The sequence below is a fragment of the Panthera onca genome, chromosome A2 (genome assembly GCF_046562875.1).
Source record: "Panthera onca isolate mPanOnc1 chromosome A2, mPanOnc1 haplotype 2, whole genome shotgun sequence".
NCBI classification, from domain to species: Eukaryota; Metazoa; Chordata; class Mammalia; order Carnivora; family Felidae; genus Panthera; species Panthera onca.
Window position 1 is genome coordinate 98522632 of NC_138340.1, and position 132609 is coordinate 98655240.

The 132609-nt window shown below is 39.7% G+C and overlaps 2 protein-coding genes across 2 annotated transcripts in view; one reads left to right on the forward strand and one right to left on the reverse strand.

The window, feature by feature from the left end:
* The first annotated feature begins 24321 nt into the window (after positions 1–24321).
* On the forward strand, positions 24322–85259 carry ASB4 (ankyrin repeat and SOCS box containing 4). The gene is made up of 5 exons (XM_060632520.3): positions 24322–25045; positions 34565–34864; positions 71939–72429; positions 81823–81936; positions 83016–85259. Exons 1-5 carry the CDS (start codon positions 24859–24861, stop codon positions 83202–83204), a joined length of 1281 nt encoding a protein of 426 aa, XP_060488503.1. The 5' UTR covers positions 24322–24858; the 3' UTR covers positions 83205–85259.
* A 41736-nt stretch (positions 85260–126995) lies between these two features.
* Positions 126996–132609, reverse strand: part of PDK4 (pyruvate dehydrogenase kinase 4) — a 12487-nt gene continuing 6873 nt past the window's right edge. Inside the window, exons 8-11 of the mRNA XM_060632521.3 lie at positions 131165–131263; positions 130854–130964; positions 130438–130551; positions 126996–129300 (exon numbers count right to left, since the gene is read on the reverse strand). Coding sequence (XP_060488504.1) covers positions 129157–129300; positions 130438–130551; positions 130854–130964; positions 131165–131263 — 468 coding nt within the window. The 3' untranslated portion in view covers positions 126996–129156. The remainder of the gene's footprint in view (positions 129301–130437; positions 130552–130853; positions 130965–131164; positions 131264–132609) is intronic.

Consider the following 132609-nt stretch of genomic DNA (forward strand, 5'->3'; position numbering starts at 1 on the left):
CTTCCACATGGGATCAGTCTAGAACCAGAATACAAAGAACATTTATTTCTGTGAATTTATTTTAGTTATCATTCATTAAGTCATGCTTATTGAGAATAGCAAAATCTTATGCAAAGAAATACAAACTGCAGGAAAAATATATGCATCAATTAATAAAGCTTTGAATATTTAAAATTGAGATGATGCTGGTCTTACAAATATAAAAAATACCACAGAGACACAGTTATTACATTGAGCTGAATCTGAGAAATCAGACAGGTATTGATTGGGATCATTGCTACCGTTGACTCCATGGCAACAGCTGAGTTAAAAGGCAAATAAAAGGAGGGAAGAAGAATTTAGGTGGGAATCCCAAGGGAAACCCAGAGTGAAAGGAGGGTCTCAGAACCATTTCTAAAAAGATTTGTCAGAGGTTTAAGAAGAAGATTAGAAGATCGTTCAGGTCTATAAAATTATCTATAGAAAAAAAAATAGTACTATTTGAAAAGCAACCGTAGATTAATAGTAGTTGTCTTCAATTTAATCATCCATTAGAATAATTACTGTTACTATTTTACCACTGAAATCAATATGGACAGTTAGAGAAACAAAAGTAAATGATGACAGTTGTGGGCATGTAAGAATTTTAACTGAAGTGGGAAGATGGCCTATTGCATTAGGAAGCTTAAACAGGGGCGCCTGGGTGGCGCAGTGGTTAAGCGTCCGACTTCAGCCAGGTCACGATCTCGCCGTCCGTGAGTTCGAGCCCCGCGTCAGGCTCTGGGCTGATGGCTCGGAGCCTGGAGCCTGTTTCCGATTCTGTGTCTCCCTCTCTCTGACCCTCCCCTGTTCATGCTCTGTCTCTCTCTGTCCCAAAAATAAATAAAAAAACGTTGAAAAAAAAATTAAAAAAAAAAAAAAAGAAAGCTTAAACAAATTATTTTATCTGATGAGCGTGTGTTTAAGACAGATAAAAATTTTGCAACTTAGTAAAAAAAAAATTATTGACAGGCTTTCAACATATTTGTAAGAATGTTTCATTTACTAACTGCTTCATAGCAGTTGCATCCCTCACTATACTGTTGAGAATATGAATTTAGAGGTTGTCTGTTAAATCTTTTTGAGTAAATGGAAAGTTAACACAAAGCCTACACCAGAAAATGAAGTTTAATTACCTTAAAAATTCTGGATTACATTATTTGAACATAAATGCGTTTATATAATTTTTAAGTAATTACAATAACATTCGTAATGAAAAATAAAACATTACTGGAGATTCTGTTAGACTTAGATTAATAAATGAATTAAAATTATAATTAGCAGCTTGTGAGCAAATGGTGCTTGAAAACAACAAATGCAAATAGTGCTTGAAAACAATGCCTTAAATATCTCCCATATTTTATAATTATAAATTAGCAAACTACTTTTTTACAGATTGGATCAAGGAAAGTTTCAATGCAGCTAATGAAATTATCATAAATTTGAAATTAGTCTGGCCTGAATTATATTCTGTCTTAAAGCAAAAAGCTTGATTTACATTTTAAAATTTAAATGCTTTTCATTTTCTTTCTCTGAAACCCTTCCTCAAGTCTGACTATTTTGTTCATAGTCAACCTTTCTCTCCATGAGACACATCAATAGTAAATTGAATGAAATCAGGATTCTTTTCAAGTCTTTGAGAATTCATTTAAATGACTGGAACAGGAGTTCTATGCAGCAGCTCTGAAGACATTTTATGTTACCAATCTTGACTTAATAATGATCTCAATTTATACAAACTGGGGAAAGGCAAGAAGTTTTATGTTTTGTCAATGATACATTATTTTTCTCAATACTAAATTCTAAATTAAATCTTAAAAGGGCATCCAACAAAATCTTTAGTCCACTTACGATTGGATGCATCTTGCCTTTTAGAGTACTGTTATATGCCGCGTTTTCTGTTACAGTAGAAAATTAAGTGACGCCTTACGAAAATCAGAAAAAAGATGAATACTTCTATATCAATTGTATCTCAATAAAGCTGGGGGAAAAAAGTTAATACTAGGTGGGAAAATATTTGAAAATACAGTTCTTTTCTATTCTGTTTCAAATATGATTTCATGCCTAATATTATTCCAAAACACAAAATCATTGTTATTAGAGCCATGTTTTATTCTGGGCATACCCCAGTCACAGCAAGGTCCACCTGGTGGGGGCTGGGGGTCACGGCAAGGTCCACCTGGTGGGGGCTGGCACCGATGACAATGAATACAATATGAATGGTGTCCCTGGAGTCCCTGGCCTGAGTGCTAGCTCCTCTCCTAGATACTGAGATGTCAAATATCAACATGATGCTATCAGTCTAGTTAGGGAAAGCAGATACATGAAAATATAATTTTTATGGAATCTAAAACGCAACAATGAAGTATGTCCAAAATACTCTAGTAGTGTCAAGGAAGAATTTAAAAGCTTAAAGGAGTCACAGAAGACCTCTCAGACTCACAGCCTTCCCTGCCTTTAAACAAATATCAACTGAGGGCAAGTCTTCACAGTGAGAATAGTGCGGCTTAATTATAATAATGAGCTGCCGTTTATTGAACTCTTCCCATGTACTGGGCTCTATGCCAAGTAATTAATGTGCCCAGCTTTTGATATAATTTACACAACAATCTCGTATCATAGGCACTTCTATCATCCCCATTTTTCTGAAAAGGAATCTCAAGTCTTGAGAGGTAAAGTAGGCAGTGAAAGCCACGCTTCTTCTGAGAGGTGCACCGGGGTGCCGGGTCTAACAGGTAATAGCTTGAGCAGGGGACTCTTTTCGCATGTCAGAGTATGAATGCTGATTGCTCTCTCTGTATGGGAATTTACACTGAGGATGTTATGACCAGGTTCAGGGTTGTGGATTACTAAAGGGTTTTTTAAAGAAACTAAGAAAGAAATAAAAGAAATAAAATACAGTCCTGAGGATAGCATCTTCGCACAATGGCTTTTGTGACAACGTATAACTTACCACTACCCCGTGTTTGTGGATTTGGATTCAAACCCTGCCTCTATCAGTAAAGCCTGTATGACCTTCAGAAAGTTATTTGACCTTTCAAACCCTTGCTTCCCTTCGTGAAAAACACGTGTATCATTCTTTGTTAAAACTCAATAGTAAGCACTTAATAAATGTTAAAATTCTTATTACTGATCTCAGAGAGTGGGGTAGGAAGGGTTGGGGGATGAGGAATGATCACAAACCCTTAGAAAGAGTGTGTAAAATGGTGTGTGGGAACATCAAACTGTACAGAGGATGGGAACTTATATCTACACACAAGGGTACAAAATCATCACATTATTTAATAAACTTTAAATCAAGTTAAACTTGACCTCAAGCTCCATTCTGCCTCGGACGGCAGGAAATCCAAGCTTGGTCATTATTGATACTCTCCCAGCCCCACCCTTGGACAGTATACAAAGGCTCCTGAACTTTTTGGGAGGCCTCCCATGAGCGATTGGCAGGTTGTGCTCTGTAAAACCTCAGGGGCACCATTCACATTTCAAGAGGCTTGACCACATTCTTGGAATAGGAGGGAGGAAAAAATAGAGCATGAAACAACCCACCAATTAACATTTCAATAAATTATCCAGTCACATGCTTTTTTTTTTTTTGAGGGGAGAGTCCATACCTTTCATTAGATTCTCAAAGCAAAGAGGGAGTCTGATTTGATCCAGCAAAAGAGATGGGTGTCAAACCTCTGTGCTCCACAAAGCAGGAAAACATCGCATTTGCATTGATTATAGACCCTTTTCACAGTGCTGACACATCTATGAGCTTCGAGTGGCCTCATTATTTTTTTATTAAATTGGGTCAGGGTGGGGTCCCCATTCAACCTAAATGCAGATGGGGTCATTGTGGCTGAACAGCAAAATACACAATAGGTAATAAATTCTGGGAAATGAAATCTGTCATCAGACCACTCTTTCACACAACAAAAAACGAGGTGGGGTATAACACTGGGACTTGAGGCAAAAAAAATCTCAAAGATAAAGAGACAGAATTGTATTCACTGAGTTGTAAAGCATTTGGGGGGCCTCTTCTTTGGGCAGAACAGGAAAAGGCCAGTATCGATTCAATAAAAAGTATGTAAAACTACTGAACAGAAAAACATGTATGCAATGGAGGGAGCTTGCAGAATACACAATGGCTTTGCAAATAAATATAGACACCCGAATGGTAGCATCATTATCAGCCTCATCTTCAAATACAGGGAGAGAGAAAGTGCTTTCAGGGGAGTAGTAGGAAAAACACTCAGGTTAATGAAGAAAGCCTGTACTGAGTCATATCTGTCATATTAAGTGCTCATTACAATAATTATTTTTTACCATATTTAATTTTTCTAAAATTCAATTGATCAGACCTGGATCCATGATTAATCCTCTGAGTATGACTAGACTCAAGTGGGTACTAATAAACAGTAACCGAATGTCCAAGTCCCATTTTTAGGGTTGTACTTGTACAACGCAGCATTGTACTACACAGCATTTACTTTCTACATCCCATTGCCTTTGGATGAATCTGGACGTCCCTATTTCATGAGAGTTCAATTTAGTCTTTTGTCACTTTGATACTTTGATTCCAGAATTCTGTAATAATTAAAAAAAAAAAACAGTGTTCTCAGAGTTTTTGACATACCATACAATCATACTTTCCATTTCTTTATCCTCACAAAAAATAATCCATCCATAGAGGTAGCTGCAGATCCTTCACTAGTGTGTGGGCAGCTTGGTGCCATGCACAACACGTGAAACCTGAGTTGCACAGGGGGTACCTGGGTGGCTCAGTTGGTTGGGTGTCCGACTTCGGCTCAGGTCATGATCTCGCAGTTTGTGAGTTTGAGCCCCGTGTCAGGCTCTGTGCTGACAGCTCAGAGCCTGGAGCCTGCTTCTGATTCTGTGTCTCCCTCTTTCTCTGCCCCTCCCCAACACACACTCTGTCTCTCTCTCTCAAAAACAAAGAAACATTAAAAAAATATTTGAAAAAATTTGAGGGTCGCCTGGGTGGCTCAGTTGGTTGAGCAACTGACTTGGCTCAGGTCATAATCTCAAGGTGCGTGGGTCAGAGCCCTGCATGGGGCTCTGTGCTGACAGCTCAGAGCCAGGTGCCTGCTTTGGATTCTGTCTCTCTCTCACTCTCTGCCCCTCTCCCACTTGCTCTCTCTTTCTCTCTCTCTCTCTCTCAAAAATAAACGTTAAAAAAAAAAAAATGAGTTGGACAGATTAAAATCATACAACCTGTCTCTTCATTTCTTAAGTGGATTACAGTGCCATAGGTAAAATAAGTAAAATGTCTGGCTCAGTGTCAGGATACGATGGATACTGAATAAATAGTGGTTTTCTTGGGGTGCCTGGGTGGCTCGGTCGGTTAAGCGTCCGACTTCAGCTCAGGTCACGATCTCGCGGTCCGTGAGTTCGAGCCCCGCGTCGGGCTCTGGGCTGATGGCTCGGAGCCTGGAGCCTGCTTCCGATTCTGTCTCCCTCTCTCTCTGCCCCTCCCCCGTTCATGCTCTGTCTCTCTCTGTCTCAAAAATAAATAAACATTAAAAAAAATTAAAAAAAAATAGTGGTTTTCTCACTTCAAAGTAAAAGGTCTAAGTGACTGATAGACTATTTTATCTTGCGAGTTCTGGAACGATGAAATGATTGAGCTGGAAAGACCCTCAGTACAAACTTTTATTTTACAGATGGGGAACATGATGGCCTTAGGAAGTGAAAAGATTTGTTCAAGGTGAAAGATTTAGTTTTCTCAATAAATAACTATTTGTTGAATGAAGAAATAACATTACATCATCACCAGAAACCAATTTCCTATAGGTCAAATAATTATCTCTCTCCTAGAAGGTTTATGACATGTGGAAATGTGAAACGTAAAATGTGATAAAGAAGGAGAACATTTGTATGAATTCCTCTTCTTAAATATATTTTTCATTGACAAATGTGTATTAATTGCCCTTCATGCTTAGCCTATTTAACTTGTTTATCTAGTTAAATATGGCATTGATTTATCGTTCTAAGCAATCACCTTCTTATACTTTTATAATTATTATATATTACATATTAAAGAAAAGGACCAAGTTGCATGTGGCATATTATGAGAAAAAGTAAGGCATTTAATTGCTAGTTCAGTGTTCATTCATAAAAAAATGGAACTGTTGGAAACAAATTCATGAGTATATAATATGGTCCATGTGGCTTACTTCTTATATTCAAGATTTAGTGAATTTTATTGTCTACTATATCAGTTTTATCAGATTTATATACAAAAAAAATACTAAAAAGGTACATTTCCATATAAAAGGAGAAGGCATTATGATGTATGAATTTTAAAATAGTGGTTTCCTAGAAATTGCACTGTGGCGGTCCTGCCTTCCTGGGGTTATTCAGCGGCGCTTCAGCTTATATAATTACCACACCAGCCTCCCTTACAGAGCCCAGGAGGCACCCAGGTCGGTCACCATGGCAACAGATTCTGAATCAGAGTAGCCCCATCCCAATCCTGTGCACAGAGCCTCTTCTTGGAAAAAGTTTCTTTTTTTTTTTTTTTTTTAATTTTGAACACATTGCCCTCAAATTGCAGGTATACAATTTCTGAATATTTGTTCTAGTTTTCTTATAAGTGTAATCTGACCCCTAAACGCCTGGGCACACACAATTTCTTGAATTCCAAAAGAAATATAATGCAAACATTTAAATACAGATTGCTTTTTCATTCTGGGCACCATTTGTGAAAAGAAGAAGAAAATAACATTCCAGAATAAAAAAAAAAAGTAAGAAATAGCTATGGGAGGAAATCAACTCTCTTTGATCTTTATGCTGCAATAAGAGCTCTTTTACGCTTTTTGAAAGACTCTTGAAATGCACAGATCTAAGCAAATAAAATACAATTTCCCATTAAAAGTTTTAAACAAATGAACAAACACGTGTTGCCAAGGCCACGTTTATAAACCTTGTGCAATAAAATTCTCTTTTTATCTATAAAGCAGAGAGATCACATTTGCTCAAGATTCTCTGTCTCCCTGGGCGCCTCCCAGAGGCTGGTAAAACCTTGCTGACCCGCTGCAGTGGAGGCTCCTTTCTCATTTCCTGTTTGCTGGTTGGACACGCCTTGCAGCTGTGAGGGCTGAATGTAAGCTGGAGGGCTGATAATGCTCACAGTTACATAATAGCACGTCTCAAAGCTCTGCCCATCCATGAACTCAATAGAAATGAAAGCTGGGGTTTTCTTTTTTTCCCCCCATCAGGAAAGACATTTCCATGTTTCATTTAAAATTCCTTTCTTCTTTTTAGGGGCGCCTGGGTGGCTCAGTCGGTTAAGCGTCCGACTTCGGCTCATGTCATGATCTCGCGGTCCGTGAGTTCAAGCCCCACGTCGGGCTGTGTGCTGACCGCTCAGAGCCTGGAGCCTGTTTCGGATTCTGTGTCTCCCTCTCGCTCTGACCCTCCCCTATTCATGCTCTGTCTCTCTCTGTCTCAAAAAAAAATAAACGTTAAAAAAAAAATTAAAAAAAAAATTCCTTTCCAATCTATCACTAACCAAGAGAAAGAAATTCACACAACTCATAGTATAGCATCCTGTTTACAGTGTGAGCTCAACTTCTGTTTTCTTCTAGCGCCTTAAAGTCAACTCCCATTTATGTCACGTTTCCATTTTCGGCCTTCCTTGATACCAGAGTGATTTAGTTCTTGATGACCTCTTTGAAACATCTCCCTTTTTCCTTTCCTCTTTGGCTTCATTCTTACTGCTGTTTTCTGAAGTATATATCCTGCCTGACCACCAGCAGCCATGACTCAGAAGAAACATATATTCTTAACCCTGTGTTCTTTTACCGTCTCTTTCCTGTTGGGGTCCCTCATTTGCAAAACAGTGTGGATTCCAGTCCTGCCTTTCTAACCAAGGGAAAGAAGAGGAAAGTCAGGAGTGGTCCTGCCAATGGCCTTGGACACTGCTGAGCAGGCCCCCCCTTCATTTTTTCAGGCTCCAATATCTTTAAGAATGAAGAAATGCCAAAATTGTGTTGTATTGCACTTAAAATGGTTTTTACATTTGTAAGAGCAGCAGGGGACCTTCCAATGCCGTCAGTGTATCTCTGTGACTGTGCATATCTAATCTTATCTGGAAATAAAAACAACTGTCTAAATGTTGGTCCTTTAATGTATTTGGAGTCCTGGCCCAATGCCCTCTTGTTCAATAAGTGAATGGCCCAACATGCACTATAGGAGTCCGGACGACAGTGGTGGTAGCAACAGAAGAGTGGCTACAGCGGGGTCAAAAGTGGCAGGTTCGTAACAACTAAAACTCTAGACCACTTAGAGTAAGCCAAGGACAAATCTAATTTTATGTGTGCTAACATATTATGCTCTCTCCAGTAGGTACTATTGTTATCCACATTTTTATACATAAAGAAACTGAGGCACAGAAAGATTAAGTGACTTGCCCAGGGATGCACAATTAGCAGTAGTATTGAGTCCATGATTTTAAGCATTGTGTCATTTGATCTCTTACTGGATGCCAAGCAGAAAAACACAAGGACCAGAGGAGGAGTGTCGGTGCCCTGAGATGCACAGCAAAGGGAGATGTGTGTGTATGTGTGCTTGTGTGTGTGTTTGGTGGGGGGAGGGAGGGACTTACGATATCGGTAATAAAAGTAGGCAGAGGCACAACAACACAGGCCATTTTGATTCTCCCCCCATCCTGTTGTTGTGCCTAGGGCTGAGGGAATTAGGCAAACAAGGTTGTCTCCCCATAGGCCATATGATGTGTCTAAATCACATGGAAAGTGTGTTATTTTTCAGTGACACATGGAATCAGATCCAGCTTCATGGGCATGTGACTTGGGCAGTCGCTCAGGACCCTGGAGTCTGAATGACCCAGCACTTGGATTAATGCTCTATTGTCACCGTCTTGAAAGTCTTACTTTTTGAACAAAAGGTTCCTGCATTTTTGTTTTGCACTCGGGCCCCACAAATTATGTAGCCAGTCCTACGTGGAAATCCTGAGCAATCTGGAGAAGTCTGTAGCTCTGATCTACCAGGGGAGAGAAGATTCTATTTCCCTTTGATTCCTCTGGAACTGCAGTGCTATAAATCTGCAGTTGCCTGTTAGTGGATTTGCATTTTACTGCAATGTAATACTTTTCCTCACAGGGGAAAGCAGTCAGCTCTCACTAATAGGGGCTTTAATGATGCTCTGCCAAGGTCCACGTGCATAGCCTGGAGCAAAAATGCTCAGGACAGGCTCCAAATTCAACAGCAGGGTTAACTACAAGGGAGCCTCTTTGCAGAATGATAAAACACTGTTAACCTCAGCTAGATTTGTAGCTGACCCCAAGGAGGGCCCCTGCAGAGTAACATAAGTCTACGTATAAAATTCCATCTCGGGTCCTCCTGGAAATTTGTGTTTGCCATCCCACGGTATTTGCATATTTTAGGCATGCTATGGTTAAGTCAAGATTTGCCAGAACTTGTAGAGAAAATCAAACTGCCTCGGTACAAGGAAGCCAATCTGATAAGTCCTCTATCTCCTCTCTCAATGCTTGAGCAGTCTGGCACTAGAATAAACAAATGCTCACCAATGGCGAGTTTCCATGGAATCGGTTGCTCCGAGGCCTTTTCTGAAGTGAAGGGTAGTGAGCTGATTTTCTCCACCAGGGCAGCAATGATACCAGTGAACAGAAACTATAAGGGGAAAAAAAAAAGCCATCTTCTCAAAGAAGACAAAAAGGGAATTCTGTGCCTCTCTCGTTCAGAGGAGCCCAAACCCTTATATTCAAGATCTGTGGGGCTACGCCGAATTAATAATGACGGCTAACATCTTCTAGCATTTACTATGCCCCAGACACCCTTGTAAGGGCTTTACATGTGTCAGCCTAGTTAATCCTCACAACAAGCCAGTGAGGTAGGTATTATTATTATTATCTCCATTTTAAAGGTGAAGGACCCGAGGCACAGAGAGGGTAAGCAGTTAAGTTAGGAGAGCAGCTGCTCGGCCGGCCGCAAGAGGTACAGGTTCATCCGGGACAATAACACGCAGTGAGGAGTTCCCGGTGGGGCCCGGCTGTGTGTGCAGCTGCTGAGTCTGCATCCTGTTTGTCCTCACAATAAACCCCCATTAACGAGGGAAGCACAATTGATCTCCCTTGCTCTTGCAACCTGAAAGAGCTTATAGAATACAGATCCTATTGTGGGTGCTTTTGTAATTTGGAGATTTTTTTTTATATATATAAACGGAATAATCAGCCCCTTAATGTATCCATAGGGAATTCAGGAAAGGGATGAAGAAGCGGCTCCTGTTTTTGAGGCATTTGCAATCATTGTTGGAGAGACAGAGCCAACAGATGGGGAACAATAGTGAGGGACTCTAGGGCTGGTGTAAGCAAATGCTGCTCTGTGGTCTTTGCCGCTGAATGGTGTGGGAAATGGGAGAGGGGATGGGTATTCACTCACACTGGCTATCCGGTTAGGTGGGCTGGGGGATGGAAAGAAGAAACTGGGTGGCTTTGGGCATATTGGTTATGTTTAGACTTCACTTTCCTCAACTGTAAAATGAAGTCATAAATAAAGTCATAACATTCAATGAACCCTGACCTTTTCTGTAATGTTGGATTTTTTCATGTGATATTTGCTAAAAGTCGAGATACACCCATGACTGCTCTGGCCCAGACTGAAGATCACATGGTCAGGTTATACACTTTCCTGACCTCCCGTTAGCTCTCAAGAGCCTAAGTGTCCTGAACTTTTTTAGCCTTAACTTTTCTCAGCTATTCACTTTAATGATTGCCTCATCCATATATATATATATATATATATATATATATATATATATATGTGTGTGTGTGTGTGTGTGTGTATACATATATATATATGTGTGTGTGTGTGTGTGTGTATACATATATATATATATATCTTTTTTTTCTTAGCTATTTGCATTTTTCTTTGTTTCTTTTTTTTTTTTTGACCAAATACAAAAGTAGGATATACATAGTGGTAGTACTTAATAATACTTAATAAGTACATGGTAGTACTTAATAATAACTTGTATGTTTTAGTATTTTAAAGAAATAAAATTTACCAAATGGGATCATCTGTTGTCTCACTCATTATCATGTAAATGTTTTTCTTGTGTCTTTATTGGTTTTGTATATATATTTTCAATATTGTAAGTTATTCCAATCCCCAGTAACGGGTTATGATTTCTTAACATACAGCTGCAAATCAATGAAGTCTGTGATGGAAATAAAACAAATTTAGAAAAATTAAATCATTATGCATACCATGTTTTCAGTAGTAGAATGTTTTTTATCCCAAATAGGACGGTGGTTAAGACAAAAAAAAATTATCTGATGTTCCTGATCATTGAAATTTAAAAACAGTAATTAAGGAAGAGAGACTTAAGTATTTTTTATGACCCTTAGAATCAGGTGGCTTTCTCTAACCTAGCAAATATCCTACAGAGCCCATAAACCAGCTGTTCTTTAAGTGTGTTCCCCAGGCCAGCAGTACTGGCATTGAACAAATTCTCAGATTTCACCCAAACTTAATCAGAACTTTGGGAGGGGGGCAGCAGCCTTCCTGATAATTCTGAAATAACTTAAAGTTTGAGAACCACTGTCATAATCCAGGCAGCAATGGAATAGACAGATCATAAATTATGTTTAATGACTATCTTTCCTTAATAGTCCCTCCTCATGCCCAACTGGAAATCGAATTTGGAAGTAAAATTACAACCCAGAGTATTGGCAGGCTTTAGTGATTCCCACTATGGGCTGAATTTAATATCAACTGTTCTATTTGAATTCAAGTCTTCCCCCCCCCCCCCATATATATAGACTCAAGTCATGTTTCCAATGTTATCTTCTCCTGTTCACATACTTCTTATTATAGTGAAATTGGATTGCCATTCTCTCCCCTATGCCCTGCTCTACATGCAGGACAGTTGACATAAGACAGGGAAGAGACTTTCATAAGTGGAGATTTAGGGGAGAGTACATTTCTGGATGGTGCCAAGGCGTGATCAAATGTATCAAGTCACCCTAGTTTCTTGGTTTCCAACAAAATCTTATGTCAGTTATCATTTCCTTTATGAAATCTTTCTTGATCCTTCAACTGGAAGGTGTGATCTCTCCCTGTATAATGCCCCAGCCCCTCCCCTCCTGTGTTTGGTATTTCCTCCACAGTATATATAGCTTATTCTGTCTTCTTGTGTAGCCAGTATTGTCTGATTTCTTTGATTGGACCATAAGTTGTTGAGATCAGGGGCTGCTTCCTACTCATCTTTCTGCCACGCCTATCACAGTGCCAGACACAATAATAACTCCATCAATAGTTGTTGCATTTTGGAATGGAGTCACAGGGCTACCCACCAAGCCCAGAGAGTCATCGGATAGCTTTTGGTCAAGGCTATTAGCTGTTATGAGTTAGAGGTACATTGCCTGCTTGTCCCCAAATATTCCCTCGCAGGTAACCAACATTCATTCTTTGTAAGATTTATAGAAAGCTTACAACCCAGGTTGAAAATACAAAGTCCACCCAGGAGGGATCAAGAAATAGAAGGAAGATCCCGAGGACAAGCCTAGCTCTTTTACCCCCTGGAGCTATCAAGGGCAGCGTATAGACACTAGAAAGGACCGGGGCTGGGAAACGGGAACAAATCTTTGATTTCACAGTCTTGCCTGGGGCCTTGACTGACAGTAGCTGCTGCTTTAACTTCCATCTGTGGCTTCACGCCTTTTTAGAAGAGACTCAGGAAATCTCACTCTGGTCTTACAGGGAATATTTTCAGCCTAAGAGGAAAATTGTGAGCATGAGAAGCAAGCTTGTCTTGCTTTCCCACACCCAGAGACAGAGACTCCTAAAACAATAACGGTCTAGAAAGAATCTGAAGACACCCGGTACAAAATGTATTTAGTTTATTAGTGTCCTTAATACCACTGCGGTGAAAACAAACAAGAAATGGACAACCCCTCCCCCCAAACAACGTTTAATTTATATTTATGTATTTGTTAGCGGCTCGTGTCTTGAAATTCATCTATAACATCATAAACCCGTGGCAAATTCTGAACAGTGAAATTCATTGTTAGGAAAATATGATAAGGAAAGATATGGTTTATGTGGATAAGACCCCCCCCCCCCCAAATTTTAATCTATATTTGCGATTAAATCTAGATCACGTTTTATCTGCATTGGCTCAAGTTTGGTTTTTTTCCCCCTCAGGGATCCTGCAGCTGTTCCTCCAGGTTCATTTGCCGAGGAACACTGCCATCATGCGGCCTGATGTGGTAAGGACAGCTGATAAAAGACAACAGGGTTTTAATTTTGATGCTCTCTCCAGAGAAATGTTTGCGGCTTTAAAATGTGCTTTGTTGTTTGAAGCTGGATTTGTTGATTCATTTCTAAAGCAGCACAGAATTAGTCCTGTTTTTGTGTGTCTGTTTTTGAACCCCCATGTATATAGTGACCACATTAAAAATTATCACATATACAAAATAATAAATGATCCTGTTTATTTTATGAATTTGTCAAGTGTTCATAAATTTATCCACTTTAAAGACAGTAGAAAGTCTTTATCATGTAAACTAACATTCTCTCTGCACACCATGAAGTCCATTGAGGGAGATGAGAGGTAGGGAACTGTCTGGAGGTAGCATCATGTGGTCTGAAAGCTGGAACTATGAAACTTGACCCTAGGTCAGAGCCTCCAGTTTGCCACTAATTAACTATGTAATCCTGAGCAAGGCACATAAGCTACCTTGCCTCAGTGCTTTCTTAAATGAAGTGGGTTTGATACACTTAAGTCAAAACTGTTTTCCAGTTAATTCTGTGATTCTGACCTGACAAGTAAACAAGCTCTTTAAAAAGCAAGAATGTTGTTTTTCTTTCCCTATGATTTTCCTGTAAATATGCTCTCTCTTCCTCTCCGCCCCCCCTCCCGCAGCCCTAACTGAAGCTTTGTCTGCATGACTCATCATGCAAAATTTTCTCTGCAAGAACCCAGAGATTATGTGTTGTGCTCAGCACGTTCCAGTGCAAACGGCTTTCATGCATTTTGTGGGCATTCATAGTTTAGGTATCTCCACAGATAGAAAATAAACTTGATGAATCTTTCAAATTGGTAAACAGCTTCCTGGCTTCTGAGAGCTGTGGGTCTTAAAAAATGTTCCAGAATGTTAGTAAAGACAATTCAGAACAGTCTGATGTCTTTTTTTTTTTTTTTTTTTAATTTTTTTTTTAATGTTCATTTATTTTTGAGAGAGAGAGACTGAGCATGAGCGGGGGAGGGCAGAGAGAGAGAGAGAGAGAGAGAGAGAGACATAGCCTCCGAAGCAGGCTCCAGGCTCCGAGCTGTCAGCACAGAGCCCGACGCGGGGCTTGAACCCACAAACCGTGAGATCATGACCTGAGCCCAAGTCGGACGCTTAACCGACTGAGCCACCCAGGCGCCCCAAGTCTGAAGTCTTTAACACCTGAAAGGGAAGGGCAATTTTCTTTCCTAACTACATCTTCTGCTTTATAAATTTGTCAAGAGTGGAAAGAGGATTCAAATACTGCTTGGAGCACAATCGTGAGGTTAATGTTCTGATGAGACAAAATTATGACAAATTATTCCCCGGAGTTGATTTTGTGATGTGCATAGCAGGGTGAGGGATGGAAATACAAGCTGGTGTTGATATTTAAAGTGGAAGGGCATGTAAATGCAGGTCAGTTGCTAGGCGACCTAGAGCACAAAGCTAATGCCCCTCTGGGTGCGCAGAATGTTTTATCTCAAGAAACCTTGTCTTTCACAGTCAACGATGACATTAAATATATACTCTGTCAAAATTCAGGTGGACTAGAGCTTGGTTATTACTTGTGTCCATTCAGCCATTCTATCATCTGCCACCCATAAAGGGAGCAAATGAAAGAGAACAATGTCACATCCTGCCAGTGACCAAGGTGCTCCAGGAAAGCTTAGCGACTCGCTACGAATTCAGTTTAAACACTCTTACACAAAAAGACAGCTGGCTTGTTCGCTGATACCAGTTTCAATAAGTGTGCAGCAGTGGCCGAACAATCACTTCAGCGTTCCAAAGTGAGTGATGCCAGGCCACAGAGTTCTAAGCGAAGATGTGCTTGAGTAGGATTCTGGACCCTGTTCACAGGGCAATCGGTTCAGCCATTCGTGGGATTTTTTAAAAACAGATTTCAAGCTAACCACACTTCCGGTTTGTAATTACCACCAAGGGTATAGATGCGCAAAACTTTACAACTGGCAGAGTTTTGAGAGTTCTTCCAGCGACCCCCACTGGTTGAAGACGTAACCCGAGCCTGTCTGTGGGCAACGGTGATGGGCAGCCCGTTAAGAAAATCATAGCCAAAACTTCTGCCCTTGTACAACATTGTCAAGCTTTGCCAATATCCAGGAGACACTATATACTCAATGAGAGAAAAAAACTAAAAGCTGAGAAGTGGGTCTAGTAGGTCTTATTTTACTTAGAAGAAACTGAGTCCCTGAGAATTATTTTCAGTTATTCAAACACGCAGCTAATAATCACCAGAGCTGGGAACACTATACAGGTTTCCCAACCCAAGGCTCTTTTACGGTAACACCATATAGTCTTTCTGGGGAGAGTTGTGATGCTCTGCTATTCTAGTGATATGAAAGACAGCGATAGAAATCCTGTAATGCTTTGAGAATGCTTTACAATGTACAAAGCAAGTTTATATATATCGTTTCATTGGATTCTTAACAACCTTGGGAATTATTCTCATGAAATAGTATGCTTAACACAGAGAATTGATCTGCATTGTTATACAAACATAGTTCTAATTCTACTGCTTTTTAGGTCTCTGTTATAATCCTATTGCCATGCCCCAATATCAAGGGTGACATAGTGGCCTTGGAAGATAGAGAATTGGAACCCCACTATGGTTTGGATTTTTTTTTTTTTTTTTTTGCATGTGTTTGCTCCACTTCAGTATAGAATACCCACAAATAAAATAAAATACGCCCTTTACTGCTTATCTGTGGAAAATAAAAAGCTTATCATCAGTTCTAAGCCAGTTTGGAGATACTACTAGGTATCAGACCAGACATAACAGTAAATATGAAGATGTTGTCCTAGGCCAAACTTTGAGAGAATTGAATTGCACTTGGGTTTGAGAAGCAGAAAAACTGAAATAAATGGATATCCATCAGTTCCACTCCTAAGCTTTATTGAACTTCAAAAATACCTAAAAGGGGGGGAAGCATCTAAATAAAGATGGCCTCTTAGGGCCACCTCTTTTTCCCTATCTCAGGGCCTTAACATCTCCAGCTCCTGTGACCCAGAAAGTTCTTCCCCTAGATATCAGCATGACTCGGTCTCACACCTCCTTCAAGTTTTTGTTCAGGGAAAATGAGGATGCCTCTGATCATATATTTGAAATTGCAATGCTTTCGAGGGCCATAATATCTTCCCAGGACCAGCTTGAGAGTACAGCAGATTTTTCCTTATTTATTGGCCCAGAGGAGCACACCTTTTTCTAATCTAAACAAGAGTGACTTACAGGGTGGGTCATGACCCTAGACCTTCCCGAGTTTATTTTGCTCAGTGGCATGTATTAGCCCCTGGCAAACTATGTATTTTACTGTCCGATCTTTTTAAATTGTCTGATTGCCTTTACTAGCTACAAGCTCCATAAGTACGAACTTTTTGCATGTATCTACAGTGTGGAGGAGAATCACTACTGGTAGCTAAGATGGACCCCAGTGATTCTCACTTCCCAGTGACCATGTCTCTCTTTTATCCCCACTCACACTAAATCAGGCTGCTCAGTGTGACAAACAGAACGTGTTAGAAATGGCAGTGTACAAGTTCCTAGGTTAGATAAAGTAAGGAATTGCACCTCCTGACTTGCTCTCTTGGATTTTTCATGCTGGGGGAAGCCAGCTGCTATATCATGAGGACATTTGAGCAGCACCATGGAGTACCTGGACAGGAACCAAACTGTCAGCACCAACTTGTTAGCCAAATGACCAAGCCATTTTAAAAGGGGATCTTCTAACTCCTAGCCTTTGAGTCTTTCAGCTGAAACCTCAAATATCATGTAGCAGAGACAAGACTTTCTCACTGTGCCTTGTCTGTAGCCTTAACCCACAGAAACCATGAGACGTATGATTATTGGTGCTTTAAGCCGATACATTTTGGGGTTATTCGTGATGTAGCAAGAGATAGCCAAATAGTGCCTGGCCCACAAAAAGTTCCCAATAAATATTCATCGAATTAAGGGATAAATGTAAGCAGATTTTTTTCCCTAGGGTACTCAATGATCGTAATATAATGCCTGTTATGAACCTAAACAAAACTATACAAAGTCTTAGTTCAATAGCTACATTGGTTTTGGGAGTCCAGGATGTAGGCTTGAGTCTTGGATCTCTTACTCATTTGCCATTTGATCTTGAATAATTCACTTCCAGTCTTTGGTTCTTGGTTTTCCTTATCTGTAAGCTAGAAATAATGATAACAGTTGTAGTTCTGCTATTAACACTACCACCAACTTGCAAGACCCCCGTTGACAGTGTAGACCCCTGGATCAGAGCTCTCTTGAAACTCGTGTCACAAATGAAATTGCCCATTATGTGAACAAATAAGTCTTCTTTAATGTTTAAGTCAGTTCCATGTGTTGGTGTCGCCTAAACCCAAAAGCTCTTTATACAGAGCATCAACACTAACACAAATGAAGCAATAGCAAACAAAACAAGGTGACATGTAATGAGTACAATGTTACATGCCTGACTTAAGTATCACAACTAAGAAGGAAGGGATTGTCAGAGCATCCTATCAGCCATCTTTGCGAGCTGATGGCAAGGACATCCTAATTCATCTGCCCGGGAGAGTCAGAGAGGCGCAGTGGGGTCTGTTTTCATAGAAATTTTGGTTTTTGTAGGTATATTTTAGAAGCCTTGGCATTGAATTTATTCCCTGTGACTGCATTTGACAGGTAATTGCTGGCTGAGTAGCATCAAATTGATGTTTACATGCCATAAAGGACCAAGGAGCTATTTGTGTTCCAGAGAAGACACTATGAGTGGCCAGACTTTGTTGTGCACAGACATCAAGAAAACAAGCAGCCAGGCTTCTGTGACCGCTGCCTCCCCCGTAGGTCCCCAGAGAGTACAAGAGGGTCTTCTGGGCCACTTGCCACAATATCATCACCTTGTCGGAAAGCTCTTCATTTTGTTCCAAGGGCAGAGGACACTGTCCTGGGCGTGTTGTGAAATACTAATAAAAAACTCATCTACAGATTGAAGAGTTTTCATTTTTAAAAGCTGAAGAGACAGGGGTTTCTGACAGGCCTGGATGGACAGCATGAAACATGACCACTGTGAAATCTGGCCTCCTGAGGCCTGGAGACATGGTGACTTGAAGCAGTGATGTGGACAATGTAAGCAGCTCTCAAATCTGTCTCATTAGCATTGGTCACATTGCTTCCTATATGTTAGAATGACTTTGATGGGCAATGTAATTAAACTGCTGTTTGTTTTGTAAGTGCAAGTGATTATCTCTTAGTTTTATCCTCTGCTGCTCAAGTAGATTGGTCACTGATTGATTTTTTTAGCATAATAATACAGGTAACTTTCTCCATTTTATACATTTCTTCATGGAAACTTGCTTTGTTTCCTCACATTATTCCACAAGGTTTAGATTTTATATTTTTATGGCCAAGAGATGGGACTGAAATAGCTTCTGTGGGAAAAAATAAGTTCTTTCTTTAAGTTGAAATTGTAAACTTGTTTCTAAATATTAACAGCAATGTTTTTTTATTTATTTGAAAATCATGTTTCTTGTAGCTTTCAGGGCCAAGTCTTGAGATGTTTATCAACCCAAGGAGAGAAAGTACAGAACAACCTAGGATAAATGGGCCACTGATCAAATTTAGTCCCAATGTTGACTTTTAGAAAGACGATAATAGTGAATAGCAGGCATTAAGAAAACAAGGATTTTTTTTTTTCTAGATTACTTTATCTCCTCCTTTTGTATATCAAGGACCATGCCCAAAGAACTCAAGATCATGGAGTTTCTTCCACAATGCAAAGATGACAACTTTTCTACCTATGCAGGGAGGTCAAGCTTGCTAGGGGAAAAAAGGTAAAGTTAAAAAGGAAGCAAAATGTCTAAGACTGGACCTTTCTAGCCAGGAGGCTGGACTTCTGGAGGGACTAGGAAAAGAAATATAGGTTGATAGAGGAATTAGATGCCGTGTTCTCATCCCTGTTCAGGTACCTAATAGTTCTTCCAGGGGTGAACTTTGGTGGAGCAATGGAGGGGGGAAAGGATTTAGAAACAACCAGAAATTCCTGTCTAAGGACAGAGATTAATGGCCAGCATCAGGAATCATGCAGACTCCTTGGAACTCCAGCCCTCAGCTAAGGTCCATATCTATTCTTGCCCTAAAAAGGTGATAAGAAAAAGGCTATCCAAAGCTGCTAATTCTCCATGAAGTGTGAGGAGGTGGCAGGGTGCCTGGAGAGAGGACTTGGAATTTCCTCTGTATGCATTGCAGTAACCTAGCCAAAAGGCTGCAGTGTTTGAAGACATCACGTTTGGAGACAAATGACCAGGATCATGTGCTCCATTGGTAGGAGCCAGAAAGCCAGAAATACAGTCAGGAACAATTTAGAGGAGCCACTGTGCCACTCTGCCATGGAAATCAAGGAGGGCTCCCAGGACAATGAGTCCATCTGAGGACTCCTTCTCCTCCCATGAGATCATATAAGCTACACTCCTATCCCTGACTGATATTCATCTGGTACACACCAGTCTGACCCTGTTGATTATTTATGATCAAAGCCTCTTCTAACTGATGCTGGTTGTTAAATATTAGTATTTTGAATATTATTATTATTAACATATCCCATATTTCCAGAAACCATCTTAGAGGAAAGTTAGAACTCCCAAAAATAGAGAATTTAATCCATAGCGACTGAGCATTTACCTAAAGAGACTGCTAAAAATTTGAATAGGGCTTAACATATTAAGTTGGACTAAAATTAAGTTGTCCTTCCGTTTGCCTCTAAGGTGAAAAACCCGTAAAGGGAGGATCGGATTAACTAATTGAATATAAACAAACAAACCACATTGCTTCTCTATGAAATTTAGTGAATTTGCAGCTTTGTGACAAATTCTGGTGTAGAGGAGTTTGGAAAGATTTGGGGACTTCCATTTTCACTTCAGTCCATCAGCAATGCTAAATCCTGTAAGGCAGGGACTTTGATCTCTTTTGTTCACAGCTGTATCTCCAGTGCTCAGAATAAATGTCTGGCACATGGTAGGCGCTCAATAAATATCTGTTGAAGAAATTACAACTATAAGATAAGGCAGACTTGCACAGTGCCCTTAAGGAATCACAATGCAATTTCAACAAAAGCAAAGAGTCGCTGTGTGACCTCCATCATACTCCCTTAGTTTTCAGCTCCCTCTAGCATATTATATTCCATTTTAGGCCCCCAAATTTAAGAGCAGCATTCTGCAATAAACTAGAGAGGATCCAGAAGAGAGTAGGTAGGACAAGAGAATTCTGAAAAACAGCCCAAATAAGGAATAGTTGATACTAATTGAGGGAAAAAATGACTGATGAGGGATAGGATACTATTTTCAAATGTTAGAAATTCATCAAAGATGAAAATGGAATAAGTGTATGATTGCATTTTCAAAATTAGACCCAATGAAAAAAATTATGGATAGGCAATTTTGGCTCAATGTAACAAAAATACCAACTTTAATTTTCCAATAATGGAATGGATTGCTTTGTGAACCAGGATGTGAGAATTATATTTTATCTTGTATTTTCTTTTCCATATTCACTGGTATTTGTCTCCCTTTCCCCTTAGCTCATTGTATCTTCTTGAAAGCAGAAAACTGTAAAATTTGGAATGTAGGGTTAGATTAAAACTTTATTACTGTTAAGAGTTGTGGGGCCTATCAACTGATTGTCAGTTATCTCAGTCCCTAGGGTCATAAGGTGGCAAACTCAAATCTGAGAACATATCCTTGATTATTGAGTCCATAGCTCACTCATTATCTGATGTCTGTTGCAAAGTGAAGTTGCAAATTTTGTAAAAGAGGTAAGACATCAGGAAATTGATGAAAATGTAAGAGAATTGCCCAGTCTCATACAAAACCATTTGCTAATGAGGATTTGGTAGGGTCATTTCTGTTAATAACTGAATAAGAAGAGTCTGAAAACAAAAGGAGTTGATAAGTGCTCCAGCGGGAATTCTAGCAACTGTGTTTGAAAGTCATTGGAGTATCAAAGGATGAAGACAGGCCCTTGGCAAAACTGATGAAGCCCTTGAATACTTTTTGCAAAAATGATCCTTTTTATATCAGTTTGACAAAAGTCACTCCAAAGATACAGGATATTGCTTCATGTTGTTACAAAATTGATCAGAAAAATTATTTTACTCAGGAAATGGTAGACAATTTATTTTGTGGTCTTTTTTTTTTTTTTTTTTAAATATTTATTTATTTTTGAGAGAGACAGCATGAGCCAGGGAGGGGCAGAGAGAGACGGAGACACAGAATCCGAAGCAGGCTCCAGGCTCTGAGCTGTCAGCACAGAGCCCGATGTGAGGCTCCAACCCACAAACTGTGAGATCATGACCTGAGCCGAAGTCGGACGGCCAACTGACTGAGCCACCCAGGTGCCCCTTTTTTATTTTGTGGTCTTACAACTTACATATAGCTTCTGTCCCCTTAAATTTTGTTAAATATTAGGTGAAAAAACATTTTTCATAATTTTTGCTTTTATTTTTTAAGATGAATTTAAAATGAGTTTTCTCCCCCTGTTGTGAAATTTAGTCTTCATTTTACATAGATTCCATTTTGGTGGAATTTTCCAGCAATAATTATCCTCCAAAAGTGCACAACTTCTGGATCTCTTTGTTTCCTCTACCAGAGATGTTTTTTTCTCTTAGCTTTGTCAAAAAGGGACAAAACATATCAATAAATGTTATCCCTCTATGTGAGTTGCCCATATGGATATAAAAGGAACAGCTGCATCTTATTTGCCACCTAGCACAGTACTAAGGACCTTGGAAATAATCAGTTAATAATTCTTTTTTCATTTGCTATTTATTCATTCATTCGTACTAAGTAGTTATTCTGAGTTAACAAGTTATCCTTATTAATAATATGTTACCTATATACATATACAGAAATACTTTTTATCCAAATGTAATATATGTTTATTGTAGATGAATTCAGACAATAAGAAAGGGATCAAGAAAAAATCTGATGTAATCTTACCACTAGGAAATAAAAGTGGATGATATTTGCAAATAGATGCTTATAGACTTTTCTTCCTATATGTGCATAAAGTATATGTATTTTTACATTTGTATATTATATAAATATATACAAACTACATAAGCATATATAATATAATATACAAATTATATAAGCATATAAGAATACATATTTGTACATCATTTAAATGCAGATATTTTAAAGATATTTATACTATGCATACTATTTTATAAATTGTTTATCTCAGACATTTTTAATAAGCATATATCTACCTAATCATAATGACTGAAGAGTATTCGATTACATGATTATGTCATAATTTATTTATGAAATTTTCTACTCTTGGTCATTTAGATTTCTTCCAAGAACGTTTTTTATTATTAACAATGTAATTACCCACACATACATTTATATTCATTTATCCATCCTTTTCAGGCAAAATATTTTATACCACGTTAGGCTTGAAGATTTAAAAATTAAGAATATTAACAGAACATTTAGGGGCGCCTGGGTGGCTCAGTCGGTTGAGCGTCCAACGTCAGTTCAGGTCATGATCTCATGGTTTGTGGGTTCAAGCCCCGTGTCGGGCTCTGTGCTGACAGCTCAGAGCCTGGAACCTGCTTCAGATTCTGTGTCTCCCTCTCTCTCTCTCTCAGCCCCTCCCCCATTCTCTCTCTGGCTCTCTCTCTCTCTCTGTCTCTCTCTCTCTATCAAAAATAACCATTAAATTTTTTTAAAAAAAGAATATTAACAAAACATTTAAACATTAAAAAACAAGCAAAATGAATCTACAGGATTAGAAGTCAAGACAATGGTTGTCACTGGGGAGTCAGGTGAGTGTTTTGATTCGAAAGAGACATAAAAAGTGTTTCAAGTGTGTTTGGACGATTCTATGGTTTGATATGGAGGTCCATCACGTGGGAGTGTTCATTTCTTAAAAATGTAACGAACTGTATGTTTATGATTTGTCCCTTTCCACTTTCTTGTATTTATGTAACACATTAATAAAATAAATTAACAAATTGTGCTATGGTATGCATCCATGTTTACATCCTTAAGTAAATCCTAAGAACCAAATACTTAGTATTATCATTTTAAGTTTTCTTAAATTCATGTTGCTAATTTTTCTGCAAAAAGTTTGCACCAGTTTTGACTCTTACCAACAATATATAAGATGTGATTTCACTGCATTCAAATTTATACTTACTGTCATCATTTTTCTAATGTTTAATGATTTATAAATTTAAAATTTGACTATTTCTCTAACTTTTTATTTGAAGAAGTTTCAAACTTCTAGAAAACCTGAGAGGCACCTGCATGGCTCAGTCAGTTAAGTGTCTGACTTGATTTCCATTCAGGTGGTGATCTCAGCCCCACGTTAGACTCCATGCTGATAGCACAGAGCCTGCCTGAGATTCTGTCTCTCCCTCTCTCTCTCTCTCTCTCTCTGCCCCTGCCCCACTCATGCTTTTTTTCTGTCTCTTTCTCAAAATAAATAAACTTTAAAAAAAAAAGAAAAGCTGAAAAAATAATATAACAGACACCCATAGATCCTTCATTAGATTTGCCAACTTTCAACTTCTTGCTACATTTTTTTTGTTTCTCTGCCTCTAATTATAGCCCCCACACACACTTGCATATGCACACACACGTGTGTGTGTATATAGGCACACACATATTATTTACATACATACATATATTATTTTTTCATTTGTGAACTATTTGAAAAGATTTAGACATCATGACAATTTACCCCTTAATGCATCACTTAAGAGTAAAAATATGTTTCTACCTAGCCATAATACCTCCACCACGCCTTGAAACATCAATAGTTTTTCCAAATTATGAAGTAATATCTAATCTATATTCATATTTCCACAATTGCCCTCAATATATACTCTTTTCTGTTTTTTAAATACAGCATTAAATAAAGTTCATTCACTCATTGCAGTTGGCTGTTTTGTTTCTTCAGTCTTTTTTTTACCGAGAACAGTCCTGCCACCCCATACCCTACCCCACTTTCTCTCTTGACATTGAAACTTTTCAAGTCTACGTCACTTGAAAACTTTCTGTTTGTTTTCAAATGTGTACAACTGTGCTTGATTTTACAGGCTTATATTACACAATTATTATAGGTTTGCAGGAGTGCATATATCAGCAACTGTAACAAATTTTCATTTTTGCCTATTGGTTAATCAAAGCAAGTGGCTGGATCTCCAGTTGGGCACCAGATGTTTTTACTGAGGGAGGAAAAAAAAGCATTAAGAGCTTTTAAATCTTACACTATTGCTTTGATCATAGAAGAAATAATACTGACATTTCGTTCTCCAAAGTGTGTTGTGAGGGTTTTCCTTGATATTGACACAATATATTATTCAATGAATCAGTTAGTATAGAACCAGTTTAAAAGACCTGAAAAGGGAGTGACAGCCAAGAAGGATATTTTGAAGTTTGAAATGATCCCTATATAAATAGAACGGATCAGCATAACTTTGGGATAAAATTAGCCGACAGTTTGTGGGCTCTCGCTTGTGCCTGTTTGCTTGGTGCTATTCTCCTGATAAATCACAACAAAGCTTCCAGAGGGAGAGGAAGGATGGAGGGCACCAACACCCCTGTCACTAAATCTGCAGCTGCCAAGTTAGTTAAGAGAAATTTCCTTGAGGCTCTAAAGTCAAATGACTTCGGAAAATTGAAGGCCATTTTAATCCAAAGGCAAATAGATGTGGACACAGTTTTTGAAGTTGAAGATGAGAATATGGTTTTGGCATCTTATAAACAAGGTAAAAACTATAGGTGTAAGTGTAAAATCGATAGAAAACGGATTTGTTTTAAATGCAGGGTCAGTCACCCACTCTAAACCAGTAGCTCTTGGGGTTTAAGTATGTATTTTAAAAATATTTCTGATTTAATCTTTTCTCTTTTTTAACTAGACACCATCATGGGTGGTATAAATATGTTTTTCTTTCTTTCTTTTCTTTTCTGTTTTGTTCCTTTTCTATCCTTGTGTCTGGAATTTGAAATCGTGAACAATTATATTTATTAATGTACTTTGTTTTTGTTTCTAACTTTTCTTCTGCCTCTAATGATATAGAATAAAGAAAACATCTCCAGATTATGGCTAAACAGACTGCTAAAATCTAATCCAGTGTGACTGCTAACTGTCTATTAATACAACCACTTAAAGATATATCATTTCTGTATCTATCTGGATGAAAAAGAGGATTTTGCCCCCATTTGGAGGGTTACTGAATGGGGAAGGCTCTGCCTTGAGGCACCTTTTTGGTCCTCAACATGTCAATGAGTTTTTAGTTCAGGCAAAAATCTGAAACCAGAAACACCAAAAAGTTAACTTTTTTTCCTTGGCTACAAAAATAGATCAAAATTGTAGATATTCTCCATACAGAATACCTGCCTTTTAAAGAACTAAGGATAACAAAAATGAGAACTGAATTTTTTTTTATCTGGGGATTTTCTTGAATCCACGCTTAGGAAATCAGAAATGAATTAGAAGTGTGCAGATTCTGATTTCCCAAATCAGCTAGTTAATGGGGGAACTTGAGTAGCGAGGCCATCTGGTGAGCAGACTACAAGCAAACACCACGTTCTCCATCACTTCTGTTTAAACAAAAGAGACGATAAGATCAGCATTTGCGGAGAGATAGCGGTTCTTTTTTCAGGTGGAAAGTACTCTTCATTTGCATACAAATCATCAGTGCCACCAATGTTCAGAAACAATGTTAATGGTATATGTTTTCACATTTATTTACCATACTCTGGTTGTTAGTTCTGAAGGAAGGATATAATAGTGGAGGCCAGTTACTGTGTTGGTGACTCTTACTGAAGGGCTTTATCATAAATTGACATTGCTATTTTAGCTAGAAGATAACAAAGAGGTCTGGTTGGTTTTTTGTTTTTTGTTTTGTTTTGTTTTGTTTTTTAAGTAGTTGATTGGGCTCTGTTAGAAAGAAGGAGTGTGTCCCATGTAATCAGATTACTTTCACCTTATGGATTTGTTCGGTGAAAGACTATCTGAATGCTAAATACATTTTTAAGGTATGTTTTAAGCTCATACTGGTGCTCATGTAAAATAACTGAGGTCCAAGTCGGCATAATTTATGTGACACTGAGCTGTAAAGACTGCCTTTTCCCATCTCCTAAACATGCCAAACTGCATGGATTGCCCAGGGTTCTGAGGTTGTGAGAAAGGGCATTTTAGGGCAGGTTCGAGGGAAGAAGGGTGTCGTTTCTTTTGCTTCCAATGGTGTCATCACCCCTGAATCAGAAGAAGATGCATTTTTAATCTTTTCTGTCAATATGACCCGACTCCCGTGGTCTTCATAGAGCTAAATATTCATTCGTGCTAACAGGTGTTTTCATAGTGTTAGGACCGCAGAATATGCCTTTCAATTAGGGAAACAGCAGATTACACCCTCTGGGAAAGGAAAAAAGAAGAGTTTGATTCTTATGCATGCCAGATGAATGTATGCACAGAAACAATAGGATATGTGGTCATATCTTCAGGGTTTATACAGGAACTGCGTGTATGTGGGCATGCGCACACGTTTGTATGTATAGAAAATACATGTATGGGTATAAGAATCTATCTTTCCAATCTTACACCCAGATTAAAGTCTTATCTTTCTTCAAAACTTCTTCTAACTTATTTTTTTCACATTTTCACATGTCTTCTAGCCTAATTATCAAACCTTTTAATATTTCAGTCAGGAATGGAAGTGATGAATAGAATCTTAGTTGCTAGCCAAGCAAAGTCGACCTAAGTGGCTGGATTAAACTTTGTGAGACTTTATTAAATCATAGCAGACTTTTTGGACATTGAATGCTATTGGATTGCTCTTCACTAGTTATTTTTTTCAAGCACTCTTGAAAGGCTCTGCACAGAAAAGTGTACAGATCATAAGTGTACAGCATGATTAATTTTCACAAAATAAACAAACCTATATAGCCAGCATTAAGATGTGGAAACAGAAACACTACCTGTTTACTTTTAGTGTGGGAATCTTCAGGTTTTGGTTATTTTGTGGCTTATTAAACAAGACAATGTTTCAAACTTATGAAAGATACCATGCTACCTTTAAATTTGCTTGTATGATTAATAATATAACCCACATTCAATATTTCATTGTCCTGCAGCATATCAACAGGGGTACAATTTATCCCCAACCATTTTTACTTCTTTTAGGACATACAGCATTTTTCATAGAATTTCAGAAAGCGACCACACTTTTCCCCCTAAATATGGTATGTCTAAGCTAGTAGACAAGTCAGTTTATAATTTTTGGAAAAGACAACTCAGAAGTCTGTTGGCAAGGAAATCAACTTGGGGTCCAAACATTGCTTCCCCAAATCCACAATCCAATTGGCACACTAATGGAAGCAAATGTAAAATGTGGATTTTGTGAGGAAGGCAGAACAAAGCATCTGGAAATTCACTTCTGCTTCCTCATCTCTAGCAACAGAGAACAAAATCCCAGAGCTCAGGTTCAAGCTGTGGGGCCCGCCCAGACCCAGTACCTAAGAATGATTCTTAAAGTTAGAGAGATCATGTTTTGTTTTTTAAAGTTATGTTAAACTTCATGATCAAATCTTCAGATAAAATCATGTTTTTATTGATTGGGAAAAAACCCAAAAACATCTGCCTCACACTTTGTAAAGCAAACATTAAAAACATTCTGGTTGGCATTTGGGATAACTCCAGGAGCATAGCAGAGACATGTGTCTTTAAAGCAAAAACAGGCAAGCGAAATTCCTTCTACCAGACGACTGCTTTAAGATGGGAATGACGTGAAGAAACGTTAAATACACGCCCAACTTTTGAAGTGCCCCATACAAGGAGCTGCGAGGTCAAGGGTTTTCCGTGATACAAAGTTTCCTAGAGCCAAGCGCCCAGGATCCAGAGTGAAAGCAGGATCTGTAAGAAAACCCGGAGCTAATTCCTATTGGTTCTCACCAGTGTTCTCTGCCCTGGAAACGCCAACATCCATAAAGCTGTTTCCAAAGCTTTTTCCAACTACATATTTTGATTCTCTTTCCGATGTATGAGCCTTGGCGTGTTAATGATACAGGCAGAATATCATACTTATCTCTTGGGTGTGAAATTCCCTCGTCAGCAAGGTTAATCAGAGTCCTTTTATTAATCAGTGTAATGCACTCTAAGCACTTCATTTATGGCCCACAGCAGCAGCTACTTCGGTTGGTAGTCATATTTTTAATTAAAATAACCAATGAATGATTTCACAGGAAAACTTTCTGGCAGGTACTCTATCTACTTTACTAAGTCACAACTTCCTCCCAAATATCTCAAAAGCTCTCACTTCCACTCTCTTAATGAACAGACTCTTTATCACCTCATGTTCTTCTTTGCCAGAAATTCACTCTCCTACTTTCCTATTACCATCTTAGGGTTCTTATCCCTCCCTGAACGTTCAAACGTTTTTCTTTTAAATTTTGCATTTCAAGCTGACTTTGTTTTTCTTTGCTGGGGGAGTTCTGAGATTTATCCTGAAAACATTAGCTATTAAAAAAATAGTCAAGAATTGTGCGTCAGTCTATAATCCTTCAGGACTGTGTAAATACACGGACACAGGCAGAGCAAATGTCTGCTAATCCCGCCACGAGCAGTGTGTCCAAACTTTGGCTGTAATAACAGAAGCTTCTCATGCGTAGGGTTCTTTGAACTCAGATAACATTATAGCTGATAACTGTTGCAGAACCCAGGAGTAGCTGAAAGTTTACGAGAGATGTATACATCCCCCCTAAACACAGAGCGGAATCGATTCCTTCTTCCAAAAACGGCCCAAACACTTTTCTCCTTACCATATTTCCTGAGCTGGGGGCTTTCTACTCGGCTACTCAGGCATCTCTCTTCGGTTTCACATTTAAAGTAAACACACACACACACACACACACACACACACACACACACAAGATTACTCTGCATATTTTTGTAGGGGTGAAACTTCTAAAATCCCTTTAGAACTTTTGCCTACAGGTGCTATTGGTTGAGAAGTGAAATGCGTGTAGCCGTCAGATCACCCGTGGCTATTTAAAGATTTGGGGGAGCCCGGGGTTTGAGCAGATCTGTCAGTACCAGTTATACAGGCGTGAGCCCTTTATGCTACTTAATCTTATTCTTATTTGTAAAGTGGAGGCTTTGTCAGGACCTTCTCTAAATCCCCTGCATGCTGATAATCTACGATGTTATGAAGGGGAAATTATATAAACAGATTATGTGTCATGGTCTGGGGAAGGTGAAAAGTAACTGTAGATACTATAAATCCACATGGGCATGGCTTGTATTTGAGAGTCTCTGTGGGGTTTTTGCATAGGAGGGAGGATCTGTGGTCTGTTCTCTTCTCATTTAAACACTTGGCTCAAGAAGAGCTCTTAGAGCCATGGCTACACAGACTGCAGACCTGTGGGGGGGCGGGGGGGAAGCGTGAATGGCTCAGGTTAGTGGGAGGCAGCAGCTTCCTCACCCTCCCACTTGGGGGCTCTGTGCCAGGTTCTACTCCATTCCTGCACTTTGTGCCCATCTGAGCACACAGAGAGCAGCCTGGCATCTGCAGAGGTGAGTGTAGGGGGGCTCTTTGAAAGATAAATGCTAAGAATCAATCACCTGCTAGGTTCTGAAGCCCTGGGACAATTCTGTCCTGGAAAGAAGGCTGAGTATAAAAAATGAATATACCCAATTAGTTAACTGTATTTCTGTTATGCTGCTACTGTTGCTGGTTACATTTTAGAGGACAAATTCTGATATCTTGGCATTTCAGTATCAACACAAGAATGTTAATATGTGCTGCATCACCGTGGTTTTCAAGGATGGCTTTACTTCAGGTTTGGTCCTCAGAGAGGGTAGGTGTGATGGAAAGGACACTCTTGCTCCTTGGTACAAGGCGCCCCGTGACTGCAGCCCTATTTTAAGGTGTGAGTGTATGTGGGTGGCCTCTTGCTATGGGCTTTTCCTTTCTCTACAGAAGGCTTTCCTGCTATGCCGGGGGTTGAATTATCCAGAATCCACCCCCCTTTCCCCACACACATAGCATCACCAAAAAGTTCTGCAACATAGCTTCAAGATATTCTTCAGTATATCGGCCCTGATCTGTATCTGACAATCTGCCCCCTTCCTATTTCTCTGTTCAGTTTCTACGGGCACCGCGACAGTGTCTTGTTGCCAACCACCTACACACGTTTCCATCTAGGAGAGGAGAGTTATAAGCACAAGTTCACCCAGGGGGTGGGCTGAATCCCAAAACCCAGCTGTCTCTGGGGCTGATTTACTGGTTAATGATTATGAGCAAAGGACATGCAGATGAAAGGGGCTGAGAGGCTAAGGATGACAGATTCATATAATAAATGGGCAGGATAGACTCTCTAGGTGCTACTGGGAATCCAGGAAGAATAAGAAAACATCAACAAGCAAATGCATTTCCATATCAGAGCTGTGGCATATTATAGATGCATTCAGGACCTTCTTTCCCTCCTCGTGATTTGTGAAGCAGGCTTGGCGCTAAACCTATTCTGCTTCCACAAAGACAAAGACAGATGGAAACGCTGCATTGCAGATATCCTGAGTCCATTAGCTTGGACTGAAGTGGGCGACTTATGGCTCTAGCAGGCTGAAAAAGTGGCAGTTTTCTCATCTGGAAAATGAAAGGCTTGGACTGGATAATCTTCCCTCCAGTGCTAACATTCGGTGTTTTCTTTGATTTTACATCAAAATGGTGTTTTCTTAATCAGCTCTCTACTGCTTCCTTTCCGAGATCATTTTTCTTCCCATTGCAGAAGCAGGCACGAGTTTCCAATCAGTTGGTGCACAGAGCTGCCAAATCTTTGCTGCTAATCAGCAGGCAAAACATACTCTGGTTTCCAGATCTGGAGCCAGCTTCTTTCCAAGGCAGTTAGAAGAGACTAGCTTTGCAAATTGCTTGTTGAGGAGATTTGAGCATTACAATGACTGATTAGGTATTGGGTATTGTTGCGATTCATTCATGATCAAAAGCAGGTTGCATACTGTATAGCCTGAAAACTCTGCTCAGAACACAGATTCAACGTACATAGCTAAATAGAAATGTATAAATGGGTACATACACGTACACATGTAGTGTGAGTGCCTGTTTACACACACACACACACACACACACACACACACACACACTACAGGCACAGGAATGACAATCCCACAGCCCCAGAGTACCTATGATACTAATTGTCTCTGGCAGTACCTGTGATACTAATTGTCTCTGCCAGAGAAAAGTCCATATCAACAAATAACTTCCCTTCTCAGCGTCTGGAATCTCAAATTAGTATCTTAGCACTCAGTTCGATTAGTTGAATACAGATTCCTACATAAATTCAGATAATCCTAAGAGGGTCACACTTTAAAAAATCCTCAGTTCATTAGACTTTAGTATGAATTAACTTTGGATTTCCTTTTAAAGAGCAGATTTGGATAAGGGAAGAGCTGAGAGTGATGGGGAGCAAAATGGCCGTAGAATTCTAATGGAATGAAAAAGGGATTTGTGTGTGTGTGTGTGTGTGTGTGTGTGTGTGTGTGTGTGTGTCTAGGTTGGAGAGTAGGCTACAGAAAAACAAACTTCAGGTTGGGTTCATTCGTTATCTCATGATTAATTGGTATTGTGTACATCCCTATAAATGGCCTTTAATTATTTATTTATTTATTTTAAATGTTTATTTATTTTTGAGAGAGGCAGAGACAGAATGTGAGTGGGTTGGGGCAGAGAGAGAGGGAGGCACAGAATCTGAAGCAAGCTCCAGGCTCCGAGCTGTCAGCACAGAGCCCGATGTGGGGCTCCAACTCACGAGCTGTGAGATCATGACCTGAGCCAAAGTCGGATGCTCAACCGACTGAGCCACCCAGGCACCCCTATAAATGGCCTTTTAAACTAAATTATCTTTTCCCCTACAAACAGGGGGCAATAGTTTATTTTAATTTTACTTATTTTTACAAATAGTTATACAAGCACAACGTACTGAGTTTAAAAGCTCAAAGGGGGGGCACCTGGGTGGCGCAGTCGGTTAAGCGTCCGACTTCAGCCAGGTCACGATCTCGCGGTCCGTGAGTTCGAGCCCCGCGTCAGGCTCTATGCTGACGGCTCGGAGCCTGGAGCCTGTTTCCGATTCTGTGTCTCCCTCTCTCTCTGCCCCTCCCCCGTTCATGCTCTGTCTCTCTCTGTCCCAAAAATAAATAAAAAAAAAAACGTTGAAAAAAAAAAAAAATTAAAAAAAAAAAAAAAAGCTCAAAGGGGGCATCCAAAGACACATAAATCTATGTCCTTGTCCCCTAGCCCCCAGTTCTTGGAGGCCACCACTATAACCAGTTTCTTGTTCTAGGTGTTGATAAATATTTTCACATATGATAGCATATTAAGTGCACTGGTCAGTCCCTGCTTCTCTTGCTCAATAATATATCTTGAGATTTTTCCATATCCATTCCAAAGATATACCATTTTCCAGTATACACAGAACTGCTCTCTTCTTTATAATAGCTGTATAGTATTCGATTATATGGGTGCACCATAATTTTTTAAACAATCTCCAAATATTGACGAGGATTGAGATTGTTTCCAGTTGTTAACCATTAAGAACTATTCTGTAGTGTGATGCCTATTCTTGTCCACTGGCCAGGTTATAACTCCTGAGAACGTTATACTTTTCACAAAGATTTCAGTACAGATGGTGTCCTTGGAAGTTGTGCAATACTGTGGCCCCTATAGGGCATTTCACACATGAGTGATTATACTTGTAGGATAAATACCCAGGAGTAGCATGTGTGTAATTTTTCTCACTTAAATGAGAGTATTTTGATTCCTGACCACCAGGCCCACTGGTAACGTGGTCATCATCCTCTGAGTGCCCTCCTGGTGCTCATCATTGGTGCTCAAAAATAGTCACAATAGTCTAGATTTATCCTGACCTCATGTAACCGGTAAAAATTACCACTTTTACCTCTCTTGTTTTGGGCACTGCACTTTTATTAACGTATCTTAGGGTTGTATTAGCTTTTTGGCAGCTCCATCCCACTGTTGGTTCCTTTTGAGAATACTGTCAACTCAAATCCCTAGGTCTTTTCTCAAATAGATTACCATTAAACCATATTCCGCTTACCTTGTACTTGCATGGTGGAATTTTATACCTTAAAAGCAAACTTCTGTTTTACCCATGTTAAAATATATTTTGTTGTTTCAGCCCTAGAGCTTCTTCTAAGCTGTTATGTCTACATCTTCACCCTGCCATCAATATTTTATCTTTCTGAAGCTATTTTCCATTACCCACTCGTAGTGGGCTTAATGCCATGGCTCTATGTATTGACATTGAAAGAAGGTATATACAGTTAAGTTTGTTATAGCTTGTGAGACATGTGAGAGACAGAGAGACAGAGAGAGAGGGAGAGGGAGATGGGGAGAGAGAGAACATTTCCAACAACTAATGGGAAAAATTTATCTAAGATCTCAGTTCTAGGAACAGCGATGCTTCTCCTGGGCAATTAATTTGTGTATAGCTTGTGGGCATGGTTAATTGTGCAATACATCATGTTTTCCTATTTATTTTGGCTGCTAGGAAGTTCAAAGGCAAATTTGCAATGTGGTTCTAGTGTATAGGACACAGTTTATATTTTGTGTACCTATCTTACCCATTGATCACTTTTATTTTCCTACCTTATTTTTTCCCTTTGCCCTTGTTTTCTAGATAGTTAGAAAATCTGGTATTGTGTAAACTTTGTGAGTTGCCTTAAATTCTTCTTTTAAAGAGGAATTATATAAACCAACAGGCAGGCAAATAAAAGCTTGGCATGATAAATTTTTTAAAGACACCAGCTACATTCATATTTTAGACTGACAACAACCAGTAAAGTAAGGTTAAAAAGTTTAAGCTTGTAACTAACAGCTTTGGAATCACTCAAGAACATGATTGGGACTTAAAACAATAAGAGTCTCATGTAACTCACCACTTAAAATAAAATGCAATCATGTAAATGAGGTCTCAAACTCAAATGCCTTGAAGGGCCAGGAAGATAAGATAAATAAAAGAACAAGATAATGGAGAATAGTAGAAACAGAGAGACACACCAGTGCCTGTTCCACTCAAGTACATCCAAGTATGTTTCTATTTGCAGACCCATCAGTTACTAGTTTACAACATCTGAATCACTCCCCCCAATTTTATAGATGTGACCAAAGTAAAAGACCTTGCAAAAATCCTCACAAAACAGAGAAAAATCCTAGGCCACAAAATGAAACTTTCTCCCTCTTCTTTTTCAGGTTATTGGCTGCCTAGTTATAAATTAAAGTCTTCCTGGGCAACAGGCCTGCATCTCTCTGTCTTGTTTGGTCATGTGGAGTGTCTTCTGGTGTTACTGGACCACAATGCTACAATCAACTGTAGACCCAATGGGAAAACCCCCCTTCACGTGGCTTGTGAAATGGCCAACTTGGATTGTGTTAAAATCCTCTGTGACCGTGGAGCAAAGCTGAATTGCTACTCCTTGAGTGGACACACAGCTTTACACTTCTGTACAACTCCTAGCTCCATTCTCTGTGCCAAGCAATTGGTTTGGAGAGGTAAGCCTTTCTGGGTGGCTGACGTTGTCATCCACTTCCACACCCGGGTTTTGAAATTTAGTGATCTTTACCTACTTTAGGTAATGTAGTAGGCATCCCATTTATAAGCCTCATTCAGGGGGCCCTAAAAATGCGTAAGTATGTATATATTTATATAACTATATGTGTTGGTCCAGGTTATTTAGTGATGATCACATTGAAATCATTACTTTTTTCATTATAGGAGCCTTATTAGTTTACACATTTATTTAACAAATATTTATTTAGTTCTCATGAGGTGTCAATTAATGTGTTAAGTAACTGAAAAAAATAGTTTCTGCCTTCAAGAAGCTATATTCCAGGAGCGCCTGGGTGGCTCAGTTGGTTAAGCGTGCAACTCTTGGTTTTGGCTCACGTCATGATCTCATGGTTCCTGAGTTCGAACCCTGCGTCAGGCTCCACACTGACAGTGCAGCGCCTGCTTGGGATTCTCTCTATCCCTCTCTCTCTGCCCCTCCCCTGTTTGCTCTCTATCTGTCTCTCTCTCTCTCAAAATAAATGAATAAACTTTCAAAAAAGGAAGAAATCATATTCTAATAGGGGAGATAAATACTAGCAAAATAAATTTGTAAATATATAATAATAAATTGGGAAAGGAGCAAAACAGGGTGTTATGGAAGAGAATGCCAAGAGCGAACTATTATAAAATGTATAAAGACTTCTCTAAAGATATGACATGTAAGCTGAAACTTAATGAACGAGAGGGAACTAGCCATTAAAAAAGGAGCCAAGAGGAAGAAGAGTCCAGGTACAAGGAACAGTATGTGCAAAGTTGCTAAGGGAGCAAAACAACTGAACTATTCAACAGATGGAAGAAGGCCAGTGTGCCCATGGGTGTGGGGTGGGTGGGAGGGATAAGAGCGTTCTGGGAGTGCCACACGACGACACTGGTTATGTTAGATCATATACAGCTTGCTGAGGGCCAAGGTATGGGGTTTAGAAATGGAGCCACTGAAAAGTTTTAAGCATGGCAATGACATGGTTTAATTTTCACTTAAAATCATCATTCTGGAGTTATACAAGAATAGGGCTGGAGGAGCCCGAGTATGGCAACAGGGAGACCAGCAGCAAAGCTATTTTAACAGTGTAAGTGAGAAGGGATGGTGATTTGTATCAAGGGGCAAAGTTTGATAGGAAGATTAGAAGATGGGTTTGCAATATATTCTGGAAGCAGAGTCAGTGGCATTTGGAGATGGATTATATATGGATGAGGGGTAAAGGAAAAGGAAGTTTCAAGCATCCTTGCCAGATTTCTGGCTTTAGAAAATGGGTGGAGAGCGATGCCATTTTTAAAAAGTGTTTTTGATGTTTTCATTTATTTTTGAGAAAGAGAGAGAGAAAGAGAGATCAGGGGAAGGGCAGAGAAAGAGGGAGGCAGAGAATCAAAAGTGGGCTCTCGTGGCGCCTGGGTGGCTCAGTTGGTTAAGCGTCCGACTTCGGCTCAGGTCATGATCTCACGGTCTGTGAGTTCGAGCCCTGCGTCAGGCTCTGTGCTGACAGCTCAGAGCCTGGAGCCTGTTTCAGATTCTGTGTCTCCCTCTCTCTCTGCCCCTCCCCTGTTCACACTCTGTCTCTCTCTGTCTCAAAAATAAATAAATGTTAAAAAAAAAAACAACAAAAAACAAAAGTGGGCTCTGAACTGACAGCAGAGAGACCAATGCAGGCAGGGCTTGAACTCACCAACTGTGAGATCATGACCTGAGCCAAAGTTGGACGCTTAACTGATGGAGCCACCCGGGTGCCCCATAATGCCATTTTTCTAAGATGGAGAGAATTGAGGAAGAAGCATATATGTGGAAAAGATCATTAAATTAGTTTTTTAAAAATCATGTTTATAGAGCTATAATTTACACACAGTAAAGTTCGGTATTTTTGAGAAACACATAGTCATGAAACCATCATCACAGTCATTTCAAAAAATTCCCTGATACCCTTTGTAATTAATCACCTCACTTTATCCCCACCTCCAGCAGCCACTGATCTAGTTTCTGTCCCTAAAATTTTGTCTTTTTCAGAATGTTATATAAATTAAATTACACAATATGTAGCCTTTCAGGTCTGTTTTTACCTACTTAGCATAATGCATTTAAGATTCATCCATGTGGTTGCATTAGCCAGTATATTGAATCTTTTATTGTCGAGTTGTATTCCTTGTATGGATGCAACACAATTAATCTGGTCCCCATTAGAGGGACATTTGGATTGTTTCTAGTTTTTGGCAATTTGGGAAAAAAAGGCTGATATAAACATTTGTCTACAGATTCTTATGTGGGAATGTTCTCATTACTCTTGGGTAAGTACTGAGGAGTGGGATGACAGATTGTAATTCTTTTACAAGAAAACTGCTAACCTGTTTTTCAAAGGAGTTGTACGTTTTGCATTCTCACCAGCAACGTATGAGTTCAGTTGCTCTCCAGCCTTGCCAGAATTTGGTAATGTCAGATTAAAAGAAAAATTTATTTTAGTAAATTGAATAGGTATATAAAGTATCTCATTATGGTTTTAATTAAAATTCCCTTAATCACCAAGGATGTTGAGTATGTTTTCAGGTATTTTTTTGCCAGCTGTGTATTCACTTTGGTGAAATGTCTGTTCATATCTTTTGCTCCCTCTCCCCTTCATGAAAATGGGTTGTTTGTTTTCTTATTATTGATTTGTGAGAGTTCTTTATATATTCTGGATACTAGCCCTTTATCAGATATGTGGTTTGCAAATATTTTTATTCATTCTTTGACTTTTCATTCTTTCTGTCTTTAGAAGAGCAAAAGTATTTAATTTTAATAAATTCAATTTATCACTTTTTACCTGTTATGATTTATGCTTTGAGTGTCCTACCTAAGAAATCTTTGACTAATCTGAGCAATAAAGATTTTCTTCTATGTTTACTTCTAAAGATTTTATAATTTTAGGTCTCAATTTTAGGTGTTTGGCTTATTTTGAGTTAATTTTTGTATATAGTATAAAGTACAGGTTGAGGCTCATCTTCTTTATATATGGATGAATTATCTTATATATACAACTGCTTCAATATCTTTTACTGAGAAGACTATTTTTTCACCTTTGAGATGCCTTGGTATCTTTGTCAAAAATAAAGTGGCCAGAAATGTATGAATCCATTGATCTATATATTTTTTGCTGATGTTTCACTCAATTGCTGTAGTTTTATATTAAGTCTCAAAATCAGATTGAGTTTCCCCAGATCAGTTTTAAACATGAGAAGTTTCAGATTTCTTTTAGACCTCAAAGTGAATGAGTCAAGGCTGCACTTGACATAAACGTATGGATTTCAGAAGAGAGTTCTGGACTAAAGCTGTAGGTTTAGGAATTGTTGGCCTATAGATTGTATTTGAAGCCAAAGAAATCAATGAAATCACTTGGATGAAAGGTGTGGAAAAGCAAAAGAGAATCTAGGACCAAGCCCCGATACATTCTTACATTTAGATATTAGCAGGAGGGAGAGAGGCCAATAAATGAGAGTGAAATGGATTGGTAAGTGAAGTAGGAGGAAACCCAGGAGCATTTTTGGCATCATAGGGATTAAGAGGCAGGTTCAAGAAGGAGGAGGTGGTCAGCTGTATCAATGGCTACTTGAGAGACTTAATTCACTAGATGTTCATTAGATTAGGTGACAGAGTTATCACTGACAAAAGAAGTTTGGGGGAAATGGTGGGTGTAGAAACCATATTAGAATGGTATAAGGCGTGAATGAGAGGTCAGAAACTAAGGATGGCAAGTATAGACGACTGTTAAAAAAATGTCTGGCTGCACATGTATGCGTAAGAGTAGCATGATTGCTGAAGGGGGCTAGGGGACATAAGAGAGTGTTATCTGTAGTTGGAGATAAAAGGAAATATTTGTGTGCTGAAGGAAATGGTTTGGAGAAAGCAAACAGTTAAAAATGCATGAGACAGAATAACTGAAAGGTTCAAATCTTTGAGGTTGAGATGGGGTGAAATCCAGAGACTGTGAGATACATCCCCATGTTTAACAGATGGTCTAAAGTAAAAGATGTCTTTAAAGAGTGTTCATTGATATGGTGGTGGTGAGATGAAGGAGTTCATGTCTGGTGTGAATTTATACAATTAATGTATGAGGCAAAGTCATCAGGCAAAAATGACAGCAGAAAGGGTGGACATTGTGATGAGAATAGGAAGGTATGGAAGTGTCATGGGGGAAAGAATGGGGAAACAAGCTTAAAGATGCCATGGTCTTCTCAACCTGTGAGTATTTGGTGGGAAGGAAAATCAGTCCAACTTATTCTCCTTCTTGCCTTCCCTGAGAGGAAAGGTCCAGTGCAGAGATGCATGTAGAGGGGCAGGTGTCCATCAGGGCTTAGCCACTTATGGCACGCAGCCATTACCACCATTCACATTTACTTATACATTGGTGGCTTTCAGATTTAGTTTTTATTTTAATTTATATTTTAATTCACTAATTTAAAATTTTAAGGTTGTCATTTTAAAATTTTTTTAGAAAGTTAAGAAATTATATCATTTGTTGAATTACTGACTTTTTATATTGCTGCCTTTTCATGTGACTTCATCCACCACAGACTGACAGAAAGCTGCCAAGGTTTTCACTCCCCAGAGCTGTAATCAGAGGGAGCCTCATTCCCAGAGCAAGGGCTTTTTGCCCATCTCCTTTATCCCTATTGACATAGGGAGACCACCTGGAGATGAGAAGGAGTAAAGGGGTATGGAGAGACCAAGCAATGCTCACTCCCTGTAGGCTGACACTAATGAACGAGGCTAATAACAATCAAAGAGGAAGAGTGGAAGTCAATTAAAGATCTACTTACTCTTAGATCCATGGCATCAAAGGCCAAAGCCATAAAGAAAAGAAAGATGAATTAGAGAAAGCAAAAATGTTCAATGTCCGAGTGGCAAACAAATTATAACATTAAAAGGCTGTCATAAAGCGGGGGAAAAAATATTTGAGACTGTGTAGACAAAGGCCCTATTTATATCCTTAACATAGAAAGAAAGCTTTTTAGTTTGTCTGCTTTTAGAAAGAAATCTTAAAAATTAAAGTAAGGAGATTAACAACGAAGAATGAGAGAGAAAAAGAGAACAAAAGACCAAGGTATTTCAGGAAATAAAACCCAAGTATATAAACAACAAATAAAGATAGCATAATGATCACCTGCCTTGGTTATCTGTAAAATGTTAATTAAAATGGCAGGTGCTTTTGTTGTCATTTATTTCATTTAACAAAGATACAAATGATGACAGTACATCTGTTGACACACACAGGGATGTGCTCTCACACACCCTTCGTGGGATGTGAATGGGTATCGTCCGGAGGGCAATGTCATAAGCTTGAAACCTTTTGTAACTCAGAAATTCCCCCTCTGGGATTTAGGGCTAATTTTGTACCTTTTGGCTGAGATAGGCTGTCATTTCTGTGGGGCCTCCAATTCAAACTCCAGGTATTAGCTCTAAACAGGGTTATATACTGAGTCAAAGAGATAACTGATGAGAAAGAAAGAAGACATTTAGCATGTAACAGAATTGTGCTTGGTCATGCAATCTGTAGTACACTAGAAATTAAGAGACTTTCTCCTGATTCTATAAGTCTTCAAGATATTGTAGTTATGTTATGTTTTCATTTGTATTTTTGCATCAGAAGCTTTGACTTGTTAAGGAATACATTTAAAACATACAATTTAAAATATATATACTGACATTTTTCATTTTTAAATATATTTAGAGTCACAAAATATTTGCCCAATTTATTTTTGTCCTCAGAGATTTACTTATATTACTGAAAAACTGAAGAATGTTTGCATATCTAATAGAAAATTTTCAAGCTGTGTTACTTCCATATCATATAGGCATTAAAAATTATGTTGTAAAAAATGTTCGTTGACATGGAAAATGTTTTAAAAAGAAGTTTAGGGGAGAGTATGAACTGCATAAACTTATTTTTCTAAAAAGTATATATGATCATGCATCTCAGAGTCGAAACTGGTATCATAGCTAATGTTTAGCTGTAGCTAACTAAGCAACTTCAAAAAAGTCAATTTGTTGTTCTAGATCCTTACTCCTAGGATAACATGTGTTTTTTTTTTTTTTTAAGTGTGGTACTTGGTAAATATATCAAAAGCAAAACAAAACTGTGAATCAGATAAATGGGGAAAATTCTACCCATTTTATGGATGCAGAAATAGGAAGAAAGGGTAAGTAAGGGCTTACAGTAGACCTCTTAGTCTGGAAACTCTAGAAGACCGTGAGCATCTTACATTCTCTCTTTTGCATTTTTATGTCTTCAGCCTCTGGACAGTGCTTGGCACATAGGAAGTACTCAATAAATGGTCTCTGACTGATCTGGGAATGGCTCCAGGCGCCTTGAGTGCATGGATGGGAACGACTGCCATCTAATAAATGGAAACTGTTATGTTCATGGTTAATGAAATGCGGTTGTTGGTCAGTTTCACCCTCTCTCGGGGGATAGTTAAGGGATGAATTTTCTCCCTCTTGGATTATGTCCTAGGCACTTTGAGGAGAAGTCACATACATCACCTCGTGGCTGGACACAGGGAATTGAGACAGCACACAGACAAGGGAAGCAAGTTAGGCTAACATTAAACTCCAGACCAGAGAAGTCCATTAGAGGAAGAACCAATGCCATGGCAACTGAAAACCAATGTAATTTCATTTGCTATTTAATGGACTCTTTGTAGAAAAAAAGTGCTCTTTGTGGAAAAGGCTAATTGAGGCCAAAAAATTGCATGCAATTTTCGCTTAAAGGATTTTCCCCTATTTTTTCAGCATTGCAGAGCCTGCTTTGTCCCCATGCTGGATTTTGTCTGCTATTTTTCTGTTTGCCTTTCTACTTAATGCCCCCCATCTTCTGGCCTTTGTTTCCTTTGGTATTAGTATAATAGTGCTCATCAGCTGAGAGGGCTTATTTACCTCAGTGAAAATGTCCTCTCTGTGAATCCTGCATTTCCCTACGAATAAAGAGAGTCAGGTCAGGTTCAGCTGGCTGAATAGCAGCATATTATTTCTACCTATTCCCATTCGTAAGAGGAAAATGAAAGCTGCTTGCTTTACTCTGCATGAAGCAAATCCTGACAGTTGGAGGAAAATTTGTTACTGCAGGAAAGCCATAAAAATTCAAATGTTTCCTACCAGAATGTAGCATGAGGGCAATGTAAAGGAGACCGTGCCTTTTAAAAGCCCATCCCCTGTTACTTGGTGTGACAATGACACGCTACCCACATGTTAGGAAACTCCCTGTCCAATGATAAGAACATATAGCAAGGCGAGAATGTCATTGGACTTACCTTTAGTCAAGAAGCAGGTATGCTGGCTGGACAGGCACCCCCTCCCCAGTCTGTCACCCTCTGTGTCTTTCTGGCTCTTCAATGATATGTCGTAATAGCACAGATATGACCATCCCAGTCCTTTGCAAACAACTTTGGGGGTTTTTGCCCCATCTGCTATATGGCTAGTACCACCTGTATAATATGAATTTAATATTTTTTTCAAACTGACATTACTTATTAAATCCAATTTTAAAAGAAACTTTGTATCACTATAAAAATTGATTTGTCACTATAAAAAATAGGGCAAGCTCCCTGGCCATTCATAGAACATAACAGTAACAGTAAATAATGGGCAATGAAATTCTTGACCTCCATCTGCCCAGAGACCCTCTTCTCTCAGATGGCAAAGAATGACTCAAAAGCCTCATCTCCGGCTGTTGTTTTTCCTAGAAGCAGTGTCTCCAGTGATTCTGCTCTGAATGAGTGAACTTGAAATTTATTTCCAGGCCATGTCTCCCACCCAGGCAGGTATTCCAGCCCAGTAAATAACGTCCCATGTAAGATTACAACACACCGTCAGAGACCCTGCCTTCAGCAGTGCTTTCTGAAGTTGATGGTCTATTTGGCGGTGAATTTTAGAAGCATCCCCTTTAAAACCAGGAGTGAAACAAGCCTACCGCTCTCACCCGTTACGTCCTGGAGGTCCTTGCCGGCACAAAGAGAAAACAAAAAGAAATAAGATGTACGAAGATGGGAAAGCAGGAAGCAAAACTGCTATTATTTCACACAATATGTTTGTCAACAACAACAACAAAGAAAAGCTAAGGTCAAATGATTAGAATTTGTCATTGAGTTCAGCAGAGGTACTGCATTTGCGATCAATATGCAAAAATCAATTGTATTGTATATACCAGAACCAAGTGGCAAGAAATCATCATGTATGAAAAGATATATTTACATATATCGTGAAAACTTTAAGCGACCTAGAAAATATAGTCAACAAAAGGGTGGAAAAAATATAAAAATTGATTAAAAGACATTAAGAAGATACCACGTGCAAGGTTCATGATGAAAAATGTAGTTCTTGACGACTCCCACCTAAGTGCTAGCCACTTTCCCTCCTTTTGCCTGATTAGTTTGATGTTTATCTCCATATTGTTAAATAAATACCATTTATTTATGCATAAAATGGAAAAGAATAAGTAGCAACATGAGCAGTTTCTGATAATCTATTTATCATAACGGAAGATGAGGATCTGGCTGTTTTTCTACACCCACTCCCCAATCCAAGTACCTTTCCTATCTTCCATACTCACAATATGATGATATTACAACCATGAGGTTTGTAGTAAACTTACGGTAACTTCTTCTTTGTATACTTCATTTTCCCTGGTGTTGGTTCTTTTTCTTTTTTTTCTTTTTTTTTTTTTTTTTTTTTTTTTTGGTTTTCTGTAGATCATCACCATTTTAACCCCAAACTTTTTGCCAATACTTTTCATCTTTTCTGAAAAATTTTCAATTCAACAAGTATATGGTCATTTTCATTTTCTTAGAAAAAAAAAATCCCTTCTAGAACCTTCAGACTTGCTCCAACTGCTGCCCTCCTAGGACCTCTATTCCCCATCACCCTAAAGATTCCCTTTGCCTCTCACCCATGTTGAATTTCCTGTTCCCTGGATGCTGCGTGTTTCCATATCTTGGTATGTTGCCTGTTTTGCTTGAGTACCTCCTCTAGTAGATTTCTGGGAAGGGGAGCAAGAGACTACACAACCCCCAGAATGCATTTATCCTACCATCATGTGGCATAGAATTCTAGACTGATAATCATTTTTCTTTAGAATAATGAAGATATTTCTCCATTTCCTCCCAGTTTCCAGGACTGCTGGTGAAAAGTTAGGAACCATTTTATTTCTTCATCTTTTATATGTGACTTATTATCTCCTGTCTGGAGGTTTTAGAATTTTCTTTTTCTCTTCAGCTTTCTAAAATTCCACGATGATCTGCCTTGTTGTGTTTATTTTCATCCACTGTACTCAGTCTTTTCAACCCCAAAAGCTGTATGTTTCTAAGTTCTGAGAAATATTCCTGAGTTCTTTTCTTCTGTTTTCTGTATGCCCTGTCTCTTGAATTGCTGTTAGTTAGATATTGGACTTCCTACACTGTTTCTCTATTGTCTTATCTTGTCTCTCCTCTTTTATATTTCTTTATCTTTATCCTTTCCTTCCTGGCAAATTTACTTCAGAGTATTTTTCTCTGTTTTTTAAAATTGTTTCTATCTACTCTATTAAAGGCTTTCCTTAAATTTTTATAATCTTTAGCTGCCTGCTGATAGTTAAGATTGAGTGACTAAAAACTCAGTGTATGAGTAAGGTTAATTAATTATTAGCTTTGCTATGTGGGATCTGGCTGGACCTTTTATTTGAGAAATCTCTTACATAGTATCTTTGGATCTTTTTTCTTAGGTTGGTCAGATTCTCAAACAAACAAACAAACAAACAAAAACCCAAAATGCCTCTGCCTGGTTTCTTCTTGGGTTAAGGCTTAGTTGTCATTTTTCTAGGTGCTGAATTGGGGCACAGGGCTGGGAATGATTAAGAAGTATGCCTGTGGTCTAGAATGTTCTGCCCTCTCCTCTTGGCTGAGCTAACTTCTAGCACATAAAGCCTTAGTTCAGACATCAATTCCAAGGATCATTCTTCCTGAATTCCCTTAAATGAGATTAGGCCCCTATGTCATTCTGAATTCTCATAGCACATAGTTTTCCTTTGTGCAACTTACATTTTGTTTAATTCTTTGATTATTATCTGTTTTCCTCACCAATCTATGTTTCATGAGAGCAGAGTTTTGCTCCGCATAGCCCAGTGAATAGTCCATATTGGTTGCTGATTGTGGGGTATTCATTGGATATTTAGTTAAATATAGGTACTACAACTAAGGAGGAGAGTGGGGTTGAACCAGAGCAATACTGTCGCTATTACTGGCAAGATGACTCTTGGTTTATGGTCCATTACATTCCTAACTTCTTTTCCTACATTGAAGACAATACGAAGAAGGGAGAATGCAGAAGTGTCAAACACTATCGAGAAATCTAGTCAGTTGAGAATTAAAAAGTTTACATTGAATTTAATGACATGGAGGGACTTGGAGATTGTAACATCAGTTGAATCATGGATGCAGAAATCACAGTGGAGGGGACTGATAACTAAAAAAGTTGTCTATGAGTATGAACAAACCTTCTAACGAAGAGTATTTGTGGAGAGAAGACAACAGAAACCTGAGCATTTGAAAAACCAATGGCAAAATCCCCTAGGGGGGCAGACATTGAAGACATAGGAGAGAGGAGGGATAATTTATGGTGTGAGGAATCTGAGAAGTTCAGGAAATGAGTTCTAGAACCATGTAGAAGGGTTGACTCTAGAGAGGAGAGCATCTTTCCAATGTAGGTGAATGGCAAAAAAGGGGAGAAGATGAGAGTGATATATGTAGTAGGAAGGCGTTAAGAAGTTTCCATCTGAAAGGTATTTTTTATGTAAAATAGGAGGCAAGCAGATCTGAGAGTGGAGGCAGAGAGGAAAGCGTTAAAGAATCGAGGAGTGCCTAGGTGCCCAGTTGGTTTGAGTGTCGGACTCTTGATTTCAGGTCAGGTCATGATCACACAGTTTGTGAGATGGAGCCATGTATCAGGCTCTGTGCTGGCAGCACGGAGCCTGCTTGGGACTCTCTCTCTCTCTCCTTTTCTCTCTCTCTGGCCCTACCCAGCTCACGTGTGCTCTCTCTCTCTCTCAAAGTAAATAAATTAATTAAAAAAAAAAAAGAATCAAGGAAGTGGAAAATGTCCGAAACAATCATTATGTAGAGCAGTACAATAAATTAAGCAGAGAAAGAGAATCTTTGGATTGCTGAGCAGTCTTGAGGATGCAGTTGAATGTTATGTGTGAGTTCAAGGTGGTACCCAGTCTGGTTCAGTTGGTACCTCACCTGTAGTGTGATTTTTGCTACACAGCTCTCAGCTGCTCGGGTGCAGGCACCGAGACAGTGGATAATTGGGTTCATTCATTGCATCAGGTGGGTTCTTGGAAGAATTGGAAGGGGTTTAAGGTCTTGGCAAAAGAGTTATTGAAATGATGGAATATGGAAGTCAACTGGGTAGGGAGAGGAGGAAAGTAAGGAACATGTACGGGACAAAGAGGTCACAGAGAGGGGTTCTAACAGAACCAAGATACCAAGATGAGCAGCTATGGTCAAAAAATCAAATGTGGGAATTCATGTTGTCTGTGGAGACTGATCAGTTGAAACTAATTAATAACTGAGTCCAAGTATGAGAGTGGGTGGGAGTCACTAGGTCAGAGAAGAGGACTAAGTCAGTGAGGAAGACGAGATCCAGACTTTGAGACGCCAGGGCATTGGGTGATCATCCATGTGGCTGTTAAAATCACCCAGAATTTGAGTGGCAAAGGATAATGTGAATCAGTCAGCCAAATCTTCAGAAACTGATGGGGAGATAAATGTATTCAGGAAGGAGGGGAGGTGGTATAGATGAAAAAGCGGAGCCCTAAAGAAGCTGAGATGTTCTTTTCATTTTTATTTATTTTTTTTCGAGAGAATTAGGGAGTAATTGGAAGCAGCAATGGGGAGTCAGACATATGAAAAAGAACACCCAGCTATATACTGCAGGCCAGAGTTAAGCATCCTGCATCTTTTCTTTGAGCTTGGAACAGGGCAAAGCTAGTTTGGTTGCCATGGTGACCAACGCCATGTCTCCGGGCTCATTAATCCTGTGTTCCAAACTAAGCACTTAGCGATAGCTTCTGAATAAATGCAACAAAGCTCTGCATACTGAAAAGGGCACATTCATGTTAAGCAGGGGAAAAAGGTTTTCAATTTCATTCATTAAACTTGAGTAAATAATTTAATATCTTTGTGCGTCAGTCCTCCTAGCTAATGAATAAGAATAAATGCTTAATGGAAAATCTAGCCTAATAAAGTTAACAGCATCAGCTTTACATATAAAGGAAATTGATGTTGCTGGTATATATGCATATGAAGGGGAAAATGGAAAGGAAAATAACATATATTAAGCATCTACGATGTGGCATGTCAGGTACTTTAAAATAAAATGTCTCATTTAATCCTTGCAACAACCATGTGAGGTGCATACCATTCCTTTCATTTTGCAGATGTGGAATCAGAAACTCAGAGAGGTTAAATAAGGCCCTGGTTCACAAAATTGGTAGGATTCAGGCAGGCCCAGTTCTGCCTGGTTTGGGTCCGTGAGGCTCCCACTATGCCTTGCTGAAAATTGTGTACAGCTTATCTTTCTGAAACATTTGGCTAATTAAAAAATTAGGAGAAAAGTTTGTCCTAAGGTGTCATTGCCTATATAAAAGAGAAGTGTAAATGCTGTATCAGAATCCCATTAGCTTGAAAACATTCACTACCATTAGATGGTTTTAAAGGCGTTTCTTGAAAAGAAATTGAGAAGACAGCTGGCTATATTAGAAGTGTGTTTAATTAAAAGATGTGAAGAACTGTCAATGCTTCTTCCAAAATGAGTCCCTCCAGAGCAATTGTTTATGCCCACTTTGCATTTCCTGGTGCGTGGAAGGCTTGAAGTTGCAAGGCAGACCCTCAACACAGAAGCTGCTTTTTGCCTTCTAGGTCTAATGACTTTATTTGTTTTTGTTTTTGTTTTTTTGTTTTTTTTTTTTGTTTTTTTGGTTTTTTTTTTTTTTTTTTTTGGATTTGCTCCAGCAAAGATGTAGATAAAATGATTGAAAAAGATATATTAAAAATCCATGAATTCATTTTCCTTAAAATTAAACTCTTTAATTAAAAGCAACACTGATCAATTTCTAATTTCTGCCTCTAATAATGTGATATAGCAAGGTTTAAAATAAATAGAAACAACTTGGTGCAAGTTAAATATCCTTGTCACTAACCTTAGCTGTTAGTTCTTTTTTTCCTCCAAATACTAATTGCTTAGTTTCACCTATATGACTATCCCAGGCCTATTTTTTAAAATTCGGGGTGCTTATTGCTTCCCCAGATGACTCCCCAGTGCTTCTTTAGAGGGAAAGTGTTAATTCCAGCCTTCTCTCCCCTGTCAGTATTAAAGGTTTCTCTGACTGGTTCTCTCTACTTTTAACTCCTATCAAAGGCCATATGTGACTTGCATTGTGAGTTTTCAGTCTGGGTATGTTATCTTTGTTTTATAACTAGAAGCATCTGACACTAGAAATTGAAGGATAAAATTTTCATGGGCCTGCACTTCTTTATTATTATTATTTTTTTTTATATCAGCACGTCTCTAATTTGTTTCTTACTCAGAGGAGGCTGGATAGGATTATCTCCCGAACATTTTAAACACCACTTAGTTAAAGATATCAGATTTATAAACAGAAATGTAAGTGTTTTCTTTGTAATCTCCAAAAGTAATAACTAATGGAAGATAATCTAAACCGCTAATTTTAGAAGGAGACTCAAGGGCCCAGATTTGGAGGTAAAATGGTTAAATCAAACAAGGATCTGGGGATCCCAGCTCAGTTTTCTATTTAGCTAACCAAGAAAACACACAAATATGACGAATGGCAAAAAGCATCAGAATTGGAAGCTAAGAATCAAGCATATACCACCTTCTTGAAGAAGTTTCTACTGATTAGAAAGTTAATCAGAACAGAGTGGATCTTTTCTGAGATAAAACATCCCCCTGGTAGGCAGAAGAGGTATTAGCCAGCTTAATTGAGAGCCACGGAGGGCTCCATACTTCTGGGGAAGCTCCTGCAGCATCTTTTGCTTTCATTTACTTGCAGCCTTAGAAGTCCCAGCAGCCCTCAGAAACACTCTTCAATTAAGAGGGCCACACCAACCCAAAAGCAGGGTGGCAAGGGCAGGAAGTAAATTCACTTCTTGCAAGCAACGTTGAATTAACTGGGTGGGGGCAAGAGGAAAGGACTGAATAAGAGCCCCAAGGAAAAGTCGGCCTGGAGTCAATAATTTAATAATAATAATAATAATAACCGGATATGGCATTTCTATTGCCATAATCCTCACAATTATTCTATGCGGTTAAACTATTATCCCATTTACAGATGAAAACACTGAGCTTTAGACAAATTGCTTAACGGTAAGAGCAGGTTTTGAAGATAGAATGACCTCAATGCAATCCGCTTGCTCTCTCCACTAGGTGGTGCTGCCTTCCCTTTGCTACTTACAATCCTTGCCAGTAATGTAACAGTCTTGGGACTGTGCTGTTGCCTTATCCTGTAATCCGTCTCCACTGCAGACCGGACATGTCAATCAGTAAACCTGCCACTCGCTCAGCTCCTTCTAGAACTGTCTTGTACACAGCCCCGATGAAGCGGCTTAGATTGTTAAGTTATGTAACGCTGGATCCTTCCCCACCATAGACGATAAAACCAGGATGGTGGTATTCAATCCAAGGGGCTCAAATACAGCTCCATATGAAAAGATGCATTCAAGTATAGTGCTTGACGAAGTAAGTATTGGAATCAACTTTCCTTGTTTCAAATCTTGATAGCCCTCCATTTATTCTCTACAAGTGAGGGCAAGAATTAAGCTCTTGGAATCTCAACCTTCATGTAATAAATGGGGATGTTGATAATAATCTAAGCTGATTCTAGAGAACTCAAACAAGGTTTGTGAATTTTCATATGTGACTCTTTCCCCACCTCTTACCTTTGTGTTGTCCAGAAATGCACTTCCCAAAGTGCATTGATTCTGGGACTTTTAATTACAAAAGGACAGTATTACAAAAGGACAGTTCCTTGGTCAAATAGTTTAGGAAAACACATGTTAAATTAGACAGAGATCCTCATCTGAGGATTTTGCAGAATCTTTCATACGGTAATGTGAATTGTGTATATACAAAGGTACAGAGATCTACAAACTTATTTAACCACAGAGTCCTTGTTTTTAATGCATCTCACAGTGCTAATATGCTGCACAATAGACTTGTGCTATTATGTGTCACAATGCTGACACAAAAGAGTGAAATTGGGACTTTTAACCAGAAGCAAGAACTGAACTCAACCCTGAATACATCAGTCTTCCCTCCAGTGTCTGATCTGAGGGCAAATTCTATCTCACTATAGTAGGCAGAAGATGTCCACATCCTAATCCCTGGAATCTATGAATATGCTACCTTACATTCAAAAGGGATTTTGCAGACGCGACTGAATTAAGGACCTTGACATGAGAGGCTGATTTTGGATTATCCATCTCCTTAAAATTGGAGAACGCTTTTTGGCTGTGGTCAGAAGAAATGGGACTATGGAAGGAAGGTTCTGCCCTGTGAAAGAGACTACTCCCTCCACCATCGGCTTTGAAGATGAAGAAAGGAGGCCATGAGCTAAGTAATGTGGATGGCCTCTAGAAGTTGAGAACTGTAAGGAAACAGATTCTCCTAGAAACTCCAAAAGGAACACAGTCTCACTGATACCTGATCTTAGCCCACTGTGTTAGAGTTTTCCAAAGAAACAGAATCAACAGGGGGCAGGGGGAAGATACTGATTGATTTGTTTTAACGAACTGCTTCACAAGATTGTGGGGGTATGAGTCCAAAATCTGCAGGGTGGGCTGGCAGCCTGGAGACCAGGGAAGAAGTGCAGTCTGCTGGTAGAATTCCTTCTGGCTCAGGGGAAGCCAGTCTTTGTTTTGTTCAGACCTTCGATTAATTGGCTGAGGTGCACACATTATCTGCTTACTCAAAATCCACTGTTTCAAACATTAATCTCACCCCAAGAAAAAACACCTTCACAGAAACATTCAGAATAATTTTTGACCAAATATCTGGGCACTGTGGCCCAACCACGTTGTCAGATAAAATTGACCATCACACCCACGGAGACCGATGTGGAACTTCCGACCTACAGAACCATAAGATAATACATCTGTGTTGTTTTAGGCCACTAAATCTGTGGTAATTTGTTATGACAGCAGTGAGAAACTAATACACTCACCTTTTATCCATTATACCTATTGTCATCTACTGTAATACTAGTCATTCCCTACTGAGGACGTGGTCATCTGTCTCTCAGTTTGGGTCTATTTCCCTACTTCCATCCCTGGGGATGGATTTCAATATTGTAGATTCCTGATCCGAACACACTCACAGCTCTGGGACCACCTCATCTCATATTCAAGTCTCTCAGCCCCTCCTTGAATCATTTCTTTCTCACCTCAGCCTCGGCTTCCTAGCTGATACTTGAACTACTATCTCACCAACATTATGACTTCTTTGCCAAACCAGGGTTCTTCTGGGCTAACACAGACCTGGGTAATATATCTTTCCCTGCTCTCTGTTAAATATCTATAAAAATACATTAAAATTGACCCTCAAATCCTTTAACAACAACTGTATAAGCTAAATATATGAACAAACTGTAAGTCAAAGAATGAGTGAAATTTCTATTAATTGCATCATCAAAGGGAATGGATTGGGGTGTGCATTCTGGAAGAGATGCCACATGGTATACATACTTAAATAAAACAAGACAGATGGCCCTCCCCAAGAGTTAAAGAAAGAGACTGACTCACACATTCAGTCTAGATTTAGGGCACACAAATTCTTCCTCCCCTTAACTTAGCAGTCTAAATCCATTGAGAATACCACTCACAGCATGCTACATGTCAGGAATTAGAGAAGATCTTGTATTCTCAGATGATCAGTCCCTACCTGTCTTACAGAGCTCTCAAATACGAAGATGACAAAAAAGAAGTCCAACTGAGAGTCTAAGAAAAATAGGCTGGCCCACAGGGAAGGAATGTTACCCTGACAACTCAGGAGAGAGGATAATTCTGTAACTGCTTTCTTTGAGAAATAGACACAAATGTTGAAGCCCTGTACTTAATTACATCCAAAGTTTGAAGGGGACATGACCTCTATGAAACCTAAGCAGATAAGGGGCTGAGATAAAGGCAGAAATGCAAAGGGAGCTGGGGGGGGCGGGGGGCGGTGTGTGTGTGTGTGATAATTTCCCTCTTTCCTCAACCTCAGGGTCTGTCCTAGAGTTCTATGTAGTCAAATATCTGGTTTCCCCAGCTTGGACATGGACAATATCACTCATATGTACCCCTGGGTACATCAGGATAATTCTAATTTTCTACAGATTGTGTTAGCAAGAAGTCTTCCCCCAAACCTCCTTTCCTTAGATGAATCCGCAGAGTGACTTACCTGGGTTCAAGCAGTTGTTCCTTCTGTAGGCCCCTGGAGGTAGAAAGAAGCCACATGTTTCCTCAGGACTAAAGGAATCCTCACTCATGGTCCAGAATGCTGGCTCCTGAGATAGGCTTCACCACTACTGCTTTGCTGCCACCGGACAGGGAAGGCCCCTTGTTGCTTGGCAAATTTCTTCTCATGCAGTAGGTTTCTGCTAACCTAATTAATGCCCCACTTGCTTCTTCCCCTCCCCCTCAAATTCTGCCTCAGGAGTGGGGGTACCATTCCCATTCATTCCTCATCATCTTCCTTTGTCATTCCAGCCGCCTCCAAGCAGCCCATTCCCTTCCACCCTCGAGTCTGGCCTAGGCTTCCACTTGTTCCAGAACAAACAGAATTTTGTCCCGGGGTAGAGGAAGAAATCATTATTCGCTCTCTCCAAATTCCTGGCCTTTAAAAAATACACAACCCCACAAACTTCCGAAGGATTAATCTCTTTTTTCAGTTGAATGACAATAGCAGCATTCATTCCCCTCAGCAAAAACACCATCCCCAATCCTAAGATATGGTCTGACTTCATGAGCCCATAAAGATTAGTGCAAAATAGTATGATAATAGTACATTTCCCAAAGTCTGAGTTATTCAGTCTTATCTATGGTTATTTGGCTAAATTTTCATCAACGTGGGGTTTTTTTGAATTAAAAAGATAAAAAATAAAGTAAGTATAAGGTGACTGAGCTCAGTGCCTGCATCTGGATTGTTCATGTCTAGAAAGATAACTTTGCCTTAAGGTTCAGTAAATTAAAAATAAACATAAGAATAAATAAACATGGGCTGTATGAGGAAAAGTCTGCATCCCGAGGGATAAGAAGCAATATTCTGAGGAGTTGGCAGATAAGCTTTGATATGAAAAAGATTCGCTTCAGTAGACAGAAGGAAATAGTTTGTGATATTTGCTTCCTGTTTTCAATGTGTTTAAAAAAAAAATACAGTTAGCTGTTAAAAAAGCTTATGAGAAGAGGCCATGTGAAAACCAGCTTGGTTTAATAAGCATTTATAGAGCCAAGACGTTTTTCTATTTCTTCACTGGCTCTCTTCAGTCTTGATTCCTGGATTTGTTTCTCTTTCCCACTTTTAAACGTTACTGGGTCCCAGGACTCAGTCGAAAACATATTTTCCCCTCTAAACTCACCTTGGTGATTTTATCTAGTCCCACGGCTTCAGTTGCCATCAAATGGGGTTCACTCCCAGATCTGTATCACCCAGCCTGACCCTCTTCTCCAAGCTCCAGCTCACCTACCCAACTACATACGACCCATCTCCCACTAGATGTTGAATGAACATCTCAAACTTCCCATGTCCAGATTGAAACTGTTTCCTGCCCCTGCCTCCATCTTAACAAATGACGATTCTGTTCTTCCCATTGCTCAAGCCCTAAGCCTAGAAGGCACCTCCATTTCCTCACTTTCCCTCATCCCTCACACCTCACAAGACCTGTTGGTGCCATCAAAATATCTCCAGTCTGGCCACTTCAAGCCAACTACACTGGGACCACCCAAACCCGAGCCACATTATTTCTTCTTGGACTAGGATAGCAAACTTTTCAATAATTCCCCTGCTTTCATTATCTCCTTTTTTACCATCCACTCTCCACACATCCAGCCTTAGTGATCTTTGCAAAAGGTAAATCAGACCATTTCCCTCCCCGAGGCTTCCCCTCACACCCAGCGTGTGGTCTAAAGTCTTTTCTGTCATCTGCTGAGCCCGTCATCCTCTGGTCAAGGCTGGCCTCACCAATGGCATTTCCTACCACTCCCTCTTTTACTCACTTCTTTCGATGCTTGTGTTCTCTGCGTTTTCTGAAAACATCTACCTTGTTCCTGCCTGCCTCAGAACCCGCACCCTTGCTGTTTCCTTCGCCAGGAAAGCCCTCCCCACCTGCTTTTCAGATGGTTTCCTTCAGTGCTGCACCAACATCATGTCCTCAGAGCCTGTATGTGAAATACTTCATCTTCTTCCCTTGTCATCCTCCATCACTCCCCCTAGCTTCATATTTTTCTTCCTGTAACTTTATATGTGAGTTCACTTTTTTTAAGTTTATTTATTTTTGAGAGAGAGATAGAGAGAGGGAGAGAGAGAGACAGTGCACGAGTGGAGGAGGGACAGAGAGAGCGTAAGAGAGAGGATCCCCAGCAGAGCCCAATGCAGGGGCTTGAATTCACAAACTGTTGAGATCATGACCTGAACTGAAATCAAGAGTCGGTTGCTTAACCAACTGAGCCACCCAGGTGCCCCTACATGTGAGTTAACTTTTTCATCTTCTCTAGCATATGAATTCCATGACATCAGGGACATTGTCTCTCTCACCTACTAGGGTGTTCCCAGAGCCTCGAACAGTACAGGTACATAGTAGGGGCTCAATAAATATTTGTTGAATGGATGAATGTACCACATACGAGGGACACAAAAACAAATAGAAATAGCATTGGTTCTCAAGGATCTTAAAGTAAAGAAAAAGACACCCAAATCTGTTACTCGTTAGAGTGAAAAAATAAAATTTTTATAGTGGAGGGACAAGTAGCACAGCCTGGGGGGGAGGAAAGTTTTTTTCTGGAAAACATGACACTGGAACTTGAAGGATGAGGAAAGAAGAAATTAAGGTCATTGCAGGTCAAGGAAACAACATAAGCAAAGGTGCGTAGGTGTCTGCAAAGAACAACATACAGGATTTCTCAGTAATTAAAGCAAAGTGTGAGACAAAAGATAGCAGGGTAGAAGTCACAGAGGCTGAAATTGGGTTTTGGATGGTTTCATCTCTTATGATAAAAAGCTGAAACCATCTCTTATAGAATATGGAAAGCTCTTGCAGGATTTAAAAAAGAAATTTTTTTTTAATGTTTATTCATTGTTGAGAGACAGAGTGAGGCAGAGTGCAAGGGGGGGTAGGGAGGCAGAGAGAGAGAGAGAGAGGGAGACACAGAATTCGAAGCAGGCTCCAGGGTCTGAGCTGTCAGGACAGAGCCCAATGCAGGGCTCAAACCCACAAACCACAAGATCATGACCTGAGCCAAAGTCAGACGCTTAACCGACTGAGTCACCCAGGCGCCCCAAAGCTCCTGTGGGATTTTAAGACAGATGGCAACATGGTCAGTTATGCATTTTAAATACATTATTCTCAGCATATGGAGGGGGATGTACAAACAAGCAGCAATGCCAACACTCGACAATTGATGAGATGGGGCAGGAGGATGAATAAGAAGGAGGGACAGAAGGTGAATTTCTGACTTTCAGTTTGATTCACTGGGGCCATAGCAGCACTATTTATTGAAATATAGCTTATACGAGTGTGAGGATTAAAAAGGAAAAGAGTTTAGTTTGGGACCTGTTAAATGTCAGTGCTCAGTGGGCCTCCAAATAGATTTGTTCCAAAGGCAGTTGTACATATAGGTCTGAGACTCAGGGGTCAGCTCAAGACCGTTCAGATATTTCTTAGCAGGTATTTCTTTATTGCGAGAGAACTCACTTGCATACCATTCACCCAGTTAAAGTCTGCAATTTAATGGCTTTTAGTATCTGCACTGAGTTACGCAATCAGCAATCATCCCTACAATTTTAGGACATTTTATCATCTAACAAGAAACCTGTACCCTTTAGCAATCATTCTCCATTTTCTTCCAGCCCCTGCTCCCCACCCTTTAGCCCTAGGCAACCACTAATCCACTTTCTGTCTCTGTGTACTTGCCTCTTCTGCCACTTTCCGTATAAATGGAATCATGCAATATGCGGTCCTCTGTATCTGGCTTCTTTTATTTAGCATAATGTTTTCAGTACTTTTTGAACCAATGAAATGGAACACGGCTTAAGTACTTCGTTCCTTTTTGTTGATGACTATTATTCCATTGTATTGACATAACACATTTTGCTTATCCGGTTATCAGTTGATGGATGTTTACATTTGGGGATTATTATGAATCATGCTGCTATGAACATTCCAGTGCAAATGTTGGTGTGGACATGTGTTTTCATTTCTGTTGCTTGTATACCCAGGAGTGGAATTGTTGAGTTCGTACGGGAACTCTGTGTTCAACTTTTTGAGGAAGTGCCATACTATTTTCCAAAGTGGCTGCACCATTTTACACTCCCACCATCAATGTATGAGGATTCTTATTTCTCCATACCCTTGCTAACGCTTGTTATTATTTGTCTTTTTGACCATAGCCATCCTAATGGGTATAAGGTAGTATCCAAGTGTGGTTTTGATTTGCATTTCCCTGATGGTTAATGACATCTTTCCATGTGATTATTGACCATTTATATATCTTCTTCACAGTGATAGTTTGCCCATTTTGAATTGGGTTCTCTCCCTTTTGGAAGGATATGAAGTTTATTCACCCTCGTTAATTTATTTTAACGATATGATATCATTAATTTATTTTAACATATAATTAATTTAATGATATATATATTTTTTAATGTTTTTATTTATTTTTGAAGGAGAGAGAGAGAGAGACAGAGCATGAGCGGGGGAGGAACAGAGAGAGAGGGAGACACAGAATTTGAAGCAGATTCCTGGCTCTAAGCTGTCAGCACAGAGCCTGATGCGGGGCTCAAACTCACGAACTGTGATATCATGACCTGAGCTGAAGTTGGACTCTTAACCAACTGAACCACCCAGGTGCCCCCCCCTTTTTTTTTTAATTTAATGATATTTTAATTGATATGATTTCTTCTTTGACCATTCAGTCATTTGTAAATGTGCCCCCAATCTGCAAATAGATTTCAGATTAAACTCGTCTTTTCTGTTGCTAACTTCTAATTGCATTATGGTCAACAAAATGGTCTGTAGTGATGCCTGGCCTTTGGAATTTGTGAAGATGAGTTTATGACCTAGTTAGTATAGACTCAATTTTTGTAAATGTGCTATATAACCTTGAGAAGGATGTGTCCCTTATCAGATATGTGGTCATTCATATAGTTCTGAAAGGTATCTGTTCATAGATGAAATGAAAAGAGTAGTTATGACTGCTCAAGAAAGTCATGCACAGTAAGAAGTCCAGGGAAAAAAATGATGAGATCCAATGTGAAATAATACAGCCTAGGGAATGAGAAGAAAAAGAATTGTATAAAAATAATGAAGGAATATCCAGAGAAAGAGAAGAAAACATTCCAGGGAAGTCAGTTGTCAACACTATTGGATATAGCAGAGAAGCATAGTAAGATGAAAATTGAAAATTGTAGATGGGAATGATCAGTTGGAAGCCACTGGTAACTCTGTCGGAGCAGCTCCAATGGTGTGGAGGGAACAGAAGGCAGGCTGTAATGGGCTGAGGGGATTGTGAGTGGTGAGGAAATGGTGCAGAAAGTAGAAACTTCACTTTCAAGAAGTTTGGCTAAAAAGAGATCAAAAGAAATCAGAGGGTGCTTAAAACAGAGATAAGTGTTGGGAGAAGCTTAAGTGTGTTTATTCGATGAGGGCAAAAAGTTAATGGAGAGGGAGGTGTTGGACAGTAAAGAGATATTATTTGTGGAACAACATCCCATTGCTGCACACATGATCAGTTGCAAAGATGGAGCTATTTGTCTTGAGCTGGGGGGAGACTCCTCTTCTCTGAAATGAAATGGAGAAGGTAAAGGTAAGTATTGAATTGGTCCGCATTTTTACTGAGGTTTACTGAGGTTTACAGTAGGTTTACTGAGACCTACAGAAACTCAATTCAGCCGTGGTAGCAATAACTAGTGTCATCAGTATCCAGTTCTCTTCCCTTCCAGGCTCATGGAAGCCATACTTTCTAGTCTAGTCCCGTTGCAGTTCAGCAGGACCATATGTACCTTCTGCCTAATGACATATGAACAGAATAAATTAGTCACTTCCAGGCAGTGAAAAGCCCATGCAGGACTTTTAAAGTCTATTTCTCCCCGTGGTATTGTGATGGTGGAGGAATCCTCAAGCAAAGATGGTGAAGCCATAAGACTGAGGTAGCTTGGATTCCTGAGAGATCAGAGTACATTGGTTCTGGAGCTACAATGCATTGTTAAGAGTGAGAAATACACCCTTATTGCATCAAGCCACTAATGTGTGAGTGGCATAATTACAACAGCATGATTTGTCTGTCCTGATTAAATCCTAGCCTAAGGAAAATTTAAAAATCTATCGGTGACCAAGGAAAACTTGAGTAGCTTAGCTAGGGAAAGGGTAGAGATGGCAGCTAAGCAATTAGAATCAGTCATTCAAACTGACTTCAGCAGGGCAGAGATGCAGAAACCTTCAACAGGGGAGCCACTGCAAGAAGGACCAACAAGATGTTTAATAATGGTAATACACTCTGCCTCAGAAGATTTAGGAACTGTGCGTGTGAACGTGTTGGATGGGACATCCACAAGGGTATTGCAGGATGGTATCAGGACAGAGACAAAAGAAAGACTGAGCCAGATACCTATGTCCTCACTGCAAATGGGAGAGTGATTGGGGGTTTGTGAGATCGTAAATAAGAAGGGATAAAAAGTAACCTTGTTGGGTGATAATAAACCTTAACAGATGAAGGGTTGTACACAAGGGTGAGAGAGTAATGGCTCAGAAGACCATTGTTGATCTAGAAAAAGGTAGTGCTCAACTCCAGACCCTGGAGAATGTGAGTATTAGAGAAACGGGGCTTTACAGGAAATGGTATTTCATTTAAGATTTCATTTAAGACAAGACTATGAAAGATACAGGAAAATATATTTGCCATAGATTGTAGATTGAAAGGGCAAAATTGAAACTAGAACAAAGCAGCCAACTGAAAATACGCTGTGGTGACAGTTAATAACAAACTTGACACTGTACAAAATTGCATCCTTGACAAAAAAGCAGACTTGAGAAACAATCCCAGAACACGCAGAAAATGAAAAGCCCTGAATATGAAAAAAGAAATCTAACCTTTGAATAATAGATGTTTCTAGAGAATGCTTACTGTTAATAACAAGCAAGACAATATATGTAAAACTCTTAGTGAGTGCTGGAAAAGTAGCAGACATTATTAATATTTTCATAAAAGAACACAGAACAAATGTACTGTCTTTTACCTGCACAAAAGCCTAATCAAGCCCTAGCATGGCCAAATTGAGGCAGGTGACATTCAAGCAGAGGGGGAAGAAGACATCTCAGACAAAACAAGTAGCTAGTGAGGAATCTAAATGCCTACCTGAAGTTAATAAATTAAACCAAATTCCTTCTCAAACCCTTCCTATTATGACCTATGATAATATTTTCTCCACGTCTCCCTATGTGCAGGCCACTATAACCAGAGACTATATACTTTTCACCCTTAGTTCTTTTTCTAACATCTAACATCAAGGTGATGTTAAAAAGAAAGCCATGAGTAATTTACCATGTTTTCACTGGTGCATTTGAGGATTGGGGTTTTAAAAAACTGTGAGAGTTGGGGCGCCTGGGTGGCTCAGTCGGTTAAGCGTCCGACTTTGGCTCAGGTCACAATCTCACTGTCTGTGAGTTTGAGCCCCGCGTCGGGCTCTGTGCTGACAGCTCAGAGCCTGGAGCCTGTTTCAGATTCTGTGTCTCCCTCTCTCTCTGACCCTCCCCCATTCATGGTCTGTCTATCTCTGTCTCAAAAATAAATAAAAATTAAAAAAAAAAAACTGTGAGAGTGAGTTTCTTATCAATGACCATAACTTGATAATTAGTGGGTGATGAAAATTTTAAGCCAAAACAAAGTTTTATAGTTTTCAATAATAAAGCAATATTTCCTTTTTAATATGATGGATAGTTAAATTGGTCTAAAATTTAAGACTTTAAGAATTTAAAATTCTTGTTTAAAAACACTTACTCACATGGAGATTAAATGGATAAGTTGGGTTCCTGGCAAAATTAATGAAAACAAATTAAGCCTAGATACATCTTAAATAAAATATTCAATGTCAACAGCAAAAAAAAAAAAAAAAAATAGTAAAAGTGTACAAATGATTGAATAAAAGAAAGAAGATTGCTTTTAAAGAAACAAAAGATTTAGTGGTTTTCATTACTCTATAATGTTTAGTATTTAAAAAGAGTAGAATGAAGTTATGGAATATTGTGGAGAAAATTACCCAAGAATTCTATACTCTTTCAATGTTATTTTATTATTTAAAATTTTTTTTAATGTTTATTGTATTTTTGAGAGAGAGAGAGAGAGAGAGAGAGAGAGAACGAGTGGGGGAGGGGCAGAGAGAGAGGGAGACACAGAATCCCAAGCAGGCTCCAGGCTCTGAGCTGTCACCACAGAGCCCAACGCGTGGCTTGAACTCATGAACCGTGAGATCATGACCTGAGCTGAAGTCGGACACTTACCCGACTGAGCCACCCAGGCCTCTCTTTCAATGTTATTTTAATTGTATGATGACAATAGAAAAATAGTCTTATGTATTTGAGTTCTTAGAAAATATGCCAAAAGTTGCTCTGCATGAAAAATTTACTAGCCACCTGATTTTTGACTGGATCGTGTAAAATACAAGGGATGTTATTCATAAAAGAATTTTGTTTTTGTTTAAATTATTAAATTTAATAATAAATTTCTCTTTAAATTATTCAGAGGCTTGAGTGTCTCCCCTACTGTGGGAAGAAGACTCAGGTGGGTCCATGTCATTTCCAGCAACGTTTAGGTAAGAAAATTTTATATAGTCACTTTAAGCTTCAAAAGTCACTCTCAACTCAAAAGTTGGACGTCCGGGCTGATAATTCAGACCTGACTTAAACTCTCCTGTTGCTCAAGTCCACTGCAGACTGAAAGCATCCAGTTAGGGAAGGGATACATACTCTTTCCTCATCTTGTGCTTCTATTCGTTCTTATCCATTTTACTAATAATGGGCTCCAAACCCCTTCGGAGATGATGCACAAGAAAGGGAGGAGAGATAAGAAGAGCAGGAAAGTTCTTCTAGGAATCTAGCTTAGCCACCTTCTCATTTGGCAGATGTTTAAAGGACTGCAACCAATAAGCACAGAGAAATAAATTAAAATAACTATAGTTCAGTGGTTACAAAAATCAAATGCCTTAGTCAAAATTGTTTTAGAAGGATCTCTTTTATTATTTTTGTAAATAAACACAAGATTAACAACCCCAGATACGATTAATAAATTTGAGGAACGTGGGGGCCAATGGTAGGTAGGATAAACAAGGGATGAGTTTCCTATTTTCCTTGCTGTCCTACAGGACACACACTGGTCACCTATTCCACCATGTTGATTTCCCTGAACATGTGGGCCAGCTCACCATTTGCCGGACGGCAGTATGCTCTAACTGAGGTGAAACTTTTCAGGCAGCAGGTGACATTTTAAGTTTACTTACTAACTTGCCTTTTTTTCCTTTCTTAGGTCGCAGGTAGTCAAATAAAACTTTCCCACTTGTGTAAGGGATTCATAACATATCATGCACTGGTTGTAAGGACTCAAATTGATTTTTTGGTTGTGGGCTGAGAAAAGGACAGACTGCATAATTCGTTGGGTCTAATGCAAAATGAAAATGCAGGCCTCTTATTTAAAAAAAAAAAAAAAACAACTAAGAATTTCAAAGATGGTGACAATAAAGCATTAAATCAAATGTGGCGCCCTTCCGGGTGAGGGGTTCTGTGCAAAGCCAGCCGTGGTTGGGGATTACCAGTTGCATTGCAACATGGCTCATGTTTCTGCATTTTTAGTTAGAGGCCAAAATGACCTCAACTTCTAAGTCATAATCATTTAAATACTGTTTATTGGTTGAAAACTTTTATCAGTAACCATGGACAAACCCTGAAGACTAGATTGAGGTTTGCAGAACTGAATATAATAACCTTACAGCTTTGACAATATAAATTGTGGCTGTCAGAAATGAAGCATGGAAGTGTAGGAGGGAGATAGCTTGGAGATAACCTCATTTCATAAAGCACGTGGTGGAGCTAATGTAACGAATTCAATGGCAGAGACTTAGGTGCAAAAAAGTTTTAATATTCCAGCAGAAGAATTAAAAATTGATGAAAAGATCAAACATTGAAAAGAGGAAGGATTATGGGGCGCCTGGGTGGCTCAGTCGGTTAAGCATCCGACTTTGGCTCAGGTCATGATCTCACAGTTTGTGAGTTTGAGCTCTACGTCAGGCACTGGGCTGACAGCTCAGAGCCTGGAGCCTGCTTCGGATTCTGTGTCTCCCTCCTTCTCTGCCCCTCCCCCACTCACGCTCTTTTTCTCCTCCAAAAATAAATAAACATTTAAAAGTGTTTTAAATAAAAAAAAAGAAAAGGATTAGTACAAATAAACAAAAACTTGCCTTTTATATCAGACAGTAAAGAATTCCCTCTAAATTTGATAACAAATGATAAAAAGGAAGTTAGCTGGAGTTATGGGAATAACTGCCAAAAGATCTAAAAACAAATATAGTTAAAAGATGTGTGTTTGTAGGGGGGCCGGTCAGTCAGTTAGGTGCTGAACTTTGGCTCAGGTCCTGATCTCGTGGTTCACAGAGTTGGAGCCCTGCATTGGGCTTTCTGTCAGCACAGAGCCCACTTCAGATCATCTGTCCCCCTCTCTTTCTGCCCCTCTCCTGTTTGTGTGTGCATGCTTGTTCCCTCTCTCTCTCTCTCTCTCTCTCTCTCTCTCTCAAAAATAAATAAATATTAAAAAAAAAAAGATGTGTCTTTGTAAATGCACAAATGAAATTGTCAATCAAGGTCTTCTGTACTTCTGACATTTTTAAACACGTACCTTATGGTTTAATAAAAACATAATAAAAATTTATCTAATGAAAGTAAGTTAATCTGAAAGGAAGCTATGTCATAAATTTATTGAAGAAGATGGGTCTATGAAAACAGATCGCATGTATTCCTTTATTTTGGTTCCCAGCACCTGCTGCTCATAGGGGCAGTGTGGTTTAAAGACATATGGCTGATGAGTGACAAAAGTTTATTTAAATTACTTATGCAAAGGCATACTCTATTACTGATTTTTAAAAATCCAGTAATGTATACCTTGTAAAAGTAATCTAATGTAGAATGAGAAAGCTTAGAAACAAAAGCAGAAAAAGATACATCAGGATATGTAAGCATGAAAGAAATTTAGCCAAATCTTCAAGGAAAGATGGTGACATTGCCCTTCTCCTAAAATTTAAAAAAAAAAAAAAAAAAGGAATTTAAAATAATAGAGTGTTTTCTTTTTTGCTTACATGTAGGTTTTTTCTGTTACAATGATACTAGATTAAAATATTTAAAAAAGAATATCAAATATGCCATCAAATCTAAAACCAAGAAATATTTTAACTTTTTATTGCAAACTTGAAGATGCTTTACAGATGCTTTCTGTATATAGGTTTGTTTCTAAGCTCTCCATTCTGTTTCACTGGTTTAGTTGTCTTTCTATGCATCGATCCTACATTGTTTTAATTACAATTTGCAGGGATATCTGGTAGGATAAGTTCCCCTTCTTCACAATCTTCTTTCCTTCTCATTCTTTTTACTTTTGTTTTCCAAAATTGATGTGCTCTTTACTCTGTGCAAGTTCTATGAAAAAAACGTTTGGATGGCATTGAATTTATAGATTAACTCAGGAAGTCTTGGCATCCTTACAATGCTGAATCTCTCTATCCATGAACAGAGCAAAACGTCCCACTTAATTGAAGTCCTTTGCCTTTGATCAAATCTTTACCATTATCTCCATAAGGATCTTAGTTATATCCTGAAAATAAATAAGAAAAACACAAACAACCCAATGAAAAATGGGCAGAGGCTATGAAGAAGCAATTAATATAAGTGGGAATCTTGTTGCCTGTAAACTTATGAGAAGACTCTCAACTTTGTTGGCAACCAGGAGTAATGCAAATGAAGTAAAAAAGATACCGTGTTGCACCATCTAATTGATAAACATTAAAGAGTTTGATACTATCAAGTGTTAGAAGTGATACTGAACCTTTCAACTCTATTGATGGATATATAAAATGGTATAACCACTGGTGAGTATAATCTAATCTAGTTAAAAGTGCTCATACATTGGTACCCAGTAATTCTAATTCTCTCTCTCAAGAAATTCCTGCACTATCTAAAAAATATTGTTATTATGAAAAAGTTTAGCAACTGTCTTTAGTAGAGGTAGTTTAAGTTTAACTAAGCTGTAGTTTAATTATATACTGGGAAGCTATTCAGCAGCTGATGTGAAAAAAATCAGCTCTCCACTCAAAAACATAATGTTGGGGCGCCTGTGTGGCTCAGTTAAGTGTCTGACTTTGGCTAGGGTCAAGATTTCACAGTTCATGGGTTCAAGCCCTGCATTGGGCTCTGTGCTAACAGTTAAGAGTCTGGAGCCCGCCTCAGATTCTGTCTCCCTCTCTCTCTGCCCCTACCCTGCTCTTACTCTGTCTCTCTCTCTCTCTTTCAAAAATAAACAAACATTTAAAAATAAATAAAAAAATCATAATGTTGACTAATAAAAACAGGTTGAAAAGTGAAATACCATTTATATAGTTTTTATGAACACAAAATAATAGTATATATACGGTCTATGGGTAAACATATGAGTTATAAAAGAAAGAAAATTTGCATGGGGATGACAAAAACCAACTTTAGGATAGTAGTTATTCTGGTGGATAAAGAAAGGAAAGAAAGGAGAAATGAGCTGGATTTTATTTCTATAAAATTTTGTCTTGGAAAAAATAAAGCTAAAGAAAATATGGCAAAAATTATTATCTGTCAAATATGGGCAGTGATATATATATGTCTGTTATAATATTTTCACATTTTTTTCTGTATGTTTGAATTATTTCATAATGTGTAACACATCTTAGATTTGGTGCTGATATAATACTAGATATTTAGATGTAGTAACACAGATTTTTAACCTAACCCCATTGTGCATATAAGTACAAAATACCTTTGAATTGTAAATAAGTATGAATATTTTCAAGAAAGCAGTTATGGTATAAATGAGGGCAAGATTGGGCTTCGATTTATTCAGAACTTTACCAATGTTTTTCCTCATTTTTGAATAACATTCATTATGGCAATGACCTTTGTGGCATTTGAATTACAATACAAAATACCTGTGTCGGTTCAAATTCGTAGCTGTTAGGTTCTACATATGGGTTCAAGCAAATCACTATTTCATTATGGCCTCCAGTATAGTCATTAACATATTGACTTTATACTGCATCATTATACTTTATTTATAGTATGTATAATAATCATAACTAGGTAGTGTTGATTATTAGAAAGTACTTTCATTTTGCCTGTAGAGGTTAGCAAGGCATTATATTTATTTTTAGAAGACTACATACGAAGGTGGATGTTATTGTCAGCATTTCCTTGAAGAATTGGGAAGGATGTCATAAAGGGTTGAGACGTGCTGGCCTGGCCTTGTCCTTCACCTCACCTCGGATCTCCCCACTCACACACAGGCTTTTTGAGAAATTAAATCCATTAGAACAGAAGGAAGTCAGGGGCTGGCTTGGGGATATGGTGGGCGATGTGGATTCCCTGAGTCTGGGAAGATAGACAAGTGAGTTTCTGCAGTGCAGTGACAGAGACTTGCTCTCTGCTCTCACTCTTATGCAGCTCTTGAAGTAACAGAAATTGGGGGGAATGTGGATGCTTTGGAGAGGATGCTTCTGACAGCCGTTATAGCCTGTAGGGAGAAGCAAAGTCCAGCAGAGGGAGCCACCATGATGACTAAGCACTGATGATTGGGCAATATAACAAAAGGGCACTGAGAGGCAATTTAAATTTATTTGGGGGAAAAAAAAAAAGAAGAAAATGTGATGAAATTGATGAAATTGATTCTATTCGTTGGAGAGTAATGAAAGAAAACTTTCACATGCTATGGGAGAACAGAAAAAAAATTTAGTATTGACTGGCACTATGTCCCTCTGTAATCCTGGCTTCAGCATTATCTTTTTCCCTAGGGCCATCCTTGGTCATTTTTGTGGCCAGCAATCACTCTTTCTGTTCAAATTCTTATTCTATCTCCTCTCTTCATCCCATTCTTAGTGTACACAAATATCTGTCTTTTTTGCCCACAGACAGAATCTGAAAAGTTCTTGTTCTTTATCAAGCAGTAATAATTAAAATTTGTGTCTATCTCTTTTGCTACCATTCCAGAGTACTTCTTTTTTTTTTTTTTTTTAATTTTTTTTTTCAACGTTTTTTATTTATTTTTGGGACAGAGAGAGACAGAGCATGAACGGGGGAGGGGCAGAGAGAGTGGGAGACACAGAATCGGAAACAGGCTCCAGGCTCCGAGCCATCAGCCCAGAGCCTGACGCGGGGCTCGAACTCAGGGACGGCGAGATCGTGACCTGGCTGAAGTCGGACGCTTAACCGACTGCGCCACCCAGGCGCCCCGATTCCAGAGTACTTCTGAAGATCATCTTGCATAAATTAAAAGGTTCTTGAAAGGCCTTCTCTCATTAAAAGTTACTTTACTCCAGAAACAATTTACCCCAGGATGAAATAATTTATCCACTAGAATGAAAATTGCTACAAATTTTTGGGAAGTGTAATTTACAGAGTGTAAAAGAAAACCATTTGGAGGGGTGCCTGGGTGGCTCAGTCGGTTAGGCCTCTGACTTTGGCTCGGGTCATGATCTCGTAGTGTGTGAGTTTGAGCCCCGTGTTGGGCTCTGTGCTGACAGCTCAGAGCCTGGAGCCTGCTTCAGATTCTGTGTCTCCCTCTCTCTCTGCCCCTCCACTGTTAGCACTCGGTCTCTCTTTGTCTCTTGAAAATAAACATTAAAAATTGTTGAAAAAAAAGAAAACCATTTGGAGAAATAGACCAGATTTCTGTATGAAGAGGGTCTATATTTTAAGAATGTCAATTCTTCCTAAATTGTTGTCTACACCAAAATAAGTTTCAGATGAATCAAATGTTAAATATTTTAAAAATCTATAAAAAGCTATAAAAAATTATAATTAATCTGGATAGCAATGCTACCTCTGAGAGGTACAACACATTCTAATATTTAAAAAAAGAAAGTTAACATCATTGTGTTTAATAAAAAGCAAAAAAGTCGGTTACAAAATTTATAGCGATTATGATAATGTAGGCCTACATCTTAATTTAATGACGGAGTCCTATAAATGTAAACAAAGCAGAAAGTATTTAATGTATAAAAGAACAAAACTCTGGACAATTAACTAAAGAAGAAATACCACTAGTTGATAATTACAGAAAAAGTGTTCACACTCTAATAATCAAATGCATTTAGATTAAAAAAAATGTTTTAATGTTTATTATTTTTGAAAGAGAGACAGAGCATGAGCAGTGGAGGAACAGAGAGAGAGGAAGACACAGAATCTGAAGCAGGCTCCAAGCTCTGAGCTGTCAGCACAGAACCCAAAACAGGGCTTGAACTCATGAACCTCGAGATGATGAAGAGGTCAGACGCTTAACGAACGGAGCCATCCAGGCACCCCTAGATTTTTTGTAAAGAAGATCATTTTTACTTACAATCTAACAAAAAAAATTAAAATTATATAACAACATACTGATGAGTGAAATATCACTGCTATACATCAATGAGTTATATAACTTTTAACAATTATTTATAAAAGTCTTTAAAACAGTTCACACATTTCAGCTTAATGATTCTATGTGTGTGTGTGTGTGTGGGAGGGAATTTATGCCAAAGAAATAATCCTAAAATTTTCATACAATTTATTACTTGTAACATTAATTATAAGATCAAAATTTTGGAAAAAATCTTCTTATCCAACAGTTGGGTAAACTCACTGCATGGAGTTATGTAGTTACTGTTATGTAGTTATTTTTAAATGACATTTAAAGTAATCCTATAACAACATGGAAATGCTTAGAAGAGAAAACAAAAGGCAGTATTGGTCAATAAAAATATTTAAATTTGTCTAAATTAATTGTTAATTAGGGAAACAAACATTTAAACCCAATGACATATTACTATGTACCCAGCAGATTGGCTAAAATTAAAGAGACCAAAAATACCAAACACGCATGAGAATATGGCATAAGAACCCTCACGCATGGCTTATGAAAGCATAAACTGGACCTGCCTAACACTATCTAATGAAGTTGAAGATATGCATACCCAATGATCATATAATTCCATTCATAGGTATGGAAACCAGGGAAAATCCTACCCATGAGCACCAGGGTACAAGAATGTACAAGAATGCTCACAGCGGCAGTAATGGCAATAGCCTGAAACTAGAAATTTCCAATACCCAGTAGGATGGATAAATTGTGAATTTCTTGCGCAGTGAGACAGAACACAATAAAATGAACAAAAGACAGCTAAACATCACAACATAGCTTATTTTCACAAACATAATGTTGAATGAAAGAAGCAAGTCATAGAAGAATATGTGTTTATTATTTCATCTATATAAAGTTCAAAAAAATGAAACTATCTTGTTTAGAGATATATAAAAAGGTAGCAAAACTCTAAAGAAACGCATATTAGGTTCCTCTGGCAATGGGGAAAGACAGCAGGAAAGTGGAGGTCTTCTCTGGCTCTGGGAGGTGTTTCATTTCTTGACTGGAATATGACTCTGTGGGTGATGGCTTTACAATATTTTAAAAAACTATACATACATATCTTTATATATTATGTAATGCATGTTTTATGTTACGGGTTGAATCTTAGCCCCACTTCCCCAAAAGAAGATAAAGTAAAACCTTGGATTGTAAGTAACTTGTTCTGTGAGTGTTCTGCAAGATGAGCAAACATTTCTAATAAATTTTAACTTGATAAACGAGTGATGTCTTGTAATATGAGTAGTACATGATGCCTAACATCACATGATCACAACCAAGCCAATGGTTCTTGAAATTTACTTTGATACATGACTGCTTTGGATTACAAGCATGTTTCTGGAACCAGTTATGCTTGCAAACCAAGGTTTCACTGTATGTTGAAGTGCTAATCCCCAGTACTTCAGCATGTGATCTTGTTTGGAAATAGGGTTGTTGCAGATGTAATTAGCTGAGTAGGAGCAGGATGTGCCCCTACCACAGTATGACTGGCGTCCTTATAAGAAGATAGCCATGTGAAAACACAGACACAGACACAAGGCCATGGGAAGATGAAGACAGACGTTGGAGTGATACACCTATAAACCAAGAACACCAAGGATTGCCAGCCATCCCCAGAAGCTAGGAGAGGCACGACCCAGAGTCTCCCTTAAAGCCCTCACGAGGAACCAACCTTGCCGACACCTTAATTTCAGATTTCCCGTCTCAAGAACTGTGAATAAATTTCCATTGTTTTAAGCAACCTAGTTTGTGGCACTTTGTTATTACGGCAGTGCTAGGCAACTAACACATTGTATTTGCTTTCTTTCTTCTTTTTTTTAATGTGTATTTATTTATTTTTGAAAGAAAGAGAGAGAGAGAGGACAAGCGGGGAAGGGGCAGAGAGAGAGAGGAAGACACAGAAACTGAAGCAGGTTCCAGGCTCCCAGCTGTCAGTGCAGAACCCACCGCAAGGCTCCAACTCACGAACCATGAGATCATTACCTGAGCTGAAGTCGGACGCTCAGTCTACTGAGCCGCGCAAGGGCCCCTACATTGTATTTTTACATTAAGAATATTTTTAAAAAGGTTCCAAGAATTTATATTTATGGTGTCTAATTTCTTGAATAAATCACAAAATCTAAAATAAAAAAGAAATCATCCTACTTTATATATTCTCTGGAAAAGTTACACTCAAAGATACAATTCAAATATAAAAATAAAGATCGCCTATTCAGAAAAGAAAACTATGCAGCACATCTAGTTGTACCAACAGGTCAAGGATCAATTGTAAATGTCCAAGTACATTAAAAAATAAAGGATGTGGTTTGTTCCAAGTTGGCCTGTAAAAATTTCATTCTGACCCTTTGATTCCTTTCCTTACTGGAAATTCTCCAGTGTCTGAAGTGACCCCACATTTGGCTTTTGGGAAGACATTCTTATTCATTCCATTTCCCTACAGAGCAAAGAAGGGCTGACCTGGAAAGACACCTGACCCAGAATTTCTCAGGGGTGGAATACTGATGAACGCAGATGACTCTGTAAGAGACCGTCTTTGGTTAGAATTCTGCTTTCTGCAAGTTGGGAGTACAGGCAGCCTCGGAGTTTATAGAACAATGTGCTTTCAGAAACCTCACCGGGGGGTTGATTTTGTATAGGATACTGAGCATGTTTGTGGGAGTATTGCCTTTCTCAAGCAGTTTCCATGTGACCAGAGAGGATGCCATAAAAAAGGGCATAAAGGAGCAATCCATGAAAAACCAATTTTTAAAAAATTAACAAAATGCAATGTGATTTCTCCACTACTTTCAAGTTTTCAAATACCAAAAGAGAGCAATGCACAGAAAAGACTTCTAGAAAAATGAGGTAGAATAGTACAGTAGTAAGAGATTTCAGAGCCAGGCTGTCTGCTTTCAAACCTCCGTTCTACTGCTTCTTAGCTTGAGGGAATTATTAGCCTCTCTAAATACAAATTTCTTCATCTGTAAAAATAGGATAAAAATTGCCCCTATTGTAAAGGGTTGCTAAAAAGATTCGATAAGGCACTATATGGAAAACATTTAGCTCAGAATGCTGCACATGGTAAGTACATAGTAAATCTTAGCTGCTGAAATAATAATAATAATAGTAGTAATCGTAATAATAATACCTTTCCAGATTTGTACTTGAAGTAGCTATAAAAATTTCCAGTAGAATTGATTATAGAGTAGGCCCCCAGGGGTCATCGCGTTCACTCCATTAAATTAGGCAAGGAAGAAAATTTCAGGCTCTTAAGTTGACCATTTTAGTACTTAACATTCTCTATCAGAAAAATAAAATTCACCTCACTTTCCTGGTGTGTTGGATAAGTGGGTTTGGTTAAATAATTTCTGTGGGACGTTCCAAATACTACAAATTTGTATTTGTAACAGCCATTATCAACCATAAATCAAATATGTCTTGAAGTCACTGTCTTTCTTTCAATGAGTATTTCTATTATACTGGCTTCTACCCCTTTCCAAGCAAAATATGACCTTTTAGGCTAGTTTGGTGGTCAGTGTTTGTGCTTTTTGTTTTTCTCCAGTGTACCCCAAGGGGGCCTTGCACTTGAGTGGCTCTGGTACCTGCTGTTTTCAGTCAGAGCTGGGCAAGTTCCACAACACTAAAGTTTGCTTGGACCAAACTTTCAGGTTTCCCAGCTTTGAAAAAGAAGAACAGGATTTTGTGAAATATGCAAAGAAATTGATGATTTTTAAAACCAACTGTCTGAGCTTCAAAGGTTGCAATATAAACTTTCTTTTCAATGATATTTGCTACCTTATCGATAAAAGCTATTTAGTTATAGGAATCACTTTGTATTTCCCCATCCATCTGGGGGTAAGAATTACCCCCAGCTTTTCTGCGGACATCCTCCCTTCTCTCCCTACCCCTACCCAACCCCGGTACATTTGCTGATTGTCCAGAAGATGGCACTGTTGTTTCAAACGCCTGGTTTCCCAGGAGACCAAGTTACCCTGGAAAGAACTGATCCCGTAAGGCGATCAGAGGTTGAAAGGGAGGCGGTGAGAAAAGTCTCTTGAACTTGGGAAATAATGGCAAAATATGTTTGCGAAATTGTCTTCCTCAATCTCCCTTTCTAGGGGCCAACGTGAACATGAAGACGAACAACCAGGATGAGGAGACGCCCTTGCACACAGCTGCCCACTTCGGCCTCCCTGAGCTGGTGGCCTTCTACGTGGAACACGGTGCCGTCGTGGACAGTGTGAACGCCCACATGGAGACCCCGCTGGCTATCGCCACTTACTGGGCCCTCCGCTTTAAAGAGCAGGAGTACAGCAGGGACCACCACCTCATCTGCCGCATGCTGCTGGACTACAAAGCTGAGGTCAACGCCAGGGATGACGACTTCAAATCTCCCCTGCACAAGGCAGCCTGGAACTGTGACCACGTGCTCATGCACATGATGCTGGAGGCTGGTGCGGAAGCCAATCTCATGGATATCAATGGCTGTGCTGCCATTCAGTATGTGCTGAAGGTCACCTCTGTGCGCCCAGCTGCCCAGCCTGAGATCTGCTACCAACTGCTGTTGAACCATGGGGCTGCTCGAATATACCCTCCACAGTTCCACAAGGTGAGGTTATGTCTAAAGATGCCAAGTATAGAACAGGGTAGTCAGCAGGGTTCCCAGAGACTTCAAGGATGGCTTGGTCTCAACTCTTCTGGTGACTCAAGCTTATTTGAGGCTTGAATCTCTGGGCTAATTCCAACTGTCCTCACATTTGCACACACAACCCTGGTTACTTTGTCGTGGTCCAAGTTTGTTTGAAATCTGGGGCTGAGAGCTAAGAATGAGAACGAGAGTGGCAGATAATTTTCCATGTCTTGGGTGAGCACCAGTGAATTGGGAGCAGCTTCTGCCAGGACTGAATTGAGAGAGATAAGAAGGTCACTTTAAGGCTACTGGAGAGGTCAGTAGTGTTACACAGGCAAATACTCGCCGTCTTTTAAGCAGAATATATTTTAAATTACACATGGAATTGTTCCTGCTTTAAATTTTTATCTCTGCATTGTCTCCAGTAACTCATCCATTCTAGAGAAACCAAGCTATTCATGCCAGGAATAAAGAAGCATAGACTTTGGGGTCAAGCAAACTGAGGTCTTGCCACTTACCTAAGAATTTGACTCTGAATACATTACTAAACCTCCTGAGCTTCAAATGCCTCCCCTGTGAAATGGGTACACTCTGCCCTTATGGCTTGGCAAGAATATGCAGAGTCGGTCCTACATTTGAAGGCAATTAATCTTACTGGTAGCACACAGGTATTTTCAGAGCCTAGGGGATGGTGCAAACCTTTCTTTACTCTTTCTCTGGAGTCACTGACAGTCTTTGCAGTCTCTGCCCCAACCCAGTCCCACATCTGTGAGTACCACTTCTTTGGTCTATGTCCATCTTCTTTCCCCACACACACCTCATTAGGCTGGCCATCTTCACAGTGCAACTTCCAGAAGACATACAAGTGATCTCTTTCAAATACAGCTCACTCCATGAAACATAATTTTCTGTGTATTTATGTTCTAAGGCCACCTTCTTTCTATAGAAGAGGATGGAGAGGGACTAAGGGCATGGAGCTTCCAGAGAAACGTACCTACCTCATTTAATTGTGAATAATAATAGCCTTCTCGGGGCACCTGGATGGCTCAGTCAGTAAAGTGCCCGACTCTTGGTTTCAGCTCAAGTCATGATCTCGTGGTTCATGACTTTAAGCCCTACACTGGGCTCCATGCTGATGATGCAGAGCCTGCTTGTGATTCTCTTTCTCTCTCTCTCTGCCCTTCTCCTGCTCGCTCTGTTTCTCTTAAAGTAAATCAATAAAGTCAGACAATTTTAAAAAAAGAATAACCTTCTCATAAGTTTGTTTTGAGAATTAAATGATAATATTTTAGAAGTGTTGGCATTGTGCCAGGGCTGTGGTAACCATTGAAGAAGTGATGGCAATCCCTTTGCTATTATTACATATTTCTTGATCAGTAGAATCAGTGCTCTGGGCCTGGTTTACCCACAGGGTCCTTTCCAACCAGGAGAGACAACGTGTGAGACTGTCCAGAGGCGAACTATTGAGTTTTAGTCTGAGACTCACTGCTGGTTGACTGCGGATGAAACAGGTCTCTGCAAAAGTAACTAGAATACCCTCTCCTCATTCCCCGTTGAGAGCCAGATTAAGGAGAACGGGCCTTCCCATGGAGCTTCTGTTCTCCAGCAAGAAGTCTTTCCTGCAAATGTGAAGAATGTCCCTTTCTTTTCACAAAGGCACTCCTCTGAGAGGTGACAGTGAAGAAGGTTAGAGGCAGAGGCTTAGTGATGAGTCCTGGCTTGGCCATTTACTTGCCGTGTGATGTTTGAACAAGTCGTTGATCTCTCAGATCTCAATTTCCTCATCTAAAAAACGAAGGTAAAAATATCAACTTTTCAAAAATGTTTCAGGAGTAAGTGAGTAAGATATGTTAACCATCCAGCCCAGTAGTGGTGCTCAATAAAATGGTTTCCTTTCATACTCCTCCTCTCAAAACACACACTGGGTCTATTATAGGAGTCCCTCCTGCCAGCCTAACTTTGGTGGCTCTACCAGCCTGTAAAATAGGTGTATGATTATGTGTTCCAAGGACACTATCCAGAGTTAATGTGCTCTTAGTTGTGTTTTGTTTCTCTGAGTTCCTCTGGTTTAGCCATACGCTAAAGAGATTTAGGATAGAATTGGCTACCGGTTGATGGCTTGTATTATAAACATTTTTGTTGCTACCCAACAGACAGTGTGAGAGCACTGGCCCCCTTCCAAAGGAAAACTAAAGAAAAACTATTCAATTTACTATGCAGATGCTTCAAAGTGATTTAGCACAACTACTCCACAGCCCGACTTTCCAAAGAGAGAGTCATCTTTACGACAAGTAAATGACTGACTCATTTATCCAGAAGATAAAGTGATTTGTTCTCATGTGGATGGGGAATTCAGTTTCCTTATTTACAAGGAACAAGGTCAGAGCTGAAGATTCTGTCTTCCAAATACAAAGCAAATTTGTAGAGGGTGTATTTCACTGAAAGCCAATGTATAAATTACATAAGGGAAAAAAAAAGAATTATAGGGTCCGCAATTGCTTTCCAGGGTATAAAAGGACATTTGATTTTTTTTTTCTCAAAGCATAATTCAGAAGGAAGTGACACCCCAGGGAGCCAAGATTGGGTTTTCTTGTAGGGCAAGAAAGACATTTTTCTAGGGGAGGGAAATGTACATGAGGGTTTGGGAGAAGGAAGGATGATTTCTGCCGTTGAACAATGCTGCAAATGAAGCCCAGAATACAAGAAAGTTTTTTGATCATTAAGTACTTTTCTGCACAGATATATCAACATAAAAGGGCAGAGGTAGTCTTAAGAGTTTCTCTGCTGACGTGGCTTACAGAGGCGGCACTTGTAGGGGAAGGGTGGCAGGGAGATTTATCTTGAATCTGTTTTTTAATCTATGCTTTCAGGGGTCAGATGATGAGGGGAAGTATCCAAAGGTGTCTCCAGTTGCCACCAGCGTGGGAAGAAATTGTTGTCCAGTTGTTCCTCAGTGAAGAAAGAATAGAGATCCCAGAGACAGAAAGTGAAATTCATTGGGCATCTTCTGTTTTCCAGGCTGACAAAGAAGGAGCAGAATCTTCTCCCTTTGGGTCCACAATAGTCCTTTCTCATTTGATGGTCAAGGTTCCTGGGAATCAGTGTATTGTGATGATTTGGGGATTGCTGTCTCTTAAGGATCTTTATCATTGTTGTTGCCTAGTGTAATAATTATTGAAGCCTGAAGACAGTGTGTCCAACTGTCTTAGTTCTGGAAGAATCCTGATGTGCCAGTGAAGAGAGCTGGGAGGCTGTCAGGCTCCTCAGAGGAGCATTTCCTGCTGTGAGAACCATCTTCTGTCAGCAGAAAACTTAGTGGTCAGTGTCAGCAAAACCTAATGACAGCAGTGGGAGCTTTGGACTTCGTGCATTGAAAGACTGCAGGTTAAGAACTACTTAATTCTTTTTTTTAGCCTCATGAAAGGTGGCAAGTTATCTCTCTGTGATATATGGGAGTATACCAGGCGCAAATTGAGGCACCAGGTGTGTGAATTAGGCTCCTGAACTATGAATGGATGGTGTTCTTGTAGCCATAACTTAGTTGGAACTTTTTCTGAATAGGGGCTATGAATGGTGTTGCCGAATAAAATACAGAATGTTCAGTTAAATATGAATTTTAGATATATAATAAGTAATCTTTAATATAAACATGTCCCATGCAATGTTTGGGACATGGCTACACTGAAAATTCTGTGCTGTCTATCTGAAATTCAAATTTAACCTGGCAGTCTGTATTTGTTAAATTTGCAAACCCTAGTTGGGAAGTAGGTAATGTGTTGCAAGATGTTGGTCATCTGTGATGAAGGTGCTGGCAGAAGGGGAAAGTAAGGAATATCTGGGGACAAATTACCTGTGTTGGGTATGTGAGCATTTTGTCTTTAAATGTAACCAGTGTGGCTTCCTTGTAGAGTGAATGCACCCAGGGAATTAATGCAGAGCAGAGGCCAGTTTTCGGAGTGAACCCTGAAACTATGTGCTAAACCTCATTACAAGCTTTCTCATTTCTCCATACTTTTATAGCTTTTTGTTTTTATAATTCCAGTATAAATATATTTTTGATTCAAGCCTTGGATTAATTTCACCTATCATCCTTGTACTAGTAACTCTGACATTTAAATCTGTATTTTGGATTATCAATTGATTACCAATGTACTTCTCACCACATATCATCCTTTCAGAAAGGATTTGTCTGGAGGTTTTTAGAAAAGGATGTCTATGGAGTTCCGGATAGTTGCTATTTTTATGTTAGCAGCAACATCTTTACATTTAAAAGAGAATTAGTTTGAAGTTTCAACAAAATTCAGCCTAACATAATTATGGTAAAGACTGTTTCTTGTGTCAAAATATCTGTGCAATGAGATTTGTGTCCTTAAACTATTAATTTCACTGGCCATTACCTAAGAAGTAAAATAAAGTAATCAGAATATATTTGGAAGAACACTAAACTCAGATTAAGAAGACCTGAGATTAAGTTCTCATGCTTCCTTTTACTATGTACCTCTCTGGTTTCAATTTTTTCCTCTCCAAATTGGGGGCGTGGGTGTTGAATAACTTTTAGGGTCTCTTGGGACTGTAGCATTCTATGACACTGCGTTAGTAGTTTATAACGAGTGTACAAATTAATTTGTCAGCCTCAGATTCTGTCGGTCTCTTTCACCTGGAACTACCCATCTGCCATCCTCATCCCATCTGTAGAGAAAAGAGCAGCCACATTTGCCTCCATTTTCTAAGACCAAGGTGCTGAAAAATTACTACCCTAACAGCCAAGGACCGAGATGGAAGTTCTTCTAGCTACACTTTTTGTAAACACAAAAAATGATGACTTTTCAGAGGTCCTTTAGCAATGGCTCTCTGGCTTCAACCCACCTCCTTACTCCCTATGGGTTGATGATACAGGATTGCTCTTTATTTGTTTAGGCACGGCTGAAAAAGTCATGGTCAGCAGCTCAGTTTTGGGCACTCTTCCCAGAATATGTATGTGAGTGGTTCCTATGCATTAAGCAAGTATTTATGTTGTGTTCATTTGGACCCAGCCACTTTGACTGATTTAGAGCTTCAGTAGATACAGTTAGTCTGTCATGGCTTATAACGGTGCTTCTTAAATATGAGACAACTAAAAGCAACTGAATGCTGGAATTGCTTCACTGTGGCTTATGAGGGCTGACAACTTATCAGGAATTGTGTGAGCTGATTGTTAAGTGCAGCCATTATTAAAAATTAAATAAAATAAACTTACAACAAGTAAAATATACTAAAAACAAAGATCATAGGTATTTGAAACACATTATTTCCCAATTATTTTCTTTATATTTCTTAAAAAATTTTTTTAATGTTTATTTATTTTTAAGAGAGAGACAGAGCACAAGGAGGGGAGGGGCAGAGAGAGGGAGACACAGAGGGGAGAAGTTGGATGTTTAACCAACTGAGCCACCCAGGTGCACATCTTTATATTTCTTAATCACTTTATATATCAATGCTCTTGATGTTACATGCATCTATTATACCTGTTTAGTGGAAATATTATATTATGTAATTATTTGTTACTGCACATTTCTTACCAACCATACATTCAGTGACCTCAGGTTGGTAGCTGTGAATAGACCATGATGGGAGTATTTACACCACAGAAATCAGCAAATGCTACTGACCAGACCTTGATTTGTTACTTTGTTGATGTCTAGACCTAAGAAATTAATGGGGTGAATGTTACTAATACAGACTAAATTTAAATGTGTGGAGGCTCCTGTGTGGCTCAGTTGGTTAAGTGCCTGACTCTTGATTTGGGCTCAGGTCATGATCTCATGGTCATGGGATCAAACTCTGTGCTATCAGCATGGAGCCTGCTTGGGATTCTCTCTCCCTGTCTCTCTGCCTGTCTCTTGTGCGTGCACTCTCTCTCTCTCAAAATAAATAAATAAACATCTTTTTAAAAAAGTGGGTAGCACCAAAAAGTGAGGAAGTATGATTCCAGTATTCGAAAACATTTATATATTTCAACAAAAAATTACTCATGTCATTGATGAATGAGTGAAGTTCCAATATTGTCTTCATTGCCTCACATTTGTGGAACAATTACTCTTCCATGTAATAAAAATATCAACCAACATTCACATAAGAACTACATGTGTTATTCAAAGGCAGACATAGATTTTGGCTATGAATGCAATTCAATATCCGTACAAAATCGATACAAAATCCGTGAAAGCATTCTGTGGGAACCAATCAGCTCTACAGAATTGGAAATAAAGAGTATTGGACATTTTATTATTTATAAATTGTGGGCCACACATTATATTGGTAAAAATTTATAATGCATTTATGTACATATAAATATACACAGGTTTTTTTTCCTCAGAAAGCCTATAATTGAACATTTTTTTGCATACCACTGACTCAAACCTCTATTTCAATAAATCTTCCTTATTCCTTCTTGAGACCTTCTGGTTGGCCTGTTTGCTGGGGCTGACACAGTCCTCTGCTGAGGCCATGCCTCCTGATTTGAAACTGTGTTTCAATAAGTTCTTAAAAATCTTTCTTTCCTAGAATCCCCACTCTGATGACTCTGCTTCATCTCACCATATTTTGTTGTTCCTGATTCCCATTGGGTCTTGACCATTGGAACTGGGTTTTGATTTGTTACAATAGAAAAGAACTGCCATCTCCTTGGTCCCATGTGTTTGTAAGGGAAATTCTGCTAAAATAACCCTCCCCACCCCAAACCTCTGTCTCCAACCTTATCACTTTCCACTTAACCTACTGATAAGTTGGGAGGAAGAACGAACTTGCTTGCTTAACTGTGGACATAGAGAATACCTGAATTCTTGGTTCTTCCTTGTGGTAAGCTTCTAGGAACACCCTCTTTACATCAGGCAAAGGCCTGTAGTTTGGTGATGCAAATTTATATTCGGGGTGTAGTGTAAGGAAGCTTGATGTGGCCCCATAATTCAAGGTATTATATGTAATCAGTTGTATTAATAATAAAAACGACATTCTGATCTTGGATTGTCACCTTCATCTTATTTTTTAGTAGGTTCTAAAGTCAGGAGGGAAAGTTATTTATGGGGTCTCTAAAACCATGTATGTTATGGCACCAAGGTCTTGAAGATGAGAATAGATCTGCCCTAGTTACAGCTGTGTATCCATCCTCTGTCTCCCACAAGCTGATTCCTCCCTGTTTGAATCCACCCAACTCTTAGTAAACTGGCTTTCTAATCAGATCTTGTGGTATCTAATCTGTCTTCATCTCTCTGATCCTCATGGCTTTGGTGATAATCCAGCTTCCAAAGCTCTCCTAGCTTGATGTCTTTCACTCTGACAGGTCCCGTTTTCTTTTGACCTTTGGAGTCACACAGACCTGAGTTTGAATCCTAGCTCTGTCATTGCTGAGCTAAATAACTTTGAGTTTAAATTTTCTTAGATTCTAAATCTGTAAAATGGGTATAAGAGTAGAGCTAATCTCATAAAGTTGTTTGAAGATTGTGCAAGGTAAATATGCAAAGATTTGACATAGTCCCTGACAAATAATAAGTACTCAAAAAATGATAACTATAACTTTTTTCCTTCTCCCTCTCTCCTGCCTATTAGGATTCCTCAAACTTTAGACCACGGTCCTCTACCATTTGCATTCATTCCCATTTAGAACATTATTGAGCCACTTGGCTTTTAGCCAGCACATTCTTTAATGATGTACAAATCTCCACCTCCTTCTTGGCCTTTTCGGTGGAGTGCTATCATGCACATTTTTGACTGACATTAAGACATTGCATATGACATATCCTCCTGTCTGGGACCTGACAACTCTCCAATTAGTATACCCTTCCAACTTGTTCAGTTCTGTCAGTGGCACCCCCATATGTCCTTGTTCTCCGTCTTGAAAGTTGCATTCTTTACTCCCCATGTCTGAGTAGTCATTAAGCCCTACTATTCTTTCTCAGAGCTTCAGTTACCATCCATTCTCAGGACTGACAGTGAAGCTAGCTGAGAAGCCGTTTGATACACCCCCATTCAGCCTCTTCACTGTTCTCTGACCTTCATATCCTTGTTTTCTCCTTTGTGCTTTTGCTCATGATGCCCAAGGGACACTTGATGATCTTTAAGTTAGTCTTTTATTATTTACTGGCTTACATTGCTCTCTCTTTGAAAAATGTGTATCTTTTCTCTTCAACTAGGCCGTAAACTCCTTGAAGACAAAAAACAGGTCATAAACTTCTCGGAATTACTGTCATACTGCTAAACACAGCGCTCAATAAAGGCCTCCTAATGGAATGAATTGATTGAATATAACCCTTTCTTGTTAAGAAAATGTAATAGCCTCCTATGGCCTGTGAAGTCAGTCCCAAGCTCATCAGACTGGCAGTGCAGGTGCACTGTCAGCTGGTTCCATCTTACCTGCTCTGAACATCAGCACTTTCCTGACATGGGCCCTCCATTCCGGTGACCACACTCACACACACACACACACACACACACACACACACACGGCATTAGAATGATAATCTTTCTGTCTCACTTTTGCCTGGGGCCTCAAGCTGGTAGGTACTTAACAGCCCACACTAAAAAATGCAATTCTAGATCACTTATGACAAACTTGTAAAGGAGGTGGGGAAATCCAGTGTTGCGTCCCTTTGGCCAGCAACAGTAGGCTGAGGTTGGAAAGGACTGGGAAAGCAGGAAGAACTTCTCTTTGGATAAAGTTGTTTGAGTGCGAAGGCATGTGTCCCTTGTAATGTCAGCAATGGGGGGCTTTCTCTGCATCTCAAGTCCAGTGAAGAGGACTCCACAGTTTTCTGGAGTTTCAAGGGAAAAATGGAACCGATGTGTAACTCACGATGAGAAAATTTAAAGGTGAAAGTCTGTGGCTGGGGCTGCTTGTCTGTTGGCAAAGGAAAGAAAGGTGAGTAAATTCGGAGTCCAGAGTACTTTTGCTGCAGGTTGCCTATGGACCAGTTGGTGGACACATTGCAGAACCAGTTGGGTCCCTTTGAAATGAAAATAGGCCATACTCAAAAGACTTCCGGAGACGAGGCCAATTTGGCAGAGAGAAGCTGGAGGTGTTCAGGTGGACACAGAAGCTGTTGGGAAGGGGTGAGGCTTGTAAGGGCAAGATGAGCATTTCATCAGGCTTCCACCTGCTTCGTTAGCACCTCGTTTTCACTTGCTCCTGAATGGTGAAAGGAGGTCCTGTGATTTTATTAATCTTCCCATCCGCCTTGGGGCTGGCAGTGTGTTTGAAAACTCAAAGGCGGGAGACTTCGCAAAAGCCTTTGAAGGCTGCAAGGAGCCTAACAGATCCATCAGTTCTTGGTGTCTTTGTGGGAATGAATGAATCGTACATGTGCGTTGAACAAATAAACCTGTCTGCTTCCTCTCCAGGTGATACAGGCCTGCCATTCTTGTCCCAAAGCAATCGAAGTTGTAGTCAATGCCTATGAACACATCAGGTGGAACGTGAAGTGGAAAAGAGCCATCCCAGATGATGACTTGGAGGTAGCGAATCCATTTGCTTCCCATGGTTTTCACTATAAAGTAGTTCAAGACTGCAGTGGAAGTACAGAACGTTCTAATTGAAGAACTGGCTTTCAGAATGCCTGTAAGACCTACTCGAATATTTATTTGTCACATGAAGCACATGGCTATAAAATGCAGGTGTGAGAAGAAGAATAAATAGATGCATCAAGTCTGTAGTGTTTGAGAATGTCTTGGGGGACTTTTCCATTTAAGGGCATGTTGAACAATGGTACAGAGATGACAATTTTACTTTCTCCTCAATAATCTAGATACTGGAATAATAATAGTAATAACAGTAATAATAATAATTGCAATTGTTCATATATAATATTTTTGCCAGAAGATGTGTCTTTCATGTAGATCGTGTCATTCATTTTTCAATAGCTTGAAGCCTTGAAGTAGGCAGGAGCCGTATTAAAAATCCTTAATAAGTTCTGCAGAAAGCCATTGACAAAGCTGAGTTCCCACTCAGCAAATGGACTTTGCTCCCTTTGCAAACCAGTCCTCCCACAGAGCCTCCTGTTCTTGGTTTTAGCCCTCGCAGGCTGTCTCCAACACGTGGGGAGGTATCAGGAGCAGAGTGCAAAGTTCATGCGGCCCAGAGGCGGGCTGCCTAGGTGCAGTCTTATTCTGCTACTTTTTAACTATCTTACCCTTAAAAAGTCACTTAACCGGCTTTAGTGGCATTAATAGAATAAATATCTGAGTGTATGGGCCACGTAAGGCATGTCAAGTGTATACAATAGCATTTAGATTAATTTCACATTGCCCGTTTTGATATACACTGGCTCAGGCAGTTCACGTAAGTATATTTTATCTCATTTCCTGGGTTCTGAATTGTGGCATAGAGTACTATATCCCCCTCGTCTCTCTTCTCTCCTCATGCACCACCTCTCAGCCCCCATCCCAATTTCGTGTTTAATTTTGTCTCACTGTGGGAGACGCTAGAAAGCTGCCATTGTGTACGAAGTAGGGACTCACTGCCTCATTGTGGATTTCTATTGAAGTAGACTCCGGGGCTTTTCTGGTTTTAACCTGTCTTGCTTTTTCCTTTGCAGAGATACTGGGATTTTTACCACTCTCTCTTCACTGTGTGCAGTAACTCTCCGAGGACTCTGATGCATTTATCGAGATGCGCCATTCGAAGAACGTTGCACAACAGATGTCACAGAGCAATTCCTTTGCTTTCCCTCCCATTGTCATTGAAAAAGTACTTGCTTTTAGAGCCAGAGGGAATCATTTATTAAGCCTTATGAGACAGAAGTTCCCAATCCTAGATGTTTAAGTGGACTCACCGGGTAGACACAGTTTGCATAAATAAAACGGTACTTGGGTTGATTATAACACTTCAGGGATTTCAGAACACTTTACAAACTCCATGTCATTAATCCTAGGGTATCATGGTGAGGGGAAATAAACAAGAAGTAAAGTTAAGGAATTCTCAAAGACAAGAATGGATCCAGAAGGTACCGACAGCAGTGATAACTAGTGTGTATAGTGTTTTTACTTGGTGCCTGATACATTTTTGTAAAACTTTTCATATATCATCTCAATTGAAATGGGACCCAGGTTTTCTTACAACCAATCTCGTTCTCTCCCTTGTCAGTAATAAGTTTACATTACTGTCGAGTTAGCAAAATCATAGGCTTTTGTGACTGGCCTCTTAATCTCAGTGTCTCCCCCCACCCTCCCTCCTGCCACCATAACCACTTAGCAGAGAGTACTGTCACTAGTTTTGCAAACTCCGATCCCCACTCTAAGCTCTTTAACTTATTTCTTGGTGAAGAGAGCACATGAGCATAGTCAAGGAGATTTTGAGTTAAATTTGAAACGAAAAGCAAAATCTACTTAATAGTCAAAAAAAGGACATTTCAACCCATGCTTATTGAGCCAGAGACTGGAGAAGCAAAGATGAGTGTAAGGTGAGGACTCCTGCCCTCCAGAATCTCACCGCTTAGCAGAGCATCCGGACATACGAGCAGGGAACTGCAGTGTCAAATGTCAGGGGCAAGAGTACAGGTGTAGACTCATTTTTAGCGCTTGTCTTTCAAAGTCATGTTTCCGACCCGAAGTGTGGTTTTCCTTTGAAGCATGAATATTAAGAGTGAAGGGACTGTGTGACGTAAAGGGAGCTCCTGCTGCTGTTAGTGTAAATGTATTCACTTTCAGTTTCTCCCAACATCTAGAAACTTTTTTTTTATTTTAGTAGGACTTCCTGTTCAGTGCTCCCCTCGGGAAAAATATTGCACACTCAGTGGCTCCCCTGTATGCCACAAGAAAGTTTAGTAAAAGATGTACCAGAAAGTGTGTGAAGGGAAGAACTTAAGTTGGTTACTTGGCCTCATTGTGTACTACCCTGACATTTCAGAGCATCTTAGCTAGAAGATGAGGAACCCTTTGCTAGCAATGGCTGGCTACAGAAAGCAAATCGAGAGACTTTTTGAAAATGGTAAAAGTTTGAAAGACTTGGAAAGAGAAGTGTGCAAATCAGGCTTGTTAGTTAGTGGTTTGCAGAAAGTGAAATATAGTTATTAACCTCTGGACCTCAGGGTTTGTGAGGCCAAGTTCGCTTCACTTTTTTGTTCTTGCTAATCACTTTCAGAAAAGACCATTGCCTCTTAGCACCATTTTTTTAGAGGTTAGAGCAGAAGTAATTAAGCACAAACAAATCCATTTGCCAGTTGTGGGCAGGTTTCTTTTATTTGTGTGGTTCTTCATCTTATTTAACTTTAGATGCTTGAGTTTTGAGTAGAGATGATGTCACATATTCTGCGAGCCCACCACCTAGACTGTGCTTGTAGACTGGGATTTTCATACGCCCTGAGCTCTGTAGGAAAAATCATGAGTAGGTGCAATAACCTTTCTGGTTTTCTTCAGTTTTACTCAAATATTTTGAGAGGACTGTTCTGGACTAAAATAAGATCTATACATTGTGGAATAGGTTGCTGAATTTGTATAAACTAGTCATGTGAAACATGGTCCTTCAGAAGATGGTTTGCTTGCAGCAAGAGGTGCTAGGGGGAGACACATGTTGCCCTCACCTTCAGGAATATTCTGGCCAAAACATTTGTGATGCGCTGTCTTTGTCAATAAAACTTAATGCTGAGGGCAAGGGGAGAGGATATTCCTTGCATTAGAAAACATTTCTCAATCCGCTTGCTTGTACTTAAACATTTTATGTTAATTAGCACATAATACAAGCCTACTTGTTTTGAATTGTTTACTCGTACATTTAAAAGTTATTTCTCCTCATCTCTGAACTTTTATTTAGAGGACTTAAATAAAGCCCTCGTTTCCTTTCATCTTCAGGAGTTGTTTATTTACCGACAAGACTTTTTTTTTTTTTTCCAATTGACTAAAGCGATAGACCTGAAGAGCTCTACATGTGTCATTGCTTTCTTCAACATTTAGAAAGAAAAAGAGGATGAGGAAATGTGCCTGTAAATGAATAATATTTTCAAAAGAAAGTAAAGGGTAAACACAAATAAAAGGCAGGCAGTTGCTGTAGGAACAAGAGTGTTTTAAAGATAATAAAGAAATGGTATTAGGGGCGCCTGGGTGGCGCAGTCGGTTAAGCGTCCGACTTCAGCCAGGTCACGATCTCGCGGTCCGTGAGTTCGAGCCCCGCGTCAGGCTCTGGGCTGATGGCTCGGAGCCTGGAGCCTGTTTCCGATTCTGTGTCTCCCTCTCTCTGACCCTCCCCCGTTCATGCTCTGTCTCTCTCTGTCCCAAAAATAAATAAAAAACGTTGGGAAAAAAAAAAAAAAAGAAAGAAATGGTATCAGATCATTCTCTCCCACCTGTCACCATCTGTGTCCTCCTGGGCTTTTCATTTGTCTTCATTCTCCCCATTCACGTAACCCGGAGCAACAGCAACAGAGGAAATGATGCCACTTTTGTAACTTTCTGTAAATAGTCATTTAGTGACCTGAGAAAACAGACCTCTTCATTTTCGTAAGTTACATGTGAGGAAGGATCTTTAATTCCAGGGAAGACCATCTATCCAGCTTTCTCCCTTCTCAGGATCTAGACACATTTCTTTTTAAAAAAAATTTTTTTTAAATATTTATTTCTGAGACAGAGAGAGACAGAGCACAAGCTGGGGAGGGGAAGAGAGAGGGGGAGACACAGAATCTGAAGCAGGCTCCAGGCTCTGAACTGTCAGCACAGAGCCCGACTCGGGGCTCAAACTCAAACCATGAGATCATGACCTGAGGTGAAGTCAGACGCTCAACCGACTGAGCCACCTGGGCACCCCTAGACACATTTCTTGATCATGTAGTGCTACATTGTCATTTGGTCCTTCCGTCCTGAATTCAGGGGCTTCTAATAAAAAACACAGCAGTCGAAAGCTGATTGTACAGACAAGAAAAGTAACAAACCATTTGCATTGGGTTATCAATGCTGGAAAAAACAGCTGAGCTTTATATTTTTGTTACTCACCCGATGGTGAAGAACTCAAGTTTTAAACTGGCACACCTTCAAAACTTAAAAAAAAAAAAAAAAACAAAACTCAATTATTCACTGGTTTTCTTTAAAACACAGACACCATGGCTAGTATCTGGAAGAAAATCATTGTCACTTTCCTTAGGAGTATAAACGGATACATTCCAGGTAGATGTTAAGAGTCCTGGCTCTGGTGCCTATCTATCTGGGTTCATTTTCTGCCTCCCAACCTTATTCGATCCATTATCTAGGGATATGCTTCATGCCTCAGCTTTCTCGTTTATAAAATGGGGATAATATGGAATCTATATCATAATAGTTGTATATGATTGCTTTGAGGTGTAAAGGAAGAAAGAGTTTTCCTTGACTCTCTTAGGGTCTCAGGTTGGGTCTGAAAATTAAACTGACGAAGATTATAGGAGAAAAGCATACAAGTTTTACATGACACTGGACCCTTCATAAGGAAATGAGGATCTAAAGAAACAGAACTGAGTATGGTTATGTTAAGCTTGATAAAGAGTGGGCAGCTGTGTAGAAAATATGATAGGTCCTTAAGGAGTATGAGGGGAAAATTAGCCAGCCCTGTTTGTTAGAATTCTTCTCTGGTGTTCCTTTGTTTTAAAAGATAAAGATGAGTCTTCCCTCCAGGTCCAGGGAGGGCACCTCCCAGAGGAGAAGGTGTGGGGTAGATCAGAGCCACCTTCTTGCTTCTGTTACTTTCTCAAACTCCTTCAGCTTAAAATATCCAATATGCCAAAGTATCATACTTTGGGGTGGCATGTCCTAAAACCCCATCAGAGGGTTAAATTGCTTATACATTAAAGCACAGAAAATAGTAAGGATTTTATTATCATTGTCCTTGTTACTTTCTTTTTTTTTTTTTTATGAAATTTATTGTCAAATTGGTTTCCATACAACACCCAGTGCTCATTCCAACAGGTGCCCTCCTCAATACCCATCACCCATCCCCTCTCCCTTCCCCCCCCATCAACCTTCAGTTTGTTCTCAATTTTTAAGAGTCCTTGTTACTTTCATAATCATTATTATTTAGGGAGAGGCTTCTTCCAGTAAGGTGATGTATTCTTAGAGTGAAACTATAGCAAAGGTGATACATGGCACATTTTTCTCACATTGTCAAATATTTCTGGAGCTCCTACCATGCACTAGGCACTTTGCTCAGAGCTGGAATCAATCAGGGAAACAAGACAAACTGGGTCCTTGACCTTCTTGGGCATTTTTTGAGGTGGGGGATGAAGGTCAAACTAACATGGATTTGGACCGTTAGCAAACAAGCAAATTAGTTACTTTAGGAAACTTTGCCCTTTTGTAAATGGGTTTATCGAGGAGGTAATGGCTCCTTTTACTATTTCATGAGGGTTATGGAGTCACTTGAACTTCATCATGTGGACAGAGAGCAGCTGTCTTCCGTGTTTCCATCTTCAAAGAGGGAAAGAGTAGGAGGAGGTTAACTTTGTAGCAGAAGGAATGTAGGTTAGCAATAAGATTCCTACAGGTGAGGGTTATTGCACATCAGAATGAATGAACAGGGAGGGCTGAAGAATTTCTTTCAATTATTCTTTCACTTTCAAAAATTTATTCAGTACTACTAAAGGTGTGGTTCTGCGAAATAAGTGGAAGGAAAAAGGGGGTGTTGATACCAATTCGCTGCAAGATTCACCATCAGTGGCACAATGTTTCTCTTTGTTTTCACTAAAAGGTAAGAATAAAAAATATACTGGTTTTTTTTAAAATTAGGTACTATCTACCTGAGCTATTTTTCTGTCAGCCTGCTATAAAATGGTTGATGAGAAATGGTTTTCAAAACCTATATTTTGATGATAAACTGCCTGCTTTCTATTTTGGGTCATACTTATCACCCAAAGCGATACATGAAATATGAAAAAAGGATCATTCAAAAAACAGTTGCTTTCTTTCCTTTTCTTTCTCTCTCTCTTTTTTTAGCAACACTAAGTGGATTAGTGTGCTTAAAATTCTTCTTTAGTAATTGTTTTTCTCAGATATAGGTATGCTTCAATGATATTGGATAACAATTATGCAAATATATGCTAATCCAGCCAAGGAAATAAAATAATGATGCCACCTTGTACGTCCTAGATTAGAGACACTGGAGGACTAGTTCTTAGTGCTTATCGAGCGTAAAGAATTGACAACAGAACTCTCATGGGGAGTTTAAGGATATCTTAGAGGTAGAAGTTAAGTACCAGGGGTCTTCTCAAGGTTCAGGAGCCCAGACACGGTCCACAGTCACAAAGGAAGATGTTTACTCACTACCCCATTCCGTATTCAGGGGAACTTAAAAGTCAGTGTTTGGGTGACCAAAAGTGGGAACCAGGGGAGGTTATGATCAATTTGATTCCAACAACAAGTCATACAAACGAGCTGCACTTCGAAACATAAACTCTCTCTTTTTTGGGTCCTGGCTGGACAGCATGCGTGGGCTGTGTCAGCTGAACCCCTGCCTGCCTGGCTTCCTGCTGGGTTCAGTCAATGGCAACGCCAACTGAAGACTGAAGGGCAAGAGGAAATGGAGACTGGGACACTTCCTGGTTCCTTTCTTGCTGAGCCTCCTCTAGATGGCAGCTGAATTCCTTTCCCAAGGCACAGCTCCTGTGAGCACTTCTGAGCTACTGTGTCCCTTGGATTATACAAACTGCTTCCTCCACTTGTTTCTCCAGACCTAAAGGTAGCAGACGCTTCTTCCTGTTGTCTGTGTCCCAGGCACTTCATCATTCTTTGCTACCTATGCTTTTATGCATTGTAGTGATGACATTATCTTCAATCACCCCTTCTGAGTGTGCAATTCATTTCCTCTAGGGATCTTGACACGCACAAGCACAGGGAAGTGACAAGTTAGTGACAGCCTGAGTGGTGGTCCAGATGGTAAGAACTGTTGGCCTTGAGAGAAGACAGAGGTCACTGTGAGCAGTGGTCAAGCAAGTGGACTTGAGCTGTGACCTGAAGAGGGGTGGGATTTGAGTAATAATTTGAGTAAGAGCAGGGCAGTGGAGAGGGAGGCATTTAAGGTAAGTCAGTAGCCTCTGTGAAGGGTTAGGGTTGAAATGTATAACAAGTATTCACCATCACCAATTAGACAACCTTCATGGAAGCAGAAGATGAATCTTTGTCGTAGAGAGTGGAAGATGAGGTTGGCAGGGTGGGGGCAGGATTAGATTATGAAGTATCTTGAACAATGGGGAAGCACCATGGGAAACCAAGAGAGTATTATTCTTATCATAGTTACTTCTTTTTCTAACCACGTAACTTTTATGATAGTTATGACACAATATTATGTGTCATAATTATGTGAATAATTATGACACAACCACATAACATTTATATGGTATTTTATCACGTTCAGAGCACTTTCATGATGCTTGATACAGATAACTGCCTTTATCATTCCCCTCTTCTTCCCTGCCTTCCCCAATACAATTCTGAAGATTTAGACTTGAAAAAAAGTCTAAACATGGCATTAATTAACCCTTTTCTTCTCACGTAAAGCACTCCAATCATATGGAATGATCTACTCAAGCAAAGAAGCGACTATATAACCTTGGGGTTTTTTTTTTTTAATATCAAAAGCTAAAGAGTGTGGTGTTTTTAATGTTTTTTTGTTTAATGTTTATTTATTCTTGAGACAGAGCGTGAACAGGGGAGGGGCAGAGAGAGAGGAAGACACAGAATCTGAAACAGGCTTCAGGCTCTGAGCTGTCAGCACAGAGCCCGACGCGGGGCTAGAACCCACGAACTGTGAGATCATGACCTGAGACGAAGTCGTCGGACGCTTAACCGACTGAGCCACCCAGGCGCCCCAAAGAGTGTTTTTTTTCAATTGCACTGAGACACGGGTATGGAGGGAAGGAAGTCTTCCTTCCAGCACGTAAGGGGATGAGGGAACAGAGGCAGACTTTGAAGTTCTAGGGCTGCATATAATTCTCTCCATGGCAGTGTTCAAAGGATAAATTGTTCCCAGAAGTACTGACATGATTAGGTCCTTCAGGGGCCCCAGGACTGCCGACTCTGCTCAAGTCTGAGTAGCAAGGAAAGACCTCTTAGGATGATCCATTCAGGAAAGCTTAGGCAGCTGCAAATCGTTTCTAAGTAACCTTTGGGTAGTTCTTCAATAAAGATGCAAACAAAGAAACTGCAGTGTTTGCTCCCATTTGTGAGCAATGCAGTGCAGCCCAGAAGGAAAAATACGCATTTTGAAATTCAATAGTTTGGGATTTTAATCTTGATTGTGCCACTTAATATCTGTGTGAATTTGAGCCAGTTTCTTAACCCAGGTGTCAATTTCTTTATTTGGATAGAAGGAATTAGCTATCTGATTTACAAGGCTCTTTTGGAAACTAGATGAAATGATGCACAGAAAGCATTTTCTAAAGCAGGGTTCCCGTCTGTAGCTGAACCCCAGAAAATGCTCAGACGCTACCTGGGTCGGCTGTGGGAGAGGGCATTATATAGCATGTGCCGGAGGACATACAGTTTCTAGGACGTTCATGTGCACAGGCCAGAGAAGTGACTTGTGGTTTTTACCGAATCTTATTTAACACGATGAGTTTCCTATGGGACAGCTCTCTGTGGCAAGCTGTTCCAAGCCCAGTTGGTTATGGTTCTCTGCTCTTATAACTTGGCCTGAAGGGGGCAGTGTAGAGCTTTCTCCCTGCCATGAATCAGAGTTGTGGACTACTGGCAGCTCTTCTAAAACACAGCCTTGGAGAAAATTAAACAGGAAAGCTCAAGGAAGGCAAAAAGGTATTCTGTGGCAACTTTCGTTGATCTTCTGGCTACAGTTTCAGACAAATCTGCTCTGCTCTTCGTTGGAAAGAGGTCTGGGAATCAGGAAGAGATACCAGAACCACAGGTCTCTATCCTCTGGTTACATAATCTGGAAGAAAAAACCTTGCACTTAGTTTCTCTTTCATGTGGCACTGAGGTAAACAACTTCATTAGTAATTCCATTCATTTAATGTCCCTTCCTAAGATAGTCTAGAAGAATAGCTGGTCACACATACTAAGAAGCAGAGTTAGCCATGTGACTTATAGACCCCACACATGCCAGAAAAGTTTACACACGCGCACATCTAGCAAACCAACGTGAGTGGAATGTATGGAGATACTTAGTCAATGACATGTCATTAGTACCTGCTGCAACCCACAGAAGGAAATCTGTACGTGTGTAGACCCTGGACACATCCACGTGAGTCAAATAGACCAACTCTCCTGCAATGTGTTGATATTTGATTCGGTTTTCAGTAGTCCTTAAATATTTTTTTGGCCTTGGGATGACTGGTACATTTAACTTATCCTCTCTATAGGTATAGCCTGCCTTTCTTATTTAGGTATTCGTGGTGCGCAGTTTGAGCTTCTTAGAATGAAAAAAGTGTGGCACGTCACTTTTCACTCCTTCAGCGGACAATAGTAAGGAATCAAGGTATTCTCTCCTTTTGAACCCTGACTCAGCCTCAGAGTCTCTCTCAACACGGTATCTAAACTGCCAATGCCATGTGCTAGGAGCTGATAGGCAAGATGAAATCTTTTTGTGGTTGCTGGGTTCTATTCTTAAAATTCTCACAGACTCATGGTCAAGTGTTTATATAAGTAAAAAGCTGGCAGAATTAGTAGGCAGGTGATGATTATGTTACAAGGTCTTCTTTTCTCTTTCATTCTTTCTCTCTCTCTTTCTTTCTTTCTTTCTTTCTTCTCTTTTCTTTCATCTCTTTTCTTTCTTTTATCTCTTTCTTTCTTTCTTTCTTTCTTTCAGGAAACATAGAATTTATTCAACAAATATTTGTTGAGCTGGACCTTCTACCAGGTGATGAAGATTCAAAGGTAAATAATGGCAGACAAAGTCTCAGCCTATGTGGGGCACTGATAAGGTAGTGGGTCTCACTCTGGGCTACACATTAGAACACTTGAGGTGCTTTAAGAAATACTAGTGCCCATTCCCCACTTACTCTTTAAAAGCCTTAATAAGCTAATTACGTTAAGTGCTTCACTCATCACATCATGTTGACAATGTCTTTCTGCCTATCTGTCTCCCCAGCTAGGTTGGAAGGAACTGTAACCGAGAGGTTTTTTTGTTTTTGTTTTTTGTTTTTTTTTAAATAAGGTAAAATTTACAAACAGAAAAATACATAATTTTTAAATTCTTTTTTAAAAGTGTATTTGTTTTGAGAGAGAGAAAGCACAAGTGGGATAGGGGCAGAGTGAGATGGAGAGAGAATTCCAAGCAGGCTCCATGCAGTCAGCACAGAGCCTGATGTGGGCCTTGAACTCATGAACCATGAGATCGTGATCTGAGCAGAGATAATCAGACACTTAACCAACTGATCCACCCAGGTGCCCCCGTGATTTTTAAATATTTAATTGGATGAAGTCACACAAACATATATGCTGGTGTAATCACACTTTAATGAAAATAGTGAACACGTTTATTACACCAGAATGTTTCTTCCTGCCTCTTTCCAGTAAACTCTCACCTCCCTTAGGCAACGCCATACTATTTCTTTCTTTTTTTTTTTTTAATTTTTTTTAATGTTTATTTATTTTTGAGAGAGACGGAGACAGAATGCGAGTGGGTTGGGGCAGAGAGAGTGGGAGACACAGAAGCAGAAGCAGGCTCCAGGCTCTGAGGGGTCAGCACAGAGCCCGACGCGGGGCTTGAACTCACAAGCTGTGAGATCATGACCCAAGCCAAAGTCGGACGCTCAACCGACTGAGCCACCTAGGTGCCCCAACACCATACTATTTCTATCACCAGAGGTTAGATTTACTTCTTCAACTTCATAGAAATGGAATTATACAGCATATAACCTTTTGTGTCTGACTTCTTTCTCTTTACATAATAGTTTGAGATTCATCCGTTTTCACATGTACCAGTAGTTTGTACCTCTTTATTTCTTACTAGTATTCCACTGTATGAATGTACACAAGATGTTTATCCATTCTCCTGCTGACCTTATTTCCAGTTGGGAGTAATGATGAATGTGGTGATTACTTTATGTGTCAACTTGGGTAGAAGATGGTGTCCAGATATTCGGTCAAATACCAATCTTGACAGTGCCACGAAGATATTTTTTAGCAGTGGTTAACACTTAAATCAGTTAGACTTTGAGCTTTGAGTTTACTAGAACTCATAATACTTCATATTATAAGGTGGGCCTCACCCAATCAGTTGAAGATTTTATCAGAAAAAGACTGAGGTCCCCAGTCTTTTTCTGCCTCCAGACTGCCCTCGGACTCATGGTGAAAACATAAAGTCTTCTCAGGGTCTCCAGCTTGCCAGCCTGCCCTTCATATTTTAGATGTGCCAGCCCCTAAAATTATATAAGCCAATTCCTTAAAATTTCTCTCTCTCTCTCTCTCTGTCTCTCTCTCAAGTCCTATTGGTCCTTTGTCTCTGGAGAACCCTGACTAGTACAGTGGACAAACCTGTATAAACATTCTTCTTCAAGTCTTTTTGTGGACACTTTCCCATTTCCCTTGAGTAAATACCAAGGGACAGAATTGAAAGGTCAGTCGAGGCATATATTTCACTTTATAAGCAATGCCAAACAGTGTTCCAAAGTGATGTACATTTTTTCACTTCCATCAGCAATATATAAGAGTTCTGGTTGCTATACATTCTTGTCCACATTTAGTGGTGTCAGTCTTCGTAATTTTAGTTATTTTGATGGCTCTGTATTCACATGTCTTTGTAGTTGTAATTCACATTTCCTTGAGGGCTAAAGATGTTAAACAGCTTTCATGTGCTTATTGACTCTTCAGGTTCTTTGGTGGACTGCTGGTTCGAATATTTTGTAAATTGTTCCTTTTTGAATCTCAACTTCTGGCCCTTAGTAGTCACTTGCTATAAAACTGTTGAATGAGGGGCGCCTGGGTGGCTCAGTCGGTTGGGCGGCCGACTTCGGCTCAGGTCATGATCTCACGGTCCGTGAGTTCAAGCCCCGCGTCGGGCTCTGGGCTGACGGCTCGGAGCCTGGAGCCTGCTTTGGATTCTGTGTCTCCCTCTCTCTCTGACCCTCCCCCCGTTCATGCTCGGTCTCTCTCTGTCTCAAAAATAAATAAACGTTAAAAAAATAAATACTTTAAAAAAAAATTAAAAAAAAATAAAAAAAAACCTGTTGAATGAATAAATAAAAGAATATATCGTCTATCACCAGGGATTGTTCTGATATGATTATTGAATCTCTCTAGTTATTTATAATTATAAAGTGCTTAGCATAACGTCAGCCACATGGTCAGCACTCAACATTTGGTAGCTATTAGTTACCATCCTTATTTATATGTAAGGTGCTGAAGACCAGAAAAGATATGTGACTTGACCAAAGTCGCCTAATTACTAACTGTCAAAATTGCTGCTCAGCTCTGGGCTTCTCAAAGTCTGTATTTCACATTTTGACTTCTTTTTTATTTATTTTTTTTATTAGTAGCCTGACCAATCAAACATTGGATTCGCCATTAAATGTGTTTCTTCATTCATTCTTTTAACTATTATTTATGGCAGATCTAATAGGCAAATATAATGGTGCTGATCATTTTACATGTTTTAACTCATCTAATTCACATGACAACCCTATGAGGAAGGTACTCTTAGCTGTATTTTACAGACAAGTAAACTGCAGGACAGAGAGGTTATGCAATGGTTCATGATCACACAGCTAATTAAGAGGTATAGGCAGGATTCAAGCTCAATCAGTCCCATACCAATGCCTATGTGTTTTGTTTTGTTTTTAAACCATTATACTAGACTGTTTCTTAGGACAAGATTATTTTGGGACATGTTGAATTTGAAGGGCTTATGGGACAGCAGGAAGGAGAAGACCAGGAAAGCTCAGACACTTAGGAGAGAGTTACTGCATGGGGGGAGGGGCTGGGCAGGACTATAGTAAGACTGCGCAATCAGCAAACTACAGTGCAAACCATACTGGGAGAGGTATGTTAGCAGTGGTTGGAGAAAGTGTTAAATACATTCGAATATGGAGAAATTTTAATAGTTTGATTTCAGAAAGTTCTACGGCAAACCCCATTTTTATGGACCCCACCTCATCCAGAAAAATAGGTCTGTAATGATAACATCTTATGATCTATAATAGTTTGTGTCTAAGGTATTCCACAGTATTTTGGCTGCTGTTTGCTCTTAGAGTCCAAGACAAGTGGACCTGGGTTGCCGGCCCACGGGACCCAGGAGCTCGTGGTCATTCTGATAACCCCTTTTCTGTTTACTGGAAATCCCAGCAGCTCCCTCAGGGGTCCCTGAGGCCAAGCTGACTAATCCCTCCCTCTGCTCAGATTCCACTCTCCTGAAAAGGTAGTATGAGGAGCACGGAGTGAGTCAGTCTCTTTAAGCAAATAGTACCCAGAGCTGGTGTTAATCTGCGTTATCTTAGCTCCCACAGGATGAGTAATCGTGCCCAGCCAGAAGATCTAACACTGGAAAACAGGTGCAGGTTTCTAAAGGAGGCCTTTGTGACCATAGTTGGAAGTTAGCTGAAACTCAATCTATATTTACTCCTTGCAACAGAATATTTTTTGGACCATGGTCTACAGGAGCATTTTGGTTCCTTAAAAATTGATCTGCACACTGATTATATGGGCATCACAAAAACACCAACCATGTGCCCAGCCTGGACCCAGGGGCCAGCCCAGCTTGTGAGGAGTTGCATAGCAGGTCTGAGCAGCAAACTTCCCCCTGACACTCCAGAAAGGCAAAGGCAGGAGGTGGCACGGAGTGACTAAGCCAGGCCCTGCCTACTGGGCTGCACACACAAACATGTTTTTGAAGCCCTTTATACACTCAGCAGGGAACATGCTGTTCTCCCTGGGAGCTTGCCAGAAACTTATGAGAGAGTCAGATCAATGCCAAGAATAGACACCAAGGCCTCTCGCCTGCCACAGAAGGGGACACTGTGTGGCGCTGGGCTGCCACCACCCCTCCTTGCTCCTCTAACCTTCCCAGCCAAGTCCACAGACTGTTTCCCTGCACTTCTCAACCTACAGGTTTTTCAGTGATTACTAGAGGCCACACTGCACATTTGGGATGACTGTAATTACGCTATCCAAAGCCAAATGCAAATATGTTTCTTCTCCTTTCATCTGTTCTATATGTCAGAGGCCCAGACCATGGACCAGGGAGGTAGCACCCAAGGAGAATAACTACTGCCCTTGTCCATTTCAGTCAGGGACAGGCAGAGTTTGAGTGCTGTCCCCCCAAGTTCACCCTCTGTTCTGGCTCCAGCAAGGAGCACAAAGGTTACTTGAAATTCAGCCAGTGCAAGTGAAGAGAAGAGAAAACTTTTATTTTCTCTCAGAGGTACTAGGTGTCTCTCCAGCTCTCTTCCCGAGGCTTCCAAATCCTTGGTGTCTCCATCACCGCCCAGCTCTAAAACCAAATATTTTTAAAAAGTGTTCTTCTATATAATAATACCTATAAGAATCAAGCATCTGGGGTGCCTGCATGGCTCAGTCGGTTGAGCATCCAACTTCAGCTCAGGTCATGGTTTCACAGTTTGTGAGTTCGAGCCCCACACCGGGCTCTGTGCTGACATCTCAGAGCCTGGAACCTGCTTCAGATTCTGTGCCTTCCTCTCTCTCTCTCTGCCCTCCCCCGTTGGCATTCTCCTTCTCTCTATCAAAAATAAATAAACATTAAAAAAAAAGAATCAAGTGTCAATTTTTAGGTAAATATTTTAAGTGAGTTTTTCATATATTCCCTATATTTGTACAAGGTATTGCTTCTTGTTTGAAAACTATTTGCTTAGTTCTGTTAAGTTTCTAAGATTCAACTGCTTTTCTGGTTTATGAAATTGACACTAACCAAGAAGCATCACATGGACCTGAAATGTAGGCATTCACCCAGTTCGCCCATCCATCCATCCATCCATCCATCCATGCATCCAATACTTTTTGAGTTTAAAGTCCCTACAAGTAACTAACCAGCCTTTATAGCCCTGAAGTTGAGAACCTACAGTAATTAAGAGATGATGAATGTCACACAGTTACTATTGCTTATTAAGCAACTGAAATAGAAAAGCTCAGGGGAGAATGATCTGTGTGAATGCTAAGGATTCTGCCATGGAGAGATCTCACCAACCATATGCAACAGCAAAATATAGAAAGCCAAGCCCAGGCAGGATAAGCTCATTCTGGGCTTGGGACCTGCTAATTGGTTTCACATGTAAGTGGATGGAACCCTCATGGGACCAGATTCCAATATGGGGAGAGAAATTAGATCTTTCACTAAAAGAGATGTCTGAGTCAGACTGAGGAACTGTTATGACACTGAGTTGTGGCTATAATCACTGCTAGTGTGAGGATGATACTTTATTTAGGGAGATATTGACGGGTAAAAAGAGCTGAGTTTGAATGCCATTTATCCATTTCCTAAGCATGACCTTGGGCTGTTTATTCATTCACATTATTTACTTATTTATTCAGTAAATATTTATTGAGCCCTATCATGTGCCAAACATGATGCGAGGTGATGGAAATTTCCCTGCTTTCATACTGTAACATTATTCTTTTAGCTTCACTTTCCTGAGGCAGCACCATACCTACATGCAGAGTTGTGTGGAGTTCATAAACACTGTATGTGTGACAAGATACTGACTGGGACTTTTCTCATTGTCTCAGAACAGATAGATGATCATTCGAGGACAAAGAGATGATTGTGATTTATTAAGGAGCAAATTCATTCTACTGCCCCCTACTCAGTCTCTACCCATTAATCTAGGCTTGGGGGAACTACTAAATTGTCCATCTTTGGCCTCAGAAAGAGTTCCATGTCTTTTCTTTCCACTCTTGAGGGGCACTCTTTGAAAAATAAGCCAATGGTGTATTCCAAGAGGATGATTTGTACAGATTAGAGAGGGGCACTAGAATTGAGCCTAGAATATCATTTTCTACTTCTGTAATGGATTTTCTAAGCTGCCCTTTGTGCTTACTTGGGCAATAGGAAAGAGATCTGGGGAGAGAATGTGGGATAGAGAAAATGAGCAGTGGGGGAATAGGGCACACTCCCATTATCTGGCAGGAAAAAGATACACGAGTCTTCCATAGGCCAAGTGGACATCACGAAAGGCTTGAATTATTGTGATGGAACCCCACCCTAAAATGTGACTCACTGAGGCAAGAGACCCCAACAGCGAATATACAGGGTGGATTACACAGGAATGGGAGCTGAGGGAGACTGGAAAAGGTCTGCTGGAGCTGATTCCCTAGGAGGGGCAGACACTCAAAGGAGAGGCCTCTGAAGGCCCTTCCAAAGAATCGTCAGGTGTTTCCCAGGAGGTGCTGCATTTGGATGGTTGCCATGGAGGAGGGAGCAGATCACAAGGGCAACAGGTAAGTAAAAGCATTTCTGCTCCCTTTGCAAATTCTGTCTACCTGCCTTCAACAAGAAGATGCAGTTGTAGAGGGAAGGCATCAAGAGAATCCCAGCTCCTTGCTCACATCTCTGCCTCAAGCCTGTCCTTAGGTCTGGGGAAGGAGATGGACATTTCAATTGGTTAAGAAACTGAAGTGGGTGGCACTGGAGTTTATCCTTCATAATCTGAGAAGGTCAGAAAACTGGCATCTGCTGGAGTTGCCATAAAGTCTTGAGAAGGGGAGATTCAATGGAGCATGTTTTAAAGCTGTGACTGGAGAAAAATAAAACGCTATGGAGTTTGAACCTGCTGAGTTCACAGTGTTTAATAAACTGCTGACAAATATAAAGTGCTCAGCAAACAGGTGGTGCTCCACAGATGGAAGATATGTGTTATTCCCAGTCACCTAAAGAGAATAAATATTCAGAAAATGACTACGTATGTTTTAATATTGAAGAGCAGATCAGATACTCAGTTTGTATTTTTGGTCTAGAAAAAAGTATATTGTGCTCGTTATGGCTTCAAGTTTCCATTTTCCTCATGAAGGGCTTCTCAGAATATTTTCTGAGCTATTTCACCATATTCCTTTTGCTGTTCCAGGCATTTGCGCTCTTTGTCACTTTGTAGATTCCCCCCGCCCCCCGGGGGATTGAGGAGATCATGAAGGTCATCTCTTCTAACGTCCAATTTAGTTGAAGGCAAACTACTATTTAACTATTGAGGAAATACTTAAAGTTCTTAAAAACAAAATATCTTGCCTAGGTGTGTAGACAAAGCAATGCCTGCAAGCTTTAGTCCACAGAGAGGAGACCAAGAGTCCCAATGTCTTGAAGAAGGAAGACGACACTGGGCCTGGTGGAGAGGAGCCAGAAGACCCCAACATTGTGCTGTTTCATGTGTTATTGAACCCCACTTAGCACCCATCTTGTTAACGGTAACATGAGGATTTTCACAAGGGCCGCAGTGAATAATCGTGAAAATTAAATAAAATGATTATGTAAAGCATGTAGCACAGGGCTAGGCACACAGCTGACATTCAGAAAACAGCTGTGCTCCTGTTTCCAAGGTTTCAGGGTCAGGAGACACCAATGGGAAGAAGAGGTAAGGAATTGGTCACAAGAGAGGCATGGGGAAGGGTGGCACAGAGAAAATCCACTGAACATTCCCTTGCACAGTCAGTCAACTAAAACTGGTGGTCATTTATGTGGGGTTTTGAAAGTCACGATGATGCCGTTGGAGCAGAATGGCACGCTGGTGTGAGGCCAAGGGCGGGCCACCCCCAAAATGTGCCACTTCGGCATACAGATTATTTTGAATTAACGCTACTTAAGAAATGGCTAATGCAAAAAGAAAAAATAGTTTCGTATTTATTTCATAATTTATTGATATCCCGGTATGAATACCGGAGTTTATTTAAAAACGGTACAGTAAAACCTTGGATTGAGAGTAATTTGTTCGGTGAGCGTTTTGCAAGACAGCACACATTTCTGATAAACGTTAACTTGATAAACAAGCGATGTCTTGCAATGCGAGCAGTACGTGATGCCGAACATCGCATGATCACAACTGAGCCAATGGTTCTCCTCTCTCCCTCTTTCTCCCTCTCTCTCTCCCTCTCTCTCTCTCTCTCTCTCTCTCTCGCTACAGGATGGTGGGGGATTGTCTCCCACGTTTGGACGCTTGGTCCCAGGCTGAGGTATTTGGCAGAAATCAGTGAGTTTTCAGAACATGGAAGGTGCCCAAAACTGGCACTAGTGTATTTTTTGTCACTTCAAAGCATCTATGGACAGTCCTTTGCTTTTCCCTACAAGACTAAACTCGGGGCGCGTGGATGGCTCAGTTGGTTGAGCAACCAACTTCGGCTCAAATCATGATCTTATGGTCCATGAGTTTGAGCCTCACATTGGGCTCTGTGCTGACACCTCAGACCCTAGAGCCTGCTTCAGATTCTGTGTCTCCCTCTCTCTCTGCCCCTCCCATGCTTGCACTCTGTCGCTCTCTCTCTCTCCCTCAAAAATAAACATTAATTTTTTTTTTTTAAAAGAGTAAGCTTAAGAGTGCTTTGCTTCATTCTAGGTCAGGCTGCCTGCAGATATAGACCCTTTCTTCTGTTGCCTTATTGCCAGTAACATTAAATACAGTATATGACAAGAGTTTATTAATACTGTACTGTAGTCAACATCTGAGTGAACAAATACAATGACTCCCATGCAGAAAAAGATTCCATTGAGCCAATAGATAGCAGTGATTCCATTAGTGATAGTGAAAGTAGTCCTACACAATAACCCTCCTCTCTCTTGTCTCTCTCACACCAGCCACAAAGGTTTTCAAAGGTAAGTTCGGGTTAATTTGTTTATTTTTCTTTATATTTTGTATTTTCTTTAATATTTTGTATTATATTACAGCATTGTAATCATTTTTATATGACTATCTTTGGGCTGTGGAATGAATCATCTGAGTTTCCATTTATTTCTTATGGGGACATTCCCTTTCATATACAAGTGCTTTGGATTATAAGCATGTTTCTGGAATGAATTATGCTCACAACCCAAGGTTTTACTGTATTTAGAAATCAGAAAAAATTTTAAATCAGCGAAATTTGGTGTATTTTGCAAATAAAATGTATAAGCACATTTGACACAGCATTCAGTAAACTTAAGTTTCAAAAACATAAATATTAACATATATTATCATAAGAAAAGAGCAATAAAAATAAGTATACAAAATAAACTAAGTAATAAGTTACATAAAATGAAGAAAATCAATCTTGACAATTGAAAATAAGTTGAATTACTTGGGGTTTTGGCAGTATGATCTTAAGAACAATGCGTATCAATGGTGTTATCTTTGATGGCGAGCCTAGTATTTGCGCAAATTTTTCCAGCTACTAGAAAAGCTTTTTCATATTGTATGCTAGCTGGGGAAAGAGTGAGAAGATAAATACAAACTAAGCCGAAGTATCTTTCTCTGAATTTGTTATAGACAAATAATATCACATCTATGTGATAATATAAAGACAATCTTTTATAAATTTTTATTTTTAATAAAGACTTCAATAGTTTTAGTGACAGTGAGCTATAGTTTCTGTTACTAATGCCCAGCAGTCAATTTGTAAGAAGCCTGGTTCTTAGCTTCTGCTATGAAACAGGCTTTGTTCAAACAAACAAAACAAATCAATCAGACAGATAAGGAGTTTCCACCAGTAAACACTGATTGTTTTTGCTATCAACCTGACTCCATTCAAGGTGCTGATATCTTGAGGGTAAGACTGAGTCTTTGTTCCTTATGATTCTCTTTTAGGAAGCTCTTTTTTGCATATTGCCAGAACTCTAACAAGAAAACAAAACAAAACAAAAAAACAAAACCAACTTCTTTCAAGGAGAACTAGGGTGAATTTGATCTGGGAAAATCTGGGTTAGTGTTTCATTCTTTTTCTGCTAGTAGACCAGACCCCTTTTAATGCTGTACTTAACTCTCTAGGTACTTCTCAAAGCATTAATAATTCAGATTACAGATTTCTTTAAATACTGAAATAATGATATCACACCAACAAAAATTTTGGTGCTTTGGTACTTAACAATGAGAAACATGAGTTCTAGAAGGTTGAAAATCGTCACTGCAATGGCTAATTAAAATCATCGTGCTCAGAAAGTTTTTCTCCATTAAGCCACTAGAGTGTCCAAATTACATTTTAAGAATAAGTCTATATTGGTTTAAGGCAACTGTTTATAGGATATTCTTAAATAGTGAATACACCCAAGGTGTTCTCCCTTTAGTCATTAGTAACTTGGCATAAATTGTTTTGTAATGCCCAAAGTTCTAAAACCTCCCACAAAAGACCACCAGAGTCGTAAGTCAAAGCCAAGCGGCAAGGGTCGTTTATTGCAGGTTCGAACCTGGTCCTCTGCGCACTCGTCGCCGGTGACGCAAGAGGCCACGAATAGGGTTGGTATAGCGTTTTTATAGACAGAGACAAATAGCACAGGGGAGGTTTTTACTTGTGGCGAGAGGAAGAAAGGGGGAAGGGGGTAGGTGAGGAATGTGCTAAGCAAGCAGGTTTACAGAAGCGAGAAATGCCGGTTAGTTTGTATACAATCACTTATTCCATTACATATCAGACTACATTTAGGAAGTTTTACAGCCCATTTTACAGTGGGTTACAATCAGGAAAGGTCTCACAATGCTCATAGTAAACAGCAAGCAAAACAAACTTCTCAGCAATTGTATTTCTTATCAAAGATCCATAATAAGTAGAAAAGAGAACCTAGCTTTAAACTAAGGCGGGGCTGTCATTTGGATTCAAAGCTGTTCCTTTCATTCCCCCCTTTTCCTTGTGCCTAAAGAGCCAATCTTGGATCTTCAGTTTTTTATTTGTAATGTCTCGAGCGGTTGGTACTGAGTTCGTAAGACCATTAATTGTACAGCATTGAACCTGTCTTGGATAAAATTAATAATTTTGTTTATGATGCAGAGGCCTAACGTGAGAGCGAGAAGTAAAATGGCCAGAGGCCCGAGTAAAGCGGAGAGCAGGATAGTATTATAGACTTTCTGGGTTTTTAAATTAGAAACCTCCCAAGTTAAAGTATAGGGTATGTGGGGGTTGCCTGCAATACTTATGAGTCCGTAGGAGGTGAACAGGAGCACGCTAATGAGTGTTCCTCCGATTATTGTGGGTCCAGAGCTGCTGCAACAGTCTTGGTATGGGACACCCAGGCCTTTGGTCTCAGCTGGTTTTCGGGGTCAGGTTTTCGACGCAGAGTCAATTTTAAAGGATGGGTCTTACTCTGGTCAACCGTCCAGGCGGTGTTGGCTTCCGGCACGAAGTCTTCTCGAACCGCAAAGGGATCAGTTGGTCGGGCGTGGGTGTAATGGATCCAGGTAGCAATCCTATCGACTTTGAGAGCAGTGGGTGTGGTTAGGATCACAATATAGGGTCCCTTCCACCGTGGTTGGAGGGTCTCTTGCTTGTGTTCCCTGCACGTATACCCAATCTCCGGGTCGGTAGTGATGCGGCTCAGGAGGGGGCCCGTTTTTATAAATGGCTCTCAATCTGGGCCAAACTTCCTGGTGGGTGTGCTGGAGTTCCCTCAGGGAAATAAGAAGTTTATGATCATTAAATTCAGTTAACACATTAGACTGTAGGTTGGGAATTATGGGGGGGGGGGCACTCCATACATGATTTTAAAGGGGGTTAATCCCAGTTTGTAAGGGGAGTTCTGCACCCTGAACAGAGCGTAGGGGAGTAAGACTACCCAATTAGCGCCAGTCTCCATGGTCAATTTAGTTAAGGTCTCTTTTAGAGTTTTATTTATTTTTTCTACCTGTCCTGAGCTTTGGGGTCTCTATGCACAATGTAGTTTCCAATCAGCCCCAATAAACTGTGCTATCCTTTGTATTACCTTTGAAATGAATGCTGGTCCGTTGTCTGATCCTATTAGGGTAGGGAATCCGTACCTGGGCATGATGTCTTCTAACATTTTCTTTGCTACTACCTGCGCAGTCTCATGCTTGGTGGGGAAGGCCTCTGTCCATCCTGAAAAGGTATCTATAAACACTAACAAATATTTATATCCATATTTTTCAGGCTTTACCTCGGTGAAGTCTACTTCCCAATAGGTTCCCGGCCTGGTTCCGCGGGTTCTGGAGCCAGGGTTTTTCCCGTGGTTGGTGGCGTTAGTTAATTGACAAGCTTTACAGCTAGTAACTATCTGCTCAATTTTTGTCCTGGAATCTTTAATGGTGATCCTAGCATGTCTTATTAACTCTTGCATTTTTCTTGTGCCCATATGAGTGGCTCGGTGCATCTTGGATAAGACTTTATTTCCCATTTCTTCTGGGTTGATTATGCTACAGTCTGCTGCTCTCCACCATCCGTTAAGGCACTGAGTTAAAGGTAATTTTTGGATCCAGTTTAGGTCTTCTTTACCCCAAGTAGGTTACCTCGGATCTGCAAATTTGGGCTTTCTTTGCTGAAGCCCGGTACCCCAGGGCACCAAGTGTCCGGAGGAGATTTTTGGTGTCTTGCAAGCAAGCTTCGGCAGTCTCAGCGGCGATTAAAAGATCGTCAACGTACTGCAAGAGAGTCACTTTGGGGTTTTGATTCCGGTACTCACCCAGATCCTCGTGAAGTGCCTCATCGAACAAGGTGGGTGAGTTTTTAAATCCTTGGGGGAGCCGGGTCCAGGTCAGTTGCCCATTTATGCCTCTCTCAGGATCGGACCACTCGAAGGCGAAGAGCTCTTGACTTTTGGGGGCCAGAGGCAGGCTGAAAAAAGCATCTTTTAAATCAAGGACAGTATACCATTGTCTTTCTGGGCTGAGGGCACTTAGGAGGGTATAGGGGTTGGGTACTGTTGGGTGTATGTCCATGACTCGGCGGTTAACTTCTCTCAGATCTTGTACCGGACGATAGTCCGCACTGTTAGGTTTTCGTACAGGCAGCAGGGGGGTGTTCCAGGCTGAATGGCAGGGACGCAAGATGCCTAAGTCTAGGAGGCGACGGATATGTGGCGTGATGCCATTTCTGGCCTCCATTGACATCGGGTATTGTCGGACCCGAACTGGATCTGCCCCCGGTTTCAGCTCTATGAATAGAGCTGGGCGATGTTTAGCCAACCCCATACCCCCGGTTTTAGCCCATGCCCCTGGAAACTGTTGGAGCCAGGGCTCTATGTTTTGACTTTGTGAGGGTGGCCCCTGGTGGAGTCGATATTCATCTTCTAATCTTAGAGTAAGTGTGGTAATGGGCTGGTTGTGAGGGCCAGTCACTTGGGGGCCCCCTGGCGTAAAATGAATTTGGGCCTCCATTTTAGTGAGTAAGTCTCTTCCTAATAAGGGGCATGGGCTGTCAGGGATGACTAGGAAGGAATGGGTGACCTTTTCATTTCCTAGATCCACAGTCCTCTGGGTGGTCTAGGGATATTTTTTTTATTCCGGTAGCCCCTTGGACCCAGGAAGATTTTTTAGAAATTTTTCCATGGGGCCTGATCAAGCCCGAATGTTGTGCTCCTGTGTCAGCTAGAAATTGAACTGGGTTCCCCTCCACTTGTAGCGTTACCCTAGGTTCGGGGAGGGGATCCGAACCCCGTCCCCCCTATTCTGCATCTTGAGTGAAGAGGGCGGGTGTGGTTTTTGGCTGCCACGGTTTTTGATCATGACGTGGCTTTAAGTTGCCTGTCCTCTGGAGTCTCTCTATTATTAAAGACACGCTGGGCAATGTGGACTAAGTCCTGAATCTGTTTTCCCTCCAGGTCCTCTAGTTTCTGGAGTTTTTTTTTTAATATCAGTGGCTGCCTGATTTACAAAGGCCATTACAACAGCAGCTTGATTTTCGGGGGCCTCGGGGTTCATGGGGGTATACTGTCTAAAGGTTTCCATTAATCTTTCTAAATAAGCGGCAGGGCTCTCTGTCTTACCTTGTATCACTGAATACACTTTTGCCAAATTAGTGGGCTTGCGTGCAGCAGCCCGGAGACCCGCCATTAGAGTCTGGCGATAAACGCGTAGCCGTCCCCTACCTTCTGCCGTGTTGTAGTCCCAGCCATCCTGTGGGGGTCGGGTCAAGGGAAAAGCTGCATTAATGAGATCAAGGTTAGCAGTGGGTTGGCCGTCATCTCCAGGAACCAGCTTTCTTGCTTCCAATTGAATTCTTTCTCGCTCCTCAGTGGTGAACAGGATTTGGAGGAGCTGCTGAGGTGGGTTGGTGGGTAAACATAACGCTGCCTAAGAGACTTATTAAATCTTTAGGGTTGTCAGAAAATCGGGCATTCTGGGTTTTCCAGTTATATAGGTCACTGGTAGAGAAGGGCCAGTATTGAAGTCGGGGGTTCCCCGTCTCATCGGGAGGCCCTTTTTCCCGTAAGGGTAAAGCTACGGTGGAGTCAGGAAGGCGGAGTCCTGGCTCATGTGGGGCCCGCCTACGGGTATGTCCGGCGGCCCTTGGACTTTGCCCCCACTAGGCTTAAGTTGTGTCCTCTAGCTTTTACGTCCCTGAAGTTGGCTAGAAGGAGGGAGAGAGGGGTGCTCTGCGTTTGGCCCATGTTATGATTCTGAGGAAGAGGAGAAGAGAAGGGGGCGGCACGGAGGGGGCCCTGAAGCGGCTGAAATCAGCGATGGAGTTCGCACAGGCGACCTCCGAGGGTGAGACCCCTGGCGACCTGGCTGGGCCCCGGGGGGAGGGGCGGGAGGGAAAGCCGCAGGCAGCTGAGGAAGGAGGAAAGAGGAACAAAGGATGGAATAATTAATTCTGATCAGCCGAAAAAACACTTAATTTCAATAAAACATCCGACGCACGAAAGAAAAACAAGAGCCAACAAGAATCTCTGACAGTGGTTTCAACTTTTTGGGGCCGTCTCGGCCAGCCCAACAGAAAGGGTTATGGCTAGGACGGCGGTTATTACAAGGGCCCAGGGGTGACAATACATTTAGACTGACATAGAAGCACTCGCGTACTCGCCCGTCCGCGTCCCTCGCGGGAACTTAGGTGCCTCTTAGCATGGGCGGGCAGGTATAAACCCCCTGCTTGGATCAAAATAAATTTTGACCGCCTTAAGCCGTATGAGGATCACCGCGGAAATCGGGTTAGAGCCCACTCGAATCCCGTAGCTTATGCCGTGGGACTACACATAGGGTAGGTCAGGCGCGTGCCCCTGACTCCCAACAATCATTCCAGTCGATTTAACAGACAGACACACAGACACACATCACATCAAAATACGGGTAACAATTGGCATGCCTAGATGGTTTTTTCTTTTAGACGCCTAGAGATATTTCTTAGCACTCTGGAAGTTCATAGAGAAAATGAAAGTATTTAGTTCGCAGGCGCGTTGGGCATAAGCAGCCCACAGAAAAGAATCCTGATGGGCCAAAAAGGCCCCCCGATGGACCAGGAAGGTCCCCAGATGGACCAAGAAGGTCCCCAGATGGGCCAAGAAGGCCCCCAGATGGGCCAAGAAGGCCCCCAGATGGACCAAGAAGGCCCCCAGATGGACCAAGAAGGTCCCCAGATGGGCCAAGAAGGCCCCCAGATGGACCAAGAAGGTCCCCAGATGGGCCAAGAAGGCCCCCAGATGGACCAAGAAGGTCCCCAGATGGACCAAGAAGGTCCCCAGATGGGCCAAGAAGGCCCCCAGATGGACCAAGAAGGTCCCCAGATGGACCAAGAAGGTCCCCAGATGGGCCAAGAAGGCCCCCAGATGGACCAAGAAGGTCCCCAGATGGGCCAAGAAGGCCCCCAGATGGACCAAGAAGGTCCCCAGATGGACCAAGAAGGTCCCCAGATGTCAGTGGACGTCTCCAACTGACCCCGGCCGGGTGCCCTATAGCGCGTCCGCCAGGGTCACACCAGCTTCCAGACAGAACCGGTTCTCCAGAGAAGAAACACAGATCAGAGAGAAAAGGAAGAACGTTAGAGCCGGCTTACTTACCGATCGGAATCAAATACGACCCGTTGACCAGAAGTCTGGTGGGCTCGGGGGAGATCTCGGTGGGACCTCCAAATGTAATGCCCAAAGTTCTAAAACCTCCCACAAAAGACCACCAGAGTCGTAAGTCAAAGCCAAGCGGCAAGGGTGGTTTATTGCAGGTTCGAACCTGGTCCTCTGCGCACTCGTCGCCGGTGACGCAAGAGGCCACGAATAGGGTTGGTATAGCGTTTTTATAGACAGAGACAAATAGCACAGGGGAGGTTTTTACTTGTGGCGAGAGGAAGAAAGGGGGAAGGGGGTAGGTGAGGAATGTGCTAAGCAAGCAGGTTTACAGAAGCGAGAAATGCCGGTTAGTTTGTATACAATCACTCATTCCATTACATATCAGACTACATTTAGGAAGTTTTACAGCCCATTTTACAGTGGGTTACAATCAGGAAAGGTCTCACAATGCTCATAGTAAACAGCAAGCAAAACAAACTTCTCAGCAATTGTATTTCTTATCAAAGATCCATAATAAGTAGAAAAGAGAACCTAGCTTTAAACTAAGGCGGGGCTGTCATTTGGATTCAAAGCTGTTCCTTTCAGTTTATTAGCCGAGTAATCAAGAATGTAACCAAGTAACCAAGTTTGTTTTCTGAGGCTGGGCAGTGGAGCGAGAACTACAGGCAAACAGGAGGATAATTGCACTTGTAGGGTAGAACCCAGGGAGGGAGGGGTAGCCTATTGGCCCCAGAGAGTCTGGGGTTGCCTCAGAAAGGCAAAATGGGCTTGCCAGAAATGCTGATGAAGGCAGGAAAGGGCTGGAGGGTGGACTGTCACCTCATCTCTCCACCATGTTGGATACCCTCCTGTGGTAGATCCTTTGCATTAAGTGTAACTGTGAAAATGTATCTTAAAAAAGAGACAGTCCATTCCCTTACCAGCTTGAGGAAGATGAAAAGTCATACATAATATGGGCAAAACAAGTGAAGAAAAGCACAAGTTAATATGGACACAGAAAACATTCAGAGAAAAAAAATAGAATGGATGAGATGTGATAAGAAGGATGTTTGACCTAGATTTTCAGGAGAAGTTGAGTGTGGGTTGGCAAAGAGGAAATGTCTTTCCATGCTGCAGGGAATATTATCTGTAAATGTATTATCTTAGCCCGGGGAACCTGAGAAGAGAGTCTGGGGTTAATTCTATGAACACATGCTTTCTTTCTCGTGGAGTGCAATCCCAGAGAAGCGAGAATGAGGAAGAAAGGATGGATAGAAACAAAAAACCACATTACTGAGTTCCAGTTATCCAGGAAATTCAAAAAGTTGCTCACTTATGAAGAACATCTCAGAAAGTCCTTTGGTGGAAAGAAGGGCAACGAACCTCTCTACTGACTTCTTTCTGTCTCCTGTTTCTCGTCTCTGGTTTGCCCATGGGTTAACTGTCCCATCTGCCCTCCAGACAGCTGCTGGGATTGGATTCAACCATCAGAGCTGCTGTGGTTTCTACCATGAGGAGAGTGATGGAGGCCATGTCAAAAGCTAGTCTTTTCCCCCCACGATTTGCAGGAGAGACTGAGATAACCAGAGTGTTAAATAATGTTTTCAGAGTTTTATGACCATTGGAACGGCATAAGCCAGTCAACCATTGCTGGCCTGCTTTTATCAGGAATCAGGGAAAATAGCACTCTGGGGTGGGGATGGATGAGTCATCGTGGATCTGAGGAGGGTAAGAGATAGGTCTGGGGATGAAAACAGTTGGTGGAAAGCTAAGCATGTCTAGAGTGAATGGTGCCTAGACAAATGTGTGACTTAGTGTGTGATTTGGGTGATATTCCATGAGGTGCCAGAAGCTAGGATTTCATAGGTTGATTTGAGTGAGTTTGAAATTTGTGCCATCTTGTGCTTATTATTACTGGTATTATGGTTTTACCTAATTAATAATCTCTTCAACCTCCTTCCTAAACTGTAGATGCTGGAAAGCTAAAAGTAACACTTTTCAGACTCCAGTGCAGCTAGTGTTCTGTACACGATTCAGGTTCTGCCAAAGAGATGTGTTTATGAGGAATGTGAATTCAGAACTGAAGCAAGTGGGGACAGGGCTTAAAATCCAACTGTAGCAGCAACGTGGTGCGTTGTCCAGCAGCTTTGATGGCATTTCCTATCATGGCAGCTCCCAGGGGCCACCACAGTGTGGAATGGCTTTGGAAAATTCTTCCTGGATGTTCAACCTGGAAAGTTTCTCTCTCGGTTAATTTGTAAGCCTTTTAATGGTCTTTTAAAAAATCCTTTTTGCTTAAATCAGCCAGAGTAGACCCTGCTCTGAGGAAATGACCAATGACATACTTATAATATTTGTTTACAGTTTCCAAGAGAGTTCTTTAGGGAAAGAGAGAAACATTGAAAGAGACAGAGAGAAAGAATGAACAAGACACAACAAGTGTGTATGTCTTAATCTTAGACTGTAATAACAAAAAAACATAGTTTGGGTGGCTCAAACAACTTATTTTCTCATAGTTCTGGAGGCTGGAGAGTCCAAGATTCAACATCTGGTGGAATTTGGTTTCTGGTAGGAACTCTCTTCCTGTTTTGATGACAGCCACTTACCTTCTCACTTTGTCCTCATGTGGTCTTTCCTCTGTGATCACAAGGAAACAGAAATGGGGAAAGGAGATCTTCCTGTTTCTTGTTCTTATAAGGTCACTAATCTCATCACGAATCCCCCCTCCAATCGTCCCCTTTGTCACCAGCTCGTGACCTCATGTAATTATCCCCCAATTGCCCCATCTCCAGATTGTGTTGCATTAACAGGCTTTCAACTTATGAATTTGAGGGAACACACATTCAGTCCATAACAGACAGAAAGATTAATTCTGGCTCTGAGATGCTGTACAATTCAGTGTCCATAAATTATTAAACCTGATTGTCACTTTCAGCCCATGTTCATATAGATACTACCTATGAAGAAACACAGAACCTTAAAGGTACCAAATGCATTTGACTTCTCAGTCCTTACCAAATATTAGAAGAAGAGATCCTTAACAAAACATGCACCATGTCAAGAAGTTTATCAACCTAAAATAAGAAAAGATGCAGTGTTTGATTTTAGCATTCTGTTATCAATGAGGGAAAGCCTCCTGGCACCCCAGTACACAGAGGTAAATGCTACGTGGCTGCATCAGCCCTTGTGCTCTGCATGACCCCTGAGGTCCTTCTCAAAGACCTTGATCCCTTATTGTGTCTTATTGTGGCCTCCTCTCACCAACACTGGCTCTGCCTAGCAGGCGACTAAAATGTCATTTTCAAGCAGCTGCACACAGATGAATAAAGAACAACTTCTCCCTAATTTCATACTTTATCTGGAAGGTGTGCTGAAGGTAATAAACGCAGAAGTGTTAAATAATTGGTTTACATCTAAAGACCTTCTGGCTAAAACCTTAAAGCCAGATCTATCAAAGTGCTCACAAAACAAAGGGGGTTTTTGAATCCTTTGAAAGATTTCTCACATCCCCAACGGCAAGGGAATTAAAAGCAAAAATGAACTATTGGGACCTTATGAAGATAAAAAGCTTCTGCACTGCAAAGGAAACAATCAACAAAACTAAAAGGCAACCAATGGAATGGGAAAAGATATTTGCAAATGACATATTGGACAAAGGGCTAGTATCCGAAATCTATAAAGAGCTCACCAAACTCCACACCCAAAAAACAAATAATCCAGTGAAGAAATGGGCAGAAAACATAAATAGACACTTCTCTAAAGAAGACATCCAGATGGCCAACAGGCACATGAAAAGATGCTCAACGTCGCTCCTCATCAGGGAAATACAAATCAAAACCACACTCAGATACCACCTCACCCCAGTCAGAGTGGCTGAAATGAACAAATCAGGGGATTATAGATGCTAGTGAGGATGTGGAGAAACGGGAACACTCCTGCACTGTTGGTGGGAATGCAAACTGGTGCAGCCGCTCTGGAAAACAGTGTGGAGGTTCCTCAAAAAATTAAAAATAGATCTACCCTGTGAGCCAGCAATAGCACTGCTAGGAATTTACCCAAAGGATACAGGAGTGCTGTTGCGTAGGGGCACTTGTACCCCAATGTTTATAGCAGCACTTTCAACAATAACCAAATTAAGGAAAGAGCCTAAATGTCCATCAACTGATGAATAGATAAAGAAATTGTGGTTTATATACAGAATGGAATACTATGTGGCAATGAGAAAGAATGAAATATGGCCTTTTGTAGCAATGTGGATGGAACTGGAGAGTGTTATGTTAAGTGAAATAAGCCATACAGAGAAAGACAGATACCATGTTTTCACTCTTATGTGGATCCTGAGAAACTTAACAGAAGTCTATGGGGGAGGGGAAGAAAAAAAAAAAGAGGTTAGAGAGGGAGACAGCCAAAGCATAAGAGACTGTTAAAAACTGAGAACAAACTGAGGGTTGATGGGGGGTGGGAGGGAGGGGAAAGTGGGTGATCGGTATTGAGGAGGGCACCTGTTGGGATGAGCACTGGGTGTTGTATGGAAACCAATTTGACAATAAATTTCATACTTAAAAAAAAAAGAAAGACTTCTCTATCTTTAGAAGGCATTTGGGATTAGAACAGAAATGGGTGTTTTCCAACAATACAAAGAGGAAAAATCACTTGTGTCTGGTACTTGGTTGAGACTGAAACTATGTGAAAAAGACAAAAATGAGGGCACCTGGGTGTCTCAGTCAGTTGAGAGTCTATTGATTTTAGCTCAGGTCATGATCCCAGGTTCGTGGGACCAAGCCCTGTGCTGAGCCCCATGTCAAGCTCTGTAATGACAGTGCGGAACCTGCCTGGGATTCTCTCTCTCTCCCTCCGCCCCTCTCCCCTGCTCATGCTCTCTCTCTCTCTTTCTAAAATAAAGTTTAAAAAAAGCAGAAATGATGTTTATAACAACTAATTATTCAAAAATAATCTTTACTAACATTCTAGAAACCAGTCTTTGTTTTTCTTACAAAACCAAGGGCAATTATCTGCAAAACTCTCAAACAAAAGTAAACTTCATATTGACCATGCTGAAATAATTAGAGATATGAATTGTTTTCTAGGTCTTTGCCATTCAAAGTATGGCCCATGGACCAGAAGCATTAACATCACCTGGAATATTGTTAGAAATTCACTCCCAGGCCTTACCCAGACCTACTGAATCAGAATCCACATTTTGAAAGTATTCCCACATACTTGTAAACACATTAGAGTTTTCAAAGCTCCATTCTAGATACTGTAAATTTGTTCATACAACCACTTGTTGAAATGATTCCATTCAGCATTTAAATATGTGATGGCAAATGACTATTAAGGATTAGCAAATAATTAGTTTGTGTCTATATTAATGCTATTATTAATTTAGTCAATGCTTGTTATTGTAACAGACTCTGATTTTATCCAATGGTATTTCTTGAGCTTTCCAAAGTGATAAAGAATCCCTATTTTTTCTCATTTGTTCCTTTAGTTAATTGTTTTAATCTTTCTGTTGTACTTTCCATTCCAATATAATTATTTATGGATTTTTAAAAGCCTTCTGACATACCCCTCCAGGTTGTCCTAGCAGACACTTGACTCAAAAGGCCATTTCCCCCATTCTTTCTTCATTGCAGAACCATGATTTGATTCAGTGTCATGATGTTTTTAGCTCTAGTCTAAACAAAATCATAATGATCTTATGTCCCTTTACCGTATACTCAATTTCCTGTCCTCATTTATAACTAAGCGTGGACATGTGACTGAGGTCTGACCGAAAAAGGATAATCTGGAGGCTTCTGGGGAAGTCTTTGCTCCCTAATAAAAACAACAGAGAGGAAAAGGTGGCTCTCTGGCTCCTGCAATTCCTTCTTTCAGCCTAAACACACACAGGAAGGCTGGTGCTTGACAGCCATCTTGAAGCGATCAAAATAAAAACAAAAAGTCAACTTACTGAGAATGGTAGAGTAGAAAAAGCCTGATTCTGAATGAAATGATTGAATCACTACTCATGTCCTAGACTCTTTCCAGAGTTTGGATTATGGAAAAGCAAAACGAAGCAAAAAATGAAACAAAACGAAAACAATCCTTCCCCCTCCAAACCCTATCTATTTAAGATAATATTAATCTACTTTGTTGTGAGAATGATGAAACCATTTCTAACTGGTACAAATAGGAATGCTTACTGTAGTTAGGGAATTGCTATGTAAGATTGAAGGGTTTTGAAACTTATGGCCAGTGGCACTAAGTAAGGCAGCAGAAGACCTTGCTTTTGATACTGGACTCTCTACCTCCTAGCTATGTAAAATTGCAAACCTGGTTTTGTAGGAACTTTGACTCTTCTATTTGCAAGGGCAGAGTCAAAACACCCAGTGCCTTCTTTTTCTGGCAAAAAGAGGAAAATGGGCCAAGTTCTGGAACTTTTCCTTCAAATGAGGTTTTCTAAAACTTTCTAGAGAGTCAGATGTTTTCATGGCTGTTGGTTGTTTCCTATAAATTAAGTTTAATTACATTATCTTCCCAGTGGCATATTTTTGATGAATATAGTGCTTTTCTTTCTCTTTGGGGGATGGAAAAAAAAAAGCAACGAAAGTTTTAATAAGATTTTTTTTAAAGTAACTGTCTTCTTTTTCAAGCTAAACAAAATTTTATGCTGAATTAAGACCTACTTCCTCATATTGTATTTTAAATAAAGGATTAAAAACAAAGCCTCATGTAGGTCCTGTGGGAAAATGGAAACATTACAAGAGAAGTATTAAGTTAGCATTTGTAGTATTCTAGGTCTGGACATTAGGTAAAATTTGGTGCAGACTTTTCAAATGTGTGGGCTTTCATAAGCCATACATATCCACCAAGTGGTTTTAATTCACCCAATCTTTAAAAAAAAAAAAAAAAAAAAAGAATCCATTGCCAGCAATTCCTCTGTTCCTGTTCTACCTAACACCGCCCCCATACTTGGATTTGCTCCATGTCAGAAGCAATGGCACTAGGTGCCAATGTGGCATTATGGTTGGTGTTGAGACCTCACCACTTCATAACGGTGCGTGTCTTGGGTTGAGTTGTGTCCCAGCAAATGATGTTGAAGTCCTAACCCCCAATACATGTGAATGTTACCTTGTTTGGAAATAAGGTCTTTACAAATGGTCAAATTGAGATGAGGTCATTAGGGTGGGTCCTAACCTCGTATGACTGTGTCTCTATAACAAGGGGAGCTGTGAACCCAGAGGGATGGAAGATAATGTGAAGACACAAGGAGAACATCATCTACCTGCCAAGTGATTTCCAAGGTTGTCAGAAGCTAGGAGAGAGGCATGGAACACATCCTCTCTCACATCCCCCAGAACCCCCCCAACTTTTTCAACACCTTAATTTCAGACTTCTAGCCTTCAGAATTGTGAGACAATAAATTTCTATTGTTTAAGCTGCCCAGATTGTGGTACTTTCTTATGGCAGCTCCTCCCAGTTACATTCTCTTAGAGGCGTTCCAGAGCAGTGCAGCATGGAACCCAATACCTAAAAGTTGGAAGTCACCACACTAGTAGTATGATTTTTCTAATATTAATCCTTAAAAAAAGTATATTTGATGGAAACTGAGTTGGAAAAAAATCCAAGTCACAGAAACCTCCTATACTCAAAATTCCAAAATTGTGTCTTCCCCTTCTTGTGGGTCCTTACTCTTTCTTGAATGACTTCATTACCTCTGGCTTCATCCTGCAGAACATGGTTTTCTGATGTCTGCCTCTTCAGATTGCCATTTGGTAGACTGGTAAATTTGAGTCTGTCTTAAATGTAAAGGTCAAATGATATTTCATTCTCAATATTAAAATAGGTCTCTATATTTAATAATCCTTTCACCCTAATTTCTCTAGATCTCTACTGCCTCTGCATATAGCATGTTTGAATATCACCTAAGCTCAAATCAGATCTCCAATGTTAGCAAAACCCTTAAGGCTAGGAAGATCGATAACCTTTCTTAAGAGTTTGTTTTAGTGTTTCCACTTATGATGAGAAAATTCTTTTGGGGTTCCTCTTGAAACCATAGTTCAAAAAAATTGTTTGTTCTCGCAATATCTTTAGTAGAGATACAAACTATGTGATAAGATAAATCTGTGACCATTGTGGGAAAGAGTTGTTATTCCCCACTCTTCACTGAATAACTTAAAGGCTTTGCATTTGGTTTTTAGTATTTGTATTCTTAAGGAGGGTTTCCTCATCAATTTAAAGTGGAAATGAATTTATTATTTTATTTTATTTTTATTTTTATTTTTATTTTTTTCTTGGAAATGGATTTTAATACACCAAATAAAAATAACTAGTATGCATGTTGAGAGGAAAACTTCCCACAAGAAAATTCATAGATAGAACTTAAAGCCCCTGTACACTGAGCTCTTCAGATGAGAAGAACATAGCAGTTCTTTTATGTTCCTTGTGAAAAGAAGGAACAAAGACATGGTGAAGCTGTTTTGCTTGCCACGTCAGCATTCCTTTGAGAAGGAAGGAAGAAAATATGTTGTTGGGAGTTCTTCAATTTAGCTCTACAAAGATTTAAATATGTTTTGACTTTCAACGGCACTTTTGCAGGATTGTAAAACTGTCTGTCTCCTCTCCAGACTATTCTGTACACAAATGTAGTTCTAATTTTTTATAAAATACTGCTTTGATCATTCAGCTCCTTGGTCAAAATTGATGATGGCATCCTCCTGTATGTCAGCTCATGTCTACACTATTCAAGATACTTGGTAATCGGTACCCATCCCACCAATCCCAAATGTTATTTCACATTTCCCCATCATAAAATGTATTGTCTTTATTTTATTGCCTTTCTCTCCCCCTGTTAGCTTCAACACATATGGGTTTATACACACAATATTTACTCAAATACACACACACACACACACACACCCCATATGTATTCTGGCCCTGGGACTTTTACTTATAGTTTTTCCCTTTTCTGCTGTCTGCTTATATCCTTTTTCTTAGCCAGATTGTAAACTTCTTTAAAGCTCATTTCCTTCTAGAAAGTTCTATTTCCTTCTAGGAAGCTCCCTTGATGACCAATAGCTCTTCTCCCTGCTACTTATTTAGTATGAAACTATATGGTGCTTGGGTAAATGTTATTTTATAGAGCTTTCTAATTTTTTATTATAATATAATACAATTTTTAGGCTTCCTTCATATCTCTCACAGTCCTGGCATGTGATGGAGTATAACAGACAAACCTTCCATTTCAACAGCCCCCTTTCCACCTCTCTGTAGCATGCTACAGCAAAGACTCACTGCAAAGCACTCATGTGTGAGGAACCCCAGTTGTCAAAATGCCCACCAATCCCCTTCTCCTGGTGGAGGAAGTTAATCACTGGCACCTACCATAGCCATCACCACCACTTACTGTATGTATAAGGACTGTTGTCCTGGAAGCTGTAGATACTTATGAAAATGGCAAAATCTTACTAAAGACAACCTAGATTTACCGTGGCCATTATAAGGAGTGTTCCAATTAGATATGATTGTTTAAGAAGTGCACTTGAAAACAAGGGTTCCAAAATTAAACAAACAGAATAAGATACCTATTTTATTTTATTTATTTTTATTTTTACTTTCACTTTTTTTTTTTTTGAAAGAGAAAGAGAGAGAGAGAGAACCCAGGCTGAGGAGAGGGGCAGAGGGAGAGAGAGAGAGAATCTTAATCATTGGGGAGCCTGAAGCAGGGCTGGATCTCATGATTGTGAGATCATGACCTGAGCTGAAATCAAGAGTCAGATGTTCAACCAACTGAGCCAACCAGGTGCCCCAAAATCTCTATTTTAAATTCACATGCAGAAGCCTCCAAAAGTTTTTAAAATTCCAAAATAGTTTCACTAAAAGATTCATTGCAAAAGAGTAGTGAGAAAGAAATAAAAGGTATCTAAAAGAAGACCATAAGATGGAGGTATCAGACTGAGGGGATTTCTGCTGCTGCCTTCTGCCCTCCTTCATTTCAGTGCTTCATCTGGTGATCCTCTCTGAATTGGCTTTCCACTCTGAAGAGACTATTAACAGCTACCTCTTAAAACTAGACCATCTGAAGCTATAGGCAATCCTCTTCAGATATCTTTCACTCTCTGGTCAAAGGCCAAACTTGGGGCCTTAAAGAATTTCTTAAACCTAGGGATAATCCTCAAAAGGTTTTGTAAAATAGATTAACTCTTAAGGCCAGTTCGGAGAGGGAAATAAAATTTTATATTGTCTCTTCCTTTCCATATACAGACCAATCAATTATTGATCCTATTCTCTTCTAGCTATTGCCTTACTTGTCTCATTTTAGATACTAAGAACTTGGATTAGCTTTCTACCTGCCAGGGCCATGCAGCTTGTTCATTCCTTAGGCTATCTTTGGCAGTGACTCTAGATTTTGTGAAGACATCTTTTGTATCCTCACTGATCTAGATCTTGTGAAGATACTTTTTATACCCTCACTGAGGATGCCTCTTGGGTCCTTGGGCTTGTTTAATGCTGCTATATATATTTACTGTGAGAGGTGAAAACTGACAAGATATCTGAAAGGATTTAATAACTTTATGGTCAGAAATTTGTCCCAGTCAGAAGAGGATATTCAGAGCCTGATAGGAGTTTTTAGGCCTTCTCTCCTAAGCCCAGAGAGTTTTGTGCCCAGAGAGTCTTTCTTTCCTTTACTCTGGTATTGGCCTGTAAAGATAATGCCATTCATCTATATCTCCCAGGCCATGGCTAAAGGAGGCGGGTGGGGGTGGGGGGGTTACTTCTCAGACTGTCATGATGCTGGAGACCCCCTGGTCTGTCTCCCTGTCTCTGGTTAACAACCTCAAACTTGGGGAACTCTGTATCCAGACTCTGTGAAAGAGAGAGAGAGAGAGAGAACATAAGGCAAAGGTAATGAGAATAAAATTGGTTGTGCTGTCTCTAGATGCTTAAAATTTTAGTGGCTTTCATGACTGTCACCTTCCAAGTCCCAAGTTACAGTTTGAAACAGGAATTACCAGGAGTCGTTCATGCTTCAGGATACACTTCCTTTGCCAGCGCCCTACTTCCCCGGCTAGGAGTAACTGTAACCAGGAACCTCTCCTTAACTCTTAAAAATATTGCAGAATCTGCTGCTAGATCCAAGAAAAGTCCTTGGAGTCTTTATAACTAAACAGCGTTGTTCTTGATAATAGGATAGCCCCTGATTATCTTTTAGGGGAACAAGAAGCTGTCTGCGTTGTGGCTGATACTATCTGCTGTATCTAGGTTAACACTTTGAGGAGGCTGAAAGTCAGCTTGCTCACTGAGCACCACTTGGTTTCAATGGGTGAGTCCTCCAATGAGATCTTTCTTTGATTGGCTTGGGTCTTAGGGGGTCATGGCTCTGAAGTACACTGCAAACATCGGGAATTTTCCTGCTTATAGCTATCGTAATAATCTCCCTGGTGATTTGTATTTTCTTAAAAGCTTGAAATGCAGGTTTGCAGCTGCCAACCACTAAGCAAATGATCTCCCTAAGACTGGAACATCAAAAAAGGAACAAAGAGAACGATTGACAAAAAATGGTTTTAAAAAATTGTCAAAAAGCTCAATGTCGTGGCCTGTGAACATCACAGAGATTAGAGATTCAGCCTCCCACCCCCTCCAATTTTTCCGTGTTCGATCAAATCCATTCTACACAATGTAGTTCCTAGTGACTTTTAAAAACAACAATCAGAAATCATGCCACTATCCCCACCTAAAAACTTCTGACTTATTGCCAGATTTTTTTTAATGCAATCTCTACCCCCCATGTGGCGCTTAAACTCATGACCTCAAGATCAAAAGTTGCATGCTCTACCGACAGAGCCAGCCAGGTGCCTTGACTTGCTGCCAGATTGTAAAAGAAATGTGCAAGGCTGGCTAGGCCTTTTATGGTCTGGTTTCTACTTACATCTCCCATTTCATTACCAAGTTCAGTTCTACTCCAGATTTCAGTCAACAGCCGGCTTTTCTTCCACTGAAACCACCTTTCAGTTACCTGCCTTAATCATCCCACTGGCTGGACCCCCTCACTCCCCCACCAGCCCTGATCTTTGCATGACTAACTTCCTCTCCATGCCTCAGACCAAACGTCACTCTTCAGGGATGTCTTCCACGACCGCCCCTCCCTCGCTAAGCGTAGATTAGGTTTCATTTCACCCTTCCACCGCACTCTGAATGTGTCATCTGTGGTGGTCACTATCCTCATAATGGTCAGGAAGTGAATATTTTTATGTTTCTGCATAGTTAGGGTTTTGGGGGCAAATTTTTCCAGGACCTGGGTTAAAGAACTAACCTTGAAACTTAAGATAGTAAGAGACTCACTTTCCTGGAGGTATCTGTTTATTTCAAGGAATGATAAGGTCTGGAGGCATGGAGACATTCCAAGAGTACTCTTGGATATGACCCTTGTGTGGAGTTCATTTCAGAGAAACTTGTCTTCTATCTCCCCTGGAAACATTTACATTCCAAAGGGTAAAAACCCAGGATGTTTCCTATTCTTTCCCAAAGGAGAGTTAGTGTACCTTAGGGAGCAGAGTTTTCTCTCATCATCTTATGAAGAGAAGGAAGGGAGACAGTAATGCCTCTTCTATGTAAATTCTCACATTCTTTTGGGGTTCTTCACCTATAGAAGAGACTCCAGCAAGTATAATGTGATATCTGGCTCTCATCGTATCAACCTCAGAAGAGGAAATATTGGGGCTAGGGAAATGGTGCAGTTTTTGTTTTTGTTTTTTTTTAATGTAAGCAAATACAAATAGTTTTTCTCTGCCCCAGAAATCTTGTCTCTAACTCTCAGGATAATATAAATAAATATAAATATTAAAACATGTCAATATTTACAAATTTAATTTCTATGTTCACAAATGGACTATAATGTCCTTGAGTGTAGAAATCCTTGAGATTCATTATGGTATTCCTAGTGCCTGGCAGTATGTGGTGCTTAAGAAATCTTTGTTGATTGCTTGCTGAGCAAGTAAGTGAATTGCCTCAATGCCTGAAGAATGATTAAGTGTTATTCAGTAGAAAGTGAGAGTGGTTTAATTATCCAAAGCTCGTGATGGCTCTGCAAGTAAGTGAGGTCTTCTGGTAATATTGTTTGGAGAAATCCAGGGGCTTGCAGTGGTTCTGTCCCTTTCCTTGCTAGATTAGCAGTAGGTTACTCATTTGTAAGGCCTCAGCCATCACTGTGACCTATTGTTGTCCTGGGTGCATTCCTCAAAGATGGATTGTTTCCTTAGAGTGAAGGCTCTGGAGTGTGCACCGCCTTGAATGAAATCCCAGCTCCGTCCCTTGACAGCAGCAACTTACTGGACTTCTTTGTGGCTCAGTTTCTTATCTGTAAAATGGGCAGGATAATAAAATCACCGATGTTGTGAGGATAAAGGGAGGCTATTTATGCAGAGCAGTTAATAATATAATGAGTTGTGAGGGGAAAAAATGAATTAATTACTACAAAATCCTTAGAAAAATACCTGCCACATCATCAGTTCTACAGAATTTTTTTTTTTTTTTTTTTTTTTTTTTTTTTTTTTTTTTTTTGCCTATGTAATATTCAATTTAGGAAGGATTCAGAGAGAGAAGAAAAAAGTTCAGTAAAACAATTTTTCTATTCTAATACATGAAAAAAATTTTTTTTGGCCAATGAAAAATATAGTTTAAAAAATCAAGTCAACATTCTAACCTATAGATTCTTTGGTTAAGAAATCATTTCTTCAGGTTCAGTGGCAAGTATTATCCCTAAAATAATTTCCCCCAAATTAGTGCACAGTAAGTGAAATCCTGCCCGGAACCATCTGGAATATGTAAAAATAAGAATCACATCTGATTCTATACAGAATGCGGGGTATATTTTTAGTTACAAAGAACTATTGTCAAACATTCTAAGCAAAAAAAAAAAAAGGAGGAAAACATTCTCTACTTTCCAACAAGCCAGGGAACTATTTTCAAAGGTTTTTTAAAGACTATGTGATGTGCTTGTTTTTATTATCATTTGGAGGTCTGCTTTCACAAGATGAAATATAATATTTAGAAGGGGAAAGAGGCTGCTTAGGGAACATCTAAAGCCTGATTGTTGCTTTAATGGCTTAAGTCTCTTTTCATGCATTCAACAAATAATTATTGAGAGTGTGCTTTGGGCAAAGTGTGCATTAATTAAGCTGTCTGTGTGTTTATTTATTAAGTGTGGTGAGCTGGCATCTCCTCCGTGTTCAGGGAGGGGCAGCCTTGTGCAGCACTCTCAAAGGGACCCAAAAGAGTTAATAGATCTCATTAGGTAACACGTGGCATCACCATCCACCCGGTTTTTGGTTGGATGGCATTACCAGAGAGGTCAAGGTCTATGTTTGATTCTTACCTGAAGAGATTTTCGTCTTGCTCAGCACTTTTGGGTCACAAAGCATGCTTTGACCTAACAATCTAACCCCAGAGTCAAAATCAGGCAATAGGAAATATTAGAGCAAATTTGTTACTGTCACTGATACTGTGTGTTCACACTGTATGACTTCCTATCTGAAGGATGGTACTTTATTTTTATTGCTATCAACTCATTTGTATAGAAGCTCAACAGAAGGTTCCAGTATCTAAAACTTAAACAACCGTATGGATAGAAGAACTAATTCTATATAATATGTGTTATGTGCCAAGAACTGTTATAAATGCTTTACATATAAGGTTCATTTTAATTTTCATAGATCCCTATAAAGAAGATGCTGTATTATCCCCATTTCACACACCAGAAGACTAAGGCAGAGAGAGGTTATGTCACTCCCATTGGCTATTAAGTGGCAGAGGTGGCATGGAACTCTAGGCAGTCAGGCTGAAAACCCACTGTTTTCACTCACTGATTAACATACCAAGGATGTTGCTTTTGTTATTTGAAGATGAAATTAGTTTTTCATTTAAGAAAATTGCGTTGATTGCTGCAATGTATTTTGTAAATAAACTGGTAATGAAATATATGATTTTAAGATTTAGTCAACAGATCTGTGTTGATCCTTTCACTATCCTAGTAATTGGCTCCTTGATGCCTCACGTACTATATCCAGACATTACTCTCTGCAGATGAGCTCCAACTTCTCTCCAGACACTTTCTTCATGGTCTTCTCCCCACTTCCTCCATGTCAATTGGCCTCTTTCCACCTAGTCAATTTAGCCTGAAATCACCTTTCCTTCTTTAAATTTCTATAGCAATTAATGGTAGTTCATTTGTCTGGCTATATATGTTAAGAATTATGGCATTTCCTCTATTGTTGACTTGAACTGTTATTGAAATCATTGGTCATGATTTAACTCCTCATGTGTCTTGTGTCTCTTTAATTCTTTTCTAGGACTCTAAGCTCCTTGAGGACAAAGACCTGGTTTTAAGCCTTAAATAAAAGGTTTTGGTTAGTTTATATGTATATATTACAGCCATAATCCATGACAAAATAAAACATGAATCCTTCCCAGATTAAGATGAAATGCTGAGAGTCATTAAAAAATATTAAGATGGGTGGCTTTGATTTTAGATAAATAGAAAATAATCTGCCCATTTAGGAATTGTTCTCTTGTTTTTCTCTGTCTCTCAAGAAATGCTTTTCAATGTCAATTATGCATGAGACAGGGCTAACCTCATTTTTTTTTTTTTTATATATATAGGTAAAGATTAATGGTCCTGGATTGCATGGAACACATTGTCTAGTTGGGTTTCTGGATTCTATACCTCTCTATAACGTGTAACTAAGAAGCTTAAGAATTATGTAATAAAAACTAAAATGATCTTAACCATGTGAGACTTTAGAGGAGAAAGTTGGGAGAGAGGCCACTTTGGACTGGGATGCTCAGTCCATGAAAATGGGATTTGAGCTATGTATGTAATGGGAGGTGTAAACTGTGAGGTTGGTCATGCAGAAAACTATCAATATCAGATTTTTAGGCACTGGAAAGTCAGCAGAAATATTATGAGAAGCCTAATTTGGATTGGAGAAAGATTGGAGGCAGAGTATGCAGTAAAGAATTATTAGAAAATATAGATTCAAAACTTTAGAAGTGCGTTAAATAGCTAGATCTCATTTAGGGATAAGAGAAAACTGTGACCCAAAGACATAAAGATAATTGCCTAAGAACACAGTGTAAGGCTTTTACTTTTGTTTTCAATTTTTAATTTTATTTCCGGATCATAAATTTGTGATTTTGAACAAATTTTGTTATGCTTTAAATTGAATTTAAAAGAAAAACACTGAGTCAAGGGCAATTCTACCAACTATCAAAGTATATTTTGGGGCTAGAAACATTAAAGGGCATAATGGAACTGATAGGAAAAAAAGCCTCAAGACTTGGCTATGCAGTATGTTATTTGTCTGAGATATTAAAACATCCTTTTACATTTATGGAAAACAGTATGCTAATAAATAACTCCTAGCTCTATTGCATTATTTGACAACCAGTCCCATGTTATTTTCATTACATTAAATGGTAGCAGTAAACATGAAAATGATGTCTCATAATGCATTGATAAACTTTATCATTTTCTTGCTGAATTTATCACTAAGACAGCTCACATCATTTTCACTTCATTTAGTAGATTCAACATGTTCTCAAGGCTACTGACATTTCTGTTGGTTTTGAGTGGCTTCTAATGTTTATTTGCACTTGAGTAGGGACTGAAAAATCTCATTAAAAGACAGTTGCTCATTTCCATTAAGGGGCCATGAAATACAGATGGTGATATTTTTTCATCTGAGTCCAAGGTGAACAAGAAGAAAGAATACTCATAGATCTGAAATACTGACCCATTTGCTCAAGAAATTTCCTGAGTGGTAATAACTTTTACCTGTTATTTCATTTGTTTTGAAATATGTGATAATTTCCAATGGCCAAAGATGACCAACAGAGAGTGATCTTAAACAAAGACCAGTTGCAATTTAACTTGCTGGAAAAGTATTCCAGAGTTTCTGCAATGTTGTTAAACTTCTTGGATATCATTTAAAGCATAAAATTGTATGAAATTTTATGTTTATGTGTTTATTCATTTATTCATATTTTTATCCAGTGACTGTTTATGGACTGCCTAAATAACTGTGATGTAAGATAAAAAAGTGAAAAATCAAAAAGAGAGATATATGGATAAAATGTTAATGGAAATAAAAACCCTGATGCTCTAAGTGTTCATGGCTGGAGGCTTAGGGACTTCTTTCCTAAACTCCTGTGAAATTATGAAAGTCCCTCAATTCTTTCACCAGGCCATATGGAAGTGATCTGGAAGAGTTCATGGACATTTGCAGTGTTGGTACACATCTAAGTGTTAAGTGCACTATTTGAAAGTATACTAGGAAAATGAAGACATTATCAAGGTCAATACTTAAGCTGCTAGCTCACAGTGATTTCTCTCTTTCTGCACATGTCATTGTAGTTAAGATCAAAAGTTTTGCCGTTTCTAGCCAAATTTGAAATTTGGGAGAAATGGTATAAAGATGGTTTGATGAAAATTTGGCCAACTTTGTTTAACTTGAAAATTAGTAACCTTGGACTGGAGTCAAAAAGATGTATGTGTGCATACATACATACAGAATTGTGGGGACTGAAGTCTTGCAGTTTTTATGGAAATGTGGATGAACGTTCTGGGCCTGCAAAGTGCACTAAGCCTCTACCTTCCAAGCAGCTTAATCCAAGAAAACTGTACCCCTAAATCCGTGTGTGTGTGTGTGTGTGTGTGTATGTGTACATGTTTGTGTGTGTGCACATGTGTGCATGCACTTTCCTTAGAGGCATGGTGAGTACTTCCCCTGAGTATCATTGATAAAGGGCTTTACAATATGCTTTGTCAGGTCTAATGCCTTAGGTTGATGACATTTCTGATTCAAATATGATTATTCTGAGAAGATTTTAGAATTTAGTTATGACAAGCCTATTCCACTTTTCCTTCCTTCCTTTCTTCCTTCCTTCCTTCCTTCCTTCCTTCCTTCCTTCTTTCTCTTTCTCTTTTTCTTTCCTTTCTTTCTTCCTTTTTCCTCTGCCCCCACCTTTTTCTTTTTTATTTACAAAACTTTGCCATAAGGGTATTATGAATGTAGGCAAAGGATATTGTCTAAAGATAAAGCAGGATTGGGGCGCCTGGGTGGCTCAGTCGGTTAAGCGGCCAACTTCGGCTCAGGTCATGATCTCACGGTCCACGGGTTCGAGCCCCGAGTCGGGCTCTGTGCTGACAGCTCAGAGCCTGGAGCCTGTTTCACATTCTGTGTCTCCCTCTCTCTGATCCTCCCCCGTTCATGCTCTGTCTCTCTCTGTCTCAAAAATAAATAAATGTTAAAAAAAAAAATTTTTAAAGATAAATCAGGATTAAATTAGTTAAGAAAGACTGTGTAAAGATTAATTTAGTATTTTCTATTCAATTTCTACCTTATTATTATTCAGATATTTAATCCAGAAGTTGTTTGGGAATGTAAATTATCATTATTTTGGTACTTTACTGTATTTATTATGTAAAAACAGTCACCAAATGAAACTTTTAATGTACCAAAAATTATACAGAATACATGCATCACAGAAATTATTATTGAATATATTTATGGAAGTAATCATACTATGTACTATGTGCTATTGGGGCATACCCAAGGACAATCAGAAATTTCTGGACTGCTGTAAAGTACTTATCTTTTGTTTAAAAATCAAGATTTTTAGTTACTTTCAATACTTTTAAAAGGCTATACCCAATATATAGATAAATTAGATTTGAATACAAAGTGAGGAAAATTTTACCTCAAATTTTTCTCAGTACTTTGCCATTAATTTGAGAAATGAAAATCAAAAGACCATGTTTACTATTATAATAAAAATATTTATTATAAAAATGGTTACATCTCATTGTACATAGAAACAAAAACACAATTTATACATCAATAACTTAAGTGGGCCTGAACATTCAGTATCCAACTGCTAGAATCCTAAAGTTCTTCCGCAGATTTTACAAATACCAATGTAGACTGTTTCTATTTCATAGAACTCCATTTACCCAGTTGATGTTATTGAGATATTAACATTTTTTTCTCTAGTATTTTAAAGATAGTTCACAGTGTTTGGGTTACTTAATCAACTGCTTTAAATCTTTGGTAAATACAAGTATTTATATGCAACGTTTAAATTTCAGTAAGTAAAAACTGAAAAGTCAAATAACCTATTGTAAATAGTTTTGTGTAATCGATAAATGCATGAGCCAGAGTCCCACCATCAAGAAAAGTTGCTATGCAGGACTTCTCATGATAAGTCTGACATCCACAACAAATTGTTTGAGGCCCTTTTGGCCACTACAAGAAACACCACAACTCTAAGCCACAAGAAAATTACACAAAAATGTTAAATTCAACATATACAAACAGTACCGATTATTTAACAATGCAGAAGATTCTATATTTTTCTCTAAATCCTGGTTTATACATCAATTTGAACAGGTGAGTTTATTACCTCATTAAAGCCTATTATCTCACAAGAGTGAGAGAACCATTTAAAGAAGCCATTGTGTTTTGAAAGACATCTATTCATCCTCTTGCCAGTAATTTATCTATGAAAATATAGATAATTTCTTGAAATAATTTGTAGGGAAAAAAGCAAGATGCCTGCCTTCTGTTTCCTTCCTTCCTCCCTTTCTTTTCTCCTTCCCTCCTTCTTCCTTCCTTCCTTCCTTCCTTCCTTCCTTCCTTCCTTCTTTCCTTCCTTCCTTCATTTTTCCATTCCTTTTGTGGGAGTTATATAGTAGACTGGCCTGTCAACCTGCATATTATATTTGAGCTCCACAAATTTCCATATGCATTACAACTTTCATTTACCAGCCCTCTCTCAATGATTCAAATGAAAGTATCCTGGCATGAAAACCTCTTACTCCCAGGCTATTTGTTAAAAATATCCCCAAAAGTATTTAAATTCTAATGTTCTCAAGCCATTTGAAAATTAGAAATTGTTTTTATAGACATAGTAATGCAGGAGTGTAGAGGATATAATTAAATATAACAAAAATATATCTTGTTAAGCCTAGAAAATGGATACCATCATTGGATTACCACCACTACAGGGTAGAGAACAGCCCCTGCTACCGAGTTAGGTTCTGAATGCATGATTTCTTTCCCTAACATTGGCTTTTCCAACCTACCATTTCATTTAAAAATAAAGCAAGGTGAGAGATATCGTTGTTATCACTTTGGCAATTCTCCTCCCCTGCTAATTGCCGACATCCTGAATTCAGTGCATATTTTAAAACTCACTCAAGACTAGGCAGGCACCTGGCAATATTGTGTTGTTCACTTATTACATGAAGTGTGAACAGGAAAGCAGCATAATGAAGACACTATATCAGAAGAGGTTTTCTTCTGAGGTTTTTACACGGGCCCAATGCCTTGGGTGCAACTTTGAATGAAATGTCTTGATTCTTTCTTCCTCATTCAAATAACATTCAAAGTAAATGTTATTTAGTCACCAGCTTACTCCCACTGCAGCGCATAGAAATGTGTGAGATGTACATTTATGTACACGTCTAATCTCATAGCCTAAACTACGCCCCAGCCCTTTGATGGCAGGGGAATACTGGCATATTGACATTCGGTGTGCAATAAATACCAGTGTCTTTTGCCATCAACCAGAGGCCTAAATATCAGTCTATTGAAACTGTTAGCTTATATCTTCACTTTACTCTACTCCCATTCTTATTGATAAAGACATGGACACTTGAGGCTTTCTTCTGCTTCAGGATTTGATATAAGCTCATACGTTAGGCTACATTAAAAGAATAGAGACTGGCCATCTGTTAATGCCTACGTTACACTGTCCTGGGTCACGGAAACGGGTGTCGTTCCTCTTTGCACCACTGTTGTGATCAAGGGGTTGCTTTTGTTTGTTTTTGAGGAAACAGGAGTTCACACACAAACACTCAAGAAGCAGCACTGGCATAGGCCCACTTTGATCCCTTAGAGTGTCCTGAGTGTCCCTTTTCACAGAGCCATTTTCTCCTTTGCCAAGTTCCTTGGTTCCTTGCTTGGGATACACCAGTCATCAGCCTCAATGCTCATCTGATAATGTTTGAAGGCTGATTTGTTAAAGACGGGGAGTTTTTCTACAGACTCTGAAGATAAGGCCTGAAAGAAGACAGGGAAGAAAAATCAAACCAAAGAAGTTATTCATGGCGTAATTTGTATTTGAAGTGATTATTCAAAATTACTCAAACATTCAAATACATCTCTTGATTGATTCAGTAATAAGAACACACCACAATCCATAGTATGCTAGGCATGTATAAAAGAAAACTAAAAAAAGCAAATGTTATTTCTACCCTATAGGGGCTGAAACACTATATATACAATTATAAATTGGGGAACAGAATTTGTATTCAATATTTACACATGCCCCTTGTTTGGATATTGCTGACGTGATAGAGCTGAATAGCAAAGCTCTTCTTTCTTTACAAAAACCTTTGTATCTGTGATAGAGCCCTAATCTGATACAATTAATTTATTAAAATCTGAGACTATAAATCTATGATCTCTTAATCTTTCCCAGTACTTTGAAGACTTTTGCTCATTTAAGAAATGAATACATTAACTATTTCAGGTAGTCAAAGTCCTCTTGGCAAATAATTCCCTTGCACAAAATGGGAGCCTGCAAGCTTAATGTTTTAGTCGCTAAAATCTGTAAATACATGTTCAGTCAAAACAGTTGGAAAATGATTAACGAATAAGGGCAGTGACCTTAACAAATAAATTGAGGCTTTATCAGAAATAGAAAAAACATGTACCAAGTTTTAAAGTTTAATCAGGAATTGCCACACATCCCACTGACAGCTTGTGAGCAGTTAGTTTTTCCTTCCCTGGATTTCTAATAAGGTCAGCCTAACGTCTTCGGTGTGTTGATATTAGTTGTTTTCTAGGCTGGAACATTATTAGCATATACTCCCCACTATTCTCACAGATGCCAAAAGGTGTTGATTTTAAAAATTCACATGAGCATCTCCTCATTTGGAAACTTGCATGCTTCTTGAGAACTAATTTTGCTTCACTTGAGGCAGGGACCCTGGCCCCACTTCCAGTTTGGTAAGTTACCATAGTAAATTTTAAATTATATACCTACACATACCAAACAGAAAATAAAATGACTTGTAGTCATCATTATTTGCATTAACTCAGTTTGGGGTATTTACTGTGGACCATGGAACTCGGGTCTGTAAAGGAGGCGTTGTTTTCAGAACTATGATTGTTTCTATTGCATTTAAAGGATACCTTTAAGTAGATGATGGCATCTGTTCCATATCCTGACAAAGAGTAGAGATTCAGATCTCCTTGAAAGTACTTGGCATAGAGACGAGAAATTGGCAAGCCGTAACCAAAACCAGCCTAGATGGGAAAAATCCGTTATTGGCAAAGAAGTGTATCTGATCACTGAAATACAAAATGGAGGGAGGAGTTATCCTCCCCGAAACTGATGTTCTAGAACCTAGATAAATATTTTCTGCTTCCAATCAGACACCTCCTGTAGAATTGTTTTACCATTTTCAGCTGGCTGTATCATTCTTCCTCAAACCCCCCATGCCCAATTTAACTAAACGGACTAACTTGACTAAACACGTCCTTGTAATCCTTGCTTTACATTTAGAACTGAGTGGCTGGGATGAACTTAGTCATTTAATTGGTCTTACCAAAGGAGCATTCCGGGAATTATCCATCACAGGTGTTGGCGCAGTGGAGTATGTGTAACTAAAGAGGCGGTCGATGATCCTCAGGGGAACACCACCTCCTCTGTCTGAAATCTTAAGCAAACAAACAAGTCACCAAAGCTATACATGAAAAACAATGTGCATTTATCTATAGAAAAATATTTTTTCCTTCATTTAAAAATCACCTGGTATACATGCCTTTGATCTGTTGCTAAAAGCAGAGAGCTTGATTGTTATGGACACATTTTTACTTGTCTCAAGAGAGACTCAAAAGAAACGCAGAGAATGGTTACCTTAATTGTAAGGTCTTCTTTTCCCAAGACAACAATCACTTCAATTGGTGTAAGGGAAGGCCGATTTTCCTGGTGTTCAACTGTTGCTCTCATTGCATTCTAAGGAAATCAAAACCATAAGGAATTCAATGGCAGAAGAATGAGAAACAATAAATAACTGTTTTTTATGTTTAAAATAAAAGCAGCTCAGAGGGCAATTCAAAGTTCCTATTTTTTTTTAAGTTAGTAGTAAAACAGCTCTGTAAATAGCCATTTATGAATGTGTCATGCAGGATGTATAATGAAAAATATTCATTTACCATGTAATATAGCTCCTGGGAGTAATGTCTAATGGAAAAACAATTCTGCTAGCTGTCAAGTTCTTATTTGTAAGCTTAATTTAAATGTAGAAATTGGTTTTTATAGTCCATTTCCTGGCTCTCTCTTTTTTGTCTTTCCATTACATTTTACATCCAAGCACCAAAGACTATTACATAACAAATGAACAGTGAATCATTGAACCAATTTATTGGCTTTTATAAAACTTGCTGGGAAAGGTTGTTACTATTTAAAAGGATAGTAAATAATTCTAAATTAAATTTCAATTTGCATTTGATTATCATCTTAACTTTTACCAATGATGGCAAAATAACTCTAGGACTTGGACTATTCAATTTAAAAAAAATAAATGAAATTAACGAAAAAAGCATCTTTTGTCCTTCAACAGAAGAAGAAACTCAAACAAGTTTTCAGACAAATGCATGAATCTCAGGCAGATAAAGTTTTGGTTTATTTCACCCATTTTCCTCTCTAACCTTTTTGCAGTACATTATCTGCTTTCTGGTTTGTATATAATAGCAAGTTCTAATCATTAGCTGAAGTAAAAGAAAATAGATCAGATGTTTGTAGTACAATCGATACCTCATTGCACTAACATTAGAATAAGGTAAGAAACAGTGAGTCTGAGAAAAGCTATATCAGAATTAGAGGCAAATTTCACTTTTTTTAGGCTTCCTCCTCTTTCAGTCCAAGGGATTCTTGAAAAACATCACGGAGCTTTTTTTCGGTGTGAGCACAGTTTTAATTTGATGTTAAAACCCAGGACAGGATTTGATCCATAGTACCTGGCTACCCCAGACCAGTAACATTCACATCCTTTGCGAGCTTGTTAGAAATGCAAATTCTCAGATATACAGAATCGCAATATCTGGGGCTGAGGCTAAGAATCTGTGTTTTAACAGGGTTTCCAGATGATTCTAATGCATACTGAAGTTTGAGAAGCACTGAACCACAGTCTTGCTATTGAAAGTGTGGAGTGTGGACCAGCAACATCACCTGTTGGCTTATTAAAAATTCTAAACCCCATAACAGTTCCACTGAATCAGAATTTGCATTTTTTTATCAGAAAATTTTTTTAATGTTTATTTTTGAGAGAGAGAGAGAGGCAGAGAGAGAGAGAGAGGGAG

What these genes read in the sequence shown, in the direction of transcription:
- ASB4 (XM_060632520.3), top strand. Translation starts at nt 24,859, where the DNA reads ATGGAGGGCACCAACACCCCTGTCACTAAATCTGCAGCTGCCAAGTTA. An exon ending in CAAGCAATTGGTTTGGAGAG is followed by an intron (nt 34,865 to 71,938) that starts GTAAGCCTTTCT and finishes CTCCCTTTCTAG; the next exon opens with GGGCCAACGTGAACATGAAG. An exon ending in TCCCAGATGATGACTTGGAG is followed by an intron (nt 81,937 to 83,015) that starts GTAGCGAATCCA and finishes TTTCCTTTGCAG; the next exon opens with AGATACTGGGATTTTTACCA.